At 38.3% G+C, this 144,179-nt stretch overlaps 3 protein-coding genes and 2 long non-coding RNA genes across 5 annotated transcripts in view; 2 read left to right on the plus strand and 3 right to left on the minus strand.

The window, feature by feature from the left end:
- Positions 1-16,449: 16,449 nt before the first annotated feature.
- Positions 16,450-58,716, minus strand: LOC127652013 (B-cell receptor CD22-like). Its single transcript, XM_052138077.1, has 18 exons — positions 58,652-58,716; positions 58,342-58,388; positions 54,391-54,741; positions 54,021-54,260; positions 53,602-53,856; positions 53,268-53,510; positions 53,078-53,177; positions 52,887-52,932; positions 52,502-52,635; positions 50,411-50,457; positions 46,458-46,808; positions 46,088-46,327; positions 45,669-45,923; positions 45,335-45,577; positions 45,145-45,244; positions 44,954-44,999; positions 44,622-44,702; positions 16,450-16,827 (listed from the first exon to the last, which is right to left on the minus strand). Exons 2-18 carry the CDS (start codon positions 58,385-58,387, stop codon positions 16,804-16,806), a joined length of 2,802 nt encoding a protein of 933 aa, XP_051994037.1. The 5' UTR covers position 58,388; positions 58,652-58,716; the 3' UTR covers positions 16,450-16,803.
- Positions 23,505-24,693, plus strand: LOC127651576 (uncharacterized). Its single transcript, XR_007971594.1, has 3 exons — positions 23,505-23,520; positions 24,376-24,484; positions 24,669-24,693. It is a non-coding gene; the product is annotated as an uncharacterized LOC127651576 (long non-coding RNA).
- Positions 58,717-59,364: 648 nt separating the features above from the next.
- On the minus strand, positions 59,365-115,893 carry LOC127652014 (B-cell receptor CD22-like). Its single transcript, XM_052138078.1, has 21 exons — positions 115,828-115,893; positions 95,557-95,603; positions 90,703-91,056; positions 90,333-90,572; positions 89,380-89,622; positions 85,294-85,387; positions 85,146-85,191; positions 84,698-84,936; positions 84,569-84,617; positions 84,446-84,452; positions 77,832-78,127; positions 69,442-69,740; positions 63,007-63,053; positions 62,313-62,660; positions 61,944-62,183; positions 61,525-61,779; positions 61,191-61,433; positions 61,001-61,100; positions 60,810-60,855; positions 60,479-60,559; positions 59,365-60,030 (listed from the first exon to the last, which is right to left on the minus strand). Exons 2-21 carry the CDS (start codon positions 95,600-95,602, stop codon positions 60,007-60,009), a joined length of 3,297 nt encoding a protein of 1,098 aa, XP_051994038.1. The 5' UTR covers position 95,603; positions 115,828-115,893; the 3' UTR covers positions 59,365-60,006.
- LOC127651577 (uncharacterized) lies at positions 67,892-69,078 on the plus strand. Its single transcript, XR_007971595.1, has 3 exons — positions 67,892-67,907; positions 68,762-68,870; positions 69,054-69,078. It is a non-coding gene; the product is annotated as an uncharacterized LOC127651577 (long non-coding RNA).
- A 23,935-nt stretch (positions 115,894-139,828) lies between the features above and the next one.
- Positions 139,829-144,179, minus strand: part of LOC127652017 (B-cell receptor CD22-like) — a 68,780-nt gene continuing 64,429 nt past the window's right edge. The window contains exon 17 of the mRNA XM_052138081.1: positions 139,829-139,886. Within this exon, the coding sequence (XP_051994041.1) occupies positions 139,829-139,886 (58 nt within the window). The remainder of the gene's footprint in view (positions 139,887-144,179) is intronic.

Raw genomic sequence — 144,179 nt, forward strand, 5'->3', positions numbered from 1 at the left:
TAATAATAGACTGGCAAAAGTACAGAGGGAAAATCCAGAGGAGTGTAGTTGAGACGAAAGCAATGTCAAAGCCAGGAGATCAGTTTACAAGAAAACAAAACACGAGAACGAACAAACAGGTAGTTTAAGCAAAACACTGGAGTTAGCAAAGCAGAGTGACTTACCTAGTAATAACCAACAAAACTAAAGTGAACAGGCAGGGTATAAATAGAGAACAAAAACAGTGCAGGTGAAACTAATATTCGGGTTATTGGGAACGAGTGTGGGAACTGGAAGAAGCGGGGTGGATTGTGGAACTGGAGTTCATGACAGTACTGCCCCTCTACTGCAGACGGCTCCTGATGACTGCACTCGGTGACGAGGAGTGCGCCCCCTGGGAAGTGGTGCAGGGCAATCGGTATGCTGGAGATGGTAATCTTCCTTGAGTGTTTGGTCCAAGACATCCCTCAACGGTACCCAAGACTGCTCCTCAGGTCCATAGCCCTCCCAGTCTACCAAGTACTGCAACTGGCCGCCACAACGTCTGGAGTCTAACAAGGCCCGGACAATATAGGCAGGCTGACCTCCAATATCGAGTGGTGGAGGGGGTGTCAGAGAGGCCACAGGCAGAAACATAGGGCTGTAGAAAACTGGCTTGAGCAGGGAAACATGAAAAACAGGGTGGTCTGCCTTAGACTTCTGGGTTTGAGTGGAGCGTTGTAGACGTTCATGGGTAGCTCTCCAGACTTGAGTGCACTTCTGGGCCCAGGTATCTACTGCAGGAACATCACTCGAAGCAGCCTCCCACAGGAAAAGGGGTGGCTGATAACCCAGGACGCATTGAAACGGGGTGAGCAGAGTTGACGAACTGCCCAGAAATTTTTGGGCATACTCTGCCCAGGGGAGGTAAGTGTACCAGTTACCTTGGTTCTGAGAACAATAGGCTCTGAGATATTTTCCGATCTCTTGATTTAGGCGTTCAGTTTGACCATTCGTTTGCGGGTGGTATCCAGAGGAGAACTTGAGTTGAATGCCCAGTCTGTCACTAAAAGCTCGCCAAAATCTGGACGTGAATTGGGTTCCTCTGTCAGAAGTAATCTCCTCTGGAATGCCAAAATTGATCATTGATCATGATGTCAGCAAGCTGGGTAGCATTGGGTAGTCCGGGTAACGGGATCAAACGGCATATCTTTGAGAACCTGTCTATGACAACCAGGATTTCCATGCACTCGTCAGAGGGTGGCAAGTCAGTGATGAAGTCCATGGCTATATGTGACCAAGGCCGATTGGGTATGGGCAACGGTTGGAGAAGTCCAGCGGAAAGGGTGCGAGGAGTCTTGGATTGAGCACAGACGGGACATGAAAGAACAAAATCACGGACATCGTCAGCCAAAGAGGGCCACCAAAACTTCTTAGAAAGTAATACCATCGAACGGGTTATACCCGGAAGGCCGGAACAAAGGGACGTATGTACCCATTGCATCAATAGGGGGCGAATCACGGCGGGTACGTATATCTTGTCGGGAGGAGTCTGAGGGGGTGCTGGTTCATTACCTTGAGTGTGTAGTATTGCTTCCATTAATTCCCACCTCACTGGGGCAACCAGTCATGAAGCTGGAAGGATGGTATCGGGCTCTGTGGGTTTAAACTCATTGTTAAAAAGCCTGGATAGGGCATCGGCCTTTGTGTTCTTTGACCCTGGGCGGACGGTTACCGAAAAGTTGAAACGAGCGAAGAACATAGCCCATCTGGCCTGTCTGGGGTTTAACCGTTTGGCCGAACGAATGTACTCCAGGTTTTTATGTTCGGTTAAAACAACGGAAGGATACCTCGAACCTTCCAACTATTGATGCCATTCCTCTAGGGCTAATTTAATAGCCAGTAGCTACCTGTTTCCGACATCATAGTTTTGCTCTGGGGGTGACAACTTGTGGGAGTAGAATGCACAAGGGTACAATTTAGCTGGAGCTCTGTGCCGCTGCGAGAGTACCGCTCCAACACCTGTCTCAGAGGCGTCAATCTCCACAACGAAGGGTAGAGTAGGGTCTGGTTGTTTCAGAACTGGGGAACAGATAAATGAGTCTTTCAGAGCCTGGAAAGCTTGTTGAGCAGGGGGGTTCCACGTTAAGGATTTGGGCTTACCTCGTGTCAGAGCAGTGAGAGGTGCAGCTATTTTCCCGAAGTTCCGAATGAAGTGTCTATAATAGTTAGCGAAGCCAAGAAAACGCTGAAGTTCCTTTAACGTCTTAGGTTCAGGCCAGGACTGGACTGCTGCTACCTTATTGGTCTCCATTTTCATCATTCCGGCGGACAAGACATACCCCAAAAAGGAGACAGAAGAACGATGAAATTCACACTTCTCAGCCTTAACGCACAACTTGTGTTCTCTGAGCCTTTGCAACACCCTGGAAACGTGGTCTGTATGTTCAGATAGGTTAGACGAGTAAATTAACAGATCATCTATTTATATGATTAGGAACCGGTCAATCATGTCCCGAAAGATCTCATTCATGAAGGACTGGAACACCGAAGGTGAGTTAGCGAGGCCGAACGGCATAACCAAATATTCGTAGTGCCCCCTAGTGGTGATGAAAGCAGTTTTCCATTCGTCTCCCTTTCTGATGCGAACGAGATTGTATGCACTCCTGAGGTCAAGTTTGGTAAATACCTGAGCCTTGCTGACATGCTCAAGGGTCGGCTGGATAAGGGGCAAGGGATATGTGAATTTCACGGTGACATTATTTAAGGCACGGTAATCGATACAAGGATGGAGTCTGATGCAACTGGAGAGGTAGACGGACAAATTATTCCAAGGTTTAGGGCCTCATCGTTGTAATCCTCCATAGCCTTACCCAGATAGCAATAAGTCGGCAGTCCGCTGGCGGTGCGCCGGCGGCAGTAGAAGCGGCAGAATGGCGATATCGCAAACACGTTTGACGCTTTTTAAAAGCAGCAGCCGCCTTCCTACCGCCTTCGTTCCGCGGACGGCCCGCTGGCCAGCCGCCGCTCCGCCGCCGTTATATTGAAGGCGGACCGTCGGAGGCAAACGCTTTTTCGAGCGTATCTGTCACGCTTATTGTATATATATATATATATATTTATAGCATGCAGTTTATCAAGAATAATGATTGATCAAACCAGACAAATTTCCATTTGGTGTTTTAATTCCACATTTCAAAGTACAGTAACTGTCATTGAAACAAGATGTCAGATCACTGAAATATAAATAACAGAAAAATACAAACATTATATATACACACACACACACAAAAAGAACATGCAGGTTTCCAATTTCTTTTTTTAAAAAACACTATTGTAACACAATAATTGTTAATAATATAAAGAGGTCAGCTCTGGGATGAAAAGAATTACCAGTAAACACAAGCAATGAGGATATTTGGTACCAAAGAAAGTGCAGGATACCAAATAAATTGAGGTATAACATCATATTTACAAGTCATTTCTAACAATAGGTTAAGTGGTAATAATTTAGAGTAAAGCTCTGGAGTAGAATATACCATTATAACTGCAATGCTGACCTGTGGCACAAGGATTTACAAGCTATATTTAACAATAGAATAACAGTTAAGCACTGTGACAGAATGAAAGTAGAATTTTTGGTACTAGGTAATGTGCAATATGAAGTATCAGAGGTATGAAATAGGATTTACAAACTATAATAGAATTGTTAAGCACTGACGGAATGAAATAAGCCAATACTAAAGTCACGGCAGAGATGGGACCAAGTCACACATGTGCAAGTCTCAAGTAAGTCTCAAGTCTTAACCTTCAAGTCTCAAGTAAGTCCCAAGTATTTTTTTCTTGGGCAAGTCAAGTCAAGTCAAGTCACAGGCTATGTCAAGTCAAGTCCAAGTCAAGTTACCTTATTATTGTAATTTTACCTGCAGAATCTGATCATAATAAAGTGAAAAGACAAGATATAAGTAACTGTCAGTAAATTACAATACTCATGTTCAGTAAAATACATCATGGAATCAAACAAAATTGTAACTTCATAAAATTATTTATTTTTCACTTCTGCCAACAGTGTTTGAAATGTTTTAAATTTTCAACATTGAGTCCATAAAACAAATAACAGCTTAACATCCAACAGACTCCTCTCTGAACACCTCCCTCTCTCTCTCTCAAACACAGTTACCGTACGTTCACACCAGAGGCGGCGAGAGCGTCAAATCGACCGGAAGTCATTCATTTTCAATGACAGCCAGCGTCTCTCGGCGGCGAGATGCGGCGCGGCGAGTCTTGGGCGGCGTGGGCGTCAGATGGAAGTTCAAGTGCAGTCAACATTATGGTAATGAGCTTTGACGCGGTTCGGCGGCAACCTATTGGAATATAGAAGTGCTCCGCTGTAGCGAAGTCTAGAGAGCATAACCGTGTAAACTTTGGTTCCCACCAAACATTCGTTCCGAAGATAAAATGGAGAAACGAATTATTGCCGTGACGGGTTTCCTGTAATATATGACCAAGACCACAGTTTTTATTACAAATGTATTTTATTTTGATAACAAACAACTGTAATTTTAATTACTTTCTGCCATCGATCAATTTCTTATTTTCACATTTTAAAGAGTTCATGAGTATATACGCTACTTGTGATCGGTCGGCAAAAAGTAAATGGTCGACATGTCTGGATGTTTAAATTGCGGCCCCCTTTAAATATAGTTCACAAAACAAAGCATTCTGAACAAACGCTGCCACCTATTTCAACTACGTCAGAGCGTCCACGAGCGTCCTTGAGCGTCGAAGGCAGGGCAGCCAGAGTGAATTTTGACGCTCTCGCCGCTTCTGGTGTGAACGTACAGTTACGTACATTAAACTTTGTTACATTTCTCCTCTCTCTCTCACACACACTCTCTCTCTCACACACTCTCTCTCTCACACACTCCCACACCCACACTCACTCTCACACACACTCTCTCTCCCACACTCCCACACCCACACTCACTCACTCACTCTCGCGCTCACACACACACACTCACTCGCGCGCTCTCACACTCCCACACCCACACTCACTCACTCACACAGAGTATATCCATAAGCCTATTTTTGCAATGTCTGTGAGTGGGAAACGTTGAGGTACCAGCTGCGGAACGCCATGGCAACGTACAAAACAAAGTACCTCGCGCGGGAAACACTTAACGTAAATGCGCGTAACTAACGTAAATCAAGCAGGCTAGTATGCAGCATAAGCCACGAAGTGTTGGTAGGGTGACCACCTGCTAATAAGCCCAAGGGGGGACAAGGGGTATGTTTCTGAGGGACAATGTGGGACACTGCCTGGCGCAGCGGTGCCCCCACCCCATGGGCAGACTCACTGATAGTGGTTTACCCATTTCTAGCACATACCACCTTACATGGTATATTAATAATGCCCCATTCCCCTAAACATGTGTAATTGCTGATGTATCCTCATGAATAGGCCAACCAATGTCTATTTTATTTTTCTAAATAAAGATTAATAATATTTTGAACATTCAATGAATTGACAGATGCACTTCCACTTACGATTTACTTTAGCTATTTAATTGTATTTATTTTTCATTACAATTTATTCACTTTAAATACATTATAATATAAAATTATAGGATTAACAGGAATTGTAGTTGCTCAACACCACAGGAACAGTAAAAAAAAAAAAAGTCTTAAACTCACAACTCCAGAGGTTCACGGAACGAGAAGGGGGAGGAAGGATGGTGAACTTGCATTTTAGTAAAGGCAGGCGCAGGGAAAAAAAAAATTCTCCAATTTTTGAATTGGAAAGCGCGCATCTAAAAGTTCCTTCCCAGTGTCTGGTATGCACGTGCGTGCGCTGTCATGACAACAACGAAAAACTGAGGGGTGTGTCACGTGGTGTGGCAACAGTAGCGTACTACTGAACTGTCAAGTAATGTTCGTTTGGCTGCCTGGAGCTCGAGGATATAGAGCGACCAACTTTTTTTTTGAGCAAGCATTGATTATGCGTGACGGTCTCAATTTGCGGGACGTATGAATTGGGCTTAAAACGCTGTGCGCGCACGCGCTACGCGGGACGGGTGGTCATCCTAAGTGTTGGCGAAATAAAAAATTAATGGACAGATTTTTTTTTTCCAGAAAACTTCTTGCACAAAATAAATTCAAGCACTTTCAAGGACCTGTATCTATGTATGTTTATTTTCAAGAACTTTCCAGGGCCTTGAATTTTATTTTTCAGATTCACAAACTTTCAAGGATTTCAAGGACCCGTGGGAACCCTGCTATTATTACATTAGCTAACTACCAACTAACCAGATAAAATTAACAAATTGACAAGCACTTACTGGGCAGAATGGCTCTTCAAATGGCGGATCTAAATTGGAGGTTGTCGCCTGGCTGTCCGCTGATCTTAACGTTGCATGCGCTGTTCGTCTTTTGCCATCTTGATAATAATTTTTGAAGCCGAAAGCGATGACCCTCAGTAACGTTACCCCTCCGGCTGGCATGTTGATGTGTTATCTGATCTAAGTGGGCGTGGTGTGCGTAAGGTATGAGAGGGCATGGCTGATGATAGCCTATAGTGTCGTGATCCAGTCATGACAAAACTATTCTCAGCCTGCGCTCCAGCTGGATCAATTATATTTTTTTAAATAATTTATATATTTTATATTCAAACTGAAAACATGATGTGATTAACACTCAAGTCATTCAAGTCTTCGTGTCTCAAGTCAAGTCAAGTCCCGAGTCTTTAACTTCCAAGTCCGAGTCAAGTCTCAAGTATTTTATTTTTTGTCAAGTCAAGTCACAAGTCATAAAAATAGCGACTCGAGTCGACTCGAGTCCAAGTCACCAAGTCACAAGTCCCCATGTCTGAGTCACGGTAAGTAGAATATTTGATACCAGATAATGTGCAATTATCAAGTATTAGATGTATAATCTAGGATTTACAAGCTATATTTAAAAATAGAATAGTTAAGCACTGTAACAATGAAATAAGCAGCAAATTGTATATGAAATAATTGAGATCTTTGGTATCAAGGAATGTGCAGGATAACAGGTATAATATACATTTTGACATTCAGCTTACACATGACAATAAGTGGGAATAAATATAATTAACAGCAGAAAATCTGGCTGTAGAGAACACAGCCAATCAGAATGTCTGGAGTGGTTGGGGCTGTGTGGCGTAGTGGGCTAAGAATCACCGGTTTTCCCCGACCTCCAGAATGAGGCAGTGCAAATTAGCATATATTCAGTGATTCCTCGTGCGCCTGTATAAAAGGACAAACCATCCCATATTCATCCAAGGAGCTGCCCTCAAAGCAGGGTCACGAGAGAAAAAAAAAATTAATAAAAAAAAAAAAGCAATTTCCACAGTGAACAGTGTGGATTGGGTGAGTGTAGTCTGACACTTTTAGCAGGCTTTTTTAGGGGTCTTGATGTTACTGACTGCAGGATAAAGAAAGGGTTCCAGTTGTCAGTGATGCTGGGGTGTCAGTAGTCAGCCTAGGTTTAAGGGGTTGGCTGTGGGTCCCTCTCAGCTGTGCGGTGCCTTTTTCCACCTTCGTGTTCAGATGCTCCTTTCAGGTAACGCGTAACGTTAACCTGGATCGCCTCATCAGTGGCATCCTGGGTTGCCGGGTTCTTCCGGATGGCTCCTGTAGAAAATAAAGATCTGTCATTCCATTTGAATGGCATAAGGTCATACACATCTACTTAAATATAAAAAAAAATATCCAACTTACTTTGAACAATGGTCTTCAGGAACATGTCTCTAAAACATGCTTTTTCCCCTGCACCAGTCCAGGTTGTATTGATGGAAAGGTGATTAGAGAAGATACTCTGAAGCATTCACACACGGTTGTCTTTAGGTCCCTCCCACATTTGATTGCCAAAAACCGAAGCTGAAAATACAAAAAAACATGTTACAAATTACATTTCTCTGAAGCTTCTCATAAATTTAAAATGTGACAGGCTGTGGATTCAGACTGTAGAATATGCAGTGTACAATCTTAATTTTTCTTTTTAGATTACCCTATGGCATTATAAACGAAATCGGCACACTTACAAATCGTTGCTGGAGCTCTTTATCCTGCCTCAAATTGTTGTCAAGCAACGCCAAATGTTCCTGGGTGTCTAGGGGGGAGTAACAGATCCCCTGTCAGGGATAACTCTCCAACAGACACATTGGCACTGAAACGTTGCAGCATAGCATTTTGTCGTCCATGGTACGCACAACATCGCCAAATTCCAAGACGTCGCAGCATTAGGGTTTGATCTGCACCTACAGGGGTTCCCAGAATAAAAGAATAAAGTAGTCAGTCCTGGTCCTTCAACTACTAAACTATGACATTTATATCTAGGTCTACTACATGTACAGGTGGCCCCAGTGGGAATTAAACCAACAACCACAGGTGTTGTTTGCAAGTTGTACCTGATTGCCCAGTGCGAGCAAATGTCTTCAACATTGTCCCAACTTGCTTCACCTGCTCTTGAAGTGAGCCGCTGTCATCTGGGAAGTAACAATATATTGATTAGCAATACACTAAATATAATAGTAATATAATATAACCACAATTATCATACCAGTAACTTTCCCTGTAATTTCTATCCACAGTATGTTATGCATGGCATACAAGTTCATAATGAAGAACCCTTATGATAACATCAATTTAATTTTTTTTCTTTGAAGCAGAATATTTGTTTGTAAAAGGGGAGGAAAAAGAAAATAAAGAAATTTTGGTATACAGATTTTGGTTGATATATCATACTGTACAGTGAAATGTGCTATTGTTATATCCCTACTCCTGAAGGACGGATAGATCAGGCAAATCTCCAGTCAGGCCTTTGTAGAGTGTGTGCTCCTTTGAATAAAACTTTCATTAGTGGGAAGTTGCATATCCACAGGTATTTTAATTCAAACATGCAACATATTGTAATAAATGTACAATATTCAGCCTTTACCTTACACCCTCGGTTGTTGCTCTACACTTTTATTATATTAAATACTTATTTATATAGCTTGCTCACTGTATAATCATGATAGCCTAATACTTATAACACAAGATTGCATCTTAAACGAATGACTGAGTTGAAAACTTGAATAAGAACGCATTTTACACAGAGGGGACCAGCTATGGAAACTTACCTGCCTACAATAACTGTTTTCATTTGATTTGAGTTACATTAAACATGAATAACCTTAGCCGAGTCCCCAGGAACATCGGGCTATTAAAGTAACAAGCCTATAACTGCGGTCTTATTAATTCTAGCTTCACCATACACTCAACTGTGAGGTTTATCTGCTTTTACTTACATTGCTCTGTACATAATATACTGTTTTTTGTTCTTTATATACAGATTGTATTAGATTTGCACTACGTGTGTGTATATGGGTATGTATGAAGGTGAGTGTATGTACGTATATGTATAATTATTTATTTTGTGTTCTTTTTGTTTTTAATTACCTATGTCTTGCTGCTGTTTTTTGGTATTGTTTGTATTGTTGTTGACTGGTAGCTCCTGTCACCTAGACAAATTCCTTGTATGTGTAAGCATACTTGGCAATAAAGCTGATTCTGATTCTGATTTTCTCATGGACCTGTAGCACAATGCCCTGACAGTGACTTCACCGGTGTCCTGATCTTTATTAGAAACTGAGAGGAGACCAAGTTAATATAATTGATATCACAATTATCACAAAAATTAACAAACAGTCTGCTTTAAAACTAAGAAAAACAAGCTTCTATACTAACGTTACATTAAAAATGAACACGTGGCGAACTAGCTTAGCCGCTATCTGCCGGCACACCACATTAGATTAAAATACTTACCCTTGTAGTTGTGCAGATAACTCGATATGTAGAGTTTAAAGCCCTTGTCCCTCTTGCTTGTCGGAGCAGGGGACCAGGCATCAACAATGTGATGAACATCGCTAACGCGTATTTTCGGAAGATTCTGGAGACATCGAGTAAAAACCGACATTTTGGGCGACGCGCAAGTAAACCGGAAACAGATATGGCGACAGCGGAACTTCACTGTTCAGTTTTTGCCATGTGTTTTAGCAATACATTTTTAACATTTATAATGCGTTTAGATTTTTTTTATTGCCTTTACAGGGACTTTAACACTTTCTTAAACATTTGTACAGGTCATAATTGCAAAACCTGTAAAAGTTAAAATAACAAAAAAAATCGAGGTTGGAAAAAATGTAGACATAAACGAAATTTCTGCGCAACTGTGAAACCAGAGGATAATTTCGCTTTTTCATTGAGTTTATCCTTCACGTCAAAACAGGGATTTTCATGTTTATGATAGATATCACCATGGTTGCAAATTAATAAAAAAAATTAAAGTATACCCGAGATTTTGGCCATGTTGCAGATGTCTTTCACTGTTCACTGATAGTCAGGCATTCGTGAAAAGTCATACCCTGTATTAAATATCTATTTTAAAACCTAATCAGAATCATAAAGATATTTATTGCCAAGTAAGTTTTACAAAAGGAATTATTTTTGGTTTATTGGTGCATGTCTCAAATGCGCAGCAATCAAAGAAATGTAAACAATTTTCAAGTGCATAAAATAATTCAATATATTTTACAAATATTACTGTATAATCGCTTCAGAGTTTCAAAGTAATTTAAATGTCATTTCCTAAACCTTACCTTATCATGGAATCAAGAGTCAAGCCTCCGTTATAAACCCTGGAGCAAAAAATAATAATAGCCAACATGGCTGGTCGATTTTGAGAGTAGAAATCCTTGCATTTCAAAGCGGCTTGCCGCCAGCCGCCCGCCGTCGATCAGCCGGAGGCAAACGCCAGAGAAAATGAAGCGGGTGGCCCGCATGTCGCAAGAAATGGGAGTGACGAATTCGGCGGGAAATGCTTCATCCCCGCCAGTGGGACGCACCTATAGCCGACAGCTTAGGGACGGCGGCAAAAAGAAGCCGTGCGGATATTTTTTTCTATCTGGGAAATGGGCGTGACGAATTCGGCGGCAAACGCTTCATCCCCGCCAGTGGGACGCACCTATAGCCGACAGCTTAGGGACGGCGGCAAAAAGAAGCCGTGCGGATATTTTTTGCTATCTGGGTAGTTTCTAGGAGTGTTAAGGGGTACACTCTGCTTTTAGGGAGTGAGGACCCCGGAAGAAGATCGATGGCGCAATCCCAGCTACGATGTGGAGGAAGGTCAGTTTGAGTCTTTTCGAACACATTAGCATACACTAAATACTGAAATGGGAGACTTAATTTCGGGGCTCCCTACAGAGGTTGAGAAAACGGGTAAGTTAAAGCAATGAGACAAACAGTGTGTATTCCAGTTCAAAAGCTCCCCCGTGCGCCAGGAAATATGGGGGTCATGGAGACAAGGATGGCCTAAAACCACTGGGTCTCTGGGTGAATGAGCAACAAAAAATGTAATTATTTACTTATGAAACAAGCCTACTTGAAGTGACAACGGTACAGTTCCGTGGGTAATGAACCCTGATCCGAGTGGTGCTCCATCCAAATAATTAATTTTGAGGGGTGGCTCAACCGGACTGAGAGGAATACCAAGTCTCTGGACCAAGTCATCATCAATGAAATTACCAGCCGCCCCGGAATCAACTAGGGCTGGAGTGGAAAAGCAGATATAGTTAAGGGACACCACGACAGGGAGGCAGACTTGCTTCTGGGTAATGTTCAGAATGATAGATGTTCTAACCTGGCTCCTGGAGGAGGGAGGCTGAGGACAGACTGGGCACGAAGCAATGCGATGTCCCGGTTTACCACAGTACAAACAGAGGCGCTGCATTAAATGTCTCACTCGCTCAGCCGGGGGTTAATGGACCAAGCTGCATGGGTTCAGGCTGAGCAGGGCTTTCTAGAGGTGCGGCATGTAATGGGTCGGAGACTACAGTTAGTTCAAAGTCACTGGAAGAATTTCTGAACATGCGATCGCGTAACAGGTTATCAACTGTGATGGAGAGTTGGATACAATTCTCCAAATTCAATGATTTTCCCCGTCAGGCTAGCTCCATCTGTAATTGAGGTCTTAAACCCAGACGGTACACAGTCGCTCGCTCCACCCGCTACCCGCGGCAAGGGTTCGGAAATCTAGGGCATAATCGGCTGCGGTACGCGACCCTGTTTAATGTACAAGAGGCGGCTGCCTACATCTCTCCAGGCTGCAGGATGATCAAATACAGGTGGATTGTGGAACTGGAGTGCATGACAATATGTTATCAATTTACTTTTATGATCACTCTGCACCCAATCACACCATAGTCAAACCACAATAGCAGCTGCTTTTTCTTAGATAATCTGAGACATTATTTCTTTCATTGTTATTTCTACTTTGCATAGAATGAATGAAAAATCATTTATCAGTATTAATTTAGATAAATCATAAATTTTAGAGGATAAACCTATATATTACTATTTTAGTTTATTTCATACTAAAATAATCTGCAAAGCCAATGTCTTGAAGTTCATAAAAGACCATTTATTGTTGTCTGGGGCTCAAATGTCTCATACATACATATTCTCATATGGCGTCTGTACCTCGGGGACAAGCCAGCTGGCAAAATCTAGGGACCAGCTGACACAGCTGCGGCCTCTTCTCTTTTCTCCAAAAGGAACTAAATCATTCAGCTGAGGGCTATATAGGGTCCGTCGTCGGGGGGTGTCCCTCCGAAGGGGAGAACACCAGAGACTACACCCCATTTAGAGGGGGGGTGCATTTGAGTAGAAATACATCTCTTGGTCTTACCGAGTCTTGTCGGAAGCATGTCACGTGGAAGGGTCCCGTGGTAGGTCCTACCCCGGGGGGGCAAGGAGTTCTGCAAACATGGTGACCAGGGGCAGAGGGAGCTCTAGGGAATGAGGCGTGATCTGGGGGGATTTTACCTCCTTGTGCCTCTCAGGAACCTAATGATCAAGTTATGCTTCCCTAAATACTTACCATCTACTGCATCGTGATGTGTGCTCCATCAGGGGATCATACCCTGTGTAGAAGATTATTTATAGATTGACTTTGGGAGTAAAGTCTTGAGAACCATTGCATACAAGGGAGATGTGCATCTTTAAATTGTTGTATTTTCTTTTGATTTTCTTTTATTTTGTATGAAATATTATGAGATTTGACAATAACGTTAGCTACAGTGATATGAAGGAAAGGTTCAAACAGCTTTCCTCATCATGATTAAAGATTTTATATATTCAGAGGGCAATTTGAAGTGAAGTGTTCATACTAAAGATAAGAGATTTGGTTGAACGTTCAACTGAAAGAATAAATGTAGGTTCAAAAACGATCTAGAAACTATTATTGAATTACGGTAATGTTTTAAATTAAGCTTCCTAGAAGCTTGACAGAGGCTACCCTTTATTTTGTTATCATGTTTTGTTCTGAGGTTAGTCTTCACCATGATACAAGGTCTTTTGTGACGTTTGCTAAAGCAGCAGAAAAACAACTCGAATGAAAATTAGTGACGTGTAAATGAGTTCTATTTTAGCATACTTGCTTTAATTTGAACAATATTAATAGACTGTTGAATAATGCTTTGTGAATTTAACCATGTTTTGTATTATCTCCATATTTAAGCAGTTGTTGATGGTTCAACTGGCTGTGATGGTTCTCAGGTGATACTTCCTGAAACAAAAAATAAATATCTCTTTACTGATACCAAATGGTTAATGATTGGATAATAGGTATGTCTAATCGAGACCAGTGGCAAAAGATGATGACCCAATGACAAGTAAAACTCTCCAATGGCAAAAAGGGGGAGTAACCTAAGGCAGGGCATCACCACTCTGGAACTGCTGAAGAAGGGTGACATAGGTTTAAGGAAGTGGATGGGTGCTTGTAGGTTGGAAGCATAAAAAAAAAACCTGCCCGAAAATGATGAGTTCCACTCAATCCGACTGTACTTTAATAACCGCTTGACTAAAACAACTTATCACAGTGTTAAATACCAAGCATTCTGTCACTGTGCCATCTTGGGATCATACCCTGTGTAGAAGATTATATATAGATTGACTTTGAAGTTAAAGTCTTGAGAACCATTGCAGATTGCCTAAATTATTAAAGAAGTATTAAACTAACATGGGAATGTTTGTATGATGAAGAATTAAGATTGAAAAAGGATTTATTACTTTTACTTGTGCTTTTATTGTACTCATGTACATTTTAATATTAACGAAGAATGGAAAAAGAAAACATGGGGGTAACGAAAGTTTAACATTGCTTGGCTTGTTTTTTTTATAACAAATTAAATAGAATTGTTTAAGAAATGGGGTGCACAATTAGCTAAATTAATATAATGATTGGAATAACAATCCTTGTGGGAGGAATAATATTCAGTTGTGTGTTACCATTGGTAAAATCATTCTTGATCTGAGCTACAGTGAAGCAGATTTTGCTCTCTTGTTGAGGGCTGTGAGGATGTTCTCTTGAAGCTCATGTAACGAGACATCAGCTTTAGATTTCTTTAACGCTGGACTATTACAGTTTTTTACAATCGCTATGACAATTTTTTCAATACTTTTAACACATTTCCTAAACTCTTCACGCACCAACACACCTACAACACACAATTGGCAAAACATTTAATTTCATGCTCAAAATCACACATTGTAAACTAAACTCCAAGACTAATTTTCTAAATACTATAATACACTAGCAACAATACACTATGTCTACCAAAACACTGCAAACATGTCTCAAAATCAAATCATTTTTCAAAACACTAACATATGTTCTCATCCAACAGGAAGATTTTGTCAATCATAGCACAATGTCATAAAAACACTCACATCAGATGGAATTACAGAAAATGCATTATTTTATATGTGTCAGGTCTTATACAACAGACAGTATATTGTATTGATCATAGATTGTGTTTTCACTGCAGTTTCTTTTGAAGCCTCTCTACATTTTTGTTTTGTTGAGTTTAGGTCTTATGCTGCAGAAATTCAATAAAAAAAGACCCATCTCAGAGTGCTTTATGGAATAAAACGAAGACAGAGACAGAATTGCTGCAATAAAGACTTTATTTGCAAAAGGACATTACTGCAAGATAACAAAAATATGCAATATAGCTGCTATTTATTATGTGAAAGTACAAAATATACGAACAGAAAAAGCACCAGAAGAAGAAAAAAAAGAAGAAAAAAAATGTCATCTTCTAATCTGCCCATTCTTCTGCATTTGGCCACATGTTCTCATCCACATCACACCTGATATCTTCTCTGGCAAGGCATCGTGGGAAGAACCTTTTGGTATGCCTTATCCACCCCTGGCAGTGTTCAGCTGTGATGTCTTGGCATGCAGCATCCATTGCATCCAGGAGGGACATTTGGTTGTGGATGATGGTCAAAAACCTTCCATCTCCAGGATGAGAAAAACTCCTCAATGTGGTTGAGGAAAGGGGAGTAAGGAGCAAGAAAAAGGGACATCATCCTAGGATGGGCGTCAAACCATGCTGTGACTGCACGGGAATGGTGGAATGCCACATTGTTCCATGTGATCACGTATATTGGTAAGTGGTCTCTCACCTGTCCCCTTTCTACCTCTGGCACAAGTCTTTCATGCAGGTCTTCTAAAAACAGGAGAAGCCGGTTGGTGTTGTAGGGGCCAATCTCACATTTATGCTGGAGTGCACCATCGTTGGAGATTGCGGCGCACATGGTGATGTTGGCTCCTCTCTGGCCCGGCACAGTAACTGTGGCCCTTTTGCCAATTATGTTTCTTCCGCACCGAGGCCTTTTTGCTAAGTTAAAGCCAGCCTCATCAACGTAGATCATTACATGTGGGACTTGATTGGCCTCCAACTCCATGACTCTCTGAAAGTAATCAGACACAGTGTATATAAATGCTTTGCTGTATATCTACTGTATGTCCTAATGTACTCCAAGTTTATAGAGTAGTTTACTGCAAAACACACAATGTAGGCCTAAAGTACAGTAATGACTGTATTGCCTAACCTTACCTGTTAATCTTACAGCAAAATAACATCAATATCAATATAGGAAGTTATTTCCATGTTTTGAGGAATCTGTTTTCATATTTTGTAGTTTATGTTTAAATCTCAGTTTAAGTTTATTATCATCTGAACCCCCTGAGGAGTCTTAACTGACCGTCTTTACCTGTTAACAAACCTGTCGTGATATAATAAAGTGGGGTAGATATTAGATTACAATGATAACATGAATACACATCTGTTTATGTTTATTGTTCCCCTGTTTCTTTATTACAGGTGAAATTACATCTTAATAACAAGAGATCTTGAAAAGAACAAACTCAAATGCTTTTCTAATGTTTCTCCTGTAGATGGCGATTGATACTGGTGGTAAATGAGGAAGTGGCCATCCCAGCAAAGCAGGAAGTGATGCAGATCAATGTTCATGTCAGTAAACATCAGATAGAGACCTCTGGTGGTGGTTTGAGGTTGTTGAACAAGTTCATGTGACACTTACAGTAATTACAAGTGAAATGTCCCACTTAAAAAGTGCAAGAGATACAAAAACAAGCTGATCTAAAAGACTGAAGTTGTGCAATGAAGATTTTTCTGTATTTAGGGTAAAATGACGTCTTCTGTAAACAGTGAAATGTCACAGCAGTGAGTTTGTATCCTATTGAACATCACTTCAGGAGTTGTTTTAATCCTCTGATTTATTTGAACACATGTGTGTATCAGCAACTTTTACACAGAACTTATCTTTATTTATGTCCCCTGATATATCAGACTTCATAAGCTTTAAAGAAGTACAAATATAACACTTTAATAACTTATTGTTATGATCCCTGTCAATCATCCGAAGCTCCACCCACAGAAGTGATGAAAGGATTTGATTGGTTGTGCTCCGCCTCTTATTGCATCATCTTCCTGTTGGGCTGAACAAACAATAAGACAGAGATGGACAGATTAAACACATTAACAAACAATATTCAAAAACTTTATTATAAATGTGAGGATAAAATTAAATGAATATGTTTGTAGTCTTGTCAACACTTTTAGTCTTTGTGAAACTCGTTATATAAATAAGAATGATGAATAAACTATTAACTAAACATTGATTAATTATAGTCAAATGCAGTGGACATGAATAGTAATAAAATACTGTTACAGAGAAATGTCCATTTGTATTTGAATATTATTGACTGTTATTACTGTTGACTGATGATCAGGACAGTTTTGTTGTTTATTAACAGTATTGAGAAGATGTGAGATTGTAATTGTGATCAACAGTCTGTGTGAGAGACAGAGATTATAAATACAATCTCTCACTGTAGAAACTGACTTGAAATCCTCAATAATGTCTCTTTGCTCTTGAGACTCACTGTGATTGTGTTGTACACATCATCAGAAGATCTGGTCTTGAGATCAAGAGTTGTGTATGTGTCATCACAGTGAATTCTTGGATTGTCTACACAGGGAAGGATTCATACGATGATATTTTACTATTTGTCCAAAACGAGATATTTTAGGAGGCAGGGTGTTGAACAGCCTTCGTGTCGGGTGAGTGTCTATGATGTCTTAAAATGCTGACTCTGGAGAAACTCACTTGATTGTGGAACAGACACATGTAGTCTTGAACTCTGTATATGTACTTACATTTAACATTGAGATCAACATGAGGTGATGTGAGATTGTGTCCGTGTACAGCACAGCTATATCTGCCTGCATCCTCTCTTCTGACTGACTGCAGGAGGAGTTTATTGTTTCTCTCAGTTAATGACTGTGTGTTTTTCCTCCAGATGAATGTTGTTCTGTCAGTCAGATTACAGGTGCTTTTACATGTCAGACTGACTGTATCTCCCTCTGTCACGCTCTCAGGAGACTCCACATGAAGATCTGACAACAACAACACTTGACATCTGGATATATTGTGGATGAAGATTTCTTTCCCAGAATATAATTGATCTTAAATGGAGATCATAAACCCAAATAAAAACAATCAAGACTGAATTGTGAAAAATGTTACCTGTGATATCAAGAGTCACTCCAGGTTTACCAATCCATCTTCCATCAGTTATATTAGTAATGAATCTGAAATAGTACTCGTGTGAATCCTTCTGTGTCACATCATTCAGTCTGATGGTGCAGATCTGCTGTTTATCTCCCAGATACTGAATCCTCTGACTGTATTCAGTGTCATTAAACAGATCTGGAGGATCTACACCCTTTTCAATAGTTTTGGTCCAGAACACTTTCTTGATCTTATATCCAGGAGGGTATTTATAAGTGCAGGACATTATCACTGATGACCCCTTTAGTGCACAGATGTATTTAGAGCTGTAACTCACACCCCAATCATCAGCACTATAAACCCCTGAAAAATAAGTTATCATTTGATTTATTAGTCAATACTATAAAACTTTAACATACATTTTAAACACTTATTGCACATGAACACTTTATAACACAGAATCTTCTCAAACTCTTGACTGTGACGTGATAAACAAGTATGAAGTTCTTCATGAGTATTTATAAAAGGTGTTGCAGAAAAGCAGAAATGAACATTCAGACGTGTGAAAACTGAACAGAGAACACAACTGAACAAATGATCAGATCAACATCACACCACACAGACAAAGAAATACATGGAACAAAAGGCAGATATTTCATGAATAAAATTCAACATTAAAGTTGTGATCATGTAATATCAGTGACTCACCTGCTGCAATCATGAGCAGAAATATCAAAGGAAGAGGAGGAGCCATACTGATGACATCATAACATAAAAGTACATATGAAACAGCATTAATCTTTGAAATTGATTTCATAAACCAAGGGTGACCATAGTCTGGTTTTCCAAAATAGAGGACACCTTTTTTTTCCACTGGAGGGATAATAGGGTTCAAAACAGTGTTACTATGAATGCAAACTTCAATACAGTGAAAAAGACTCTCTATTAGCATAACATGAATGTATATAAATAAATAAAAAGGCATTGCTGATGTCAGAGACATTTATAATGTTAAAAATCGCACATTGTGAAATGTGTTTTGACTGAATACAACTGCAGCGTTGACCTACAGCCAATGAGAGAGCAAGAAACGGGCGGGAAGTTTCAGTGGGAGGAGTCCTGATGTACCGGCAACAGAACATCAACTAACGGCTGCGGTATCAAGAAACTCTCATTTGGAGGAAATGGAGGAAACATTAGTGGGATATTGTGAGGAGCAGCAGCGCCTATTTGATGTTTCCTCTGAACTGCAGCACAACCGGGTGGAGAAAGAGAAGAGTTGGAGAGAAACTGACACTTCTCTTGGACAGTCAGGTAAGAAAACAGGTTGATTTTTCAGTAGGAGCTCTTTTTCATATTGTAACCAATAAAATACATGAATAAAAACATACACATCATATTGTGAAATGCTTAACATATGATCATGCTTTTGTTTTCGTATCTCGAATCATTTCTCGAGTGTTCTCTGTTGTGAAACGTGATTTCTCGTCCAGACAGAGTCGTTGGGATTCGTCAATAGTGAAATGTTTTGTAATGTGTCACTCCTGTCGCCGATTCCTCATGTAATTTATAAACAATACGACTTCCATGACAAGACAGACAGAATATGAACGGTACCATGATTCGACATCTTTGAAAGTTGTGTAGTGTGTAGGAGGCGTAATGTGTGCTTAATCACTTGCACCTTTATTAGCAACGGACACAAAAGTGCAGTTTTACATGAATACATTCAGATTCCCACGGATCTCCACCTGGACGAAAGCAGAGGAACTTTTTGTGCAAATCTTCTGTAAATTTGCACTTTCGTTTGGGCATTGTGTCAACAGTTTGATGCAGAACACAACAGCGGAGAGATTGACAGGCAGGAATTTGGCCAATAGTTGCTGCAAGTCTCTTATAATCGACCAATTGGTGCGCGAGAAGGCGGGACTTACGAAGAGTCGTTAAAGCGGTGCAAATATGCGCGCGCACACAATTAATTATTTGACCAGATGCACATCATAATGAAACTAAAGCCGAATCCCGGACATTTTCACAAATGTAGAAATCCCGACCGGACGCTTTTTAAGGTCCGAAAAAGAGGACATATGGTCACCCTACATAAAGCACATGTATACTGTAGTATGTATTTACAGCTGCATGAACTGCTCATAGTGTCAGTGAAAGCTTTCAGTGACGCTTGTTTAAATGAACTGATCATTGATGCTCAAGATATTTCTCATGTCAGGATTCTTGTGTCATATGAGCTTCATCTATTGCAATAATCAACAATATTCACTTATCTATAAATGAGTTTGTCTTACCGTGTTCAGTCGAACATCAGTTGCAACACAAGAGGGGAACGGGTTTGAGATCACTGCTGCTGTCCCGTCCGGAATAACTAATAATCCCCCCCCGCCCACTATTTGCCAATTCGGACCACTCTTCCTTTCTCTTCTTTGTTCATGCCAAACGACTTACATAAAATTGTGTCAGCAAGTACAGAACAATAAGAACTATAAAAAATAAGGTAGACAAATATTATAAAAAAAGTTTTTTTGTGACTTTTTAAATATTTTTAGTTTTTATGCCCATCAAAGACAAAACATTGGATTTATAGTCCACCAGAAAAAATGGACAATAGCGGATTCTTACCCAAAAATGTAACAATGTAATGGATACGAGAATTTGAGTTGTTATAAAGAAACATAATATTAAAAATGTTTATATAAGACATTTCTCGTTCCCAAGAGACATTCACTAAAAAGATGAACAATCATCTCTTCTATGTCATTTTCCCTCAATATATTGATTATTCTTATCGAGTGTGCATCGATGTAATATTTTAATCTTGTTTCTTAATAGATATTTGTGGGGAAGAGACCAAATTCAATTAACACTGTATAGTGTCATCCATTGAAAAGAAGATGCTGATTAGATTTTCTGTTGATATGATCGTGAACAAAGTGGTTATTGAATTTGTCATCAGTAATAAGAATTCCTGCTATTGAAATAGAAATGTTATTCAGAGAAATAGGATTATAGGTTCACTCTCCTTTCAGAAGTAGTTTTAAACCACTAGGAATAGCATTGCCTACAATATTAAACTCTTTTAAAGATACTTTTACACCCAAATAATTCATTACATCTTTAAGCTGAATTCCATAAATTGTTGTTTTATTATATTTTATAGATAATACTTCACATTGGGAAATCTTGAGGGAAATGTTTTATGAACTTCTGATTGATTTAAGAAAATTATCATCTGCAAATTGGGATATTTGATTTCTTTATCTTGAATTGTAATACCCTTAATCACATTATTCTGATCGACCATTACGTTTAAAATCTGAGTAACCAGCAGGACAATAAAGGGGTAAATGTCTTTACCTCTGTGAATGAGACATTTTGATGTTGTTCCAGATATAAGTTTAACACAACTGTTTCCTCTTACATGCAGAGTTTTCAATGCATTGATAAAATAATTATTAAAATCAAAAAAGTATAATTCACTAAAGAGGAAACTATGACTAACAGAATCGAAGGTTTATACAGCTCTGAAGTCAATCCATCACTCCCAGGAGATTTATTGTTTTTTAACTTATTGTAATACTCGGGTTTGTGGGTCTGGATGAATCCGTGCTTACCGAGTATTATTTGTGGGTTCTTGACTATTTTGCTTGTCTGTGATGGCCAATGAATAGAGGAGTCAGACCAAGACTTCTGTGCTCAAAACTCAGGGTTTATTTAGACATTTCTTTAACATTAACTCTGCCTTGTTCCACCCGATTACCTCATGCATTCCCTCCACTTCCTCCAACTCTCTTCCTATTCTCTCCCTCTCTGTTTCCCTACGCTCACGATATCTCACGTACAATCTAACTTTATTTAAACCTTTCCATTTCAGGTCTTATATTATTAATGCCCTCTTTAACTTCTTCCAATGAAATCATATCTATCAGTTCTTATTGAAGTAATAGAATTTAGAAAATGGAAAGGGTCAATAACATTAGAGTCACTTTTATACAATTTGCCAAAAAACTCTATATGAGACGAGATAAGGTCTGTATCCTCACATACAACACCATCGATTTTCATTTTCCTAATCGCATTTAACTCCCCATCTTTTTTTCGAGAATTAAGAAATATTTACTGTTTTTTTTCTCCCATCTCTAACAACTGCTTTCTTGAACTAATAAAGGCCCCCTTGGCTTTTTATTTATATATTTTAAGTTTATTTTGGAGTTTATTCAGAGAGGCCTGATCCTCAATATTGAAATTTCCTCTCTCTATTAAATTATTAATTTCATAAATTAATTATCAAATTAATAAATTTTTTCCATAGATCCTAACAGCACATCCTATTTCAAATGTCAAATGTTCCCATTGTTTACCAAATTTAAGGCCAATTACCTTATGGTCAGTTAAAGCAGCAGGCAATATAGATGGACCTAAAATTAGAGGTCGAGCCGATAAATCAGCCGATTTGTTTTGTGTGTGCATTTTTTAACATAATCGAATCGGCCAATATCCAAGTATATCAAGCCGATTATTAGGCAGGCGCATCTGTGGGCAAAATAAATAAATTTGTATAAAATAATAGTATACAAACCATTTGAAATGTTTGGTCTCTGGTAGAAAAATGACCTTATTCAGGTCTGGAGAGTGCAAGTGACAGATTTTGCGTGTCGTATTACGGGAATCACAGCTTGAAGCCATGATCTCCAGGATGGTGTCTCTGCGCTTGTTGTTGGAGACCCTCACCCATTGTGAATATAGTTTTAGTGTAGCATAATTTATTTGCGGGTTTGTCACCTCGTACGACCCCTAGTCTCGGGTGCCCACGTGACTATCTTAAACAGCAGGATCAATAGTCACTCCAGGAGAAACGATCTATCTACATGAGCCCGCAGTTGCTTGTAAGTGTGTTTATTTATTTTTGGTTTCTTTCAGCTTTTTCAAAGGATTAGAGGAGGCAAATTACAAGCCGACCACAATTAAACACAAGTTGGAGGACCTCACCAACTTTCTCAAATGGATGAGGCTCACGAAGCCGGACTGGGTGAGGGTCTCGAACACTATTTTGGACAGAGGCCTACTGATTATTGGAAGGCTGAAAAAGGATTTGGCAGCAAATGTCCTGTCACATCAGCAGGATGTGGCCAAGAATAAATCTGGTAAGTTTTACCGTTTAGTCTAGTGCCAATAGAGTGCTTTTAGTCACTTGGTATTAAACGTTTAACTTTACATTTGAATTACTTACAAATATCTGTAAAACTGTTATTATCGCTATTATAATATTTGTATGTTTTCAAATGTCAGACAGCTTGGTGGATGTGGAGCTGTACTTCCAGTTTATTGAGATGGCGGAGAAATGCCTGTACGAAGCCCTGAGTAAGTATTACAGCTTCATCCAAAGAACTCGGCTCATGCATTCGATTGAGCTTCTAATTCTATTCATTACTAAACAATTAACCAGCAAACATATTTTTTGAGGTATTGACCAATATTCTGTTACAGAGGCCATCAAGAAGACCTGAACAAGGCAGTCATTAGATAACTACTTCAGGATTCTGGCTGGGTTGCTGATTGCATCCTCAGGGCATCGGACAGGCGTTCTCACGAAATCATCTCAAAGGTACATCAAGCATTACTAATACTCACAATTGTGTAGTCAAATGGGGCATCCGGCACCATGTACAATGTGGCCTATAAATGAAAAACATGTCAGAATAAGGCAAAAACAGAGTATTAATAAACCACAAATATACTGTACATCTTACCATCAACATAAATATACCACAGGTTTTTCCATACGGTTGTCTTGGCAAACCCTTATATATAATGAAAGAAAGGTATGAGTGCATTTTCACATAAGAATTACAAAACAGTTCTAAATATAATGGTTCAAATTTGATGTTTTTACCTGTAAATCAAGGCCTGTCTTTGCTGCTCGAACAATCAGCTCATTCCCTGGTCTCTCTATGTCCAGTACGTAGTTGAGCTAATAAAAATGCAAAGCCAAGGTTAAACACAAACTTAACACCGTATGCAAATCAGAAAAATAATTAAACAAAACAGCTAGATGTTGACAATCAAGATTGAACAGCTGTTGCATTTGATTTCACAGTAAAAGCTCTTCAAAAAACAAATCTTAATAAATGTGCCACAACTGCATTAAGGTAATACATTTACCTTTGAAAATGAATGCCTTTTTTTACATGGCCTTCCCAATGATTTTGAATCTTCTTTTGAGTCATTGGCTTCAGTGAAGGGCACAAGGGGCAATGATAAAATGTGCATCAACTTGTGCACTGTGGTAGCAGGTGTTTTTCACCCTCTAAGACCATGTCTCTCTCGTTTTCAAGAACCACTGAGAAGAATGTTGAAATGACCACAAGTAGAACACTACTGACCAAACTCTCTCATCCCATTCATGGGAAAAACACTTGAAAGGGCAGTTTATAATCAAATATCTGCCTATCTCTCACAGAACAAGCTGCTGGATGACAATCAGTCAGGCTTCAAAAGTGGACACTTCACCGAGACTGCCCTGCTGTCTGTAGGAACTGTGCTTGACTGGTTTAATTAATATCTCTCAGGTAGGTCCTTCAAGGTAGCCTGGAGGGGTGAGGCGTCCAAATCACATCAGCTACTTAGTGGGGTACCTCAGGGATCAGTGCTTGGGCCACTTCTCTTCTCTATATACACAACATCACTGGGACCCATTATTCAGGCACATGGTTTTGCTACACTGATGACACGCAGCTCTACTTGTCTTTACAGCCCAACGGAACCACAGTGCCTGCTCGAATCTCTGCCTTCCTGGCAGACATCTCGGCCTGGATGAAGGAACACCACCTGCAACTTAACCCAGCCAAGACCGAACTGTTGGTCGACACATGACTGTGCAGCTGGGGGCATCTACAGTATCGCCTTCCAAAACGGTCAGAAAGGGGTAACCATCGATGAACTAAATTTCACTGACTTTCGGCTTCATCATACCACATTGGTGGAATGACCTTTTTAGACCAAAACCAAAGAAACTCATATCCCCTAAAAAAAACAAAAACAAAATTATAATATATATATTTTTATTATTTTTTTTAGCTTAGTCCCACAATAGCAACATCAACAACAGTAAAAAACAAAACAACCTATTTGTGAAGAACAGCACTTCATATCATGAAGCGAGTGATCGCTCTCAGAGCGTAGAGCAGTTCTGCCTGCATGCGCGCGTCCATAAGAAGCAAATTCACATGGACTTTCTCAGAGTGCTGGAACTGCCTCCAGAAGCTCTCATACATCCTTTTGGTGATCTTCTCTGTACTGCACACCATAGTTTTGATGTAGACTTTAAAACCGCGGTCTAGCAGTTGGTTAATTTCACCGTAGTCATAATCATCGTAATGTATGCCAAACATGCAGTGGATATAGTTCCAGATAGCCCTACGCAGCATGGAAGTGTCCACACCCTGGTGTGTCGCCATTGTGTTATATGTCAGATTATAAGCATATATATATATATACACACACACACACCTACCTGCCCATCCTATGTCTCCAAGGTGATAATGGTCAGGATGGGCCTCCTAGGTCTGATGAGCTAAGAGCTGACAAGTACTACGAGAATGCAATAGAAGCCGCTCCGCATCATCAGTCAGAATGAGATCAAGTTCAGCTTGTAAATCTAGGTGTCCTGCCCATCCTATGTCTCCTTGGTGATAATGGACAGGATTGGCCACCGGAGTCCCATTCCATTATTCCTAGCTGTGGTATTCAGGAGTTACATGGCTTTATTTTCCTCCAGTTACTTACTCTCCTCTGATGAGCCATCCTCCTTTGCTATCCTGAGGAATTAACATTTAGGGTAGTCCCATAGCTCTCTCCTAGTTTCTTTGAAATTTTACCAGTGGTGCCGAGGACCATGTCAAGATAGACTGGATATCAACGTCCGAGTCATTGTAAACCACCACCAGAAAGTCAATTGCCAATGTAGTGTTTTTTTTAAACATTTATTTTTTATTGCAGCAGCCCTTGTCACTCTCTCGGTTGGGCATGAGTGATCAGGGGTGTGAGCGGGAGCACATAGTGAGGGTGCTGTACCTCCTGCTCACCTTCGTCTTTGAAGGAAATCATTTCATCGTTCGCCCATTTTTATTTTTTTATTTTGTATCATTTATAATTGCTTGCATGATGTCATTGTGCCAGCAGTAGGTGAACTGTTGCACATAGTTCAGCAGAATGGTTGTTCCCACTGAACCCAACTGTGGGGACTCGTAGGGCAGACTCACTACCTTCTGGTGTTCAGGTCCTGATGGTACAAGTCTCTCCGACTGCTCTCCACACGTATCAGATGGCTTTGGTTGGACACCGAAGGGTGACCACAAACACCGTGGGTACATATTCAGAGGGAATTTGTTGGTTCGTCTCTGGCTGACTAGGCATTGGTTACGTCCGGGTTTGTGAGTATCAATTGTAAAACCCAAAATTTTTTATATGTTTGTAAAGTATCTCCACAACCTTATTTTCACCTACTTTATAAAAACTTCATGGACCCTCACACTTAAAACAAACTAAAATGAAATAACACAGTCATGCTATTTCAGGAAATATAGTCACCATAACCAATTAATTCATGAAATCTAAGAAGAGCCTGGGCGGTTCAGCCCATGAGACATTTAAACTGCTTTGGATTTACTAAAAAAGCATAGTAAAAATATTAAACAGTTCAAGCTGCATTTAAAATGTAAAAAAAAAAAATAGTAACTTTTCAGATTTCTTTGGAACAAATATAACTTTTGTCAACAACTTAAAAATCCTTATTTGGGCATGTAAAACATGAACTCTCTTTCATAATAGCAAAGAAACCTCATTTGAACGGCCTGTAACCAAAATGAAACAATCAACCAATAAACGCACCTCACTATGGAATGATATTCCGGACATTATTCAAAAGGAATTGCAAATTGTATTTGCAATTGCGTTTTCAATTTGTGGACGCATAAAATGTGACATAATCCAAACGCAATTGCAAATCGCGCATTACGGTTTGCATTTTCGTTTAAGCGAACGCACAGTGACTGCCAAATTTCAAATGGAAAAGCAAAGTCCGTTTGCAACTGTGTTTCCCATATCTTACGAGTTTTGGCCCTGTCATATTTAAATAGCAATTTCAATTACCACGTCTGCTTTTTCACTTTCTCAGCGTCGCGTATGTAGCCAGCCAAAACTCAAATGGAATACTAATTTTTTTATTTTTTTTTATTTTATTTTTTTTATTGCAATATTAACAAACAGAACAAGACGATACATACAAGAAATATAAACAATCTTTCAAAACAAAAGAGAAATTATGGTTCAGAAAAAAACATTAAGAGAGAATATTAAACGTGGCACTAATTCTGGATGTTTTCATTGCTTTCTTGTTAACAGAAGTTGAAATTGTATTTAAATACATCTTCAGTTCTTCTTTGAAAAAGCTAAAGTGGGGTTTACTTTTCATATATTTACATTTATGGATATGAAACTTTCCAATATATAAAAGAAGGTTTATACAAAAACATGCATTAATTAGATTCTTGTCTTTAACATAAAATCCAAAAAGAATGTGTCTATATGATAAAGAAAAGTTACATAAAACCTTTTGGACAATCAGAGCATCAATATTGTTCCAGAAAGACCGAGTAAAAAGACATTCCCAAAACAAATGATCAACAGTTTCAGAGGAGGCTTCACAAAAGAGCAGGAAGTATCAATATCATTTCTAAATTTCTTTAAAAAGTATTTAACTGGATAAAATCTATGAATAATTTTATCGGATATTTCTTTAACTTTATTAGTTAGAAAGAATTTCTGAGGAAGTGACCAAACATATGACCATTTAATATCATCAAAAGGTTATTCCAATAAGAAATGGAGGAAGGAATTGAAGTAACAGGGTCCAAAAATAATGAGCTAATTTTATAATTGGATTTATGTATTGAAAAACAAATAGAAGCAACCACAGTAGATTCAGGGCTAGGGGAGAAACAGAAGTCACTGTAGCACTATTATTGTTTCTAAACAGCATACAGATTTCCAAAGAGATGGCCTTGAAAACTATATTCAATTCTTTACTAGATACTGGGAATTGGTATCCTGAAACAAAATCGAATAATTAAATAAATTACCTTCACTATCAAATAGCTGGTTTACTAATATCACCCCATTATTGAACCAGTTTTCAAGAAATAAAGATGTCCTCTTATGAAGAATATTACAGTTGTTCCAAATTAAAAAATTGTGTGGCGAGAAATTATGCTTGTAAATAAGTTTCCAAGCCATAAGCATCTGCTGATGATAATTGGAAAGTTTGACAGGAAGTTTACTAATTGAATAATTGCACATTAAAAGAAAATGTATACCTCCTAATTGAGAAAAAATATATCTTGGGATTATACTCCAAATAGAAGATTGATTGTGAAGGAAACGTTTAAGCCAATTTATTTTTAAGGTATTGTTAAGAGAATCAAAATCAATGAAATTTAAGCCACCTTTATTATAAGAATTCAAAATAACTGATTTTCTAATACTCAAATGGAATACTAATTCCCTTAGTATTTCCATTTCCGATGCCTTACACAGAAACCTGTCAATCAGGGTCAAGGGTGGGATTATGCTATGGGGCGTGTTTGTCTTGGGAAGTGACGTCACTCACAGTCGACGGTCAAGAGGTGATGCCCTGAACAGACGCCGGTTTATCAAATCAAATCAAATCACTTTATTGTCACACTACCATGTACACAAGTGCAACAGTAGGTGAAATTCTTGTGTGCAGTTCCGAGCAACACAGCAGTCATGACAGTGACGAGACATATACCAATTACAGTAAACAACATACTTACACAACACAATTTACATATCAGATGTACACATACTTACACAACACAATAATTATATACAATGTACAGTAAACAATACACACAATATAGAATACAATAAGTAGGAGTATATGAAATATATATATATATCTATGAAGTAGTATATTGAGGAGAATATGTTGACAGTCCAGTGTGAGATTATAGATGAATAAAGTGCAGTGCTAATTATTGATCCTGATAGACTGTGAGTGACGTCACTTCCCAAGACAAACACGCCCCATAGCATAATCCCACCCTTGACCCTGATTGACAGGTTTCCGTGTAAAGCATCAATGGAAATACTAAGGGAATTAGTATTCCATTTGAGTTTTGGCTGGCTACATACGCGACGCTGAGAAAGTGAAAAAGCAGACGTGGTAATTGAAATTGCTATTTAAATAAATTACCTTGCCAAAACTCGACAGGGCCAAAACTCGTAAGATATGGGAAACACAGTTGCAAACGGACTTTGCTTTTCCATTTGAAATTTGGCAGTCACTGTGCGTTCGCTTAAACGAAAATGCAAACCGTAATGCGCGATTTGCAATTGCGTTTGGATTATGTCACATTTTATGCGTCCACAAATTGAAAACGCAATTGCAAATACAATTTGCAATTCCTTTTGAATAATGTCCGGAATATCATTCCATACCTCACTGTGTTACATTCACATACTGATGAATGAATCCCAAGTAAAAAATATTATATAATATTACATTCCTCCCCACAAAAGGAACCCCTTTACAAAAAATTAATCTGAATGAATTAATGAACGTTACACTTATGTAGCTTATTTGACACAACTCTCAAAGAATTGAGAACAGGGGACTTTCCTCAACCACCACCAGTGTGCAGCATCCACCTGGATGATGCCACGGCAGCTCATAGTGCGGCAATATGCTCACCACACAACGGCTATCAGTGGGGAGGAGAGAGTCACTTTAAAAGTCATTTATAAATGGGTCGCTGGTTCACTGTTTTACAAATCTCAAGTCCCGTTGTTAATATTGTTAGTGTTCAGTAAACAGGTGCGTAATGGGCACATCAAATACTTCATGTACTGGAGTATTATTATGACCATCAGGAATGCTGTCTCCTTAGAAAAGTGCAATATTCAACAGCCTTGACAGTTGGTTCCACCCTTTGCACAATGTACACATCGTAAAGCATAGGAAAATGGCAACTATTGCGTAATCTAGCTCGGCCTTAGTGCACTTCATCAACATGCCAGTTGCAGGTGAGGCAAGTGGACTCTGCTGTGAAGTGGGCCTGGTTGTGTTGTGTCAAGGAGGTGTGATGGTAGTGCATAAGTAGCTACTTCAAAAACTTGTGGAGATCAAACAGTTCAATGAAACCATAGCCATGCTCGGTATGGTGGATTACACACCTGGTCGCCGACCCTTTGGATAAAGAGATGAACAAGTTTAGGGCCAATTGGCTCGCATGGCGTAAGCTGATTGGCCCTTTGTGTAATCAGGTAGCCAATCAACTTGACCAGATCTTGACTGCTGGAGTCTAGAGTAGACAGTCACTGTTAAGTCTGTTACAATATGATGGATAGGACTCTATATAAGATACTTCCAGTGCTGAACAACTTTTCTCTGTCACATTGCAGACCAATACTTTTTGGGGGTTTCTTTCCTTTAGAGCTTGACAGCCCAGATTCACTATTCACATTCATTATACGGTATGGTGAAAAGATGCATAAAAACACTTTGTTTCACAGAAGATAAAAGTCACACAGGTTTGGAACAACATAAATGTAAGTGAATAGTGACTAGAGTTTTCTATTCCTTTAAGAAATTATGGCATGAATCTGAATAAGTTTGTTATATGTCCTATGTCTCTGTGTAAGCACACTATTTTGGTTGTTTTTCTTGCCGTGTGCTCCTCTGTGTAGTCTGTGTTTTCATGTTCAGTTCTGGTGTCTGGATCCTGACTCTTCGGTCTGGGTCGGTCTTGTTTCTGACTCAGGCTCCATGTCTTGTCTTTGTGAGCGCATGGCTTTGTGTTCGGTTTCGGGTGTCTGGCCATGCGCACTTGTCTAGCTTGTGTTAATCAATAAAGTCATGTTCCTTGTTTTATATTTATTTTGCTGTTATGTTTTTATAAAGTGTGTTGTTTGTGTTAATCAATAGTAATCACAATGTGATACAACTTTATGAACAAAACATAGACTACATTAATTGGAATAAATAAGAGTAATTTTTGTGATGAAAGACTTACTGTTAGTTCTTTGTGTCCTTTTTTGAAATGTGTTTCAATACATCTATAGACTTTGGAACACATGGGGCAGCAAAGATCCCTCAGCATCACCCTTCCTCTGGCCCAACGCAGTAAACAACATAGTTCAAAAAATGTGTCTGGAACAAATGCAACACTGACAAACTTTGTTTCCTCCTTTATGTTTTTGTATCAAAGTACTTATTTAATAATTAATGTAATGAAGGGTTGTAGAAATGAGGAAATGCCAGATAAATAAACTGTATATAAGATGAGGTTTTAGGAACGGACAGCTGGCAGTCAAAGGTGAGAAGTGTTGAATATTGTGGTGCACTTCAGTGCAGCCTTAATTGATTGCCCCCTCCCCCATCACCTGCACCCCTCGTGCTTATTAAGTGTGGCCTTCAGTTGAAGCAATGGATGGGAGAAGCAGCAGCAGCAGCCTCGACAGGTTTCGTAGAAGACTGGAGCGACTGAGAGCTCACCATAGTCGGTGTGAAAACCGATTTGCACAAAGCTCTTCAGTGCAGGTCATATTTTAAGATCTACGAGGCCTCGTCCTCACGCAACACCTAGCTTTTTGTCCAAAGTTTAAACGCAGTTTTGAGTCACTGAAAACTGACTGCAAAATGAAATTGTCATGTACAGGGCTCTACGCTAAGTTTTCCCCCAAGGAGTACATGTGCTCCTGAATGAAAACAAGTAGGAGCAGTGAAAATGTAATACAGAGTTTATTAACAAACAACTTATTACATACATATTTATACTGCGTGTATGAGTGTGTGTGTGCGTGTACTAAGGGACACACATCTGTGGAACAGCACATGCCTCCCAAATCACACACTGACCCATGCCTACTAGAATCAAATGATATCAGATGTCCAGTTGCTTTCGTATGTGGGATTAATGTCTCATCCAGAGCACTGGATATGCCGCCGTGAGATGTTTCTCTACGATTAGCGTTGGGCATTTTCCGGCTCTTTGCATAATTGGTGTTAAAACAATTCTAATTAAATTATTAAATGAAATTACACTCTACCTTAACCACACTGTATTTCATTGCATTGATTTGTTATGAAAAATAATGATATTAAACATTTGCATTTAAAGTATAACCCTACGCAGACTGCGTAGTATGCATGTAGGTAGCGGCGGTACTGATAATTGAATAATGCACCATATCAAAGAAAAATAAATAATTAGCAAAACTGCTGCATCCCACAAATTGAAATGAATATAAACAAAGTGCATATAAATGTAACCATTCAAATACAATCTGAACAACATAAGTTGGCTCCGCCCTCCTTCACGCATCTTTGATTCATTGGTTGACACTGTGTAGCTGGTGTAATTCATTCACATGCTACAACTGCGTGTGTGATTGACAGGAACAACAGGTGAGGATTTTAGTATATATGTTGATGGGCCACAATGGATGAGAAGAGGATTCATAACCAGGCAAAAGACCCCTGTGAAGCATGCTGAACAGTTAAAATCACTACCTGTTCACACGTGTCTATTTTTAGGGGCAAAAGTGAAATACTTGCACTGTAGAGCCCTGATATATGCACACCACAGTTTATGAACTTCACATATATGGATGTCATTTTTAAATGTAGTATATAATTATCTATAAGGTCTTAATTGTTATGTAAAAAGATAAATGAGGTGTATAGCCTTCTACTTATTGTTGCCTGTGACTGGAATTTAGTTTAAACCGATATGATTTTTCAATCTTTTTGGTGTTGGGTCCAAGAAGTGATGGCAGGAAGGTCAACACAGGTATGTGTCTTAACAAAATATTTTGAGCAGTTGTTAGTAATTGTAATTCAATTGTGGATTTTTTAAGGTAACAACACAAATCTGGAATTAATTGAGATTTTCTGTTATCATGTAAATATGACATGAAAAAAATGACATTTGGTACAGTCTAGTAGGAACGGACAGTATGACTGCGATCATATTTTATTACGTCATCACCCTAAAAAATTTAACAATCCTCGAACAAAATCCTCAACTTGAATAAAATATGAATAAATATTTATACAATATGTTTTTACATTATACATTTTTAATTTAAGTGTACAAGTGCAGATTGGTCAAGTCATCTTAAGTAATTATTTGTGTTACATTTTATCTTTCAAATAAAAGGTTGAAATAAGAGGTTAAAAACAAGCACATATCGGCCAAAATAAATCGGCAGCATTAATCGGCCATCGGCTGACCCGGATTTCAAAAGATCAGCATCGGCCTGAAAAAACCCATATCGGTCGACCTCTAAACATTAACAGTCATGAACTTACAATCATTTATATCAATCAGTAGTACTATCCAATGACCTTTAGAGTCCCCATTGCCACCTCCATTTGTAGCGCTCTGTTTCTACGATTGTATTTCCCAACTGAGCTATAGCACTTGCTTGTTCGGCAACTTTGGCTGTTAGTTCACCTTTACACTTCTGTAATTCAACAATTTCTGCATTGACAAAAAGGAGGGATGATTCCAGCTCTTCAGTGGTGTTTGAATTTGTTTTGATCATTTCTTCAGGGGAGTCTGTTCTCTTGTTGAGGGCTGTGATGATGTTCTCTTGAAGCTCATGTAACGAGACATCAGCTTTAGATTTCTTTAACGCTGGACTATTAACCGATGTCCCGGAGGAGAGACCGAGAGGTGTAAATGGCTCACCAAAATCCAGTTCTTCTGCAAGACGCTCTTTACTACTCACACGTTTGAGCTTGTTAGCTTCTGCAGGGTTTGAGTGGTCAACAAGTTTCTGAAGACCTTTCTTGCGTTTTCATTTGTGCCGCTCATTTCAGCATTGTTATACCTCTTCTACCACTGACTCAGTTTGGTTTCCTGTTTTAAAGTTTTCAACTCAAGTTACATTTAAATTTGTAAAAATTTGTTTGAGCCTTCCAATGACTTCAGCACTTGAACAAACTAGATAATCCGTTTAAATAAGCATTTTGAAGGAGTAATGGCAATAGCCTATATGGAGAAACTTATGATACGTGCGTCCCGGCACGTATCAACACCTCCACTATCCTTTTGCCCAGAAACTGAAACTGAAACAGGAAGCACCTACCATTTGAACGATCCAGTTCTGGACAGACCAATCAGATTCTGCGTGGACTGGGAGATGTTCAGTTCCGCCTCAGATGACGACATTGAGGTCCACGCTGATACTGTAATGTGTTTAATCAGGAAGTGCATAGATGATGTAGTGCCAACCAAAACAATACGGATCTACATTGGGGATGGAAAACATTTTTCAGACCAACTTTAATGTTTAGCATTCACTTAAAAAGATTGGTTCTTTTACTTGTTCATAAAGTCTCATGTGAGTAAATTGTTATTCCCTTTTTTATATGTTCTCTCTATAGTCGGAGATTTCTTTTTATCTTTAGGATAATACAAAGCGCAAGGCCACTTTTTTATTTTGTAAAGGGTTTAAAGCACACTGCATTTTTGGGCAAGAGACTCATTCATGTGAAGTTGACATTACATTGGAGAAACCAATGGGGAGACTAAATTATTTTTTCTCACGGCAGCAATCGTTCTAGGCATGTGGCCATATGTTTTCATTGATATCCTGGGGAGGTAGAAACATTTAAAATCGATAAGGATGGTCATTGGATGGTTGTGGAAGTTAATTTAGAGGGGTTATTTGCCATTTTGATAAATATTTATGGTTATTATAATATTGTTCAAAAGAATATTTTACTTGGAACTCTTACAGAAATTATTGCTGAATATAAACAAACTTTTGGTATAGGATTTACTGTAACGGAGGGAGATTTCAATAGGTCTCCGGATGAATGGTTAGATATTCTTCTATTCATAATTATTTCCATTATAATATTGTGCTGGAGGAATTCATAAACATCAACTCTTTTATTGATATTTGGAGATATACAAACCGTCATAGCAGACACATTTTTTGGAATAAACCCAATGGGAGATCAAGGTCCAAATAGACCTTTGGCTGGTTTCATCTGAAATCACAAATCTGGTTTAAATGTTTCAATATCTGCTGCTCCCTTAACAGACCATTGTGTAATTGAATTTACTTTGAATCCAGAAATTAAAAGCAATATATATATATTTGAAGTTCAATGCTGATTTGTTGAAGGTTGAAGAAACGTGAAGTCCTTAGTGGTAGAAATTAAAAGTAATATTAGATACTCACTGCAGGAAATGGGAATATTTTAAATATAAGGTCAGTAACTTTATTCAAGAAATGAATGAGTGTTGTAGGAAAACTGAGATGTCAGAGGAAATCAAAGTAAAGCTGTTGAGTTTACAAACCAGATTAGATCATTCATTCATCCAGAGGTCACAAGGAGCTTATGTCCCATCCAGAGCTAAATGGATTGAATAAGTGGAAAATAATATGTGTTGTGTTTTTGGACTTTAAATGAGGAGACTCAAGAAAAATAAAATACTTGTTTTGATGGTTAATAATAGAGAATACTCGGACACAAAGATAATTTCTAAAGAAATTCACCAATTCTATTCAAAATTAAACTCCTCGTCTTTCTCAGCCGATGACTCATTACCATTTCTTGAAAGTATAAAACAATATATTTCTCAAGTTGATGTGGTATTTATAGAAATGTTTGATTCTAACAGCTATATAGCAAATGTCAGCAGGTTATGCCCCTGGTCAGGATGGCTTAACTTCAAATTGTTATACATTTTTTTGTGAAGATATAAAAGAAATGTCATACAGTGCCCTAAAGGAGTGTATTCTAAACAATAATTTAATGGCATTTATGTCGAGCCTCGGAGAAGCGTTTATTGAAAATAACAGTAAACATAAAATATCTTAAAGGGGAATACGTAGTGTTTGGGGGAATGGTGTTCAAAATAAAGGGGAATCTGGCATCCTTGGGGTGAAACGGGGATCCGTGAGGACTGGGGAAGTGTCCATGGAATCAGGGCCGTATCAAGACAGTGTGGTGCCCCTGGGCACTATACCTCAAAAGGCCCCCAATCAGACAAGACATAATCAAGGAGATTTCTCAAATGTAATTTCCTAACTTGTCCAACTACATACATGTAGGCATATGAGCAGTGAGCACTATATTCAAATGTCTCAATTTATTAATACAACCATTAAAACACATTTGATTTTTAATCAATGTAGAATGTGTAACTTAAACATAAACAGATTTGTGTGTGTGTGTGTTTTGTTGGGTGACAGTTGTATGTTACAGTTTGACAAGAGTTTAGAGTGTGACAAAAGCACTTTGTTGTGTTTTATTGCGAGTGTACACGAATATAAGTAAACACTTTGCAGTTTGAATGATGTCCTGTATGAACAAAATGACGGAGTATGTTTTTATGTTTGATCGAGCCCACGGCTCTCTCTCTCTCACGTCACACACACACACACACACACACACACACACACACACACAGTTCGATCGCGACTACGGCTCTCTCTCTCTCTCTCACACACACACACACACACACAGTTCGATCGCGACTACGGCTCTCTCTCTCTCTCACGTCACACACACACACACACACACACACACACACACACACTCTCGATCGCGACTACGGCTCTCTCTCTCACACACACACACACACACACACACACACACACACACACACACACACACACACACTCCAGCATTGCAATCTTGATCAGACTGTTCATTATGCGAAATAGAGCGATATGTATCGCTATTTAGTTTTATTTATTTTTATACCGTGTATTCTCCGTGTAAATTCGTGCACCGAGACGTGACGCCCGTACCGTTTCGGTTCAATATGAATAACTTACATGTACCGTCCCACCCCTAATATTTACCTTCATTAATGTCCTCTTCCTCACCCGAGTCTTCCTCGCTCCTGTCTCCCCCAAGGACAAGGAGAATATCCTCATTCGCCTGGCGGTCATCGCCGACGCCCTGACTAACATTAGCAGCTGCTGCATCTCCCCCGCTAGCAGCGCCAGCGGTGTCAGACTTAGCGCTGCTGGTGTCTGCAATTCCAGTGTTCTCCCAAAAAACTAGTGATCTAACAAAAAAATTGTCGATCCCTGGAACATTTTTTATTGTAGCTAAACGTCTAGCGTCCTTCTCTTTCTTTAATCTTCTTTTTTGCGAAACCACTCAATTGCCGTCTGTCCATTTTGGATTTTGATTCATTTTCTGTAGCCGTTAAAAAAATGACACATTTGCGCGTAATTGTTGTGGACCAACTCAACTGTGACAGATTGGGGAGGGGGGGAGTGATAGTGGTCATGTAATCTTCATTTATTTATAATTTATTATTATTATTATTATTATTGTTAAATTAGTGTTCATAAACAAGTTATGTATGGTCTTTCAAGAATTTCAAGTTAATAATATAACAATTTACGAAAAATATTTTTAAAGCTTGTGTCATGTGGTGCCCCCCTAGTGGTTGTGAATGGTTGGTGCCCCTGGGCACTGGCCCAAGTGCCCTTATGGATAATCCGGCTCTGCATGGAATGACCCAGGTGTGAGCAGGGCCCAATGGCCGCCGCACAAGCTCGAGGCGAGGCGATGTGGACGAAAGGGAGGGGCGGGTCGTTCCGCCACAGATGACTTATGTGATTTTTTGGAGTTTCAAAATTTTCCCACCCATTCACTTGCGTTGTAAGGACCAAAGAGCTGAGAAATTCTTCTAAAAATCTTCATTTTAGTTCAGCAGATGAAAGAAAGTCCTACTCATCTAGGAGGGCATGAAGGTGAATAATTGATGAGAGAATTTCAGTTTTGGGTGAACTAGCCCTTTAACAGCTGCAGTGATGATGGCAGAGATCGAGTTTGCTCGCGTTGTGTCACAGCTATTGTCGCCTCACTCGCTGACATGTGAAACTTCAATGTCCAACAGAGAGATGACAAAAGGTAAAGCTTTGTTCTTCTATGACATCACTTTGCATACATGAATATTAGCATTGGTTGATATATATTAAACTAGATCAGATAGTCATACTGATACACGACTTTCTTCCCACAGATCGCGAGTGCACTGAGGCTGTTCCTATTGCTTCTGTGATCTCCTGAAATGTTTTATAACTGTTTTTCCCTCAAATGTTTTATGACTGTATTATTACTTGGATTTATATGGATTTTAAGGAATTTGGCAAAGCTTTTATATGCTGACTTGTCATCCAATAAAAATAATTGCATCTAAATTATTTTTGTTTTTTGAAATATTACAATTAATATAGCCAAACAAATTATTTCTTTTTTTTTTTTTGTCTTGCAGCCAAATCGAAATACACTGATTTTGTTGAAAGAATAATGAAAACAACCATTTATGAGGTAAAATTCGCCCAGCCTTATGTCATATTGGGATAAATGGTTGGTTTAAAATGTGTAACCCAGACTTTTCTTGGTTAGTTTAACCCAACTGTGAATCACGCAGACACCGAGCATCATTTCTAACTTAATCTTTATTTCTTCTTACCAGGTGTACAACCGACTTCTTCATCGTTAACTCAAGATTACATCCAGCACTGAAGCACTGCTGCCCTCTACCGTCTGGACTGTGTAGACCGTCAATGACAAACAGTGCACAGAACACATTTCCCTTCTCGTAATGAAAGCACCAGTACTATAATACTATAAGGAAACAAAAAATAAAATCACTATATCAAAGTACATGTTAGCATTTTTCTGAGCCTCCTATAACAGGACACAAAAGGCTTAATGCATTTTATTTTTAATTAAGGCCCATAAATTGAATACAGCATCACATTTTCAAAACTGCTGTGTTCTCTCAAGGTTAGGGTGAGTACTTATGTGACAGTCTCTCGGCCATGCAGGTTTTTGTCTTGAGAAGGGTATAGCTGTAGATATTGCTCCAAAAAGGTTTGAGCTCCAAATCGGCAGCAAAGAAATGGGAAGCACCTTACCTATCCCAGGGTGAACATTACTGTGTAGCAGAGGCAAGTCATAGAAGCATATTTGGTTCAAATCCTCTGACAGCAATAACACAGATGATCAAGTATCAACGATTAATTCAAGTGGTTGCATGTTGATGTTTGTGCTCAGTTCAACAGTACAGACAACTTTATTAGAAATGGGCTGAATTTAGTAAGTTTTGACACTTCTATCCTTGGAATAATATATTGGAATAATATATTGATGTGATTATTCATATAATGAGGTTTGGGGCATACAAATTACGGGAGTTTCCCAGGAGAAATAACAAAATGGGAGGGGGGCGGAGATGGGTGTGAAATATGGTAGACTCCAACATGTGGTCTGTCCAACCTTAACCACCACTGGGTTGCTAATTGAGTTATTTTTAACCCAGCCAATTTTATAGACTAGTTCATCTCAAAATATAATTTCATAAAATCATCCTGCATGATGGAGCACCATGTCACAAGGCAAGATTGATAATGAAGTGGCTCGGAGATCACTGCATTGAAATTTTGGATCCGTGGCCAGAAAACTCCCGGATCTGAAGCCCATAGAGAACATATGGTCTGTCCTCAAAAGGCGAGTGGACAAGCAGAAGCCCACAAATTGTGATCAACTCCGAGCACTAATAAGGGAAGAATGGACCATCATTCAGGATTTGGCCCAGAAGATGATATCCAGCATGCCAGAGTGAATTGCAGAGGTGATGAAGAACAAGGGGCAACACTGTATATATTGACTCTTTCCATATATTGAATGTTTTTGCCAATAAAAGCCTTCAAAACTCATGAAATGTTTATCATTGTTTTCCAGTATACCATAGAAACATGTGAAAAAAAATGATCTACAAATACTGAAGCAGAAAACTTTACAAAGCACAACATTTATGTCACTACCAATAATTTTGGCCACAGCTGTACATTTCTAAGAGTTAATAACCCTATTTTATTTAGCTAACATCTGTGATTTCAATTTCCCAGATTCACACCCTGAGTGGAGGACTAAAAATACTTGAATTTTTTTTAAACCAAAGTACTGTTTATTAAAATCAGATTAAAATAAACAAATAGAAATCGGAGACAAATTTTAATATCCAAACTTTAAACATTTAAAAAAATAAAGCAAATGGTGAAACACACTTTAGGGCCTACATTAGTCCAGCATACATTGACCATCATGCTAAAAGACAAAAAGAGAATAAATCAGACTTGAGTTATTGAATATGTTGATAGAGGTGCAGAGAATGAATAAACTCTATGGATCATTATTGATCATTTAACACTGCTGTAGATCACTGAGTCCTCTTCAACAGTCTGCATATCTGATCTCCTAAAATATCAAAACATAACATGAGAGAAATGAATTAAAACACAGATAATCACGTGTGTGTTTAACTTGATTCTTCTCACCTGTCATTCTGGGTTTCATGTTCTTCTGTTCTTTTCTTCTCTTTGTGTTTGTGATGTTGGACCGTTGCATACTCAATCTCTGCAGTGTATTCAGGAGCTTTTCCAGCGGTCAGATTTCCTCTGAGTCTCTTGGGTTTAATACTGTCGTACTGAGCATCATTTTGATCCGATGTTTCACTTTCAGAAAGAGGAGCATCATGGACAGAAACTCTCTCTATCACATCACAATAGATCTGATCCTGAAATCACATCAAGAGATCCACATACAGTTTGAGAACCACTGGTCTAAAGAGAGACTTCAATATTTAAGTTGTGGTAAAAAGAAGGTAATAATAGGTTATAATAATTGGAGATATGTTTTGTGGAATTGTGTAACACATAATATGAAACAGAGATGACTTCATTCCTGATGTTGTAAAGTGAGTTTTTTATTATTATTATTTTTACCTGATTTCCTGAGAGGTTTTCATTTTTAACACCTGCACGCTTTTTCCTGTTATAAGAACAGACATAAACTGCATAAGTGCACTGGAATAAAATAACAGGAAATGTCAAAAATGCTGTTTTCAAAGACACAAACTAATATAATACTTATACATTTTAAACAAAATGATGATGATGATGATGATGAATAATCCTCCACATCCCATCATGATCCCCAACACTACATGCCAACCAGATCTATATCGGACTGAAAGAGGAAGAACATGAAGATGACTTCTCAAACTGAAGAGAGATGTGAAGTTATATAGTTTGCATTCAACAACCCACTGGCGGGCCTGTAAATGTTACCAAAAAAAAAACTATGCGATGTAGGCAACTGCTGTGTGTTACATTGGTACACATGCCTCATATCTTTGGAAAGCTCCATTTCTTGATTTTCTATTGATATAAACCAGTTTAAGATACAATCACAACAGCAGGTACAATCTATATCTTTGTCAGACCACCAACCAACAAACAAACAATAACAAAATTTAGGCAACTCACCTATGAAGCCTCATAGTAGTCCACTGATCAATAACTTCCTGACAAAAACGGTGTTGTTACATTGTCAAATGTCCAAACGCTCAAATCAAGTCAAATGTTTAGTCCAAATCACATTATTACATCTATAAATACCCACAGACCCTTGTTGCATAATTTAAAAGCACCCTGCTGCAGTGCCTAATCTTTCACATATTCTCTGTCATAACTTCAGTTCAGATGTAAACTTTTCCTGTACCGGTATCAAACTGGATGCCACACTCTGACCTTTTGATTGACACCTCATTTGACCCAATAGGAGCTTCCATGTCCTATCCAAAGCCTTCAATAGCCAACCACAGTCTGTGTCAAATGTAAGTGCCTCCCCCCTTTCCTTTGTCTAAAGATCAAGCCAATTACAGCCAAGTGTGATGATGACTGGCGCATCGTATAGCCAATGAAATTCTGAAAACAATGATATTTGGCTTTAGTGTGAAGTGATTCTAAGGCAGAGGAAATGTTTATGGAGGGAGGAGACATTACTCTGGACAAGTAAGTGTTTTTTTTACAACATATATTACTGTATATTCCGCATAAATAAGCTTTAGTTTGAATAATGAATACACATTTTGTAATTACCTTTCGTCGTGTGTTACTACCCCAGTGAGAGTCTTGAACTGCTTGCGGGAGTTGTTTATATTTGTTTGTGCATGTGTGAGGTTTTAGATCGTTGTTTGTTTCAGATCTAGATCTATTGGCATGAGATATATATACAGTCAGGTCCATAAATATTGGCACATCGACACAATTCTAATCTTTTTGGCTCTATACACCACCACAATGGATTTGAAATTTGAAACAAACAAGATGTGCTTTAACTGCAGACTTTCAGCTTTAATTTGAGGGTATTTACATCCAAATCAGGTGAACGGTGTAGGAATTACAACAGTTTGTATATGTGCCTCCCACTTTTTAAGGGACCAAAAGTAATGGGACAATTGGCTGCTCAGCTGTTCCATGTGTGTTATTCCCTCATTATCCCATTTACAAGGAGCAGATAAAAGGTCCAGAGTTCATTTCAAGTGTGCTATTTACATTTGGAATCTGTTGCTGTCAACTCTCAATATGAGATCCAAAGAGCTGTCACTATCAGTGAGTTGTGATCATGTAATATCAGTGACTCACCTGCTGCAATCATGAGCAGAAATATCAAAGGAAGAGGAGGAGCCATACTGATGACATCATAACATAAAAGTATATATGAAACAGCATTAATCTTTGAAATTGATTTCATAAAGCACATGTATACTGTAGTATGTATTTACAGCTGCATGAACTGCTCATAGTGTCAGTGAAAGCTTTCAGTGACGCTTGTTTAAATGAACTGATCATTGACGCTCAAGATATTTCTCATGTCAGGATTCTTGTGTCATATGAGCTTCATCTATTGCAATAATCAACAATATTCACTTATCTATAAATTAGTTTGTCTTACCGTGTTCAGTTCAATTCGATCTCCAGCGAGAAAAGACAAGAGTTTATTAGCACATCCACTTTATAGCTTTAATCTGATGGACTGTTTGTGTTTTTTTCAGTTCTTTAAATACAGCAGCGGAAATATCTCTGCCCCTCCCTCACATCCACATCACTGACCTCAAACATCTTACAGCAAAATAACATTGTAGCAGCGGGAAGTGGTCAAGCGCCCATCTGGGGAAGAAAGCGGTAAGGGCGCTTGCACCTGAGCCAAATTATGTCTAACACCTGTCTCTAATTTCAGTGAGCACTGGGAGAGCGACATAAAACGGCCACAGAACCTCCAGCCGGAGATAGAGACACGTGTCAGTCTAGTGTTGGTGTGTACAGAGGTCCTGCATGTTTGTTGAATGCTGTAAATATAAAAGATGTGAACACTGCTGTGGCCATTAAAAGTCTGCTTAGGAAAAGAACTCTACTTCTTCGTTTCCTCATTGCCCATCACGACTCGTTCTACATATATCAACTTCAATATAAAAAGTTATTTCCAGCATATGTTTTGAGGAATCTGTTTTCATATTTTGTAGTTTAAATCTCAGTTTAAGTTTATTATCATCTGAACCCCCTGAGGAGTCTTAACTGACCGTCTTTACCTGTTAACAAACCTGTCGTGATATAATAAAGTGGGGTAGATATTAGATTACAATGATAACATGAATACACACATCTGTTTATGTTTATTGTTCCCCTGTTTCTTTATTACAGGTGTAATTACTTCTTAATAACAAGAGATCTTGAAAAGAACAAACTCAAATGCTTTTCTAATGTTTCTCCTGTAGATGGCGATTGATACTGGTGGTAAATGAGGAAGTGGCCATCCCAGCAAAGCAGGAAGTGATGCAGATCAATGTTCATGTCAGTAAACATCAGATAGAGACCTCTGGTGGTGGTTTGAGGTTGTTGAACAAGTTCATGTGACACATACAGTAATTACAGGTGAAATGTCCCACTTAAAAAAAGTGCAAGAGATACAAAAACAAGCTGATCTAAAAGACTGAAGTTGTGCAATGAAGATTTTTCTGTATTTAGGGTAAAATGACGTCTTCTGTAAACAGTGAAATGTCACAGCAGTGAGTTTGTATCCTATTGAACATCACTTCAGGAGTTGTTTTAATCCTCTGATTTATTTGAACACATGTGTGTATCAGCAACTTTTACACAGAACTTATTTTTATTTATGTCCACTGATATATCAGACTTCATAAGCTTTAAAGAAGAACAAATATAACACTTTAATAACTTATTATGATCCCTGTCAATCATCCGTAGCTCCACCCAGAGAAGTCATGAAGGGATTTGATTGGTTGTGCTCCGCCTCTTATTGCATCATCTTCCTGTTGGGCTGAACAAACAATAAGACAGAGAAGGACTGATTAAAACACATTAGCAAACAATATTCACAAACTTTATTATAAATGTGAGGATAAAATTAAATGAATGTGTTTGTAGTCTTGTCAACACTTTTAGTCTTTGTGAAACTCAGTTATATAAATAAGAATGATGAATAAAATATTAACTAAACATTGATTAATTATAGTCAAATGCAGTGGACATGAATAGTAATAAAATACTGTTACAGAGAAATGTCCATTTGTATTTGAATATTATTGACTGTTATTACTGTTGACTGATGATCAGGACAGTTTTGTTGTTTATTAACAGTATTGAGAAGATGTGAGATTGTAATTGTGATCAACAGTCTGTGTGAGAGACAGAGATTATAAATACAATCTCTCACTGTAGAAACTGACTTGAAATCCTCAATAATGTCTCTTTGCTCTTGAGACTCACTGTGATTGTGTTGTACACATCATCAGAAGATCTGGTCTTGAGATCAAGAGTTGTGTATGTGTCATCACAGCGATCAGCAGTCTATAGAGAAACAGAGAGAGAAGAAATGATTACAAATATTACAAATATAATCTGTCTTGTTCAGAAGAACTTTATGTCATTCAGTTCAATCACTCGACTTCTTTTAATGAAGAACTTCAACACCGAATACTGAAGAATCAGGTCCAGTATTTGCACTCATATGAATTATACTCTTAATATCTCTGTACAGTTAATAGTGACTATAAAAATAACAGTTGTTTTCTTATTTTGTAGTTCTGTGATCATCTCACCTCATTCTCCTTTATAGCAGATCTTCTGTTCATTCTTTCTCTCTTACTGTCCAAAACAATCACAAATAAAACACTTTATTGTTGCATATATGACATGTAATATTCCTCGACTGGAGCTCAACTCATCTGATTTCTTCTGATGTTGGAGATGTTACACATGATTCAATTGTGTGTTTAGAGTCTGAACTCACATTATAAACAGGATGATGAAGATGATGAAGATGATGATGATTGTTCCACCACATCCCATCATGACCCCCAACATTATATACCAACTGGATCTATAATGGACTGAAAGAGGAAGAACATGAAGATGAATTCTCAAACTGAAGAGAGATGTGAAGTTATACAGGTGTGATCTAGTATGAATCAAATCTTTACCTGTCACTGATACAGCAGCTGATCTCTGAGATCCATGTTGATTCTGAGCCACACAGTAGAAGAATCCACTCTGTAGTGCACTGTAACTCTGTCCCGATCCAACAGATGAACTTTCATTCTCCTTAAACCAGGTGTAGTTCAGAACAGGTGGGTTTGAATCACTGCTGCAGGTCAGAGTCACTGAATCACCCAAAACTATTTCACCAGATCCACTCATGGACACTGAGACATTCCTGGGTGAGTCTAAAACACACAAAAGTAAATGTACAATCATGTTTTGAGATTGATAATCCAGTGATCTGTTACAACAGTTACTGCAACATCATAAACTCACACATGACATTTAAAGTGACAGTATCAGAGTATTTCTCTCCAACTTCATTTCTGGACTTGCACTTGTATTCTCCACTGTGATCAGAGCGGATTCTTGTGATGCTGTAGATTTCTCCAGATCCAATATATGTTGACCCTTTAAACCAGCTGATTTGTGCAGGTGGGTTTGAATCACTGCTGCAGGTCAGAGTCACTGAATCACCCAAAACTATTTCACCAGATTTACTGATGAAGATTACAGGAATCTCTGGAGGATCTACAGGTGAAATATATAAAATATAAGATTCCAGTCGACTGAAGGTGTCAAGAAAATTCATGTTTGTGGAAGCAGGTTTCTTTATTATTCTGCATCAACAGTCTACATATCTTGTGATAGTTACTTCCTGCTGGAAAGAAATTAATAAATTAAGATTTACTTACATTTAACATTGAGATCAACATGAGGTGATGTGAGTTTGTGTCCGTGTACAGCACAGCTATATCTGCCTGCATCCTCTCTTCTGACTGACTGCAGGAGGAGTTTATTGTTTCTCTCAGTTAATGACTGTGTGTTTTTCCACCAGATGAATGTTGTTCTGTCAGTCAGATTACAGGTGCTTTTACATGTCAGACTGACTGTATCTCCCTCTGTCACGCTCTCAGGAGACTCCACATGAAGATCTGACAACAACAACACTTGACATCTGGATATATTGTGGATGAAGATTTCTTTCCCAGAATATAATTGATCTTAAATGGAGATCATAAACCCAAATAAAAACAATCAAGACTGAATTGTGAAAAATGTTACCTGTGATATCAAGAGTCACTCCAGGATAACCAATCCATCTTCCATCAGGTTTATCAGTAATGAATCTGAAATAGTACTCGTGTGAATCCTTCTGTGTCACATCATTCAGTCTGATGGTGCAGATCTGCTGTTTATCTCCCAGATACTGAATCCTCTGACTGTATTCAGGGTCATTAAACAGATCTGGAGGATCTACATCCTTTTCGCGAAATTCGCTAAACCAGAACACGTTCTCGATCTTATATCCAGGAGGGTATTTATAAGTGCAGGACATTATCACTGATGACCCCTTTAGTGCACAGATGTATTTAGAGCTGTAACTCACACCCCAATCATCAGCACTATAAACCCCTGAAAAATAAGTTATCATTTGATTTATTAGTCAATACTATAAAACATTTAACATACATTTTAAACACTTATTGCACATGGACACTGTAATGATATTCATTGATTGTGCCTGTTACTCAAGAAAGCCACTAGATGTCACTGTGTTTAGTGTTATGTGATGGATACTATGCAAGGAGTAACAAAGAATAACAACACAGGCAGAAGAAGTGTTAAGAATTAATAAACACACACGTTGAGATTGCATGAGAAGTATCTTATTTGAAACACTGAACAAAACATGGTCCCAGAAGTGAAAAAAAAAAACAGATTGTTGTGAAAGCGTATATGATGGAAACCTTGAAACCACCAGTGAATTTGAAGCTCAGGGAAATGTTGACAGCAATTGATGCATTTTCAGGGAGCAATTTGACCTATACATGGCAGCCACTGGGATGAACATGACACCAGAAGCACATAAGATTGCTTCACTACTGACGATTGCTGGTCCACAGGGTACTGAAGTGTATAATACCTTCTTCATTGATGAGAACGAAAATAGAAACATGCTTGATTATGTACTAGCCAAATTCACTTCTCACTGCTCGCCTAAAAAGAATGAAACTCATGAAAGATATTTGTTCCATTCACGCATGCAGCAGCCGCATGAAATATTTGATAGCTTCCTTACTGACCTGAGACTCAATGCGAAGACATGCATTTTTGACCAGCTAAATGATTCAATGATAAGGGATCAGACTGTTTTTGGCATTTGTGATGCAAAAGTCAGACGTTTATTAAGAGAAAGAGAGTTTATTTTGCAAGAGTCAATTCAAATCTGTCAAGTCAGTTAGTTTGGCCAAATGCATGTTAAAACCTTTGGTGAGATGTGGCCAAAGAGCGTGTCTGTAAGTACAGATGCCACAATCGTTGCAGTATCCTTCAAAGGAAAGCGACGCACACCCAGAGTTGTAAAACAGAAGGATGACATTTATAGTTGCAAACGTTGTGGTACCGAACATCAGCCTAAGCAGTGTCCAGCTTTTGGAAAATGGTGTGCAAAGTGTAATGGTAAAAATCATTTTGCCAAACAATGTTTTTCTAAAGGACAATTGAGACAAAAAGAGCGATCTGTCCAGATGATAGATGAAACTGACTTGAGTTTACACAAACATTCCTGGCATGTACTGGGTGGAGCCCCACCTCGGCTACTCAGACCACATCTCTGTTATGTTAATCCCAGCATACAGACCGCTCATCAGGCACTCAAAACCGCTTCAGAAGCAGGTGAAAACCTGGCCAGCAGGAGCCATCTCTGCTCTTCAAGACTGTTTTGAGTGTACTGACTGGCACATGTTCAGGGAGGCTGCAAAATATGGCGACTCTACCAACTTGGAGGAATACACAGCATTAGTGATCTGCTACATCAGCAAGTGCATTGATGATGTCACTTTCTCCAAGACCATCACCACACGCAATGACCAGAAGCCGTGGATAACTACAGAGGTGCATGCACTGCTGAGGACCCGAGACTCCGCCTTCAGAGCAGGCGAAAATGCGGCCCTAAGAACAGCAAGGGCCAAAGCCCAGCAGCGTCTCTACTTTCTTCGAAGGCTGAGGAAAGCACATCTCCCACCCCCCATCCTCACTTCTGTAATAAAGACTCAGGCTGGTTTGGATCCATGTGCAGCTTTATTGACAAGGCAAGCTCAGGTCGTACAGGCAAGGGTCTGGGACAGGCAAACGGAGTTAGGCTGAGAGGCTGACGCGTAATCAGGGACAGGCTTATGATCGGGGCAGGCAGCAGACAGACGTAGTAGACGGACTAAAGTACAAGGGCAGGCGGCAAACAAACAGGAACGGAGAGAAACTAGGTCGGTACACAGGTAAGCCAGAGAGATAACTAAATAACGCTTGGAATTGTCGCTGGGGCTAAACAAGACTTCGCAAGGAGGGAACAAACTGGCGTGATTAAATAGAGTGGGGTAATGAGCAACAGCTGAGGTGAGTAATTAGTATTCGGGTGAATGCGATCTCCGGAGGCTCGAGGAGGAGGCCTTCACCCGTGTTCGTGATAACTACATTCTATAGAGGGACTATTGAGAGCATCCTGAGCAGCTGCATCACTGCCTGGTTTGGGACTTGCACCGCTTCGGACCGCAAAGCCCTGCAGAGGATAGTGAGGACAGCTGAGAAGATCATTGGGGTCTCTCTTCCCACCATCAAATACATTTACACAACATGCTGTATCTGCAAATCAACCAACATTCTGGATGACCCCACACACCCCTCACACAAACTCTTCACCCTCCTGCTGTCTGGAAAGAGGTACAGTGTGATACATGTCAAAAATTCAGAAATAAGCAAACCAAACAGCCGATGATGATACTGGACTTACCAACATCACCGGAGAAGGTTGGACTGGATCTCTTCCATCTCAAAGGCAATAATCATCTAGTGGTGATTGACTATTACTCAAATTACCCTGAATTGGCCTTACAAGTATGTCTACAAAGTGTGTAATAACACATGCAAAATCCATTTTTGCAAGACATGGCATACAGAAGATTGTCATCAGTGACAATGGCCCATGCTTCAGCAGCAAAGAGTGGCAAGAGTTTTCAGTGCAATACGACTTCAAGTATGTCACTTCTAGTCCAGAATATGCTCAGTCAAACGGTACGGCTGAGAAAGGAGAGTATATTCTCAAGCAAATTCTGAAAAAAGCTGCTGACAGTAAGTCTGATCTCTCCATTAGAGTGTGGTATGGCCCCAGCTGAAATGCTGATGCATCCGAAACATCGTACTACACCGCCATCTTGTTCAAAACAAACAGGAAATGAGAAAATGAAGCAGAAACTCAAGCAACTGAAAGAAAAACTAAAGTTCTACTACGACAGGACTGCAAAGCATCTACAACCATTGGTGATGGATGACGTTGTCAGAGTCACAAGTGATGAGAACTGGAGCACAAAAGACACAGTTATGCAAGAAGTAGCTCCAAGATCTTATACAGTCAAAACTGATGATGGACAAATCCTCAGACGAAATAGACGTGATCTTCTCAAGTCTGAAGAAGTGAAAGACTTGAATCAAAGCAATGCTGAGTCTGAATCAACGGCATTATTCACAAGTGACTGCAACACTGATTCACATACAGGCAATCAAACATCAAACAATCACACATTTACACTTAGAAGATCTACAAGACACATTAAAAGACAGATTGAATCTGTAAGGAATTGCTGAAGTATATCAATGTGAATGTTTATAGTTTATCATTTCTATTAACAGTATATAAAGACTGCAAGTTAACATGTTATAAAATAATGCTGAGTTTACTTGTTTGTGTTTTCTTTAAAGAAAAGGGGATGTAATGATATTCATAAATTGTGTCTGTGACGTGATAAACGAGTGTGAAGTTCTTCATGAGTATTTATAAAAGGTGTTGCAGAAAAGCAGAAATGAACATTCAGACGTGTGAAAACTGAACAGAGAACACAACTGAACAAATGATCAGATCAACATCACGCCACACAGACAAAGAAATACATGGAACAAAAGGCAGATATTTCATGAATAAAATTCAACATTAAAGTTGTGATCATGTAATATCAGTGACTCACCTGCTGCAATCATGAGCAGAAATATCAAAGGAAGAGGAGGAGCCATACTGATGACATCATAACATAAAAGTATATATGAAACAGCATTAATCTTTGAAATTGATTTCATAAAGCACATGTATACTGTAGTATGTATTTACAGCTGCATGAACTGCTCATAGTGTCAGTGAAAGCTTTCAGTGACGCTTGTTTAAATGAACTGATCATTGATGCTCAAGATATTTCTCATGTCAGGATTCTTGTGTCATATGAGCTTCATCTATTGCAATAATCAACAATATTCACTTATCTATAAATGAGTTTGTCTTACCGTGTTCAGTTCAATTCGATCTCCAGCGAGAAAAGACAAGAGTTTATTAGCACATCCACTTTATAGCTTTAATCTGATGGACTGTTTGTGTTTTTAACAGTTCTTTAAATACAGCAGCGGAAATATCTCTGCCCCTCCCCTCACATCCACATCACTGACCTCAAACATCTTACAGCAAAATAACATTGTAGCAGCGGGGAAGTGGTCAAGCGCCCATCCGGGGGAAGAAAGCGGTAAGGGCGCTTGCACCTGAGCCAAATTATGTCTAACACCTGTCTCTAATTTCAGTGAGCACTGGGAGAGCGACATAAAAACGGCCACAGAACCTCCAGCCGGAGATAGAGACACGTGTCAGTCTAGTGTTGGTGTGTACAGAGGTCCTGCATGTTTGTTGAATGCTGTAAATATAAAAGATGTGAACACTGCTGTGGCCATTAAAAGTCTGCTTAGGAAAAGAACTCTACTTCTTCGTTTCCTCATTGCCCATCACGACTCGCTTCTACATATATCAACTTCAATATAAAAAGTTATTTCCAGCATATGTTTTGAGGAATCTGTTTTCATATTTTGTAGTTTAAATCTCAGTTTCAGTTTATTATCATCTGAACCCCTGAGGAGTCTTAACTGACCGTCTTTACCTGTTAACAAACCTGTCGTGATATAATAAAGTGGGGTAGATATTAGATTACAATGATAACATGAATACACACATCTGTTTATGTTTATTGTTCCCCTGTTTCTTTATTACAGGTGTAATTACATCTTAATAACAAGAGATCTTGAAAAGAACAAACTCAAATGCTTTTCTAATGTTTCTCCTGTAGATGGCGATTGATACTGGTGGTAAATGAGGAAGTGGCCATCCCAGCAAAGCAGGAAGTGATGCAGATCAATGTTCATGTCAGTAAACATCAGATAGAGACCTCTGGTGGTGGTTTGAGGTTGTTGAACAAGTTCATGTGACACTTACAGTAATTACAAGTGAAATGTCCCACTTAAAAAAGTGCAAGAGATACAAAAACAAGCTGATCTAAAAGACTGAAGTTGTGCAATGAAGATTTTTCTGTATTTAGGGTAAAATGACGTCTTCTGTAAACAGTGAAATGTCACAGCAGTGAGTTTGTATCCTATTGAACATCACTTCAGGAGTTGTTTTAATCCTCTGATTTATTTGGACACATGTGTGTATCAGCAACTTTTACACAGAACTTATTTTTATTTATGTCCACTGATATATCAGACTTCATAAGCTTTAAAGAAGAACAAATATAACACTTTAGTAACTTATTATGATCCCTGTCAATCATCCGTAGCTCCACCCACAGAAGTCATGAAGGGATTTGATTGGTTGTGCTCCGCCTCTTATTGCATCATCTTCCTGTTGGGCTGAACAAACAATAAGACAGAGAAGGACTGATTAAAACACATTAGCAAACAATATTCACAAACTTTATTATAAATGTGAGGATAAAATTAAATGAATGCGTTTGTAGTCTTGTCAACACTTTTAGTATTTGTGAAACTCGTTATATAAATAAGAATGATGAATAAACTATTAACTAAACATTGATTAATTATAATCAAATGCAGTGGACATGAATAGTAATAAAATACTGTTACAGAGAAATGTCCATTTGTATTTGAATATTATTGACTGTTATTACTGTTGACTGATGATCAGGACAGTTTTGTTGTTTATTAACAGTATTGAGAAGATGTGAGATTGTAATTGTGATCAACAGTCTGTGTGAGAGACAGAGATTATAAATACAATCTCTCACTGTAGAAACTGACTTGAAATCCTCAATAATGTCTCTTTGCTCTTGAGACTCACTGTGATTGTGTTGTACACATCATCAGAAGATCTGGTCTTGAGATCAAGAGTTGTGTATGTGTCATCACAGCGATCAGCAGTCTATAGAGAAACAGAGAGAGAAGAAATGATTACAAATATTACAAATATAATCTGTCTTGTTCAGAAGAACTTTATGTCATTCAGTTCAATCACTCGACTTCTTTTAATGAAGAACTTCAACACCGAATACTGAAGAATCAGATCCAGTATTTGCACTCATATGAATTATACTCTTAATATCTCTGTACAGTTAATAGTGACTATAAAAATAACAGTTGTTTTCTTATTTTGTAGTTCTGTGATCATCTCACCTCATTCTCCTTTATAGCAGATCTTCTGTTCATTCTTTCTCTCTTACTGTCCAAAACAATCACAAATAAAACACTTTATTGTTGCATATATGACATGTAATATTCCTCGACTGGAGCTCAACTCATCTGATTTCTTCTGATGTTGGAGATGTTACACATGATTCAATTGTGTGTTTAGAGTCTGAACTCACATTATAAACAGGATGATGAAGATGATGAAGATGATGATGATTGTTCCACCACATCCCATCATGACCCCCAACATTATATACCAACTGGATCTATAATGGACTGAAAGAGGAAGAACATGAAGATGAATTCTCAAACTGAAGAGAGATGTGAAGTTATACAGGTGTGATCTAGTATGAATCAAATCTTTACCTGTCACTGATACAGCAGCTGATCTCTGAGATCCATGTTGATTCTGAGCCACACAGTAGAAGAATCCACTCTGTAGTGCACTGTAACTCTGTCCCGATCCAACAGATGAACTTTCATTCTCCTTAAACCAGGTGTAGTTCAGAACAGGTGGGTTTGAATCACTGCTGCAGGTCAGAGTCACTGAATCACCCAAAACTATTTCACCAGATCCACTCATGGACACTGAGACATTCCTGGGTGAGTCTAAAACACACAAAAGTAAATGTACAATCATGTTTTGAGATTGATAATCCAGTGATCTGTTACAACAGTTACTGCAACATCATAAACTCACACATGACATTTAAAGTGACAGTATCAGAGTATTTCTCTCCAACTTCATTTCTGGACTTGCACTTGTATTCTCCACTGTGATCAGAGCGGATTCTTGTGATGCTGTAGATTTCTCCAGATCCAATATATGTTGACCCTTTAAACCAGCTGATTTGTGCAGGTGGGTTTGAATCACTGCTGCAGGTCAGAGTCACTGAATCACCCAAAACTATTTCACCAGATTTACTGATGAAGATTACAGGAATCTCTGGAGGATCTACAGGTGAAATATATAAAATATAAGATTCCAGTCGACTGAAGGTGTCAAGAAAATTCATGTTTGTGGAAGCAGGTTTCTTTATTATTCTGCATCAACAGTCTACATATCTTGTGATAGTTACTTCCTGCTGGAAAGAAATTAATAAATTAAGATTTACTTACATTTAACATTGAGATCAACATGAGGTGATGTGAGTTTGTGTCCGTGTACAGCACAGCTATATCTGCCTGCATCCTCTCTTCTGACTGACTGCAGGAGGAGTTTATTGTTTCTCTCAGTTAATGACTGTGTGTTTTTCCACCAGATGAATGTTGTTCTGTCAGTCAGATTACAGGTGCTTTTACATGTCAGACTGACTGTATCTCCCTCTGTCACGCTCTCAGGAGACTCCACATGAAGATCTGACAACAACAACACTTGACATCTGGATATATTGTGGATGAAGATTTCTTTCCCAGAATATAATTGATCTTAAATGGAGATCATAAACCCAAATAAAAACAATCAAGACTGAATTGTGAAAAATGTTACCTGTGATATCAAGAGTCACTCCAGGATAACCAATCCATCTTCCATCAGGTTTATCAGTAATGAATCTGAAATAGTACTCGTGTGAATCCTTCTGTGTCACATCATTCAGTCTGATGGTGCAGATCTGCTGTTTATCTCCCAGATACTGAATCCTCTGACTGTATTCAGGGTCATTAAACAGATCTGGAGGATCTACATCCTTTTCAATAAATTTGCTAAACCAGAACACGTTCTCGATCTTATATCCAGGAGGGTATTTATAAGTGCAGGACATTATCACTGATGACCCCTTTAGTGCACAGATGTATTTAGAGCTGTAACTCACACCCCAATCATCAGCACTATAAACCCCTGAAAAATAAGTTATCATTTGATTTATTAGTCAATACTATAAAACATTTAACATACATTTTAAACACTTATTGCACATGGACACTGTAATGATATTCATTGATTGTGCCTGTTACTCAAGAAAGCCACTAGATGTCACTGTGTTTAGTGTTATGTGATGGATACTATGCAAGGAGTAACAAAGAATAACAACACAGGCAGAAGAAGTGTTAAGAATTAATAAACACACACGTTGAGATTGCATGAGAAGTATCTTATTTGAAACACTGAACAAAACATGGTCCCAGAAGTGAAAAAAAAAAAACAGATTGTTGTGAAAGCGATATGATGGAAACCTTGAAACCACCAGTGAATTTGAAGCTCAGGGAAATGTTGACAGCAATTGATGCATTTTCAGGGAGCAATTTGACCTATACATGGCAGCCACTGGGATGAACATGACACCAGAAGCACATAAGATTGCTTCACTACTGACGATTGCTGGTCCACAGGGTACTGAAGTGTATAATACCTTCTTCATTGATGAGAACGAAAATAGAAACATGCTTGATTATGTACTAGCCAAATTCACTTCTCACTGCTCGCCTAAAAAGAATGAAACTCATGAAAGATATTTGTTCCATTCACGCATGCAGCAGCCGCATGAAATATTTGATAGCTTCCTTACTGACCTGAGACTCAATGCTAAGACATGCATTTTGACCAGCTAAATGATTCAATGATAAGGGATCAGACTGTTTTTGGCATTTGTGATGCAAAAGTCAGACGTTTATTAAGAGAAAGAGAGTTTATTTTGCAAGAGTCAATTCAAATCTGTCAAGTCAGTTAGTTTGGCCAAATGCATGTTAAAACCTTTGGTGAGATGTGGCCAAAGAGCGTGTCTGTAAGTACAGATGCCACAATCGTTGCAGTATCCTTCAAAGGAAAGCGTACGCACACCCAGAGTTGTAAAACAGAAGGATGACATTTATAGTTGCAAACGTTGTGGTACCGAACATCAGCCTAAGCAGTGTCCAGCTTTTGGAAAATGGTGTGCAAAGTGTAATGGTAAAAATCATTTTGCCAAACAATGTTTTTCTAAAGGACAATTGAGACAAAAAGAGCGATCTGTCCAGATGATAGATGAAACTGACTTGAGTTTACACAAACATTCCTGGCATGTACTGGGTGGAGCCCCACCTCGGCTACTCAGACCACATCTCTGTTATGTTAATCCCAGCATACAGACCGCTCATCAGGCACTCAAAACCGCTTCAGAAGCAGGTGAAAACCTGGCCAGCAGGAGCCATCTCTGCTCTTCAAGACTGTTTTGAGTGTACTGACTGGCACATGTTCAGGAGGCTGCAAAATATGGCTGACTCTACCAACTTGGAGGAATACACAGCATTAGTGATCTGCTACATCAGCAAGTGCATTGATGATGTCACTTTCTCCAAGACCATCACCACACGCAATGACCAGAAGCCGTGGATAACTACAGAGGTGCATGCACTGCTGAGGACTCGAGACTCGCCTTCAGAGCAGGCTAAAATGCGCCCTAAGAACAGCAAGGGCCAAAGCCCAGCAGCGCCTCTACTTTCTTCGAAGGCTGAGGAAAGCACATCTCCCACCCCCATCCTCACTTCTGTAATAAAGACTCAGGCTGGTTTGGATCCATGTGCAGCTTTATTGACAAGGCAAGCTCAGGTCGTACAGGCAAGGGTCTGGGACAGGCAAACGGAGTTAGGCTGAGAGGCTGACGCGTAATCAGGGACAGGCTTATGATCGGGGCAGGCAGCAGACAGACGTAGTAGACGGACTAAAGTACAAGGGCAGGCGGCAAACAAACAGGAACGGAGAGAAACTAGGTCGGTACACAGGTAAGCCAGAGAGATAACTAAATAACGCTTGGAATTGTCGCTGGGGCTAAACAAGACTTCGCAAGGAGGGAACAAACTGGCGTGATTAAATAGAGTGGGGTAATGAGCAACAGCTGAGGTGAGTAATTAGTATTCGGGTGAATGCGATCTCCGGAGGCTCGAGGAGGAGGCGCCTTCACCCGTGTTCGTGACAACTACATTCTATAGAGGGACTATTGAGAGCATCCTGAGCAGCTGCATCACTGCCTGGTTTGGGACTTGCACCGTTTCGGACCGCAAAGCCCTGCAGAGGATAGTGAGGACAGCTGAGAAGATCATTGGGGTCTCTCTTCCCACCATCAAATACATTTACACAACATGCTGTATCTGCAAATCAACCAACATTCTGGATGACCCCACACACCCCTCACACAAACTCTTCACCCTCCTGCTGTCTGGAAAGAGGTACAGTGTGATACATGTCAAAAATTCAGAAATAAGCAAACCAAACAGCCGATGATGATACTGGACTTACCAACATCACCGGAGAAGGTTGGACTGGATCTCTTCCATCTCAAAGGCAATAATCATCTAGTGGTGATTGACTATTACTCAAATTACCCTGAATTGGCCTTACAAGTATGTCTACAAAGTGTGTAATAACACATGCAAAATCCATTTTTGCAAGACATGGCATACAGAAGATTGTCATCAGTGACAATGGCCCATGCTTCAGCAGCAAAGAGTGGCAAGAGTTTTCAGTGCAATATGACTTCAAGCATGTCACTTCTAGTCCAGAATATACTCAGTCAAACGGTACGGCTGAGAAAGGAGAGTATATTCTCAAGCAAATTCTGAAAAAAGCTGCCGACAGTAAGTCTGATCTCTCCATTAGAGTGTGGTATGGCCCCAGCTGAAATGCTGATGCATCCGAAACTTCGTACTACACCGCCATCTTGTTCAAAACAAACAGGAAATGAGAAAATGAAGCAGAAACTCAAGCAACTGAAAGAAAAACTAAAGTTCTACTACGACAGGACTGCAAAGCATCTACAACCATTGGTGATGGATGACGTTGTCAGAGTCACAAGTGATGAGAACTGGAGCACAAAAGACACAGTTATGCAAGAAGTAGCTCCAAGATCTTATACAGTCAAAACTGATGATGGACAAATCCTCAGACGAAATAGACGTGATCTTCTCAAGTCTGAAGAAGTGAAAGACTTGAATCAAAGCAATGCTGAGTCTGAATCAACGGCATTATTCACAAGTGACTGCAACACTGATTCACATACAGGCAATCAAACATCAAACAATCACACATTTACACTTAGAAGATCTACAAGACACATTAAAAGACAGATTGAATCTGTAAGGAATTGCTGAAGTATATCAATGTGAATGTTTATAGTTTATCATTTCTATTAACAGTATATAAAGACTGCAAGTTAACATGTTATAAAATAATGCTGAGTTTACTTGTTTGTGTTTTCTTTAAAGAAAAGGGATGTAATGATATTCATAAATTGTGTCTGTGACGTGATAAACGAGTGTGAAGTTCTTCATGAGTATTTATAAAAGGTGTTGCAGAAAAGCAGAAATGAACATTCAGACGTGTGAAAACTGAACAGAGAACACAACTGAACAAATGATCAGATCAACATCACGCCACACAGACAAAGAAATACATGGAACAAAAGGCAGATATTTCATGAATAAAATTCAACATTAAAGTTGTGATCATGTAATATCAGTGACTCACCTGCTGCAATCATGAGCAGAAATATCAAAGGAAGAGGAGGAGCCATACTGATGACATCATAACATAAAAGTATATATGAAACAGCATTAATCTTTGAAATTGATTTCATAAAGCACATGTATACTGTAGTATGTATTTACAGCTGCATGAACTGCTCATAGTGTCAGTGAAAGCTTTCAGTGACGCTTGTTTAAATGAACTGATCATTGATGCTCAAGATATTTCTCATGTCAGGATTCTTGTGTCATATGAGCTTCATCTATTGCAATAATCAACAATATTCACTTATCTATAAATGAGTTTGTCTTACCGTGTTCAGTTCAATTCGATCTCCAGCGAGAAAAGACAAGAGTTTATTAGCACATCCACTTTATAGCTTTAATCTGATGGACTGTTTGTGTTTTTAACAGTTCTTTAAATACAGCAGCGAAATATCTCTGCCCCTCCCTCACATCCACATCACTGACCTCAAACATCTTACAGCAAAATAACATTGTAGCAGCGGGAAGTGGTCAAGCTCCATCCGGGAAGAAAGCGGTAAGGGCGCTTGCACCTGAGCCAAATTATGTCTAACACCTGTCTCTAATTTCAGTGAGCACTGGGAGAGCGACATAAAACGGCCACAGAACCTCCAGCCGGAGATAGAGACACGTGTCAGTCTAGTGTTGGTGTGTACAGAGGTCCTGCATGTTTGTTGAATGCTGTAAATATAAAAGATGTGAACACTGCTGTGGCCATTAAAAGTCTGCTTAGGAAAAGAACTCTACTTCTTCGTTTCCTCATTGCCCATCACGACTCGTTCTACATATATCAACTTCAATATAAAAAGTTATTTCCAGCATATGTTTTGAGGAATCTGTTTTCATATTTTGTAGTTTAAATCTCAGTTTCAGTTTATTATCATCTGAACCCCCTGAGGAGTCTTAACTGACCGTCTTTACCTGTTAACAAACCTGTCGTGATATAATAAAGTGGGGTAGATATTAGATTACAATGATAACATGAATACACACATCTGTTTATGTTTATTGTTCCCCTGTTTCTTTATTACAGGTGTAATTACATCTTAATAACAAGAGATCTTGAAAAGAACAAACTCAAATGCTTTTCTAATGTTTCTCCTGTAGATGGCGATTGATACTGGTGGTAAATGAGGAAGTGGCCATCCCAGCAAAGCAGGAAGTGATGCAGATCAATGTTCATGTCAGTAAACATCAGATAGAGACCTCTGGTGGTGGTTTGAGGTTGTTGAACAAGTTCATGTGACACTTACAGTAATTACAAGTGAAATGTCCCACTTAAAAAAGTGCAAGAGATACAAAAACAAGCTGATCTAAAAGACTGAAGTTGTGCAATGAAGATTTTTCTGTATTTAGGGTAAAATGACGTCTTCTGTAAACAGTGAAATGTCACAGCAGTGAGTTTGTATCCTATTGAACATCACTTCAGGAGTTGTTTTAATCCTCTGATTTATTTGGACACATGTGTGTATCAGCAACTTTTACACAGAACTTATTTTTATTTATGTCCACTGATATATCAGACTTCATAAGCTTTAAAGAAGAACAAATATAACACTTTAGTAACTTATTATGATCCCTGTCAATCATCCGTAGCTCCACCCACAGAAGTCATGAAGGGATTTGATTGGTTGTGCTCCGCCTCTTATTGCATCATCTTCCTGTTGGGCTGAACAAACAATAAGACAGAGAAGGACTGATTAAAACACATTAGCAAACAATATTCACAAACTTTATTATAAATGTGAGGATAAAATTAAATGAATGCGTTTGTAGTCTTGTCAACACTTTTAGTATTTGTGAAACTCGTTATATAAATAAGAATGATGAATAAACTATTAACTAAACATTGATTAATTATAATCAAATGCAGTGGACATGAATAGTAATAAAATACTGTTACAGAGAAATGTCCATTTGTATTTGAATATTATTGACTGTTATTACTGTTGACTGATGATCAGGACAGTTTTGTTGTTTATTAACAGTATTGAGAAGATGTGAGATTGTAATTGTGATCAACAGTCTGTGTGAGAGACAGAGATTATAAATACAATCTCTCACTGTAGAAACTGACTTGAAATCCTCAATAATGTCTCTTTGCTCTTGAGACTCACTGTGATTGTGTTGTACACATCATCAGAAGATCTGGTCTTGAGATCAAGAGTTGTGTATGTGTCATCACAGCGATCAGCAGTCTATAGAGAAACAGAGAGAGAAGAAATGATTACAAATATTACAAATATAATCTGTCTTGTTCAGAAGAACTTTATGTCATTCAGTTCAATCACTGACTTCTTTTAATGAAGAACTTCAACACCGAATACTGAAGAATCAGATCCAGTATTTGCACTCATATGAATTATACTCTTAATATCTCTGTACAGTTAATAGTGACTATAAAAATAACAGTTGTTTTCTTATTTTGTAGTTCTGTGATCATCTCACCTCATTCTCCTTTATAGCAGATCTTCTGTTCATTCTTTCTCTCTTACTGTCCAAAACAATCACAAATAAAACACTTTATTGTTGCATATATGACATGTAATATTCCTCGACTGGAGCTCAACTCATCTGATTTCTTCTGATGTTGGAGATGTTACACATGATTCAATTGTGTGTTTAGAGTCTGAACTCACATTATAAACAGGATGATGAAGATGATGAAGATGATGATGATTGTTCCACCACATCCCATCATGACCCCCAACATTATATACCAACTGGATCTATAACCGACTGAAAGAGGAAGAACATGAAGATGAATTCTCAAACATAAGAGAGATGTGAAGTTATACACGTGTGATCTAGTATGAATCAAATCTTTACCTGTCACTGATACAGCAGCTGATCTCTGAGATCCATGTTGATTCTGAGTCACACAGTAGAAGAATCCACTCTGTAGTGCACTGTAACTCTGTCCCGATCCAACAGATGAACTTTCATTCTCCTTAAACCAGGTGTAGATCAGAACAGGTGGGTTTGAATCACTGCTGCAGGTCAGAGTCACTGAATCACCCAAAACTATTTCACCAGATCCACTCATGGACACTGAGACATTCCTGGGTGAGTCTAAAACACACAAAAGTAAATGTACAATCATGTTTTGAGATTGATAATCCAGTGATCTGTTACAACAGTTACTGCAACATCATAAACTCACACATGACATTTAAAGTGACAGTATCAGAGTATTTCTCTCCAACTTCATTTCTGGACTTGCACTTGTATTCTCCACTGTGATCAGAGCGGATACTTGTGATGCTGTAGATTTCTCCAGATCCAATATATGTTAACCCTTTAAACCAGCTGATTTGTGCAGGTGGGTTTGAATCACTGCTGCAGGTCAGAGTCACTGAATCACCCAAAACTATTTCACCAGATGTACTGATGAAGATTACAGGAATCTCTGGAGGATCTACAGGTGAAATATATAAAATATAAGATTCCAGTCGACTGAAGGTGTCAAGAAAATTCATGTTTCTGGAAGCAGGTTTCTTTATTATTCTGCATCAACAGTCTACATATCTTGTGATAGTTACTTCCTGCTGGAAAGAAATTAATAAATTAAGATTTACTTACATTTAACATTGAGATCAACATGAGGTGATGTGAGTTTGTGTCCGTGTACAGCACAGCTATATCTGCCTGCATCCTCTCTTCTGACTGACTGCAGGAGGAGTTTATTGTTTCTCTCAGTTAATGACTGTGTGTTTTTCCTCCAGATGAATGTTGTTCTGTCAGTCAGATTACAGGTGCTTTTACATGTCAGACTGACTGTATCTCCCTCTGTCACGCTCTCAGGAGACTCCACATGAAGATCTGACAACAACAACACTTGACATCTGGATATATTGTGGATGAAGATTTCTTTCCCAGAATATAATTGATCTTAAATGGAGATCATAAACCCAAATAAAAACAATCAAGACTGAATTGTGAAAATTGTACCTGTGATATTAAGAGTCACTCCAGGATAACCAGTCCATCTTCCATCAGGTTTATCAGTAATGAATCTGAAATAGTACTCGAGTGAATCCTTCTGTGTCACATCATTCAGTCTGATGGTGCAGTTCTGCTGTTTATCTCCCAGATACTGAATCCTCTGACTGTATTCAGGGTCATTAAACAGATCTTGAGGCTCTACATCCTTTTCAATAGTTTTGGTCCAGAACACTTTCTCGATCTTATATCCAGGAGGGTATTTATAAGTGCAGGACATTATCACTGATGACCCCTTTAGTGCACAGATGTATTTAGAGCTGTAACTCACACCCCAATCATCATCACTATAAACCCCTGAAAAATAAGTTATCATTTGATTTATTAGACAATACTATAAAACTTTAACATACATTTTAAACACTTATTGCACATGAACACTTTATAACACAGAATCTTCTCAAACTCTTGACTGATGATGTGATAAACGAGTGTGAAGTTCTTCATGAGTTTTTATAAAAGGTGTTGCAGAAAAGCAGAAATGAACATTCAGACGTGTGAAAACTGAACAGAGAACACAACTGAACAAATGATCAGATCAACATCACACCACACAGACAAAGAAATACATGGAACAAAAGGCAGATATTTCATGAATAAAATTCAACATTAAAGTTGTGATCATGTAATATCAGTGACTCACCTGCTGCAATCATGAGCAGAAATATCAAAGGAAGAGGAGGAGCCATACTGATGACATCATAACATAAAAGTATATATGAAACAGCATTAATCTTTGAAATTGATTTCATAAACCAAGGGTGACCATAGTCTGGTTTTCCAAAATAGAGGACACCTTTTTTCCTCACGGAGGGATAATAGGGTTCAAAACAGTGTTACTATGAATGCAAACTTCAATACAGTGAAAAAGACTCTCTATTAGCATAACATGAATGTATATAAATAAATAAAAAGGCATTGCTGATGTCAGAGACATTTATAATGTTAAAAATCGCACATTGTGAAATGTGTTTTGACTGAATACAACTGCAGCGTTGACCTACAGCCAATGAGAGAGCAAGAAACGGGCGGGAAGTTTCAGTGGGAGGAGTCCTGATGTACCGGCAACAGAATATCAACTAACGGCTGCGGTATCAAGAAACTCTCATTTGGAGGAAATGGAGGAAACATTAGTGGGATATTGTGAGCAGCAGCAGCGCCTATTTGATGTTTCCTCTGAACTGCAGCACAACCGGGTGGAGAAAGAGAAGAGTTGGAGAGAAACTGACACTTCTCTTGGACAGTCAGGTAAGAAAACAGGTTGATTTTTCAGTAGGAGCTCTTTTTCATATTGTAACCAATAAAATACATGAATAAAAACATACACATCATATTGTGAAATGCTTAACATATGATCATGCTTTTGTTTTCGTATCTCGAATCATTTCTCGAGTGTTCTCTGTTGTGAAACGTGATTTCTCGTCCAGACAGAGTCGTTGGGATTCGTCAATAGTGAAATGTTTTGTAATGTGTCACTCCTGTCGCCGATTCCTCATGTAATTTATAAACAATACGACTTCCATGACAAGACAGACAGAATATGAACGGTACCATGATTCGACATCTTTGAAAGTTGTGTAGTGTGTAGGAGGCGTAATGTGTGCTTAATCACTTGCACCTTTATTAGCAACGGACACAAAAGTGCAGTTTTACATGAATACATTCAGATTCCCACGGATCTCCACCTGGACGAAAGCAGAGGAACTTTTTGTGCAAATCTTCTGTAAATTTGCACTTTCGTTTGGGCATTGTGTCAACAGTTTGATGCAGAACACAACAGCGGAGAGATTGACAGGCAGGAATTTGGCCAATAGTTGCTGCAAGTCTCTTATAATCGACCAATTGGTGCGCGAGAAGGCGGGACTTACGAAGAGTCGTTAAAGCGGTGCAAATATGCGCGCGCACACAATTAATTATTTGACCAGATGCACATCATAATGAAACTAAAGCCGAATCCCGGACATTTTCACAAATGTAGAAATCCCGACCGGACGCTTTTTAAGGTCCGAAAAAGAGGACATATGGTCACCCTACATAAAGCACATGTATACTGTAGTATGTATTTACAGCTGCATGAACTGCTCATAGTGTCAGTGAAAGCTTTCAGTGACGCTTGTTTAAATGAACTGATCATTGATGCTCAAGATATTTCTCATGTCAGGATTCTTGTGTCATATGAGCTTCATCTATTGCAATAATCAACAATATTCACTTATCTATAAATGAGTTTGTCTTACCGTGTTCAGTCGAACATCAGTTGCAACACAAGAGGGAACGGGTTTGAGATCACTGCTGCTGTCCCGTCCGGAATAACTAATAATCCCCCGCCCACTATTTGGCAATTCGGACCACTCTTCCTTTCTCTTCTTTGTTCATGCCAAACGACTTACATAAAATTGTGTCAGCAAGTACAGAACAATAAGAACTATAAAAAATAAGGTAGACAAATATTATAAAAAAAGTTTTTTTGTGACTTTTTAAATATTTTTAGTTTTTATGCCCATCAAAGACAAAACATTGGATTTATAGTCCACCAGAAAAAATGGACAATAGCGGATTCTTACCCAAAAATGTAACAATGTAATGGATACGAGAATTTGAGTTGTTATAAAGAAACATAATATTAAAAATGTTTATATAAGACATTTCTCGTTCCCAAGAGACATTCACTAAAAAGATGAACAATCATCTCTTCTATGTCATTTTCCCTCAATATATTGATTATTCTTATCGAGTGTGCATCGATGTAATATTTTAATCTTGTTTCTTAATAGATATTTGTGGGGAAGAGACCAAATTCAATTAACACTGTATAGTGTCATCCATTGAAAAGAAGATGCTGATTAGATTTTCTGTTGATATGATCGTGAACAAAGTGGTTATTGAATTTGTCATCAGTAATAAGAATTCCTGCTATTGAAATAGAAATGTTATTCAGAGAAATAGGATTATAGGTTCACTCTCCTTTCAGAAGTAGTTTTAAACCACTAGGAATAGCATTGCCTACAATATTAAACTCTTTTAAAGATACTTTTACACCCAAATAATTCATTACATCTTTAAGCTGAATTCCATAAATTGTTGTTTTATTATATTTTATAGATAATACTTCACATTGGGAAATCTTGAGGAAATGTTTTATGAACTTCTGATTGATTTAAGAAAATTATCATCTGCAAATTGGGATATTTGATTTCTTTATCTTGAATTGTAATACCCTTAATCACATTATTCTGATCGACCATTACGTTTAAAATCTGAGTAACCAGCAGGACAATAAAGGGGTAAATGTCTTTACCTCTGTGAATGAGACATTTTGATGTTGTTCCAGATATAAGTTTAACACAACTGTTTCCTCTTACATGCAGAGTTTTCAATGCATTGATAAAATAATTATTAAAATCAAAAAAGTATAATTCACTAAAGAGGAAACTATGACTAACAGAATCGAAGGTTTATACAGCTCTGAAGTCAATCCATCACTCCCAGGAGATTTATTGTTTTTAACTTATTGTAATACTCGGGTTTGTGGGTCTGGATGAATCCGTGCTTACCGAGTATTATTTGTGGGTTCTTGACTATTTTGCTTGTCTGTGATGGCCAATGAATAGAGGAGTCAGACCAAGACTTCTGTGCTCAAAACTCAGGGTTTATTTAGACATTTCTTTAACATTAACTCTGCCTTGTTCCACCCGATTACCTCATGCATTCCCTCCACTTCCTCCAACTCTCTTCCTATTCTCTCCCTCTCTGTTTCCCTACGCTCACGATATCTCACGTACAATCTAACTTTATTTAAACCTTTCCATTTCAGGTCTTATATTATTAATGCCCTCTTTAACTTCTTCCAATGAAATCATATCTATCAGTTCTTATTGAAGTAATAGAATTTAGAAAATGGAAAGGGTCAATAACATTAGAGTCACTTTTATACAATTTGCCAAAAAACTCTATATGAGACGAGATAAGGTCTGTATCCTCACATACAACACCATCGATTTTCATTTTCCTAATCGCATTTAACTCCCCATCTTTTTTTCGAGAATTAAGAAATATTTACTGTTTTTTTCTCCCATCTCTAACAACTGCTTTCTTGAACTAATAAAGGCCCCTTGGCTTTTTATTTATATATTTTAAGTTTATTTTGGAGTTTATTCAGAGAGGCCTGATCCTCAATATTGAAATTTCCTCTCTCTATTAAATTATTAATTTCATAAATTAATTATCAAATTAATAAATTTTTTCCATAGATCCTAACAGCACATCCTATTTCAAATGTCAAATGTTCCCATTGTTTACCAAATTTAAGGCCAATTACCTTATGGTCAGTTAAAGCAGCAGGCAATATAGATGGACCTAAAATTAGAGGTCGACCGATAAATCAGCCGATTTGTTTTGTGTGTGCATTTTTAACATAATCGAATCGGCCAATATCCAAGTATATCAAGCCGATTATTAGGCAGGCGCATCTGTGGGCAAAATAAATAAATTTGTATAAAATAATAGTATACAAACCATTTGAAATGTTTGGTCTCTGGTAGAAAAATGACCTTATTCAGGTCTGGAGAGTGCAAGTGACAGATTTTTGCGTGTCGTATTAGGGAATCACAGCTTGAAGCCATGATCTCCAGGATGGTGTCTCTGCGCTTGTTGTTGGAGACCCTCACCCATTGTGAATATAGTTTTAGTGTAGCATAATTTATTTGCGGGTTTGTCACCTCATGCGACCCCTAGTCTCGGGTGCCCACGTGACTATCTTAAACAGCAGGATCAATAGTCACTCCAGGAGAAACGATCTATCTACATGAGCCCGCAGTTGCTTGTAAGTGTGTTTATTTATTTTTTGGTTTCTTTCAGCTTTTTCAAAGGATTAGAGGAGGCAAATTACAAGCTCGACCACAATTAAACACAAGTTGGAGGACCTCACCAACTTTCTCAAATGGATGAGGCTCACGAAGCCGGACTGGGTGAGGGTCTCGAACACTATTTTGGACAGAGGCCTACTGATTATTGGAAGGCTGAAAAAGGATTTGGCAGCAAATGTCCTGTCACATCAGCAGGATGTGGCCAAGAATAAATCTGGTAAGTTTTACCGTTTAGTCTAGTGCCAATAGAGTGCTTTTAGTCACTTGGTATTAAACGTTTAACTTTACATTTGAATTACTTACAAATATCTGTAAAACTGTTATTATCGCTATTATAATATTTGTATGTTTTCAAATGTCAGACAGCTTGGTGGATGTGGAGCTGTACTTCCAGTTTATTGAGATGGCGGAGAAATGCCTGTACTGAAGCCCTGAGTAAGTATTACAGCTTCATCCAAAGAACTCGGCTCATGCATTCGATTGAGCTTCTAATTCTATTCATTACTAAACAATTAACCAGCAAACATATTTTTTGAGGTATTGACCAATATTCTGTTACAGAGGCCATCAAGAAGACCTGAACAAGGCAGTCATTAGATAACTACTTCAGGATTCTGGCTGGGTTGCTGATTGCATCCTCAGGGCATCGGACAGGCGTTCTCACGAAATCATCTCAAAGGTACATCAAGCATTACTAATACTCACAATTGTGTAGTCAAATGGGGCATCCGGCACCATGTACAATGTGGCCTATAAATGAAAAACATGTCAGAATAAGGCAAAAACAGAGTATTAATAAACCACAAATATACTGTACATCTTACCATCAACATAAATATACCACAGGTTTTTCCATACGGTTGTCTTGGCAAACCCTTATATATAATGAAAGAAAGGTATGAGTGCATTTTCACATAAGAATTACAAAACAGTTCTAAATATAATGGTTCAAATTTGATGTTTTTACCTGTAAATCAAGGCCTGTCTTTGCTGCTCGAACAATCAGCTCATTCCCTGGTCTCTCTATGTCCAGTACGTGAGTTGAGCTAATAAAAATGCAAAGCCAAGGTTAAACACAAACTTAACACCGTATGCAAATCAGAAAAATAATTAAACAAAACAGCTAGATGTTGACAATCAAGATTGAACAGCTGTTGCATTTGATTTCACAGTAAAAGCTCTTCAAAAACAAATCTTAATAAATGTGCCACAACTGCATTAAGGTAATACATTTACCTTTGAAAATGAATGCCTTTTTTACATGGCCTTCCCAATGATTTTGAATCTTCTTTTGAGTCATTGGCTTCAGTGAAGGGCACAAGGGGCAATGATAAAATGTGCATCAACTTGTGCACTGTGGTAGCAGGTGTTTTTCACCCTCTAAGACCATGTCTCTCTCGTTTTCAAGAACCACTGAGAAGAATGTTGAAATGACCACAAGTAGAACACTACTGACCAAACTCTCTCATCCCATTCATGGGAAAAACACTTGAAAGGGCAGTTTATAATCAAATATCTGCCTATCTCTCACAGAACAAGCTGCTGGATGACAATCAGTCAGGCTTCAAAAGTGGACACTTCACCGAGACTGCCCTGCTGTCTGTAGGAACTGTGCTTGACTGGTTTAATTAATATCTCTCAGGTAGGTCCTTCAAGGTAGCCTGGAGGGTGAGGCGTCCAAATCACATCAGCTACTTAGTGGGGTACCTCAGGGATCAGTGCTTGGGCCACTTCTCTTCTCTATATACACAACATCACTGGGACCCATTATTCAGGCACATGGTTTTGCTACACTGATGACACGCAGCTCTACTTGTCTTTACAGCCCAACGGAACCACAGTGCCTGCTCGAATCTCTGCCTTCCTGGCAGACATCTCGGCCTGGATGAAGGAACACCACCTGCAACTTAACCCAGCCAAGACCGAACTGTTGGTCGACACATGACTGTGCAGCTGGGGGCATCTACAGTATCGCCTTCCAAAACGGTCAGAAAGGGGTAACCATCGATGAACTAAATTTCACTGACTTTCGGCTTCATCATACCACATTGGTGGAATGACCTTTTAGACCAAAACCAAAGAAACTCATATCCCCTAAAAAAACAAAAACAAAATTATAATATATATATTTTTATTATTTTTTTAGCTTAGTCCCACAATAGCAACATCAACAACAGTAAAAAACAAAACAACCTATTTGTGAAGAACAGCACTTCATATCATGAAGCGTAGTGATCGCTCTCAGAGCGTAGAGCAGTTCTGCCTGCATGCTGGCGTCCATAAGAAGCAAATTCACATGGACTTTCTCAGAGTGCTGGAACTGCCTCCAGAAGCTCTCATACATCCTTTTGGTGATCTTCTCTGTACTGCACACCATAGTTTTGATGTAGACTTTAAAACCGCGGTCTAGCAGTTGGTTAATTTCACCGTAGTCATAATCATCGTAATGTATGCCAAACATGCAGTGGATATAGTTCCAGATAGCCCTACGCAGCATGGAAGTGTCCACACCCTGGTGTGTCGCCATTGTGTTATATGTCAGATTATAAGCATATATATATATATACACACACACACACCTACCTGCCCATCCTATGTCTCCAAGGTGATAATGGTCAGGATGGGCCTCCTAGGTCTGATGAGCTAAGAGCCGACAAGTACTACGAGAATGCAATAGAAGCCGCTCCGCATCATCAGTCAGAATGAGATCAAGTTCAGCTTGTAAATCTAGGTGTCCTGCCCATCCTATGTCTCCTTGGTGATAATGGACAGGATTGGCCACCGGAGTCCCATTCCATTATTCCTAGCTGTGGTATTCAGGAGTTACATGGCTTTATTTTCCTCCAGTTACTTACTCTCCTCTGATGAGCCATCCTCCTTTGCTATCCTGAGGAATTAACATTTAGGGTAGTCCCATAGCTCTCTCCTAGTTTCTTTGAAATTTTACCAGTGGTGCCGAGGACCATGTCAAGATAGACTGGATATCAACGTCCGAGTCATTGTAAACCACCACCAGAAAGTCAATTGCCAATGTAGTGTTTTTTTAAACATTTATTTTTTATTGCAGCAGCCCTTGTCACTCTCTCGGTTGGGCATGAGTGATCAGGGGTGTGAGCGGAGCACATAGTGAGGGTGCTGTACCTCCTGCTCACCTTCGTCTTTGAAGGAAATCATTTCATCGTTCAGCCCATTTTTATTTTTTTATTTTGTATCATTTATAATTGCTTGCATGATGTCATTGTGCCAGCAGTAGGTGAACTGTTGCACATAGTTCAGCAGAATGGTTGTTCCCACTGAACCCAACTGTGGGGACTCGTAGGGCAGACTCACTACCTTCTGGTGTTCAGGTCCTGATGGTACAAGTCTCTCCGACTGCTCTCCACACGTATCAGATGGCTTTGGTTGGACACCGAAGGGTGACCACAAACACCGTGGGTACATATTCAGAGGGGAATTTGTTGGTTCGTCTCTGGCGACTAGGCATTGGTTACGTCCGGGTTTGTGAGTATCAATTGTAAAACCCAAAATTTTTTTATATGTTTGTAAAGTATCTCCACAACCTTATTTTCACCTACTTTATAAAAACTTCATGGACCCTCACACTTAAAACAAACTAAAATGAAATAACACAGTCATGCTATTTCAGGAAATATAGTCACCATAACCAATTAATTCATGAAATCTAAGAAGAGCCTGGGCGGTTCAGCCCATGAGACATTTAAACTGCTTTGGATTTACTAAAAAAGCATAGTAAAAATATTAAACAGTTCAAGCTGCATTTAAAATGTAAAAAAAAAAAATAGTAACTTTTCAGATTTCTTTGGAACAAATATAACTTTTGTCAACAACTTAAAAATCCTTATTTGGGCATGTAAAACATGAACTCTCTTTCATAATAGCAAAGAAACCTCATTTGAACGGCCTGTAACCAAAATGAAACAATCAACCAATAAACGCACCTCACTATGGAATGATATTCGGACATTATTCAAAAGGAATTGCAAATTGTATTTGCAATTGCGTTTTCAATTTGTGGACGCATAAAATGTGACATAATCCAAACGCAATTGCAAATCGCGCATTACGGTTTGCATTTTCGTTTAGCGTAACGCACAGTGACTGCCAAATTTCAAATGGAAAAGCAAAGTCCGTTTGCAACTGTGTTTCCCATATCTTACGAGTTTTGGCCCTGTCATATTTAAATAGCAATTTCAATTACCACGTCTGCTTTTTCACTTTCTCAGCGTCGTATGTAGCCAGCCAAAACTCAAATGGAATACTAATTTTTTTATTTTTTTTTATTTTATTTTTTTATTGCAATATTAACAAACAGAACAAGACGATACATACAAGAAATATAAACAATCTTTCAAAACAAAAGAGAAATTATGGTTCAGAAAAAACATTAAGAGAGAATATTAAACGTGGCACTAATTCTGGATGTTTTCATTGCTTTCTTGTTAACAGAAGTTGAAATTGTATTTAAATACATCTTCAGTTCTTCTTTGAAAAAGCTAAAGTGGGGTTTACTTTTCATATATTTACATTTATGGATATGAAACTTTCCAATATATAAAAGAAGGTTTATACAAAAACATGCATTAATTAGATTCTTGTCTTTAACATAAAATCCAAAAAGAATGTGTCTATATGATAAAGAAAAGTTACATAAAACCTTTTGGACAATCAGAGCATCAATATTGTTCCAGAAAGACCGAGTAAAAAGACATTCCCAAAACAAATGATCAACAGTTTCAGAGGAGGCTTCACAAAAGAGCAGGAAGTATCAATATCATTTCTAAATTTCTTTAAAAAAGTATTTAACTGGATAAAATCTATGAATAATTTTATCGGATATTTCTTTAACTTTATTAGTTAGAAAGAATTTCTGAGGAAGTGACCAAACATATGACCATTTAATATCATCAAAAAGGTTATTCCAATAAGAAATGGAGGAAGGAATTGAAGTAACAGGGTCCAAAAATAATGAGCTAATTTTATAATTGGATTTATGTATTGAAAAACAAATAGAAGCAACCACAGTAGATTCAGGGCTAGGGGGAGAAACAGAAGTCACTGTAGCACTATTATTGTTTCTAAACAGCATACAGATTTCCAAAGAGATGGCCTTGAAAACTATATTCAATTCTTTACTAGATACTGGGAATTGGTATCCTGAAACAAAATCGAATAATTAAATAAATTACCTTCACTATCAAATAGCTGGTTTACTAATATCACCCCATTATTGAACCAGTTTTCAAGAAATAAAGATTTCCTCTTATGAAGAATATTACAGTTGTTCCAAATTAAAAAATTGTGTGGCGAGAAATTATGCTTGTAAATAAGTTTCCAAGCCATAAGCATCTGCTGATGATAATTGGAAAGTTTGACAGGAAGTTTACTAATTGAATAATTGCACATTAAAAGAAAATGTATACCTCCTAATTGAGAAAAAATATATCTTGGGATTATACTCCAAATAGAAGATTGATTGTGAAGGAAACGCTTAAGCCAATTTATTTTTAAGGTATTGTTAAGAGAATCAAAATCAATGAAATTTAAGCCACCTTTATTATAAGAATTCAAAATAACTGATTTTCTAATACTCAAATGGAATACTAATTCCTTAGTATTTCCATTTCCGATGCCTTACACAGAAACCTGTCAATCAGGGTCAAGGGTGGGATTATGCTATGGGGCGTGTTTGTCTTGGGAAGTGACGCCACTCACAGTCGACGGTCAAGAGGTGATGCCCTGAACAGACGCCGGTTTATCAAATCAAATCAAATCAAATCACTTTATTGTCACACTACCATGTACACAAGTGCAACAGTAGGTGAAATTCTTGTGTGCAGTTCCGAGCAACATAGCAGTCATGACAGTGACGAGACATATACCAATTACAGTAAACAACATACTTACACAACACAATTTACATATCAAATGTACACATACTTACACAACACAATAATTATATACAATGTACAGTAAACAATACACACAATATACAATACAATAAGTAGGAGTATATGAAATATATATATATATCTATGAAGTAGTATATTGAGGAGAATATGTTGACAGTCCAGTGTGAGATTATAGATGAATAAAGTGCAGTGCAATTATTGATCCTGATAGACTGTGAGTGACGTCACTTCCCAAGACAAACACGCCCCATAGCATAATCCCACCCTTGACCCTGATTGACAGGTTTCTGTGTAAGGCATCGGAAATGGAAATACTAAGGGAATTAGTATTCCATTTGAGTTTTGGCTGGCTACATACGCGACGCTGAGAAAGTGAAAAAGCAGACGTGGTAATTGAAATTGCTATTTAAATAAATTACCTTGCCAAAACTCGACAGGGCCAAAACTCGTAAGATATGGGAAACACAGTTGCAAACGGACTTTGCTTTTCCATTTGAAATTTGGCAGTCACTGTGCGTTCGCTTAAACGTAAAATGCAAACCGTAATGCGCGATTTGCAATTGCGTTTGGATTATGTCACATTTTATGCGTCCACAAATTGAAAACGCAATTGCAAATACAATTTGCAATTCCTTTTGAATAATGTCCGGAATATCATTCCATACCTCACTGTGTTACATTCACATACTGATGAATGAATCCCAAGTAAAAAATATTATATAATATTACATTCCTCCCCACAAAAGGAACCCCTTTACAAAAAATTAATCTGAATGAATTAATGAACGTTACACTTATGTAGCGCTTATTTGACACAACTCTCAAAGAATTGAGAACAGGGGACTTTCCTCAACCACCACCAGTGTGCAGCATCCACCTGGATGATGCCACGGCAGCCATAGTGCGGCAATATGCTCACCACACAACGGCTATCAGTGGGGAGGAGAGAGTCACTTTAAAAGTCATTTATAAATGGGTCGCTGGTTCACTGTTTTACAAATCTCAAGTCCCGTTGTTAATATTGTTAGTGTTCGTAAACAGGTGCGCAATGGGCACATCAAATACTTCATGTACTGGAGTATTATTATGACCATCAGGAATGCTGTCTCCTTAGAAAAGTGCAATATTCAACAGCCTTGACAGTTGGTTCCACCCTTTGCACAATGTACACATCGTAAAGCATAGGAAAATGGCAACTATTGCGTAATCTAGCTCGGCCTTAGTGCACTTCATCAACATGCCAGTTGCAGGTGAGGCAAGTGGACTCTGCTGTGAAGTGGGCCTGGTTGTGTTGTGTCAAGGAGGTGTGATGGTAGTGCATAAGTAGCTACTTCAAAAACTTGTGGAGATCAAACAGTTCAATGAAACCATAGCCATGCTCGGTATGGTGGATTACACACCTGGTTGCCGACCCTTTGGATAAAGAGATGAACAAGTTTAGGGCCAATTGGCTCAGCATGGCGTAAGCTGATTGGCCCTTTGTGTAATCAGGTAGCCAATCAACTTGACCAGATCTTGACTGCTGGAGTCTAGAGTAGACAGTCACTGTTAAGTCTGTTACAATATGATGGATAGGACTCTATATAAGATACTTCCAGTGCTGAACAACTTTTCTCTGTCACATTGCAGACCAATACTTTTTGGGGTTTCTTTTCTTTAGAGCTTGACAGCCCAGATTCACTATTCACATTCATTATACGGTATGGTGAAAAGATGCATAAAAACACTTTGTTTCACAGAAGATAAAAGTCACACAGGTTTGGAACAACATAAATGTAAGTGAATAGTGACTAGAGTTTTCTATTCCTTTAAGAAATTATGGCATGAATCTGAATAAGTTTGTTATATGTCCTGTGTCTCTGTGTAAGCACACTATTTTGGTTGTTTTTCTTGCCGTGTGCTCCTCTGTGTAGTCTGTGTTTCATGTTCAGTTCTGGTGTCTGGATCCTGACTCTTCGGTCTGGGTCGGTCTTGTTTCTGACTCAGGCTCCATGTCTTGTCTTTGTGAGCGCATGGCTTTGTGTTCGGTTTCGGGTGTCTGGCCATGCGCACTTGTCTAGCTTGTGTTAATCAATAAAGTCATGTTCCTTGTTTTATATTTATTTTGCTGTTATGTTTTTATAAAGTGTGTTGTTTGTGTTAATCAATAGTAATCACAATGTGATACAACTTTATGAACAAAACATAGACTACATTAATTGGAATAAATAAGAGTAATTTTTGTGATGAAAGACTTACTGTTAGTTCTTTGTGTCCTTTTTGAAATGTGTTTCAATACATCTATAGACTTTGGAACACATGGGGCAGCAAAGATCCCTCAGCATCACCCTTCCTCTGGCCCAACGCAGTAAACAACATAGTTCAAAAAATGTGTCTGGAACAAATGCAACACTGACAAACTTTGTTTCCTCCTTTATGTTTTTGTATCAAAGTACTTATTTAATAATTAATGTAATGAAGGGTTGTAGAAATGAGGAAATGCCAGATAAATAAACTGTATATAAGATGAGGTTTTAGGAACGGACAGCTGGCAGTCAAAGGTGAGAAGTGGCGAATATTGTGGTGCACTTCAGTGCAGCCTTAATTGATTGCCCCTCCCCATCACCTGCACCCCTCGTGCTTATTAAGTGTGGCCTTCAGTTGAAGCAATGGATGGGAGAAGCAGCAGCAGCAGCCTCGACAGGTTTCAGTAGAAGACTGGAGCGACTGAGAGCTCACCATAGTCGGTGTGAAAACCGATTTGCACAAAGCTCTTCAGTGCAGGTCATATTTTAAGATCTACGAGGCCTCGTCCTCACGCTAACACCTAGCTTTTTGTCCAAAGTTTAAACGCAGTTTTGAGTCACTGAAAACTGACTGCAAAATGAAATTGTCATGTACAGGGCTCTACGCTAAGTTTTCCCCAAGGAGTACATGTGCTCCTGAATGAAAACAAGTAGGAGCAGTGAAAATGTAATACAGAGTTTATTAACAAACAACTTATTACATACATATTTATACTGCGTGTATGAGTGTGTGTGTGCGTGTACTAAGGGACACACATCTGTGGAACAGCACATGCCTCCCAAATCACACACTGACCCATGCCTACTAGAATCAAATGATATCAGATGTCCAGTTGCTTTCGTATGTGGGATTAATGTCTCATCCAGAGCACTGGATATGCCGCCGTGAGATGTTTCTCTACGATTAGCGTTGGGCATTTTCCGGCTCTTTGCATAATTGGTGTTAAAACAATTCTAATTAAATTATTAAATGAAATTACACTCTACCTTAACCACACTGTATTTCATTGCATTGATTTGTTATGAAAAATAATGATATTAAACATTTGCATTTAAAGTATAACCCTACGCAGACTGCGTAGTATGCATGTAGGTAGCGGCGGTACTGATAATTGAATAATGCACCATATCAAAGAAAAATAAATAATTAGCAAAACTGCTGCATCCCACAAATTGAAATGAATATAAACAAAGTGCATATAAATGTAACCATTCAAATACAATCTGAACAACATAAGTTGGCTCCGCCCTCCTTCACGCATCTTTGATTCATTGGTTGACACTGTGTAGCTGGTGTAATTCATTCACATGCTACAACTGCGTGTGTGATTGACAGGAACAACAGGTGAGGATTTTAGTATATATGTTGATGGGCCACAATGGATGAGAAGAGGATTCATAACCAGGCAAAAGACCCTGTGAAGCATGCTGAACAGTTAAAATCACTACCTGTTCACACGTGTCTATTTTTAGGGGCAAAAGTGAAATACTTGCACTGTAGAGCCCTGATATATGCACACCACAGTTTATGAACTTCACATATATGGATGTCATTTTTAAATGTAGTATATAATTATCTATAAGGTCTTAATTGTTATGTAAAAAGATAAATGAGGTGTATAGCCTTCTACTTATTGTTGCCTGTGACTGGAATTTAGTTTAAACCGATATGATTTTTCAATCTTTTTGGTGTTGGGTCCAAGAAGTGATGGCAGGAAGGTCAACACAGGTATGTGTCTTAACAAAATATTTTGAGCAGTTGTTAGTAATTGTAATTCAATTGTGGATTTTTTAAGGTAACAACACAAATCTGGAATTAATTGAGATTTTCTGTTATCATGTAAATATGACATGAAAAAAATGACATTTGGTACAGTCTAGTAGGAACGGACAGTATGACTGCGATCATATTTTATTACGTCATCACCCTAAAAAATTTAACAATCCTCGAACAAAATCCTCAACTTGAATAAAATATGAATAAATATTTATACAATATGTGTTTACATTATACATTTTTAATTTAAGTGTACAAGTGCAGATTGGTCAAGTCATCTTAAGTAATTATTTGTGTTACATTTTATCTTTCAAATAAAAGGTTGAAATAAGAGGTTAAAAACAAGCACATATCGGCCAAAATAAATCGGCAGCATTAATCGGCTGACCCGGATTTCAAAAGATCAGCATCGGCCTGAAAAAACCCATATCGGTCGACCTCTAAACATTAACAGTCATGAACTTACAATCATTTATATCAATCAGTAGTACTATCCAATGACCTTTAGAGTCCCCATTGCCACCTCCATTTGTAGCGCTCTGTTTCTACGATTGTATTTCCCAACTGAGCTATAGCACTTGCTTGTTCCACAACTTTGACTGTTAGTTCACCTTTACACTTCGTAATTCAACAATTTCTGCATTGACAAAAAGGAGGGATGATTCCAGCTCTTCAGTGGTGTTTGAATTTGTTTTGATAATTTCTTCAGGGGAGTCTGTTCTCTTGTTGAGGGCTGTGATGATGTTCTCTTGAAGCTCATGTAACGAGACATCAGCTTTAGATTTCTTTAACGCTGGACTATTAACCGATGTCCCGGAGGAGAGACCGAGAGGTGTAAATGGCTCACCAAAATCCAGTTCTTCTGCAAGACGCTCTTTACTACTCACACGTTTGAGCTTGTTAGCTTCTGCAGGGTTTGAGTGGTCAACAAGTTTCTGAAGACCTTTCTTGCGTTTTCATTTGTGCCGCTCATTTCAGCATTGTTATACCTCTTCTACCACTGACTCAGTTTGGTTTCCTGTTTTAAAGTTTTCAACTCAAGTTACATTTAAATTTGTAAAAATTTGTTTGAGCCTTCCAATGACTTCAGCACTTGAACAAACTAGATAATCCGTTTAAATAAGCATTTTGAAGGAGTAATGGCAATAGCCTATATGGAGAAACTTATGATACGTGCGTCCCGGCACGTATCAACACCTCCACTATCCTTTTGCCCAGAAACTGAAACTGAAACAGGAAGCACCTACCATTTGAACGATCCAGTTCTGGACAGACCAATCAGATTCTGCGTGGACTGGGAGATGTTCAGTTCCGCCTCAGATGACGACATTGAGGTCCACGCTGATACTGTAATGTGTTTAATCAGGAAGTGCATAGATGATGTAGTGCCAACCAAAACAATACGGATCTACATTGGGGATGGAAAACATTTTTCAGACGAACTTTAATGTTTAGCATTCACTTAAAAAGATTGGTTCTTTTACTTGTTCATAAAGTCTCATGTGAGTAAATTGTTATTCCCTTTTTTATATGTTCTCTCTATAGTCGGAGATTTCTTTTTATCTTTAGGATAATACAAAGCGCAAGGCCACTTTTTTATTTTGTAAAGGGTTTAAAGCACACAGCATTTTTGGGCAAGAGACTCATTCATGTGAAGTTGACATTACATTGGAGAAACCAATGGGGAGACTAAATTATTTTTTCTCACGGCAGCAATCGTTCTAGGCATGTGGCCATATGTTTTCATTGATATCCTGGGGAGGTAGAAACATTTAAAATCGATAAGGATGGTCATTGGATGGTTGTGGAAGTTAATTTAGAGGGGTTATTTGCCATTTTGATAAATATTTATGGTTATTATAATATTGTTCAAAAGAATATTTTACTTGGAACTCTTACAGAAATTATTGCTGAATATAAACAAACTTTTGGTATAGGATTTACTGTAACGGAGGGAGATTTCAATAGGTCTCCGGATGAATGGTTAGATATTCTTCTATTCATAATTATTTCCATTATAATACTGTGCTGGAGGAATTCATAAACATCAACTCTTTTATTGATATTTGGAGATATACAAACCGTCATAGCAGACACATTTTTTGGATTCAACCCAATGGGAGATCAAGGTCCAAATTAGACCTTTGGCTGGTTTCATCTGAAATCACAAATCTGGTTATAAATGTTTCAATATCTGCTGCTCCCTTAACAGACCATTGTGTAATTGAATTTACTTTGAATCCAGAAATTAAAAGCAATATATATATATTTGAAGTTCAATGCTGATTTGTTGAAGGTTGAAGAACATAAAGTCCTTAGTGGTAGAAATTAAAAGTAATATTAGATACTCACTGCAGGAAATGGGAATATTTTAAATATAAGGTCAGTAACTTTATTCAAGAAATGAATGAATGTTGTAGGAAAACTGAGATGTCAGAGGAAATCAAAGTAAAGCTGTTGAGTTTACAAACCAGATTAGATCATTAATTCATCCAGAGGTCACAAGGAGCTTATGTCCCATCCAGAGCTAAATGGATTGAATAAGTGGAAAATAATATGTCTTGTGTTTTTGGACTTTAAAGGAGGAGACACAAGAAAAATAAAATACTTGTTTTGATGGTTAATAATAGAGAATACTCAGACATTGAGATGAATTTCTAAAGAAATTCATCTCAATGTCTATTCAAAATTAAACTCCTCGTCTTTCTCAGCTGATGACTCATTACCATTTATTGAAAGTATAAAACAATATATTTCTCAAGTTGATGTGGTATTTATAGAAATGTTTGATTCTAACAGCTATATCGCAAATGTCAGCAGGTTGTGCCCCTGGTCAGGATTGCTTAACTTCAAATTGTTATACATTTTTTTGTGAAGATATAAAATAAATGTCATACAGTGCCCTAAAGGAGTGTATTCTAAACAATAATTTAATGGCATTTATGAAACTGGGTATCATAATTCTCTTACTGAAATCTGGTAAAGATAAACAATATATTGATAATCTGAGGCCAATAACTTTTGCTTAATATCAATTATAAAATGTTCACACATATTATTGCCAATCGGTTGAAAGTGGGGATAGGAACTCAGTTGAGATTTCTTAAAAAGAGGTCTATACACAATAAATGGTCTGCACTTTATATAGCGCTTTTTTAACCTTAGCGGTTTTCAAAGCGCTTTACAGTGTGACTCATTCACACACACACTAACACACCAATGACAGCAGAGCTGCCATGCAAGGCACTAGCCTCCCATTGGGAGCAACTTGGGGTTCAGTGTCTTGCCCAAGGACACTTCGGCATGTGGAGTCATGTGAGCCGCACTTAATGCACAGACTTCCGCTTTTAATTCCGGGAACGTGGAGGTGCATAAACAAGCCAGTTATGCCCTACGCAAAACTATCAGAGCAGCCAATTGCCAGTACAGGGTCAAGATTAAAGAGAAGAGTTGCGCTCTGCGTTTTAAAGACAGCTGTGATGAAGCATTATTAACATCAGGTGTGCTTCATCCACTGCTGTCTTCTTCTCTTCATTTTTTGGCTCATCGTAAACAAAGTTTAAGAGTTTGTACAAGAGTACAAGAGTTTGTATCACCATATCACTTAGCTCCTGTTGTATTATTCTATCTAGTGCATTTTAAAAAGGTAAACATTACCCCTTCTTCCTCCCCTTCTGTTCCATATACCCCTTTTATATCCCACTCCATCCTGTTTCTCTTTGTCATGTAATGTTTCATCTGTCAGATTCATATATGGAACAATGCATGATGACATGATCTACATATTCTTCATCTCCACAGTTATCCCACTTATTCCTAATTCTTCTCCCTAGAACAGCCAACGTACTATTTAATCCTGAGTGATCTAGTGTGAGTCTTATTATTTTGATTTCAATGTCCATCCAAATCCACTTCTCTTAAATGTGTCATATTTCCAGCAGTTCTGAATTATTATTTTTGTGGGGTTTTCCTCTCCACATCCTTTTAAACTAATCTAGTATGTAAGTGATACTTTTCTCTTCTGAGCTCCAATGGTGTTTCACCTGCTTCTATTAGAACAGCATTAATGGGGGTTGAGTTATGGTACCAATACTGAGCAGTAGAGCTCTATACTGTAATCTCTGTGTTTCATAGTATTGTTTTAGCTGCTGCTCCATAGACTATACATCCATAACCATAATTGATCTCATAATAGCTCTGTATATATCAATTAGTGACTGCTTATCAGCCCCCAATCATATCCAGCCACTGCTCTGAGTGAATGTATTACTTTCTTGCATTTTGAATCTATAAGTTTAATATGCACTTTCCATGTGTATTTATCAGCCATAGCCCAAACTCAGACACCCTCTCCATTGGCTTTCATATAGTGTAAAACTCAAAATCAATGTTTTGCTTATTTGTAAATATCATATAGCAGGACTTTCTGTGGCAGGGTGAACAAGAGACAGACACAGCAGGTGTGGTGTCGAGCCTCGGAGAGGCGTTTATTGAAAATAACAGTAAACATAAAATATCTTAAAGGGGAATAAGTAGTGTTTGGGGGAATGGTGTTCAAAATAAAGGGGAATCTGGCATCCTTGGGGTGAAACGGGGATCCGTGAGGACTGGGGAAGGGTCCATGGAATGACCCAGGTGTGAGCAGGGCCCAATGGCCGCCGCACAAACTCGAGGCGAGGCGATGTGGACGAAAGGGAGGGGCGGGTCGTTCCGCCACAGATGACTTATGTGATTTTTTTGGAGTTTCAAAATTTTCCCACCCATTCACTTGCGTTGTAAGGACCAAAGAGCTGAGAAATTCTTCTAAAAATCTTTATTTTAGTTCAGCAGATGAAAGAAAGTCCTACTCATCTAGGAGGGCATGAAGGTGAATAATTGATGAGGGAATTTCAGTTTTGGGTGAACTAGCCCTTTAACGGCTGCAGTGATGATGGCAGAGATCGAGTTTGCTCGCGTTGTGTCACAGCTATTGTCAGCCTCACTCGCTGACATGTGAAACTTCAATGTCCAACAGAGAGATGACAAAAGGTAAAGCTTTGTTCTTCTATGACATCACTTTGCATACATGAATATTAGCATTGGTTGATATATATTAAACTAGATCAGATAGTCATACTGATACACGACTTTCTTCCCACAGATGCGAGTGCACTGAGGCTGTTCCTATTGCTTCTGTGATCTCCTGAAATGTTTTATAACTGTTTTTCCCTCAAATGTTTTATGACTGTATTATTACTTGGATTTATATGGATTTTAAGGAATTTGGCAAAGCTTTTATATGCTGACTTGTCATCCAATAAAAATAATTGCATCTAAATTGTTTTTGTTTTTTTGAAATATTACAATTAATATAGCCAAACAAATTATTTCTTTTTTTTTTTTTTGTCTTGCAGCCAAATCGAAATACACTGATTTTGTTGAAAGAATAATGAAAACAACCATTTATGAGGTAAAATTCGCCCAGCCTTATGTCATATTGGGATAAATGGTTGGTTTAAAATGTGCAACCCAGACTTTTCTTGGTTAGTTTAACCCAACTGTGAATCACGCAGACACCGAGCATCATTTCTAACTTAATCTTTATTTCTTCTTACCAGGTGTACAACCGACTTCTTCATCGTTAACTCAAGATTACATCCAGCACTGAAGCACTGCTGCCCTCTACCGTCTGGACTGTGTAGACCGTCAATGACAAACAGTGCACAGAACACATTTCCCTTCTCGTAATGAAAGCACTAGTACTATAATACTATAAGGAAACAAAAATAAAATCACTATATCAAAGTACATGTTAGCATTTTTCTGAGCCTCCTATAACAGGACACAAAAGGCTTAATGCATTTTATTTTTAATTAAGGCCCATAAATTGAATACAGCATCACATTTTCAAAACTGCTGTGTTCTCTCAAGGTTAGGGTGAGTACTTATGTGACAGTCTCTCGGCCATGCAGGTTTTTGTCTTGAGAAGGGTATAGCTGTAGATATTGCTCCAAAAGGTTTGAGCTCCAAATCGGCAGCAAAGAAATGGGAAGCACCTTACCTATCCCAGGGTGAACATTACTGTGTAGCAGAGGCAAGTCATAGAAGCATATTTGGTTCAAATCCTCTGACAGCAATAACACAGATGATCAAGTATCAACGATTAATTCAAGCGGTTGCATGTTGATGTTTGTGCTCAGTTCAACAGTACAGACAACTTTATTAGAAATGGGCTGAATTTAGTAAGTTTTGACACTTCTATCCTTGGAATAATATATTGGAATAATATATTGATGTGATTATTCATATAATGAGGTTTGGGGCATACAAATTACGGGAGTTTCCCAGGAGAAATAACAAAATGGGAGGGGGGCGGAGATGGGTGTGAAATATGGTAGACTCCAACATGTGGTCTGTCCAACCTTAACCACCACTGGGTTGCTAATTGAGTTATTTTTAACCCAGCCAATTTTATAGACTAGTTCATCTCAAAATATAATTTCATAAAATCATCCTGCATGATGGAGCACCATGTCACAAGGCAAGATTGATAATGAAGTGGCTCGGAGATCACTGCATTGAAATTTTGGATCCGTGGCCAGAAAACTCCCCGGATCTGAAGCCCATAGAGAACATATGGTCTGTCCTCAAAAGGCGAGTGGACAAGCAGAAGCCCACAAATTGTGATCAACTCCGAGCACTAATAAGGGAAGAATGGACCATCATTCAGGATTTGGCCCAGAAGATGATATCCAGCATGCCAGAGTGAATTGCAGAGGTGATGAAGAACAAGGGGCAACACTGTATATATTGACTCTTTGCATATATTGAATGTTTTTGCCAATAAAAGCCTTCAAAACTCATGAAATGTTTATCATTGTTTTCCAGTATACCATAGAAACATGTGAAAAAAAATGATCTACAAATACTGAAGCAGAAAACTTTACAAAGCACAACATTTATGTCACTACCAATAATTTTGGCCACAGCTGTACATTTCTAAGAGTTAATAACCCTATTTTATTTAGCTAACATCTGTGATTTCAATTTCCCAGATTCACACCCTGAGTGGAGGACTAAAAATACTTGAATTTTTTTTAAACCAAAGTACTGTTTATTAAAATCAGATTAAAATAAACAAATAGAAATCGGAGACAAATTTTAATAGCCAAACTTTAAACATTTAGCAAATAAAGCAAATGGTGAAACACACTTTAGGGCCTACATTAGTCCAGCATACATTGACCATCATGCTAAAAGACAAAAAGAGAATAAATCAGATTTAATATAGGTTATTGAATATGTTGCTAGTAGATATTCTACAAGCAGAGAATGAATAAACTCTATGGATCATTATTGATCATTTAACACTGCTGTAGATCACTGAGTCCTCTTCAACAGTCTGCATATCTGATCTCCTAAAATATCAAAACACAACATGAGAGAAATGAATTAAAACACAGATAATCACGTGTGTGTTTAACTTGATTCTTCTCACCTGTCATTCTGGGTTTCATGTTCTTCTGTTCTTTTCTTCTCTTTGTGTTTGTGATGTTGGACCGTTGCATACTCAATCTCTGCAGTGTATTCAGGAGCTTTTCCAGCGGTCAGATTTCCTCTGAGTCTCTTGGGTTTAATACTGGCGTACTGAGAATCATTTTGATCCGATGTTTCACTTTCAGAAAGAGGAGCATCATGGACAGAAACTCTCTCTATCACATCACAATAGATCTGATCCTGAAATCACATCAAGAGATCCACATACAGTTTGAGAACCACTGGTCTAAAGAGAGACTTCAATATTTAAGTTGTGGTAAAAAGAAGGTAATAATAGGTTATAATAATTGGAGATATGTTTTGTGGAATTGTGTAACACATAATATGAAACAGAGATGACTTCATTCCTGATGTTGTAAAGTGAGTTTTTTTATTATTATTATTTTTACCTGATTTCCTGAGAGGTTTTCATTTTTAACACCTGCACGCTTTTTCCTGTTAAGAACAGACATAAACTGCATAAGTGCACTGGAATAAAATAACAGGAAATGTCAAAAATGCTGTTTTCAAAGAAACAAACTAATATAATACTTATACATTTTAAACAAAATGATGATGATGATGATGATGAATAATCCTCCACATCCCATCATGATCCCCAACACTACATGCCAACCAGATCTATATCGGACTGAAAGAGGAAGAACATGAAGATGAATTCTCAAACTGAAGAGAGATGTGAAGTTATATAGTTTGCATTCAACAACCCACTGGCGGGCCTGTAAATGTTACCAAAAAAAAACTATGCGATGTAGGCACATGCCTCATATCTAGATACACATGCCTCATATCTTTGGAAAGCTCCATTTCTTGATTTTCTATTGATATAAACCAGTTTAAGATACAATCACAACAGCAGGTACAATCTATATCTTTGTCAGACCACCAACCAACAAACAAACAATAACAAAATTTAGGCAACTCACCTATGAAGCCTCATAGTAGTCCACTGATCAATAACTTCCTGACAAAAACGGTGTTGTTACATTGTCAAATGTCCAAACGATCAAATCAAGTAAAATGTTTAGTCCAAATCACATTATTACATCTATAAATACCCACAGACCCTTGTTGCATAATTTAAAAGCACCCTGCTGCAGTGCCTAATCTTTCACATATTCTCTGTCATAACTTCAGTTCAGATGTAAACTTTTCCTGTACCGGTATCAAACTGGATGCCACACTCTGACCTTTTGATTGACACCTCATTTGACCCAATAGGAGCTTCCATGTCCTATCCAAAGCCTTCAATAGCCAACCACAGTCTGTGTCAAATGTAAGTGCCTCCCCCCTTTCCTTTGTCTAAAGATCAAGCCAATTACAGCCAAGTGTGATGATGACTGGCGCATCGTATAGCCAATGAAATTCTGAAAACAATGATATTTGGCTTTAGTATGAAGTATCAAGAATGTTTCTAAAAAGTGTGTGCATAATGTTTACTTGCTAGCATGAGGTGATTTGTGCGTAAAAGCATAATAGTGTAATTTTGGAACTGTTTACACTTTTGGAGATTGAAATATGGTGAAACGGACCAGGAAAACAAGATTTTCGCTCCAGGATGTGATAGAAGAATGCATTCGGTGTGAAAATGATAAGTCTGGAGATTAAATTTCTGAACAAAATACGGATGATTTGTCATATGGTGATTCTAAGGCAGAGGAAATGTTTATGGAGGGAGGAGACATTACTCTGGACGTAAGTGTTTTTTTTTACAACATATATTACTGTATATTCCACATAAATAAGCTTTAGTTTGAATAATGAATACACATTTTGTAATTACCTTTCGTCGTGTGTTACTACCCCAGTGAGAGTCTTGAACTGCTTGCGGGAGTTGTTTATATTTGTTTGTGCATGTGTGAGGTTTTAGATCGTTGTTTGTTTCAGATCTAGATCTATTGGCATGAGATATATATACAGTCAGGTCCATAAATATTGGCACATCGACACAATTCTAATCTTTTTGGCTCTATACACCACCACAATGGATTTGAAATTTGAAACAAACAAGATGTGCTTTAACTGCAGACTTTCAGCTTTAATTTGAGGGTATTTACATCCAAATCAGGTGAACGGTGTAGGAATTACAACAGTTTGTATATGTGCCTCCCACTTTTAAGGGACCAAAAGTAATGGGACAATTGGCTGCTCAGCTGTTCCATGTGTGTTATTCCCTCATTATCCCATTTACAAGGAGCAGATAAAAGGTCCAGAGTTCATTTCAAGTGTGCTATTTACATTTGGAATCTGTTGCTGTCAACTCTCAATATGAGATCCAAAGAGCTGTCACTATCAGTGAAGCAAGCCATCATTAGGCTGAAAAATCTAATCAAACCCATCAGAGAGATAGCAAAAACATTAGGTGTGGCCAAATCAACTGTTTGGAACATTCTTAAAAAGAAAGAACGCACCGGTGAGCTCAGCAACACCAAAAGACCCGGAAGACCACTGAAAACAACTGTGGTGGATGAGCGAAGAATTCTTTCCCTGGTGAAGAAAACACCCTTCACAACAGTTGGCCAGATCAAGAACAGTCTCCAGGAGGTGTATGTGTGTCAAAGCCAACAATCAAGAGAAGACTTCACCAGAGTGAATACAGAGGGTTCACCACAAGATGTAAACCATTGGTGAGCCTCAAAAACAGGAAGGCCAGATTAGAGTTTGCCAAACGACATCTAAAAAAGCCTTCACAGTTCTGGAACAACATCCTATGGACAGATGAGACAAAGATCAACTTGTACCAGAGTGATGGGAAGAGAAGAGTATGGAGAAGGAAAGGAACTGCTCATGATCCAAAGCATACCACCTCATCAGTGAAGCATGGTGGTGGTAGTGTCATGGCGTGGGCATGTATGGCTGCCAACGGAACCAGTTCTAATGGAACTGGTTCTAGTATTTATTGATGATGTGACTGCTGACAAAAGCAGCAGGATGAATTCTGAAGTGTTTCAGGCAATATTATCTGCTCATATTCAGCCAAATGCTTCAGAACTCATTGGACGGCGCTTCACAGTACAGATGGACAATGAACCGAAGCATACTGCGAAAGCAACCAAAGAGTTTTTTAAGGGAAAGAAGTGGAATGTTATGCAATGGCCAAGTCAATCACCTGACCTGAATCCGATTGAGCATGCATTTCACTTGCTGAAGACAAAACTGAAGGGAAAATGCCCCAAGAACAAGCAGGAACTGAAGACAGTTGGAGTAGAGGCCTGGCAGAGCATCACCAGGGATGAAACCCAGCGTCTGGTGATGTCTATGCGTTCCAGACTTCAGGCTGTAATTGACTGCAAAGGATTTGCAACCAAGTATTAAAAAGTGAAAGTTTGATTTATGATTGTTAATCTGTCCCATTACTTTTGGTCTGTTAAAAAGTGGGAGGCACATATACAAACTGTTGTAATTCCTACACCGTTCACCTGATTTGGATGTAAATACCCTCAAATTAAAGCTGAAAGTCTGCAGTTAAAGCACATCTTGTTCGTTTCATTTCAAATCCATTGTGGTGGTGTATAGAGCCAAAAAGATTAGAATTGTGTCGATGTCCCAATATTTATGGACCTGACTGTATGTTTTGCCAAAAGATGTTTTTGCCAAAGTATACAGTATTTACAGTAAATATACATATTTACATACTCTAAAAGAAAAACGATATATACACGTTGAATAAAAGAATAAAAGTTGTGTTTGTGTGTGTCTTGGTTTCTCACTGCTGTCCTTTGGGGGGAGGTGTGTGTGTGTGTGTGTGTGTGTGTGTGTGTGTGTGTGTGTGTGTGTGTGTCTCTTTGTTTCATTGTGTAAATTGCTGAGATGTGAGGAAGTAAGCTGTAAAAAGGTAGAATACAGAAAAGATGGAAAAGTTTTGTCTAGCTTTTTAAATACTTTGTGTAAAAATGTATGTAAATAGTTTGATGTGTATTTTTTATATAAACACATTTTCCACCATAGCACTAGTTTTGACTCTTTTATATGCACAACGTTTAGTTTCAAGAAGGGAAAAGCACTTTAATGTGTTTATGCTTCAGTTACTCTGTGTCAGCAAAACTAATAGTGGATCTGGAATATCTAAGTTTCATCTTTCATTAGAGCCCAAAATTATGACTGTACGTTGAAGCGTTCAAAAGTAGTAGCCTTTTTATCCTATGTATATGGCCATGGTTACCAAAGGTCCTTTTGGGGTATCCAAAAGGTACTTTCGTAAAATGCCTGGGTGTACCCTTAGAAAAACAAGTGTGTTTTGTGGTATTGTTATTAAATTTGAACTTGGACAAGGTAAGGCTTCATGCTGTGATCCCATTGTGTTTTCAAGCTAATAGCTACAAGTTATAGTCATCTGCAGGCATCTGTATGCAAAACAAAATTCAGGCGGAAAAACAAACTTCTATTTCAATGTGTTCAAACTTCTTTTACTCAAAATCAGTAGCACTTACACTAATTCTGAATGCTGGGGAATAAACTTCAGAGTGTCACCTTTCAAGAGTGACCACAACCATGTATGTACTCCAAAATGTTCAAGAACAGCTTTAAATTTACTTTGGGTATGCCTTGATTAGGCGTTTTAGAATAATTTTACAGGATTGGGAAGAAGAAACAGGTGTGATCTAGTATGAATCAAATCTTTACCTGTCACTGATACAGCAGCTGATCTCTGAGATCCATGTTGATTCTGAGCCACACAGTAGAAGAATCCACTCTGTAGTGCACTGTAACTCTGTCCCGATCCAACAGATGAACTTTCATTCTCCTTAAACCAGGTGTAGTTCAGAACAGGTGGGTTTGAATCACTGCTGCAGGTCAGATTCACTGAATCACCCAAAACTATTTCACCAGATCCACTCATGGACACTGAGACATTCTTTGGAGAATCTACAAGTGAAATAATTGAAATGTTTCAGTCTATTACTGATAGTCTTCAAGTTGAAGTTTTTACAGTATATTGATTTGCTTATTTTATTCTCAGTTTTAGAAATGGTCTGTGTATTTAGAGACACCTGAAAAACAGATTTACATTCATGAGTTTTCATTTAAGTTTTTCAGATTCTCCAATAATACACTTGAAATTTTCTCACCATTGACCAGAGAAATGTTTTCCACAATCTAGTGATCTTCCTCACTGTATTCTATAGCAGCATCCGAACTGAAATGAAGTCTCGTTAGAGACAGCGCAACGATGAGAAGAACAACACGATTCTCTAATCAGCACAAATATACATAACACACATTTACAGGTGAAATATTCAGTTTTCTGTTAATTTAAACAGTTTTATCGAAACTGTCCAGTATTGAACTGATTTTATAAGTATATTTTTAATAGAAAATGTTCTTGCTACGTCCGTATCTTTGGATTTATTTTTCCTCCGAGCTCATCACAGTGAATTCTTGGATTGTCTACACAGGGAAGGATTCATACGATGATATTTTACAATTTGTCCAAAACGAGATATTTTAGGAGGCAGGGTGTTGAACAGCCTTTGTGTCGGGTGAGTGTCTATGATGTCTTAAAATGCTGACTCTGGAGAAACTCACTTGATTGTGGAACAGACACATGTAGTCTTGAACTCTGTATATGTACTTACATTTAACATTGAGATAAACATGAGGTGATGTGAGATTGTGTCCGTGTACAGCACAGCTATATCTGCCTGCATCCTCTCTTCTGACTGACTGCAGGAGGAGTTTATTGTTTCTCTCAGTTAATGACTGTGTGTTTTTCCACCAGATGAATGTTGTTCTGTCAGACAGATTACAGGTGCTTTTACATGTCAGACTGACTGTATCTCCCTCTGTCACGCTCTCAGGAGACTCCACATGAAGATCTGACAACAACAACACTTGACATCTGGATATATTGTGGATGAAGATTTCTTTCCCAGAATATAATTGATCTTAAATGGAGATCATAAACCCAAATAAAAACAATCAACACTGAATTGTGGAAAATGTTACCTGTGATATCAAGAGTCACTCCAGGTTTACCAATCCATCTTCCATCAGGTTTATCAGTAATGAATCTGAAATAGTACTTGTGTGAATCCTTCTGTGTCACATCATTCAGTCTGATGGTGCAGTTCTGCTGTTTATCTCCCAGATACTGAATCCTCTGACTGTATTCAGGGTCAGTATTCAGATCTGGAAACTCATTATATTCATTTCTAACATCAGTTTTGGTCCAGAACACTTTCAGGATCTTATATCCAGGAGGGTATTTATAAGTGCAGGACATTATCACTGATGACCCCTTTAGTGCACAGATGTATTTAGAGCTGTAACTCACACCCCAATCATCATCACTATAAACCCCTGAAAAATAAGTTATCATTTGATTTATTAGACAATACCACAAAACCTTTAACATACATTTTAAACACTTATTGCACATGGACACTGTAATGATATTCATTGATTGTGCCTGTTACTCAAGAAAGCCACTAGATGTCACTGTGTTTAGTGTTATGTGATGGATACTATGCAAGGAGTAACAAAGAATAACAACACAGGCAGAAGTGTTAAGAATGAATAAACAGATGTTGAGATTGCATGAGAAGTATTTCATTTGAAACACTGAACAAAACATGGTACCAGGAGTGAAAGATAACAGCTTGTGAAAGTGATATGATGGATACCTTGAAACCACCAGTGAATTTGAAGCTCAGGGAAATGTTGACAGAAATTGACGCATTTTCAGGGAGCAACTGGCAAAACTATACATGGCAGCCATTGGGATGGACACGACACCAGAAGCACATGAGGTTGCTTCACTACTGACGATTGCTGGTCCACAGCATATTGAAGTGTATATAATACCTTCTTCATTGATGAGAACGAAAATAGAAACACGCTTGATGATGTACAAGCCAAATTCACTTCTCACTGCTCGACTAAAAAGAATGAAACTTATGAAAGATATGTTTTCCGTTCGTGCATGCAGCAGCTGCATGAGATATTTGATAGCTTCCTTACTGACCTGAGACTCAATGCGAAGACATGCAATTTTGACCAGCTAAATGATTCAATGATAAGGGATCAGACTGTTTTTGCCATTTGTGATGCAAAAGTCAGACAACGTTTATTAAGAGAAAGAGAGCTTACTTTGCAAGAGTCAATTCAAATCTGTCAAGTCAGTTAGTTTGGCCAAATGCATGTTAAAACCTTTGGTGAGATGTGGCCAAAGAGCATGTCTGCAAGTACAGATGCCACAATCGTTGCAGTATCCTTCAAAGGAAAGCGACGCATGCCCAGAGCTGTAAAACAGAAGGATGACGTTTATAGTTGCAAACGTTGTGGTACCGAACATCAGCCTAAGCAGTGTCCAGCTTTTGGAAAACAGTGTGCAAAGTGTAATGGTAAAAATCATTTTGCCAAACAATGTTTTTCTAAAGGAAAATAGATACAAAAAGAGCGATCTGTCCAGATGATAGATGAAACTGACCAGAGTGATACATTTTTTGTTGGCATGGTAACCTGTGAAAACACACTGGAATCTGAGACCATCCAGAGTGGACAGTTATCAGTTAAGATGATGCTGTCAAAAGTGACAAATGGGTAGCACCACTACAGATCAATGGGGGGCCGGTTACGTTCAAGTTAGATACTGGTGCAAAAGCAAACTTGATCAGCATGTCGGACATTAAAACAATGACAGAAAAGCTGAAAATCAGAAAAAAGTCAGTACTTCAGGGACTGCAATGGACAAAGCATTGACTCTCAAAGCATGTGCAAGCTAAAAGTAATAGTGAAAGACAAATTCCAATGCTATGCAGATGTTTTTAAAGGCTTTGGTGTCTTGCCTTATGTTTACAAGTTTCAGCTGAAAGAAAATTCACAACCTGTAATGCATCCTGCATGTCAAGTTCCAGCACCTCTCAAGGATCGACTAAAGAAAGAATTATATAGGATGACCACATTAGGAGTTACCAAAAGAATTGAAGAGCCAATGGACTGGGTGAACTCCATGGTGTGTGTAAAGAAAAAAATGGAGACTTAAGAGTATGGATGGATCCAAAAGATCTGAATGCCAACATAAAGCATTAGCACTATCAAATAACAAAATGTGAAGATATAAATTAATGAAATATTAGGTGCCAAATATTTCACAAAGCTTGATGCCTCACAAGGATTTTGGCAAATACGTCTGGACGTGGACAGTGTAAAGTACCGTACCTTCAACATCCATTTGGTAGTTATTCTTTCCTCAGACTACCATTTGGAATAGTATCTGCATCAGAAATCTTTCAAAGAGTGATGGAGAATATCATAGAAGGACTTGAATGAGTCAGAGCTTACATTGATGACATCATCATGTGGGTCTCATCAGCAAGAAAAACGAGTCGGCATACAGAGAGGAGGTGCAGTGGCTAAAGGACCTGTGTAGAGCCAACAACCAGTCTCTGAATGTGGACAAAACAAAAGATATGGTTTTTGACTTTAGGAGAGCACAGAGTGACCGCTCTCTGCTGAACATCGACGACTCCACTGTGGAGATCGTCAATAGCACCAAATTCCTTGTTGTTCACCTGTCAGAGAACCTCACCTGGTCCCTCAACACCAGCTCTATCACCAAGAAAGCCCAGCAGCGTCTCTACTTTCTTCGAAGGCTGAGGAAAGCACATCTCCCAACCCCCATCCTCACTACATTCTATAGAGGGACTATTGAGAGCATCCTGAGCAGCTGCATCACTGCCTGGTTTGGGACTTGCACCGTTTCGGACCGCAAAGCCCTGCAGAGGATAGTGAGGACAGCTGAGAAGATCATCAGGGTCTCTCTTCCCACCATCAAATACATTTACACAAAATGCTGTATCTGCAAAGCAACATTGTGGATGACCCCACACACCCCTCACACAAACTCTTCACCCTCCTGCTGTCTGGAAAGAGGTACCGAAGCATTCGGGCCCTCACGGCCAGACTGTGTAACAGTTTTTTTCCCCAAGCCATCAGACTCCTCAATACTCAGAGACTGGACTGACACACAAATGTCATAGCTATGTACATGGTCTTCCCACCTTCCCTGCAGAAACACATCATCGTCCATTAGTTGTAATAATGAAAAGAATCTGAATGAGATGACACCAAGGATTCAACGATCGATGATGAAAGAGGTACGATCTCAATCTGGTGTTTACGCCTGGAAAATACTTTAACAGAAGGAGATGTTGAGATTCATGTGAACATGGTGCGACTGCGTTTCCTGTGTCAGATGCAAAGTCAAAGCAAATAGCAGAGGAAACCAGCAAAGACACTGAGTTTTAAGCTGTCATTTACAACATGCAGAATGGATGACCGACGGGTTCTTCCCCAAAATAATATGACATCAGAGGTGATCTTAGTGTTGTAGATGCAATTCTTCTGAAACAAAATAGAATCATCATTCTGCATAACTTGAGACAAGACATACTGCACAGAATTCATGAAGGTCATCTTGGCATAGAAAAATGCAAGAGGAGAGCGAGAGACACAAAAGAGTCTTTTGGCCTGGAATTAACAAAGACATTGAAAATCTGGTGAGACAGTGTGATACATGTCAAAAATTCAGAAATAAGCAAACCAAAGAGCCGATGATAATACTGGACTTACCAACATCACCCTGGGAGAAGGTTGGAATGGATCTCTTCCATCTCAAAGGCAATAATCATCTAGTGGTGATTGACTATTACTCAAATGACCCTGAATTGGCCTTACAAGTATGTCTACAAAGTGTGTAATAACACATGCAAAATACATTTTTGCAAGACATGGCATACAGAAGATTGTCATCAGTGACAATGGCCCATGCTTCAGCAGCAAAGAGTGGCAAGAGTTTTCAGTGCAATATGACTTCAAGCATGTCACTTCTAGTCCAGAATATGCTCAGTCAAACGGTACGGCTGAGAAAGGAGAGTATATTCTCAAGCAAATTCTGAAAAAAGCTGCTGACAGTAAGTCTGATCTCTCCATTAGAGTGTGGTATGGCCCCAGCTGAAATGCTGATGCATCCGAAACTTCGTACTACACCGCCATCTTGTTCAAAACAAACAGGAAATGTGAAAATGAAGCAGAATCTAAAGCAACTGAAAGAAATACAAAAGTTCTACTTTGACAGGCCTGCAAAGCATCTACAACCATTGGTGATGGATGACGTTGTCAGAATCACAAGTGATGAGAACTGGAGCACAAAAGACACAGTTATGCAAGAAGTAGCTCCAAAATCTTATACTGTGAAAACTGATGATGGACAAATCCTCAGACGAAATAGACGTGATCTTCTCAAGTCTGAAGAAGTGAAAGACTTGAATCAAAGCAATGCTGAGTCTGATTCAACGGCATTATTCACGACTGCAACACTGATTCACATACAGGCAATCAAACATCAAACAATCACACATTTACACTTAGAAGATCTACAAGACACATTAAAAGACAGATTGAATCTGTAAGGAATTGCTGAAGTATATCAATGTGAATGTTTATAGTTTATCATTTCTATTAACAGTATATAAAGAGTGCAAGTTAACATGTTATAAAATAATGCTGAGTTTACTTGTTTGTGTTTTCTTTAAAGAAAAGGGGATGTAATGATATTCATAAATTGTGTCTGTGACGTGATAAATGAGTGTGAAGTTCTTCATGAGTATTTATAAAAGGTGTTGCAGAAAAGCAGAAATGAACATTCAGACGTGTGAAAACTGACCAGAGAACACAACTGAACAAGTGATCAGATCAACGTCACGCCACACAGACAAAGAAATACATGGAACAAAAGGCAGATATTTCATGAATAAAATTCAACATTAAAGTTGTGATCATGTAATATCAGTGACTCACCTGCTGCAATCATGAGCAGAAATATCAAAGGAAGAGGAGGAGCCATACTGATGACATCATAACATAAAAGTATATATGAAACAGCATTAATCTTTGAAATTGATTTCATAAAGCACATGTATACTGTAGTATGTATTTACAGCTGCATGAACTGCTCATAGTGTCAGTGAAAGCTTTCAGTGACGCTTGTTTAAATGAACTGATCATTGATGCTCAAGATATTTCTCATGTCAGGATTCTTGTGTCATATGAGCTTCATCTATTGCAATAATCAACAATATTCACTTATCTATAAATGAGTTTGTCTTACCGTGTTCAGTTCAATTCGATCTCCAGCGAGAAAAGACAAGAGTTTATTAGCACATCCACTTTATAGCGTTAATCTGATGGACTGTTTGTGGTTTTAACAGTTCTTTAAATACAGCAGCGGAAATATCTCTGCCCCTCCCTCACATCCACATCACTGACCTCAAACATCTTACAGCAAAATTATATTGTGGCAATATAATGCCACAATATATAATGCTCCGTCCGGGGAGAAAGCGGTAAGGGTGCTTGCACCTGAGCCAAATTATACACCTGTCTCTAATTTCAGTGAGCACAGGGAGAGCTGAAATAAAAACATCCACAGAACCTCCAGCCGGAGATAGAGACACGCGTCAGTCTAGTGTTGGTGTGTACAGAGGTCCTGCATGTTTGTTGAATGCTGTAAATATAAAAGTTGTGAACACTGCTGTGTTAGGAGTAGTGGTGGTGTAGTGGTCTAAGCACATAACTGGTAATCTGGTAATCAGAAGGACACTGGTTCGATCCCCACAGTCACCACCATTGTGTCCTTGAGTAAGACACTTAACTCCAGGTTGCTCTGGGGGATTGTCCCTGTAATAAGTGCTCTGTAAGTCACTTTGGATAAAAGCGTCTGCCAAATGCATAAATGTAAATGCTGTGGCCGTTAAAAGTCTGCTTAGGAAAATAACTCTACGTCTTCATTTCCTCCTTGCCCATCACTGACTCGTTCTACATATATCAACTTCAATATAAAAAGTTATTTCCAGCATATGTTTTGAGGAATCTGTTTTCATATTTTGTAGTTTATGTTTAAATCTCAGTTTAATTTTATTATCATTTGAACCCCCTGAGGAGTCTTAACTGACCGTCTTCATCTGTTAACAAACCTGTGGTGATATAATAAAGTGGGGTAGATATTAGATTACAATGATAACATGAACACACACATCTGTTTATGTTTATTGTTCCCCTGTTTCTTTATTACAGGTGTAATTACTTCTTAATAACAAGAGATCTTGAAAAGAACAAACTCAAATGCTTTTCTAATGTTTCTCCTGTAGATGGCGATTGATACTCGTGGTAAATGAGGAAGTGGCCATCCCAGCAAAGCTCAACAGAAGAAGAACATTTAAACATAGTGACAGTCCTTCTTGCAGTCTAATCTGTGTCTTTATTTCCTTATTTTACAGATCAAACCATCTCAGATGCTCCTGGATTGATGCAGGTAACAATTACTCTTCTGCAACATCTCAACATCCAGTTCAAGATCATCATCAGAATGTGCTGGAAGTGATGCAGATCAATGTTCATGTCAGTAAACATCAGATAGAGACCTCTGGTGGTGGTTTGAGGTTGTTGAACAAGTTCATGTGACACATACAGTAATTACAAGTGAAATGTCCCACTTAAAAAAGTGCAAGAGATAAAAAACAAGCTGATCTAAAAGACTGTTGAGACAGCTTTTGGCTTAGCACAAAAGGACAGTGTGCTCTCTTACCACTAGCCTATATTGCCCAGAAAGTCGGTCAATATGCACCAAGATCCTCCAACGTACCCACCGCTGCCTCTTGAATAGTACATGCTTTACCCAACAGACTGTGTGCATGTGTGCACTGAAGAGGAGCACTTCCACCTTAAAAGCTTGATAGTCACACTGGACATGGCCTATAAGATTGAGGCTGCCACAAAAGAGCAGGCAGCGGAACAGGAGAGGCATCAGCTCCGTGAGGCCTACAACCACCTCCTCACGTTTTAGAGAGTGTGATTTGTCATGGGAGTGAGTTCTGCAGAGTCTCTTGCAGAAAGAATCCTCAAAGGAACAAGGCAGACAGCAGAAATGAGAAGAGATGCAGACATGGAGTTTGAAGGCAGGCTACTACAAAAAGCTGGTTAGTCCACCATTACACCATATCTTTATTCAAAACAGGGATCATGCCAGATTGCCTGAACAATTCTTTGTCACTGACAGAACCAGAATACAGTGAGGAAACAAAATAAAAGCACCTCAGGAGACATCCATATTCCAATTGCGCTCAGAAAGGTATACAAAAAAATGACCCAAGTTTTGATAATCCTGCTGTGTTTTTAATTAGATTGAAACAGATATTAGTGTTGTCTTGGGTGCCTATTAATCAGCAAGCTGCTTTTAAAAACAAAATGATGGGTAACACTTTATTTTACAGGCTGTGGTACACATAGAGTGGTAGTGGTGTAGTGGACTAAAGCACATAACTGGTAATCGGGTAATCAGAAGGTCACTGGTTCGATCCCCACAGGCACCACCATTGTGTCCTTGAGCAAGGCACTTAACTCCAGGTTGCTCCGGGGATTGTCCCTGTAATAAGGGCTCTGTAAGTCACTTTGGATAAAAGCGTCTGCCAAATGCATAAATGTAAATGTACACTGGCCTGTTAGAATGAATTGCATCATGATCTGAATTTTTTGAAGGCTGCATTGTTATATTATATTTGTAGTTCTATGTGTTCATGTAAATCTTATCTTGCTTTTATTCATTTACTTTAATGTAGTCCTGTGTTCATAGGGTTCCCCTTATAAAAGAGTTGCTCTCATTGGTCACCCAGTCTAGATAAAGGTAATTGATTGAATGAATGTACAACACAACACAATCTAGGTCTGAAACAAAGTCATTACCACAGGGGATGCAATATGAATGTCATATGACACAATACGTACCTGGTAAACAATCTGATGTCATCATCCAATGCTGAAAACCTCTCCAAGCCAAATTGTTCTTTCAGTGTAACTTCTTCCAGCCTCTTTTGCAGTTCTTCTATCACCTGCTGTTGCGCTTCCATTTTCTCATATGCTATATCCAAAGCTGATGGTTCTGGTTTGGCATTGTAATCGTGGCATTGAAGCAACACATCGACATACATGTTTTCCTCTTTAGTTACATCATCCTCTTGCCGTTGTGTTCTCTCCCAGACCTTGCCGGTAGAGAGAAGTCATTCCAGGCAAACAACACGGGCACAGCCCACTCTTTTAAGCGTCGTCTAGAAGCTCTTTTTAATGCTCCAGTCTAGAAGAAGAACAGCATGATTCTCTAATCATCATAAATATACATAACACACATTGAGCAGATTTTATAAGTATATTTTTAATAGAAAAGGTTCTTGCTAGGTCTCCCTTTCTGGGTACAGAGAAAGACGTGCTGAATTCCATCGCTTCCCACCACCTGAAATGAAAGTACTAGGTCCTGTTTGTCTTTGCACTGAAAACCGTGAACCGGGCTTCTCCTTCTTATCATAAGAAAAGGCTTCCTCACACTCACTTTATATCCAACTGCAAGTGCTCTCAAAGTAGCCGGTACTGCGGCACTGTCAAGGACTTTGCCCAGCAGTTATCGGCAGTCAAGAAGCAGACAGGAAGTTGACGCCCTTCATGTCTGTGATTCTGCCTCGACACTGACCATTCCTGAAAATGGTTCAGCCTTTGGCGGTCAGGCATACCAGTACAAGAACCTCCCTTCCATCTGTCCCTGTTGCCTTGTGTCTTTATGAAATTCGCAGAGGCAGCCCTTTCCCCGCTAAGTGAAGTGGGTGTCCCCATCCTCAATTATCTTGATGACTGGCTGATTTTAGCTCACTCTCGAGATCTATTGTGAGCACACAGGGACCTGGTGCTCAGACACCTCAGCCAATTGGGGCTTCAGGGCAACTGGGAAAGAGCTCTCCGGACCACAAAGAGCTGGTGCAGAGCATCTCTTATCTCGGGATGGAGTTGGACTCAGTCACTATAACAGCACGCCTCTCAACCGCCTGCTCAGCCGGTGCTGAATTGCCTGAACTGCCCTCTCGGCATGGATGTGCTGGCACACAGATGGCCAGCGCAAGTATGCGTTTCCCCCAGTGAGCCTGCTTGAACGGACATTGAGCAAAGTTAGGGAGGACGAAGAACAGGTCATGATGGTAGCGCCATTCTGGCCCACCCAGACTTGGTTCTCGGAGATCACACTCCTTGTGAAGGACCTCCTTTCTCAGGGACATGGCACGATTTGGCACCCACACCCAGACCTCTGGAACCTCAACGTCCAGACCCTGGACCGGAAGTGGAAGACCTAAGTGGGCTACTACCGCCGGTGGTAAACACTATCACTCAGGCCAGGGCTCCCTCTACGAGGCAGCTGTATGCCTTAAGTGGCATCTGTTTGCAAATTGGTTTTCTTCCCGAGGTGAAGACCCACAGAGACCTGCAGTCGGGTTGGTGCTTTCCTTCCTGCAGGAGAATTTGGAGGGGTGGCTGTATGTGGCCATTATAGCAGCACACCACGATGCGGTGGACAGTAAGTCCTTGGGGAAGCACGTCCTGATCATCGGGTTCCTTAGAGGTGCCAGGAGGTTGAATTCTCATTGGCCACTTCTCGTTCATTTGTGGGATTTCTCTGTGGTCCTGCTGGGCCTATAGAGAGCCACGTTGGAGCCCCTGGATTCTGTCGAGCTTAAGGCCCTCTCATTGAAGACAGCCCTCCTGACTGCGCTCACTTCCATCAAGAGGGTTGGGGATCTGCAGGCTGTTAGCTGATAGAGAATGCACCTCTGTCTGCTTCTTGACTGCCGAGAACTGCTGGGCAAAGTCCTCAACAGTGCTGCAGTACAGGCCACTTTGAGAGCACTTGCAGTTGGAGATAATGTGAGTGTGAGGAAGCCTTTTCATGTGATAAGAAGGAGAAGCCCGGTTCAATGATCTGTTGTCAGTTTAAAACAAATTAAATAGAATTGTTTAAGAAATGGGGTGCACAATTAGCTAAATTAATATAATGATTGGAATAACAATCCTTGTGGGAGGAATAATATTCTGTTGTGTGTTACCATTGGTAAAATTATTCTTGATCTGAGCTACAGTAAAGCAGATGACATTGATCATTGTGTATGGTCCACTACAATGCCATGGAAACTACCCTGGATGGATAGAAAAACAAGATGGGAGGAAATTGATTCCTCCAATGAATATATGAAGAAGATGAATATGATGATCCATGCCCCAGGATAGAAGTGCTAGTGAACCTCTTCTATGCTAAAGTATCTGGGTTGAAGACATCTACACTACAAAAACGAACTCTTAATAGTACGATGAATATTTAGTTTTAGGTTTGATATACTCTACATAACTGTAACAACCACAAGCAAGGCTAAACCAATTGCACGCTCATGCTTATAACATGCTAATATGTTTCATCTATTGAATGAAGGTATAGGGAGACAGAATCCTTTCTTAATGTAACATGAATGAAGATGTTTGGTTCTGTATTCCCCACCGAGTGCCGTTGCATAATCTGGTCATTGGTGGTAGAGTTATGTGACTTAATTGAGTCACTAGATTGCATAACTGAGGTGACTGAATTACGAAACTGCACTCTGGGTAAAGAAAATGAAGGTGTGACTTCTGAAAGTCACAGAGGGAGGATATTTGGAATATTTTTATCATGTATTCAGGGTCATTCAGGGGTCGACGGACGGGCCGGCACGTCCTGCAGGATTTTTTCGTCATTACAGCTGAAACAACTTAAAATTCTCTGTCATTTTGGGGCATACAAATAAGTATAGCACATCATTAGAGACTATAATGAGTCTACTTTTATTTGTGTACACTCACAATAACAACAAAATCTTGTACTTTTGTAAAATAAAGAAAATAAAAAGGGTGAGCTGTAAGCAGTCTCTGGGTTCGCGAGCATATTTCTGAAACACGTCACAAAAATGAACCGAAACTCCGCGAATACTTATCACACTAACATGAAACATATGTCTAAAGAAAGCTTAAAATGTCTACTTTTAAATAAAACAATTCAAATTTAAAACAAATATTCTCCTGCAATGTAATCTGTATGAAACAAAGCGATGTACAGTTTCTCCTTGCTCAGCTAATTATCCCTAATGTGATCACACCCACGGGCAGAGCGCAGTATTCATACGCTATGTGCTGAGACGATTAATGCAAATGGTGAACGCCCCTGACTGTGCCTTAAAACAACTAGTTCATTAATTTTCTGCGCTTTTCAAAGATCGCAAGATACACAGGTGAAACTCCTTGATAGTGACGAAGAGTTAACCTTTTTCCTCAGAAGAAGAGCGGTACTCTGATGAACGTTTGTATTTTGAAGAGAGACTTGATCCAGTGGAGGATACAATTTCGGACGAGTAAGTAATTTAGTTTTACTTCCATTAGTTCACATGCTCTTTTATATAAACATGTGCATATTTACAGACTTGCCAGCCAGGATTGAAATTTGAAATATGACTCCTAATAGGCAAGATTTAGTTACATTTAAATGTTGTTTTGGCTAAAGCAGGTATTTAAATTGTATGCTATATGATATAAATATGATATGTAATATGATATAAAAATAATATGAATGTTTAGATTATATTTTATCTAGTGTTTATGCTGCCTCATTATCATCAAGGAAGCTTGTGCTTGCAAATATGTGTTCAGGTGTAAATGTGTAAAATGTGATGTAAATATGCCCATATTAGAAAATCAACATATTATAATGATTTCTGAAGGATCATGTGACACTAAAGACTGCAGTGATGATGCTGAAAATTCCTTATGCTGTTGTACAGGATATGGTATGACGTGTAAAAATGATACATCTTTAATAGTGTACAATGCTTAATGGAAAACTGAGGTGACAAAATAATGCATTGTATGAGATTTCTTCTCTCAACTCAAACTCAAAATAGTGATTGATTAATAATACATTTTAATTACCTTAATTGGGGTAAAATGGGTTTCTAAAACAAAATGAGATGATATACAAATTTACTTTCATAGTCACTATACAGAAGATGAACAAATGGGTTAACAAAGACAAAGTTTAACGTTAGCTTAACAAACAGGGTTATGTTACTAAAACACAACATTGCATTTGATTCAAGTGTCTTACATGTTTTACTTTTAACAACGATAAGATAATGATTTTTATACTGTACAAACCTAACCCTCACAAAAAACTTTCTGCATTTTTACATTTTCAATAAAACATTGTTTAATATGTTTTTAAGCTATTTATTCAATTCAATTCAATTCAATTTTATTTGTATAAGCCTTTCACAACACACATCGTTTCAAAGCAGCTTTTACAGAAGATCAGCATTAACAGACGATAAAACTGTAATGTCTATAAAGTCGATGAATCATCATTGTGTAATTTAGATAAAATATGATTTTAATAGTGTTTAAAAATAATTAAATGATAATTGTATTAATAACCCCAGTGAGCAAGCTGTAGGCTGACTGTGGCAAGGAACACAAAACTCCATAAGATGTAGATTAATGGAGAAAAATAACCTTGGGAGAAACCAGACTCACTGTGGGGGCCAGTTCCCTCTGGCTAACATTATGAATGTAATGTAAATATTAATTATGTATAGGTAAAATCATGGTTTAAAATTATTAAACTAAGTGTTAAGGGTCAGTGATTAAACATCGATTGTGTTTGAACTGTAAGATTAATGACCAAAGTATTTGAAGTCCATCTTGATTAATTGCAGAAGTTCACATAGATGCAATTGTCCTTGTTAATTGGCTGATGAAGGCTTTTGTTGGCAATAGTTAGTCTATGCATTTCATTTCAAGATCGTAGTCCATAAATAGACCGAGGTGATGCATGTTGGAGTTGGCATCATTTCATCCTCTGAAGTCCATAATAATAAACTGAAGTGATGTTTGGCTGGCACCGGCTGCATTTAGTCATCATCATTCAGCAACATGTAGCAGTGGAGTCCAACATGAAGCAGGAATGGTGCTGGATCCAGCCGGTTCTGGTGACCTCAGGATAGGAGTCCCGAGGTTGAGACAGGGAAACAAATAAAAAGATGTAAGCGTAGATGCCATTCAATTTATTGCAGAGTTCAAGATCATGCTCAATGTTTCTGGTTCCGGCAGACTAAACTAAAGCAGCCTAATTGTAGGTTGGAGGATAAATTAGGTGTATGTCTGGCTAAATAGATGAGTCTTTAGTCTAGACTTAAACTGAGAGAGTGTGTCTGCATCTCGAACAGTGTTTGGGAGACTATTCCATAGTTTAGGTGCCAAATATGAAAAGGATCTTCCTCCTTTAGTGGATTTTGATATTCTAGGAACTATTAACAGGCCAGAATTTTGCGATCTTAATGAGCGTGTTGGAATATAGCGTGGTAGAAGATCACTTAAGTACTGCGGGGCTAGACCATTCAAAGCTTTGTACGTAGTTAACAGAATTTTAAAATTAATACGGAATTTAACACGTAGCCAATGTAACGATGATAAAATGGGGCTAATATGATCATATTTCTTGGTTCTCGTCAGCACTCTGGCTGCTGCATTTTGAACCAATTGAAGTTTATTTATTGATCTTGCTGGACATCCTCCCAGTAATGCATTACAATACTCTAGTCTTGAGGTCATGAACGCATGAATTAGTATTTCGGCATCAGCAACCGAGAGCATATGCCTTAATTTAGCAGTATTTCTTAGGTGGAAGAATGCTGTTCTACAAACATTTGTAATTTGATTTTCAAAGGACAGATTGGTATCAAATATAACATCCAAGTTCTTACGCTGTTTGAGATGATGTAACAGTACATACATCTAGAGTCAAATTATATTTTAGTGGCTTATTTTCAGAGTTTTTTGGTCCAATAATTAGAACCTCTGTTTTGTCAGAATTGAGTAGAAGGAAATTTCTGGCCATCCAATCTTTTATTTCATTGATACACTCTGCTAATTTTGAGAATTGTGAAATCTCATCAGGTTTGAAGGAATATAAAGTTGTGTATCGTCAGCATAGCAGTGGAAACTTATCCCACGATTCCTGATAATATCTCCCAGGGGAAGCATATACATGGAGAAAAGCAGAGGCCCTAAAACTGATCCCTGTGGCACTCCATATTTTACTTTTGTTTGGTTTGACAATTCCTCATTTACATAGACAAAGTGGTAGCGGTCTGCTAAATATGACCTAAACCATGCTAATGCAACTCCACAAATTCCAACATAATTCTCCAGCCTATTCAAGAGAATGTCGTGATCTATCGTGTCGAATGCTGCACTAAGATCTAAAAGCACTAGAAGTGAAATGCAGCCGCGATCAGATGATAAGAGCAAGTAATTTGTAACTCTGATAAGTGCAGTCTCCGTACTGTGATGAGGACTAAATCCTGATTGAAATTCTTATACTATTTCTCTGTAGAAATGAACATATTTGGGAGGATACTACCTTTTCTAGTATTTTTGACATAAACGGGAGATTTGAAATCAGTCTATAATTAGCAAGTTCTCCAGGATCAAGTTGTGGCTTCTTAATAAGCGGTTTGATAACTGCCATTTTAAAGTTTCTTGGGACATGTCCTAAGCATAGCGAGCAGTTAATGATATTAAGAAGAGGTTCTGATATTACAGGAGATACCTCTTTTAAGAGCTTAGTTGGTATAGGATCTAACAAACAAGTTGTGGCTTTTGATGTTTCGATAAGTTTTGTTAGCTCTTCATGACCTATGATAGTGAAGGATTGAAGTTGCACATGTGGAAAATTATGAGACACTGTTTTCTGAGGTGCTATGACAGATGATTGCATAATTCCATTATGGAATTACAGATTTTTAATTTTATCTGTAAAGAAATTCATGAAGTCATTACTCTTGAGCTGTGACGTAATATCTGGTTCTGTTGAGGCTTTATTCCTAACCAATTTAGCCACAATACTGAATAAACATCTAGGATTGTTGTGGTTATTTTCTATGAGTTTACTAAAATATGCTGACCTGGCAGCTTTGAGTGCGTGTTTGTAGCTACAGACACTATCCTTCCATGCACCATGAAATACTTCTAATTTTGTATTTTTCCACATGCGCTCCATTTTCCGAGCAGCTCTCTTGAGAGCATGAGTGTGATCATTGTACCATGGTGCAGGGCTTTAATCGAAGTGGGGCGACAACATCAAGGGTGCTAGAGAAGACTGCATTTCAATTTTTCTGTTATTTCATCAAGTTCTTCTGGGCTTTGGGGTTTATTGAGTATATGAGATAGATCTGGAAATGTATTAGTGAAGCTATCTTTAGTGGTCGAAAGAATAGTTCTACCTGAACGATAGCGTGGTGTAGATTGAGTAACATTAGCTGATTGCAGCATGCAAGAGACGAGGTAATGATCCGAGATGTCATCGCTCTGCTGCAGAATTTCTATATTATCAACATCATCTCCATATGACAGAATTAAATCTAGCGTATGATTATGGCGATGAGTTGGTCCTGTTACATTTTGTCTGACTCCAAAAGAATTGAGAATACAGATAAATGCTAATCCCGATGTATCATTTTCATTATCTATGTGAATGTTGAAGTCACCAACAATTAAGGCTCTATCTACAGTAACTACAAGATCTGATAAAAAATTAGCAAATTCACTAAGGAAATCAGAATAAGGCCGGGTGATCTATACACTGTAGCAAGGGTAAAGAACGACAGAGATTTTTATTTATATTTGACGGTGTCACGTTAAGCATTATTAGTTAAAAAAAACTTACATTTATATCCTGTCCTCAGAGTAACACCACAAACTTCACTGTAAATTGTAGCAACACCTCCTCCTCGACCCTTCAGACGAGGCTCATGTTTATAACAATAACCTGGGGAGTAGATTCATTTAAACTAATATATTCATCCGGTTTAAGCCAGGTTTCAGTCAAACAGAGCGCATCCAATCTATGATCTGTAATCATTCCATTAACAATTAGTGCTTTGGTAGAAAGAGATCTAATGTTTAGTAGCCGTATATGATGTGTATTTTTAATTTGTTTGTTTTGTTCAAGTTTGACCTTAATCAAATTTTTTCTAAATGATTTAGTGAGGGTATTGTGTTTCGTAGTTCGGCGATCAGACACAGTCTCTATGAGATATCTAGGTGATACAGTCTCTATGTGTTGTAGTTTATGTGACCTGTGTAATGTCTCAAGGCAGACTATTTAAATCATATTTAAATTATGGGGACACTAGAAATGTCCTCATAAACCACATTTATAGCACAATACCCTCACACACACACACACACACACACATACACACACACACTCACACACACACACACTCACACACACACACACAAACACTCACTCACACAGACACACACACACACACATACAGCGCAAACAGAATGATAAAGACCCTTGCTCGACCCGACACCGGCTTGCCTAATCTGTGAGCTACTTTCACCGCCTCACTTTTTTCAACAAACTCAGGCACCGTTCCTTTGCTGATCTCCGTCACTTTGATCTTAACATTCTCAGTTCCCGTTTCTGAAACCCTGTAGAGTCGTAAACACCACCTCGGTTTGTGACGCTCTGTTTCTACGATTCTATTTCCCAACTGAGCTATAGCACTTGCTTGTTCGGCAACTTTGGCTGTTAGTTCACCTTTACACTTCGTAATTCAACAATTTCTGCATTGACAAAAAGGAGGGATGATTCCAGCTCTTCAGTGGTGTTTGAATTTGTTTTGATCATTTCTTCAGGGGAGTCTGTTCTCTTGTTGAGGCTGTGAGGATGTTCTCTTGAAGCTCATGTAACGAGACATCAGCTTTAGATTTCTTTAACGCTGGACTATTAACCGGTGTCCCGGAGGAGAGACCGAGAATTGGGAATGACTCACCAAAATCCAGTTCTTACAGCAAAATAATATCAACTTCAATATAGAAAGTTATTTCCATGTTTTGAGGAATCTGTTTTCATATTTTGTAGTTTATGTTTAAATCTCAGTTTAAGTTTATTATCATCTGAACCCCCTGAGGAGTCTTAACTGACCGTCTTTACCCGTTAACAAACCTGTGGTGATATAATAAAGTGGGGTAGATATTAGATTACAATGATAACATGAATACACACATCTGTTTATGTTTATTGTTCCTCTGTTTCTTTATTACAGGTGTAATTACTTCTTAATAACAAGAGATCTTGAAAAGAACAAACTCAAATGCTTTTCTAATGTTTCTCCTGTAGATGGCAATTGATACTGGTGGTAAATGAGGAAGTGGCCATCCCAGCAAAGCAGGAAGTGATGCAGATCAATGTTCATGTCAGTAAACATCAGATAGAGACCTCTGGTGGTGGTTTGAGGTTGTTAAACAAGTTCATGTGACACATACAGTAATTACAAGTGAAATGTCCCACTTAAAAAAGTGCAAGAGATACAAAAACAAGCTGATCTAAAAGACTGAAGTTGTGCAATGAAGATTTTTCTGTATTTAGGGTAAAATGACGTCTTCTGTAAACAGTGAAATGTCACAGCAGTGAGTTTGTATCCTATTGAACATCACTTCAGGAGTTGTTTTAATCCTCTGATTTATTTGAACACATGTGTGTATCAGCAACTTTTACACAGAACTTATCTTTATTTATGTCCCCTGATATATCAGACTTCATAAGCTTTAAAGAAGAACAAATATGACACTTCAGTAACTTATTATGATCCCTGTCAATCATCCGAAGCTCCACCCACAGAAGTGATGAAGGGATTTGATTGGTTGTGCTCCGCCTCTTACTGCATCATCTTCCTGTTGGGCTGAACAAACAATAAGACAGAGAAGGACTGATTAAAACACATTAGCAAACAATATTCACAAACTTTATTATAAATGTGAGGATAAAATTAAATGAATGTGTTTGTAGTCTTGTCAACACTTTTAGTATTTGTGAAACTCGTTATATAAATAAGAATGATGAATAAACTATTAACTAAACATTGATTAATTATAATCAAATGCAGTGGACATGAATAGTAATAAAATACTGTTACAGAGAAATGTCCATTTGTATTTGAATATTATTGACTGTTATTACTGTTGACTGATGATCAGGACAGTTTTGTTGTTTATTAACAGTATTGAGAAGATGTGAGATTGTAATTGTGATCAACAGTCTGTGTGAGAGACAGAGATTATAAATACAATCTCTCACTGTAGAAACTGACTTGAAATCCTCAATAATGTCTCTTTGCTCTTGAGACTCACTGTGATTGTGTTGTACACATCATCAGAAGATCTGGTCTTGAGATCAAGAGTTGTGTATGTGTCATCACAGCGATCAGCAGTCTATAGAGAAACAGAGAGAGAAGAAATGATTACAAATATTACAAATATAAACTGTCTTGTTCAGAAGAACTTTATGTCATTCAGTTCAATCACTCGACTTCTTTTAATGAAGAACTTCAACACCGAATACTGAAGAATCAGATCCAGTATTTGCACTCATATGAATTATACTCTTAATATCTCTGTACAGTTAATAGTGACTATAAAAATAACAGTTGTTTTCTTATTTTGTAGTTCTGTGATCATCTCACCTCATTCTCCTTTATAGCAGATCTTCTGTTCATTCTTTCTCTCTTACTGTCCAAAACAATCACAAATAAAACACTTTATTGTTGCATATATGACATGTAATATTCCTCGACTGGAGCTCAACTCATCTGATTTCTTCTGATGTTGGAGATGTTACACATGATTCAATTGTGTGTTTAGAGTCTGAACTCACATTATAAACAGGATGATGAAGATGATGATGATGATTGTGCCACCCACTGTGATCCCCAACACTACATGCCAACCAGATCTATAATGGACTGAAAGAGGAAGAACATGAAGATGAATTCTCAAACTGAAGAGAGATGTGAAGTTATACAGGTGTGATCTAGTATGAATCAAATCTTTACCTGTCACTGATACAGCAGCTGATCTCTGAGATCCATGTTGATTCTGAGCCACACAGTAGAAGAATCCACTCTGTAGTGCACTGTAACTCTGTCCCGATCCAACAGATGAACTTTCATTCTCCTTAAACCAGGTGTAGTTCAGAACAGGTGGGTTTGAATCACTGCTGCAGGTCAGATTCACTGAATCACCCAAAACTATTTCACCAGATCCACTCATGGACACTGAGACATTCTTTGGAGAGTCTACAAGTGAAATAATTGAAATGTTTCAGTCTATTACTGAAAGTCTTCAAGTTGAAGTTTTTACAGTAGATTGATTTGCTTATTTTATTCTCAGTTTTACAAATGGTCTGTGTATTTAGAGACACCTGAACAACAGATTTACATTTAAGATTTTTATATGCATTTTTCAGATTCTCCAATAATACACTTGATATTTTCTCACCATTGACCAGAGAAATGTGTTCCACAATCTAGTGATCTTCCTCACTGTATTCTATAGCAGCATCCGAACTGAAATGAAGTCTTGTTAGAGACAGCGCAACGATGAGAAGAACAACACGCTTCTCTAATCAGCATAAATATACATAACACACATTTACAGGTGAAATATTCAGTTTTCTGTTATTTTAAATGTTCTTGCTACGTCGCATCTTGGATTTATTTTTCCTCCGAGCTCATCACAGTGAATTCTTGGATTGTCTACACAGGGAAGGATTCATACGATGATATTTTACAATTTGTCCAAAACAAGATATTTTAGGAGGCAGGGTGTTGAACAGCCTTCGTGTCGGGTGAGTGTCTATGATGTCTTAAAATGCTGACTCTGGAGAAACTCACTTGATTGTGGAACAGACACATGTAGTCTTGAACTCTGTATATGTACTTACATTTAACATTGAGATCAACATGAGGTGATGTGAGATTGTGTCCGTGTTAGGGATGCACCGATACCGATACGGTATCTGGTATCGACCTCGATACCACATTTTCTAAAGTACTCGTACTGTTAAAAGTCCCCGATACCGGGGACCGATACCACGGTCTGAGAAATGTCTATGTTTGAGCGCGTGTAAGGGGTTAATCACAGGCGTCGAGTGCCCGCCCCAGGCCCCAGCTGCACCTCAGAGCGGGAGAAGGCGAGGCGAGACGAGACATGTCAGCCGTGTGGAACTATTTCAAAGTGAATGAAGATGACAAAACAAAGGCGGACTGCAAATTGTGCTCAGCGAAATTGTCCAGAGGAGGCTCAAAAGGTAGCGCATTTAACACAAGTAATTTAATCAAGCACCTAAAATCCCAACATGACAACGAGTACAAAGAGTTTACCCACGCTTCTAAACCAACACAACCCACGCTGCAGCAAACTCTTGCAAGACGAGATAAAATGTCCAGAGACAATCCACGTGCTGTGAAAATAACACAGGCAATTATCGAGTACATTGCATTGAGTGACCAGCCACTCTCGGAGGTAGAAAATGTGGGATTCCTGCGTCTCCTCCATGTTCTGGAGCCCAGATATGATGTCCCAAGCCGCCGCTACATGACTGACACGGAGCTGCCTAAACTACACGACTCCATGCAAAAACATATCCACAGCCTACTGCAAGCCTCCTCTGCGTTTAGTTTCACCACGGATATTTGGACAAGCAGTGTTAGCCCCGTGTCGCTAATTAGCCTAACCTGCCAGTGGATAGACGAGAGTTTCACGCCGCAACAAGCCATATTACATGCGAAACAATTCCGCGGCTCGCACACCGGCCAGGCTATAGCGTATGTGTTTGAGGAAATGCTCCAGACATGGGGTATACCTAAAACATCAGTACATGTTGTGCTTCGTGACAATGCCAAAAACATGATTAAAGCCATGAATGACGCAGGGCTCCCAAGTCTGCCGTGTGTCGCGCATGCGCTCCAACTGGCTGTTCACGAGGGCTTATTAGCACAGAGGAGCATAGCTGATGCTATAGCAGTGGGGCGGAAAATAGTTGGGCATTTTAAACATTCTGCCTTAGCCTACTCCGCCTCGAGGACATTCAGGGACAGCTCAACCAGCCAATAAAGAGACTGCAGCAGGACGTACAGACGGCTGGAACAGCACGTATTACATGCTCCAGTCCCTTATTGAGCAAAAGCGAATGCTGGGGGTGTATGTGTCCGAGCATGAACTCCTGACTATCTCACCCCTCACCAATGGGCTCTTATGGAGAAGACTGTTGCCATCCTCGCCCCTTTGAGGAACTAACTAAAAAGTGAGCAGCTACGATGCACTAGCCTCTGATGTCATCCCAGCTGTGACTGTGCTAGTGAGACTTCTAAACAGAGAAACAGACGAGGACCAAGGCGTCAAGACAATGAAAGCAACCTTACTGGCAGCTGTCAAGAAGCGCTTCAGTGACGTCGAGACCAACCCACTGTACTTCATCTCCACCATACTTGACCCAAGGTAAAGTCTGTGTGCTATAGGTATTCAATGATAAACTACAGTACTAAATGTAAGATTAATTAATTCCATCTGAAATATTATATTATAGTTTTGTAACTAAAATACACAAATACAAATGTATGCAATATATATATAATATGAAATATATTTCCCTTATTACTACCAGAAAGCCAAATGGCTGGCATTTGTGACAGTGGTTTAGGGGAAACTAAAATCTGTCCTATTTTTCCACATATTAATACATTCATGAATTTTGTTCAGGTATAAAGATCGCTTCTTCTCCAGCAACACTGCTCCGGAGGCCAAGCTGCACCTGAAGCAGGAGCTGCAGATGATGTCCAGAGCTGAGGCAGAGGGAGTCGGGCAGAAGCTGCAGAACCTCCTGCTAAACTGTTCCTCAAGGCCCAGGCCAGCACTAGCAGCTGTCTGGACACTGTATTTGAAGAAATCGCTAAGGAGCAGCCCCAGGCAGCACAGCCGCTGGCAGCAGGTGCTTCCATTGAGCTCGACACATACCTCGGAGAGGCCCCAAGCCCTCGTGAAGACAGTCCTCTGAAGTACTGGGGTGTCAACAAAATCAGGTTCCCCACTTTGGCTAAAATGGCCCATAAATACCTCTCAGCCCCATGTAGCAGTGTGGAAAGTGAAAGGCTTTTTAGCTCAGTGTCACACATTATAGATGAAAACAGAAACAGGCTGACTGCTGATAATGCAGAAAAGCTACTTTTCTTAAAAAAAACCTGCCACTCACTTTTTCTAAATAGGCTCCATTAAGTGAGTCGTCTTAGACTTGATGTTAATACCTACCTCAGTTGCACTGACTGCCACAGTTCTATGTTGGTGGATGTTGTTAGTTTATTCAAATATTGTGCACTAAATAGCAAAGATGTTTATTAATGCCCCTTGTGTTGTCCAAAGCGGCAGAGTTTACAACAAACTGAAAAAAATACTTGAGTTGCACTGTCACTGTTTAAATTTTTTTTATAATTATTTATTCTGTATAATGTTGCATACAACATGCTTTTCATTTTAAATAAATGTTCTTAATTCCAAACTAGTCCCTTGTTTTTTGTTAAGTTATATGACTAAAGCTGTTACCTGTAAATTTAAATCATGTTTTTTATTAAGTACTCGGTATCGGTATCGGCGAGTACTGAAATGCAAGTACTCGTACTCGTACTCGTTTTCCAAAAAGTGTTATCGGTGCATCCCTAGTCCGTGTACAGCACAGCTATATCTGCCTGCATCCTCTCTTCTGACTGACTGCAGGAGGAGTTTATTGTTTCTCTCAGTTAATGACTGTGTGTTTTTCCTCCAGATGAATGTTGTTCTGTCAGACAGATTACAGGTGCTTTTACATGTCAGACTGACTGTATCTCCCTCTGTCACGCTCTCAGGAGACTCCACATGAAGATCTGACAACAACAACACTTGACATCTGGATATATTGTGGATGAAGATTTCTTTCCCAGAATATAATTGATCTTAAATGGAGATCATAAACCCAAATAAAAACAATCAAGACTGAATTGTGAAAAATGTTACCTGTGATATTAAGAGTCACTCCAGGTGTACCAGTCCATCTTCCATCAGGTTTATTAGTAATGAATCTGAAATAGTACTCGTGTGAATCCTTCTGTGTCACATCATTCAGTCTGATGGTGCAGTTCTGCTGTTTATCTCCCAGATACTGAATCCTCTGACTGTATTCAGTGTCATTGGACAGATCTGGAGGCTCTACACCCTTTTCACTAAATTTGGTCCAGAACACGTTCTCGATCTTATATCCAGGAGGGTGTTTATAAGTGCAGGACATTATCACTGATGACCCCTTTAGTGCACAGATGTATGAAGAGCTGTAACTCACACCCCAATCATCAGCACTATAAACCCCTGAAAAATAAGTTATCATTTGATTTATTAGACAATACTATAAAACTTTAACATACATTTTAAACACTTATTGCACATGAACACTTTATAACACAGTATCTTCTCAAACTCTTGACTGATGATGTGATAAATGAGTGTGAAGTTCTTCATGAGTTTTTATTAAAGGTGTTGCAGAAAAGCAGAAATGAACATTCAGACGTGTGAAAACTGAACAGAGAACACAACTGAACAAATGATCAGATCAACATCACACCACACAGACAAAGAAATACATGGAACAAAAGGCAGATATTTCATGAATAAAATTCAACATTAAAGTTGTGATCATGTAATATCAGTGACTCACCTGCTGCAATCATGAGCAGAAATATCAAAGGAAGAGGAGGAGCCATACTGATGACATCATAACATAAAAGTATATATGAAACAGCATTAATCTTTGAAATTGATTTCATAAACCAAGGGTGACCATAGTCTGGTTTTCCAAAATAGAGGACACCTTTTTTTCCGCCGGAGGGATAATAGGGTTCAAAACAGTGTTACTATGAATGCAAACTTCAATACAGTGAAAAAGACTCTCTATTAGCATAACATGAATGTATATAAATAAATAAAAAGGCATTGCTGATGTCAGAGACATTTATAATGTTAAAAATCGCACATTGTGAAATGTGTTTTGACTGAATACAACTGCAGCGTTGACCTACAGCCAATGAGAGAGCAAGAAACGGGCGGGAAGTTTCAGTGGGAGGAGTCCTGATGTACCGGCAACAGAACATCAACTAACGGCTGCGGTATCAAGAAACTCTCATTTGGAGGAAATGGAGGAAACATTAGTGGGATATTGTGAGCAGCAGCAGCGCCTATTTGATGTTTCCTCTGAACTGCAGCACAACCGGGTGGAGAAAGAGAAGAGTTGGAGAGAAACTGACACTTCTCTTGGACAGTCAGGTAAGAAAACAGGTTGATTTTTCAGTAGGAGCTCTTTTTCATATTGTAACCAATAAAATACATGAATAAAAACATACACATCATATTGTGAAATGCTTAACATATGATCATGCTTTTGTTTTTGTATCTCGAATCATTTCTCGAGTGTTCTCTGTTGTGAAACGTGATTTCTCGTCCAGACAGTGTCGTTGGGATTCGTCAATAGTGAAATGTTTTGTAATGTGTCACTCCTGTCGCCGATTCCTCATGTAATTTATAAACAATACGACTTCCATGACAAGACAGACAGAATATGAACGGTACCATGATCCGACATCTTTGAAAGTTGTGTAGTGTGTAGGAGGCGTAATGTGTGCTTAATCACTTGCACCTTTATTAGCAACGGACACAAAAGTGCAGTTTTACATGAATACATTCAGATTCCCACGGATCTCCACCTGGACGAAAGCAGAGGAACTTTTTGTGCAAATCTTCTGTAAATTTGCACTTTCGTTTGGGCATTGTGTCAACAGTTTGATGCAGAACACAACAGCGGAGAGATTGACAGGCAGGAATTTGGCCAATAGTTGCTGCAAGTCTCTTATAATCGACCAATTGGTGCGCGAGAAGGCGGGACTTACGAAGAGTCGTTAAAGCGGTGCAAATATGCGCGCGCACACAATTAATTATTTGACCAGATGCACATCATAATGAAACTAAAGCCGAATCCCGGACATTTTCACAAATGTAGAAATCCCGACCGGACGCTTTTTTAAGGTCCGAAAAAGAGGACATATGGTCACCCTACATAAAGCACATGTATACTGTAGTATGTATTTACAGCTGCATGAACTGCTCATAGTGTCAGTGAAAGCTTTCAGTGACGCTTGTTTAAATGAACTGATCATTGATGCTCAAGATATTTCTCATGTCAGGATTCTTGTGTCATATGAGCTTCATCTATTGCAATAATCAACAATATTCACTTATCTATAAATGAGTTTGTCTTACCGTGTTCAGTCGAACATCAGTTGCAACACAAGAGGGGAACGGGTTTGAGATCACTGCTGCTGTCCCGTCCGGAATAACTAATAATCCCCCGCCCACTATTTGGCAATTCGGACCACTCTTCCTTTCTCTTCTTTGTTCATGCCAAACGACTTACATAAAATTGTGTCAGCAAGTACAGAACAATAAGAACTATAAAAAATAAGGTAGACAAATATTATAAAAAAAGTTTTTTTGTGACTTTTTAAATATTTTTAGTTTTTTATGCCCATCAAAGACAAAACATTGGATTTATAGTCCACCAGAAAAAATGGACAATAGCAGATTCTTACCCAAAAATGTAACAATGTAATGGATACGAGAATTTGAGTTGTTATAAAGAAACATAATATTAAAAATGTTTATATAAGACATTTCTCGTTCCCAAGAGACATTCACTAAAAAGATGAACAATCATCTCTTCTATGTCATTTTCCCTCAATATATTGATTATTCTTATCGAGTGTGCATCGATGTAATATTTTAATCTTGTTTCTTAATAGATATTTGTGGGGAAGAGACCAAATTCAATTAACACTGTATAGTGTCATCCATTGAAAAGAAGATGCTGATTAGATTTTCTGTTGATATGATCGTGAACAAAGTGGTTATTGAATTTGTCATCAGTAATAAGAATTCCTGCTATTGAAATAGAAATGTTATTCAGAGAAATAGGATTATAGGTTCACTCTCCTTTCAGAAGTAGTTTTAAACCACTAGGAATAGCATTGCCTACAATATTAAACTCTTTTAAAGATACTTTTACACCCAAATAATTCATTACATCTTTAAGCTGAATTCCATAAATTGTTGTTTTATTATATTTTATAGATAATACTTCACATTGGGAAATCTTGAGGAAATGTTTTATGAACTTCTGATTGATTTAAGAAAATTATCATCTGCAAATTGGGATATTTGATTTCTTTATCTTGAATTGTAATACCCTTAATCACATTATTCTGATCGACCATTACGTTTAAAATCTGAGTAACCAGCAGGACGATAAAGGGGTAAATGTCTTTACCTCTGTGAATGAGACATTTTGATGTTGTTCCAGATATAAGTTTAACACAACTGTTTCCTCTTACATGCAGAGTTTTCAATGCATTGATAAAATAATTATTAAAATCAAAAAGTATAATTCACTAAAGAGGAAACTATGACTAACAGAATCGAAGGTTTATACAGCTCTGAAGTCAATCCATCACTCCCAGGAGATTTATTGTTTTTTAACTTATTGTAATACTCGGGTTTGTGGGTCTGGATGAATCCGTGCTTACCGAGTATTATTTGTGGGTTCTTGACTATTTTGCTTGTCTGTGATGGCCAATGAATAGAGGAGTCAGACCAAGACTTCTGTGCTCAAAACTCAGGGTTTATTTAGACATTTCTTTAACATTAACTCTGCCTTGTTCCACCCGATTACCTCATGCATTCCCTCCACTTCCTCCAACTCTCTTCCTATTCTCTCCCTCTCTGTTTCCCTACGCTCACGATATCTCACGTACAATCTAACTTTATTTAAACCTTTCCATTTCAGGTCTTATATTATTAATGCCCTCTTTAACTTCTTCCAATGAAATCATATCTATCAGTTCTTATTGAAGTAATAGAATTTAGAAAATGGAAAGGGTCAATAACATTAGAGTCACTTTTATACAATTTGCCAAAAAACTCTATATGAGACGAGATAAGGTCTGTATCCTCACATACAACACCATCGATTTTCATTTTCCTAATCGCATTTAACTCCCCATCTTTTTTTCGAGAATTAAGAAATATTTACTGTTTTTTTCTCCCATCTCTAACAACTGCTTTCTTGAACTAATAAAGGCCCCTTGGCTTTTTATTTATATATTTTAAGTTTATTTTGGAGTTTATTCAGAGAGGCCTGATCCTCAATATTGAAATTTCCTCTCTCTATTAAATTATTAATTTCATAAATTAATTATCAAATTAATAAATTTTTTCCATAGATCCTAACAGCACATCCTATTTCAAATGTCAAATGTTCCCATTGTTTACCAAATTTAAGGCCAATTACCTTATGGTCAGTTAAAGCAGCAGGCAATATAGATGGACCTAAAATTAGAGGTCGAGCCGATAAATCAGCCGATTTGTTTTGTGTGTGCATTTTTAACATAATCGAATCGGCCAATATCCAAGTATATCAAGCCGATTATTAGGCAGGCGCATCTGTGGGCAAAATAAATAAATTTGTATAAAATAATAGTATACAAACCATTTGAAATGTTTGGTCTCTGGTAGAAAAATGACCTTATTCAGGTCTGGAGAGTGCAAGTGACAGATTTTGCGTGCCGTATTGCGGGAATCACAGCTTGAAGCCATGATCTCCAGGATGGTGTCTCTGCGCTTGTTGTTGGAGACCCTCACCCATTGTGAATATAGTTTTAGTGTAGCATAATTTATTTGCGGGTTTGTCACCTCGCGCGACCCCTAGTCTCGGGTGCCCACGTGACTATCTTAAACAGCAGGATCAATAGTCACTCCAGGAGAAACGATCTATCTACATGAGCCCGCAGTTGCTTGTAAGTGTGTTTATTTATTTTTGGTTTCTTTCAGCTTTTTCAAAGGATTAGAGGAGGCAAATTACAAGCCGACCACAATTAAACACAAGTTGGAGGACCTCACCAACTTTCTCAAATGGATGAGGCTCACGAAGCCGGACTGGGTGAGGGTCTCGAACACTATTTTGGACAGAGGCCTACTGATTATTGGAAGGCTGAAAAAGGATTTGGCAGCAAATGTCCTGTCACATCAGCAGGATGTGGCCAAGAATAAATCTGGTAAGTTTTACCGTTTAGTCTAGTGCCAATAGAGTGCGCTTTTAGTCACTTGGTATTAAACGTTTAACTTTACATTTGAATTACTTACAAATATCTGTAAAACTGTTATTATCGCTATTATAATATTTGTATGTTTTCAAATGTCAGACAGCTTGGTGGATGTGGAGCTGTACTTCCAGTTTATTGAGATGGCGGAGAAATGCCTGTACTGAAGCCCTGAGTAAGTATTACAGCTTCATCCAAAGAACTCGGCTCATGCATTCGATTGAGCTTCTAATTCTATTCATTACTAAACAATTAACCAGCAAACATATTTTTTGAGGTATTGACCAATATTCTGTTACAGAGGCCATCAAGAAGACCTGAACAAGGCAGTCATTAGATAACTACTTCAGGATTCTGGCTGGGTTGCTGATTGCATCCTCAGGGCATCGGACAGGCGTTCTCACGAAATCATCTCAAAGGTACATCAAGCATTACTAATACTCACAATTGTGTAGTCAAATGGGGCATCCGGCACCATGTACAATGTGGCCTATAAATGAAAAACATGTCAGAATAAGGCAAAAACAGAGTATTAATAAACCACAAATATACTGTACATCTTACCATCAACATAAATATACCACAGGTTTTTCCATACGGTTGTCTTGGCAAACCCTTATATATAATGAAAGAAAGGTATGAGTGCATTTTCACATAAGAATTACAAAACAGTTCTAAATATAATGGTTCAAATTTGATGTTTTTACCTGTAAATCAAGGCCTGTCTTTGCTGCTCGAACAATCAGCTCATTCCCTGGTCTCTCTATGTCCAGTACGTAGTTGAGCTAATAAAAATGCAAAGCCAAGGTTAAACACAAACTTAACACCGTATGCAAATCAGAAAAATAATTAAACAAAACAGCTAGATGTTGACAATCAAGATTGAACAGCTGTTGCATTTGATTTCACAGTAAAAGCTCTTCAAAAACAAATCTTAATAAATGTGCCACAACTGCATTAAGGTAATACATTTACCTTTGAAAATGAATGCCTTTTTTACATGGCCTTCCCAATGATTTTGAATCTTCTTTTGAGTCATTGGCTTCAGTGAAGGGCACAAGGGGCAATGATAAAATGTGCATCAACTTGTGCACTGTGGTAGCAGGTGTTTTTCACCCTCTAAGACCATGTCTCTCTCGTTTTCAAGAACCACTGAGAAGAATGTTGAAATGACCACAAGTAGAACACTACTGACCAAACTCTCTCATCCCATTCATGGGAAAAACACTTGAAAGGGCAGTTTATAATCAAATATCTGCCTATCTCTCACAGAACAAGCTGCTGGATGACAATCAGTCAGGCTTCAAAAGTGGACACTTCACCGAGACTGCCCTGCTGTCTGTAGGAACTGTGCTTGACTGGTTTAATTAATATCTCTCAGGTAGGTCCTTCAAGGTAGCCTGGAGGGGTGAGGCGTCCAAATCACATCAGCTACTTAGTGGGGTACCTCAGGGATCAGTGCTTGGGCCACTTCTCTTCTCTATATACACAACATCACTGGGACCCATTGAAAACCTAACAGTGGACAGGATTACCAAGGGGAATCACCACATGATTGCCAGGTGACCCCCTTCTGGAAGGATGGCGGTAGGCAACACAGGTGTGCTGGTTGCTCTGCTACTTTACACACTCTTTGTAAAGTCCACACTGCCGGTAGAAAAATGTTATACTAAGGACACAATTTGTAACAACATCTTAAACAACTGGTTTGACAAGGAGGCATATTGGCACGAGAAAACAAATAAGATCAATGGCGTATTTGGGTACGGAGAGTACACCTTGGCTGTCACACTTGCAGTTTCAAATCGCTACCATCAAAGAAGAAAACGCAAAGAAACACCCTGTAAGAAATCAACAAACAATGCCATGATAATATGCCTTTGCCTACTTTTGTCGGGCGACATCCACCAGTGTCCTGGTCCAACTGGCCAAATAACAAACAGAGTAAACCTTCCCGATGCGCTTACCTGTGGCTCCGGTGCATCTTTGGCGGCGGTGCGCCAGGGCGGTGTCTGCAGGGATCCGGCGTTGGCTCAGGTGAATCCCTGCGTCGAGCTGGGATGGACCGGTGGGTTTGGCTCCTGCGCGGATGGTGGACTGGATCTTCGGCGTGATTCGCCGGGGGCAGCGGTTCGCGTCCGTGGGGAGTGCATCTGCCGTTCACGGCTCTGGGCTTGGTGGCGCTTCTGTGCGGCGCCTGGGTCTGGACGGTTCAGGGTTTCGCCCTGGTTCACCGAGTGGACATCCTACGGCAACGAAGCGGCTCCCGCGCCTGTGGGCGGTGTAGCGGGAGGCCCGGCGGTGGTGGTCTTCAGCGGAGCCGGCGTGGTGAGCACCGCTAACATCCACAAACTCTTTGCAGTAAATAAAGCAATACGCATGAATCGGAAGTGGAAGGTTGTTCACACTGTAAACAATGCACGCATAATCTGGGATCAAAAAGTCAAACCAAAAGGTCTCTTTGGCGGACATCTAAATATCCGAAGTTTAAAATCAAAAAGCGATCAAATTATCCACATGATGACTGAATCAAATCTGGATTATTTTTGCCTATCCGAAACTTGGCTGCACAAAAATTCCCCTACTGCTGCGCTTTTAGTTCCGGGGTACGTCTCCTACAGGAGAGATAGAGCTGATGCCAAAGGGGAGGGGTTATGATCTATGTGAGAGATAACATACAGTGCAGTGAAATCCAGTGGAAAACCCCAATTGATCTAGAATGCGTTGGGTTAAATTTATCTCTTGCACCTCAGATGTCTCTCACATTATTAGTCTTATATCGACCACCATCTGCTAAAATAGACTTTTATGATAAGTTTAAGGAAATGTTAAAGCAGTGTGATTTTAAAAAGGAGGTTATAGTGATGGGTGATTTTAATCTACACTGGGACGATAACAGTACAAGGAAAAAACTGCAGCAAATTATGGATGGATTTAATCTTGTCCAGATGGTTAAAGGACCAACACGGATCACAAACAATTGTAGCACCCTAATTGACTTAATCTTTACCAATCATCCGGAACGGATCACAAAATCATTCAATATGTTAACTGGTCTCTCAGATCATAACATGGTGCTGATAACAAGAAAATTAACCAGAAAGCGATTTGCAGCTTATTCCGGAAAAAAGGAGTTCATCGGCATTCCAAGGAGCAACCAAGAACAATTTCACACAGCAATAAAAAATATGAACTGGGACACTTTATTAATGGACAATGAATTGGAAATAATTAGTCAGAAATTCACTGAATGCTTACAAACAAAAATTACAGAATTTGCTGTGACAATTAAACACAAAAACAGAAAGCATTCTTTTCCCTGGCTCAGTGATGATATCAAACAATTAATGAAAGACAGAGACAATGCCCTTAAAACAGCCATAAAGTCAAAACTATCTTGTGACAGACAAAAATTTGCTTCGTTACGGAATAAAGTAATAAGACAATTACGAAAAGCAAAGGCAGACTTTTTATTACAATTATTAAAAACTGTCATGGTAACTCAAAAGCGATTTGGGAACAGATCAATAAACTAACAGGTAAAACTTCTTCTAGTAATAACTCAATACAACTAAAGAACAATGGGATGCTTATGCAGGATCCATCTGCTGTGGCACAGACACTAAACGAGTATTTTGTTGATTCTGTTGATACCATAGCCAAAAGTTTCCCTGTGAAACATAACAACTTACCTGTTATTAGTTCAGATTTGTTAATTGAGCCCCACTACATCCAAAATTTGTATCCATATCTGATGTGGAAAAGGTAATTACACAGCTTAAGTCTTCACGAGCAAAAGACGTGTATGGGATGGACACACTCATGCTCAAACGAATAGGTCAGTCAATTTTGGGACCACTAACGCACATCATTAATGTGTCACTAGATCAAGGGAAATTTCCTGAATCATGGAAACTTGCTAGTGTCATTCCTATATTTAAAGGTGGTAACTCCCTTCTTTCATCTAATTACCGACCTATTAGTATTTTGCCAACAGTATCCAAAGTCTTTGAAAAACTGGTTGCTAAACAAATCACCAATCATCTTAATTGCAGTTCTTTTCCTTTGCACTCAATGCAGTTTGGTTTTAGGGCTAATCATTCCACAGAGACAGCAATATGTTATTTTCTAGAAAAGGTTAAATCAAATATGGACAATGGAGGGGTAGTGGGAGCAATCTTTTTAGATCTTCAGTAAAGCATTTGATACAGTTAACCATTCAGTTTTACTGCATAAACTTCATGCATTTAATTTTTCCCCAAAATTCATTGACCTCATTAAGTCATACCTTTTATCTCGTTCACAAAGTGTAAGAATTGACCAATATAGTTCTACCCCTTACCATTATCAACTGGTGTTCCACAGGGCTCAATTATAGGTCCAATTCTTTTCAGTTTATACATTAATGATTTACCATCTTTGTGTAAAAACTGTGACACTTTGATGTATGCAGACGACACTGCTGTCTTGGCCTATGGAAAATCCACAGAGGAAGTTGCCTCAAAACTTACAGAGGCCATGTCACTGATCTCAACCTGGTTAGAGCAATTCTGTCTGCAATTGAACATATCTAAAACAGTAGCAATGTTCTTTTCAAAAAATAATATAAATATAAAACCTGAAATTGTAATATCTGGAGAAAGATTACAGGTCGTCACAGAATATAAATATTTAGGACTATATATAGACTCTAACCTAAACTTCAAAACTCACATAAAAAAAGTTAGTAATAGGATTAAGTTCAGTCTAGTGAACTTCAGATTCATTAGAGACTTTCTTTCAACAGAAGCTGCTAAATTATATTTCTTTTCTATGATTTTATCCCACATAACATATTGTTTAATAAGCTGGTCCAATACTCACTCTACAACAATAAAACCATTAAAAACATTATACAAACAATCATTAAAAATACTGGATAAAAAACCATACCACTACCACCACTGTAGTATTCTGAAGAAATATCAGTTACTTACCTGGGATAATTTAATTAAATACAAAAACATCTGTTTAATTTACAAAATCAGACATGGTCTAGCACCTCCTCCACTATGTGATTTTATAAATTTTAGATCTAGTGAGATTAGGGTAACCAGAGGGGCAGTGAGGGAAGACTGCATTATCCCCCGGAGAAAAACAGCTTTTGGTCAGTCTGTTTTCTCCGTAAGAGCAGCGCAGCAATGGAACTCAGTGCCTGAAAACATCAGAGAGTCCTTGTCATTCTTTTCATTCAAAAAGAATGCAAACAAATGGCTTGTTGAGAGCCAAACTTGTAGGCACTAATGCTTTCTGTGTACACTTAAACATTGTGGATTTATTTATTTTTATATGAATTGTATTTTTTAACCATAATGTGTTGTATGTAATTGTATTTTTGTGATTTTATACTTGTGGTTATTTTTAAGGTTGCCTTTTTTACACCCGGCTGGGGGACTACCGATGAAAATTAGCACTTCTGAGCTAACTTGGGTACATTTACATTGTTTCAATGTTGATTAATGTACACTGTCCCCTTTCAAATAAAGAGAGAAATGAAAAAAAAAAAAGGCACATGGTTTTGCTACACTGATGACACGCAGCTCTACTTGTCTTTACAGCCCAACGGAACCACAGTGCCTGCTCGAATCTCTGCCTTCCTGGCAGACATCTCGGCCTGGATGAAGGAACACCACCTGCAACTTAACCCAGCCAAGACCGAACTGTTGGTCGACACATGACTGTGCAGCTGGGGGCATCTACAGTATCGCCTTCCAAAACGGTCAGAAAGGGGTAACCATCGATGAACTAAATTTCACTGACTTTCGGCTTCATCATACCACATTGGTGGAATGACCTTTTAGACCAAAACCAAAGAAACTCATATCCCCTAAAAAAACAAAAACAAAATTATAATATATATATTTTTATTATTTTTTTAGCTTAGTCCCACAATAGCAACATCAACAACAGTAAAAAACAAAACAACCTATTTGTGAAGAACAGCACTTCATATCATGAAGCAGTGATACGCTCTCAGAGCGTGAGAGCAGTTCTGCCTGCATGCTGGCGTCCATAAGAAGCAAATTCACATGGACTTTCTCAGAGTGCTGGAACTGCCTCCAGAAGCTCTCATACATCCTTTTGGTGATCTTCTCTGTACTGCACACCATAGTTTTGATGTAGACTTTAAAACCGCGGTCTAGCAGTTGGTTAATTTCACCGTAGTCATAATCATCGTAATGTATGCCAAACATGCAGTGGATATAGTTCCAGATAGCCCTACGCAGCATGGAAGTGTCCACACCCTGGCGTGTCGCCATTGTGTTATATGTCAGATTATAAGCATATATATATATATATATACACACACACACACCTACCTGCCCATCCTATGTCTCCAAGGTGATAATGGTCAGGATGGGCCTCCTAGGTCTGATGAGCTAAGAGCCGACAAGTACTACGAGAATGCAATAGAAGCCGCTCCGCATCATCAGTCAGAATGAGATCAAGTTCAGCTTGTAAATCTAGGTGTCCTGCCCATCCTATGTCTCCTTGGTGATAATGGACAGGATTGGCCACCGGAGTCCCATTCCATTATTCCTAGCTGTGGTATTCAGGAGTTACATGGCTTTATTTTCCTCCAGTTACTTACTCTCCTCTGATGAGCCATCCTCCTTTGCTATCCTGAGGAATTAACATTTAGGGTAGTCCCATAGCTCTCTCCTAGTTTCTTTGAAATTTTACCAGTGGTGCCGAGGACCATGTCAAGATAGACTGGATATCAACGTCCGAGTCATTGTAAACCACCACCAGAAAGTCAATTGCCAATGTAGTGTTTTTTTAAACATTTATTTTTTATTGCAGCAGCCCTTGTCACTCTCTCGGTTGGGCATGAGTGATCAGGGGTGTGAGCGGAGCACATAGTGAGGGTGCTGTACCTCCTGCTCACCTTCGTCTTTGAAGGAAATCATTTCATCGTTCAGCCCATTTTTATTTTTTTATTTTGTATCATTTATAATTGCTTGCATGATGTCATTGTGCCAGCAGTAGGTGAACTGTTGCACATAGTTCAGCAGAATGGTTGTTCCCACTGAACCCAACTGTGGGGACTCGTAGGGACAGACTCACTACCTTCTGGTGTTCAGGTCCTGATGGTACAAGTCTCTCCGACTGCTCTCCACACGTATCAGATGGCTTTGGTTGGACACCGAAGGGTGACCACAAACACCGTGGGTACATATTCAGAGGGAATTTGTTGGTTCGTCTCTGGCTGACTAGGCATTGGTTACGTCCGGGTTTGTGAGTATCAATTGTAAAACCCAAAATTTTTTTATATGTTTGTAAAGTATCTCCACAACCTTATTTTCACCTACTTTATAAAAACTTCATGGACCCTCACACTTAAAACAAACTAAAATGAAATAACACAGTCATGCTATTTCAGGAAATATAGTCACCATAACCAATTAATTCATGAAATCTAAGAAGAGCCTGGGCGGTTCAGCCCATGAGACATTTAAACTGCTTTGGATTTACTAAAAAAAGCATAGTAAAAATATTAAACAGTTCAAGCTGCATTTAAAATGTAAAAAAAAAAAAATAGTAACTTTTCAGATTTCTTTGGAACAAATATAACTTTTGTCAACAACTTAAAAATCCTTATTTGGACATGTAAAACATGAACTCTCTTTCATAATAGCAAAGAAACCTCATTTGAACGGCCTGTAACCAAAATGAAACAATCAACCAATAAACGCACCTCACTATGGAATGATATTCGGACATTATTCAAAAGGAATTGCAAATTGTATTTGCAATTGCGTTTTCAATTTGTGGACGCATAAAATGTGACATAATCCAAACGCAATTGCAAATCGCGCATTACGGTTTGCATTTTACGTTTAAGCGAACGCACAGTGACTGCCAGATTTCAAATGGAAAAGCAAAGTCCGTTTGCAACTGTGTTTCCCATATCTTACGAGTTTTGGCCCTGTCATATTTAAATAGCAATTTCAATTACCACGTCTGCTTTTTCACTTTCTCAGCGTCGTATGTAGCCAGCCAAAACTCAAATGGAATACTAATTTTTTTATTTTTTTTTTATTTTATTTTTTTATTGCAATATTAACAAACAGAACAAGACGATACATACAAGAAATATAAACAATCTTTCAAAACAAAAGAGAAATTATGGTTCAGAAAAAAACATTAAGAGAGAATATTAAACGTGGCACTAATTCTGGATGTTTTCATTGCTTTCTTGTTAACAGAAGTTGAAATTGTATTTAAATACATCTTCAGTTCTTCTTTGAAAAAGCTAAAGTGGGGTTTACTTTTCATATATTTACATTTATGGATATGAAACTTTCCAATATATAAAAGAAGGTTTATACAAAAACATGCATTAATTAGATTCTTGTCTTTAACATAAAATCCAAAAAGAATGTGTCTATATGATAAAGAAAAGTTACATAAAACCTTTTGGACAATCAGAGCATCAATATTGTTCCAGAAAGACCGAGTAAAAAGACATTCCCAAAACAAATGATCAACAGTTTCAGAGGAGGCTTCACAAAAGAGCAGGAAGTATCAATATCATTTCTAAATTTCTTTAAAAAAGTATTTAACTGGATAAAATCTATGAATAATTTTATCGGATATTTCTTTAACTTTATTAGTTAGAAAGAATTTCTGAGGAAGTGACCAAACATATGACCATTTAATATCATCAAAAGGTTATTCCAATAAGAAATGGAGGAAGGAATTGAAGTAACAGGGTCCAAAAATAATGACCTAATTTTATAATTGGATTTATGTATTGAAAAACAAATAGAAGCAACCACAGTAGATTCAGGGCTAGGGGGAGAAACAGAAGTCACTGTAGCACTATTATTGTTTCTAAACAGCATACAGATTTCCAAAGAGATGGCCTTGAAAACTATATTCAATTCTTTACTAGATACTGGGAATTGGTATCCTGAAACAAAATCGGAATAATTAAATAAATTACCTTCACTATCAAATAGCTGGTTTACTAATATCACCCCATTATTGAACCAGTTTTCAAGAAATAAAGATTTCCTCTTATGAAGAATATTACAGTTGTTCCAAATTAAAAAATTGTGTGGCAGAAATTATGCTTGTAAATAAGTTTCCAAGCCATAAGCATCTGCTGATGATAATTGGAAAGTTTGACAGGAAGTTTACTAATTGAATAATTGCACATTAAAAGAAAATGTATACCTCCTAATTGAGAAAAAATATATCTTGGGATTATACTCCAAATAGAAGATTGATTGTGAAGGAAACGTTTAAGCCAATTTATTTTTAAGGTATTGTTAAGAGAATCAAAATCAATGAAATTTAAGCCACCTTTATTATAAGAATTCAAAATAACTGATTTTCTAAAACTCAAATGGAATACTAATTCCCTTAGTATTTCCATTTCCGATGCCTTACACAGAAACCTGTCAATCAGGGTCAAGGGTGGGATTATGCTATGGGGCGTGTTTGTCTTGGGAAGTGACGTCACTCACAGTCGACGGTCAAGAGGTGATGCCCTGAACAGACGCCGGTTTATCAAATCAAATCAAATCAAATCACTTTATTGTCACACGACCATGTACACAAGTGCAACAGTAGGTGAAATTCTTGTGTGCAGTTCCGAGCAACATAGCAGTCATGACAGTGACGAGACATATACCAATTACAGTAAACAACATATTTACACAACACAATTTACATATCAAATGTACACGTACTTGCACAACACAATAATTATATACAATGTACAGTAAACAATACACACAATATACAATACAATAAGTAGGAGTATATGAAATATATATATATATCTATGAAGTAGTATATTGAGGAGAATATGTTGACAGTCCAGTGTGAGATTATAGATGAATAAAGTGCAGTAATTATTGATCCTGATAGACTGTGAGTGACGTCACTTCCCAAGACAAACACGCCCCATAGCATAATCCCACCCTTGACCCTGATTGACAGGTTTCTGTGTAAGGCATCGGAAATGGAAATACTAAGGGAATTAGTATTCCATTTGAGTTTTGGCTGGCTACATACGTGACGCTGTGAAAGTGAAAAAGCAGGCGTGGTAATTGAAATTGCTATTTAAATAAATTACCTTGCCAAAACTTCGACAGGGCCAAAACTCGTAAGATATGGGAAACACAGTTGCAAACGGACTTTGCTTTTCCATTTGAAATTTGGCAGTCACTGTGCGTTCAGCTTAAGCGAAAATGCAAACCGTATCGCGCGATTTGCAATTGCGTTTGGATTATGTCACATTTTATGCGTCCACAAATTGAAAGCGCAATTGCAAATACAATTTGCAATTCCTTTTGAATAATGTCCGAATATCATTCCATACCTCACTGTGTTACATTCACATACTGATGAATGAATCCCAAGTAAAAAATATTATATAATATTACATTCCTCCCCACAAAAGGAACCCCTTTACAAAAAATTAATCTGAATGAATTAATGAACGTTACACTTATGTAGCTTTATTTGACACAACTCTCAAAGAATTGAGAACAGGGGACTTTCCTCAACCACCACCAGTGTGCAGCATCCACCTGGATGATGCCACGGCAGCTCATAGTGTGGCAATATGCTCACCACACAACGGCTATCAGTGGGGAGGAGAGAGTCACTTTAAAAGTCATTTATAAATGGGTCGCTGGTTCACTGTTTTACAAATCTCAAGTCCCGTTGTTAATATTGTTAGTGTTCAGTAAACAGGTGCGCAATGGGCACATCAAATACTTCATGTACTGGAGTATTATTATGACCATCAGGAATGCTGTCTCCTTAGAAAAGTGCAATATTCAACAGCCTTGACAGTTGGTTCCACCCTTTGCACAATGTACACATCGTAAAGCATAGGAAAATGGCAACTATTAGCGTAATCTAGCTCGGCCTTAGTGCACTTCATCAACATGCCAGTTGCAGGTGAGGCAAGTGGACTCTGCTGTGAAGTGGGCCTGGTTGTGTTGTGTCAAGGAGGTGTGATGGTAGTGCATAAGTAGCTACTTCAAAAACTTGTGGAGATCAAACAGTTCAATGAAACCATAGCCATGCTCGGTATGGTGGATTACACACCTGGTTGCCGACCCTTTGGATAAAGAGATGAACAAGTTTAGGGCCAATTGGCTCGCATGGCGTAAGCTGATTGGCCCTTTGTGTAATCAGGTAGCCAATCAACTTGACCAGATCTTGACTGCTGGAGTCTAGAGTAGACAGTCACTGTTAAGTCTGTTACAATATGATGGATAGGACTCTATATAAGATACTTCCAGTGCTGAACAACTTTTCTCTGTCACATTGCAGACCAATACTTTTTGGGGTTTCTTTTCTTTAGAGCTTGACAGCCCAGATTCACTATTCACATTCATTATACTGGTATGGTGAAAAGATGCATAAAAACACTTTGTTTCACAGAAGATAAAAGTCACACAGGTTTGGAACAACATAAATGTAAGTGAATAGTGACTAGAGTTTTCTATTCCTTTAAGAAATTATGGCATGAATCTGAATAAGTTTGTTATATGTCCTGTGTCTCTGTGTAAGCACACTATTTTGGTTGTTTTTCTTGCCGTGTGCTCCTCTGTGTAGTCTGTGTTTCATGTTCAGTTCTGGTGTCTGGATCCTGACTCTTCGGTCTGGGTCGGTCTTGTTTCTGACTCAGGCTCCATGTCTTGTCTTTGTGAGCGCATGGCTTTGTGTTCGGTTTCGGTGTCTGGCCATGCACTTGTCTAGCTTGTGTTAATCAATAAAGTCATGTTCCTTGTTTTATATTTATTTTGCTGTTATGTTTTTATAAAGTGTGTTGTTTGTGTTAATCAATAGTAATCACAATGTGATACAACTTTATGAACAAAACATAGACTACATTAATTGGAATAAATAAGAGTAATTTTTGTGATGAAAGACTTACTGTTAGTTCTTTGTGTCCTTTTTTGAAATGTGTTTCAATACATCTATAGACTTTGGAACACATGGGGCAGCAAAGATCCCTCAGCATCACCCTTCCTCTGGCCCAACGCAGTAAACAACATAGTTCAAAAAATGTGTCTGGAACAAATGCAACACTGACAAACTTTGTTTCCTCCTTTATGTTTTTGTATCAAAGTACTTATTTAATAATTAATGTAATGAAGGGTTGTAGAAATGAGGAAATGCCAGATAAATAAACTGTATATAAGATGAGGTTTTAGGAACGGACAGCTGGCAGTCAAAGGTGAGAAGTGGCGAATATTGTGGTGCACTTCAGTGCAGCCTTAATTGATTGCCCCTCCCCATCACCTGCACCCCTCGTGCTTATTAAGTGTGGCCTTCAGTTGAAGCAATGGATGGGAGAAGCAGCAGCAGCAGCCTCGACAGGTTTCAGTAGAAGACTGGAGCGACTGAGAGCTCACCATAGTCGGTGTGAAAACCGATTTGCACAAAGCTCTTCAGTGCAGGTCATATTTTAAGATCTACTGAGGCCTCGTCCTCACGCTAACACCTAGCTTTTTGTCCAAAGTTTAAACGCAGTTTTGAGTCACTGAAAACTGACTGCAAAATGAAATTGTCATGTACAGGGCTCTACGCTAAGTTTTCCCCAAGGAGTACATGTGCTCCTGAATGAAAACAAGTAGGAGCAGTGAAAATGTAATACAGAGTTTATTAACAAACAACTTATTACATACATATTTATACTGCGTGTATGAGTGTGTGTGTGCGTGTACTAAGGGACACACATCTGTGGAACAGCACATGCCTCCCAAATCACACACTGACCCATGCCTACTAGAATCAAATGATATCAGATGTCCAGTTGCTTTCGTATGTGGGATTAATGTCTCATCCAGAGCACTGGATATGCCGCGTGAGATGTTTCTCTACGATTAGCGTTGGGCATTTTCCGGCTCTTTGCATAATTGGTGTTAAAACAATTCTAATTAAATTATTAAATGAAATTACACTCTACCTTAACCACACTGTATTTCATTGCATTGATTTGTTATGAAAAATAATGATATTAAACATTTGCATTTAAAGTATAACCCTACACGAGACTGCGTAGTATGCATGTAGGTAGCGGCGGTACTGATAATTGAATAATGCACCATATCAAAGAAAAATAAATAATTAGCAAAACTGCTGCATCCCACAAATTGAAATGAATATAAACAAAGTGCATATAAATGTAACCATTCAAATACAATCTGAACAACATAAGTTGGCTCCGCCCTCCTTCACGCATCTTTGATTCATTGGTTGACACTGTGTAGCTGGTGTAATTCATTCACATGCTACAACTGCGTGTGTGATTGACAGGAACAACAGGTGAGGATTTTAGTATATATGTTGATGGGCCACAATGGATGAGAAGAGGATTCATAACCAGGCAAAAGACCCCTGTGAAGCATGCTGAACAGTTAAAATCACTACCTGTTCACACGTGTCTATTTTTAGGGGCAAAAGTGAAATACTTGCACTGTAGAGCCCTGATATATGCACACCACAGTTTATGAACTTCACATATATGGATGTCATTTTTAAATGTAGTATATAATTATCTATAAGGTCTTAATTGTTATGTAAAAAGATAAATGAGGTGTATAGCCTTCTACTTATTGTTGCCTGTGACTGGAATTTAGTTTAAACCGATATGATTTTTCAATCTTTTTGGTGTTGGGTCCAAGAAGTGATGGCAGGAAGGTCAACACAGGTATGTGTCTTAACAAAATATTTTGAGCAGTTGTTAGTAATTGTAATTCAATTGTGGATTTTTTAAGGTAACAACACAAATCTGGAATTAATTGAGATTTTCTGTTATCATGTAAATATGACATGAAAAAAATGACATTTGGTACAGTCTAGTAGGAACGGACAGTATGACTGCGATCATATTTTATTACGTCATCACCCTAAAAAAATTTAACAATCCTCGAACAAAATCCTCAACTTGAATAAAATATGAATAAATATTTATACAATATGTGTTTACATTATACATTTTTAATTTAAGTGTACAAGTGCAGATTGGTCAAGTCATCTTAAGTAATTATTTGTGTTACATTTTATCTTTCAAATAAAAGGTTGAAATAAGAGGTTAAAAACAAGCACATATCGGCCAAAATAAATCGGCAGCATTAATCGGCTGACCGGATTTCAAAAGATCAGCATCGGCCTGAAAAAACCCATATCGGTCTGACCTCTAAACATTAACAGTCATGAACTTACAATCATTTATATCAATCAGTAGTACTATCCAATGACCTTTAGAGTCCCCATTGCCACCTCCATTTGTAGCTCTGTTTCTACGATTGTATTTCCCAACTGAGCTATAGCACTTGCTTGTTCCACAACTTTGACTGTTAGTTCACCTTTACACTTCGTAATTCAACAATTTCTGCATTGACAAAAAGGAGGGATGATTCCAGCTCTTCAGTGGTGTTTGAATTTGTTTTGATAATTTCTTCAGGGGAGTCTGTTCTCTTGTTGAGGGCTGTGATGATGTTCTCTTGAAGCTCATGTAACGAGACATCAGCTTTAGATTTCTTTAACGCTGGACTATTAACCGATGTCCCGGAGGAGAGACCGAGAGGTGTAAATGGCTCACCAAAATCCAGTTCTTCTGCAAGACGCTCTTTACTACTCACACGTTTGAGCTTGTTAGCTTCTGCAGGGTTTGAGTGGTCAACAAGTTTCTGAAGACCTTTCTTGCGTTTTTCATTTGTGCCGCTCATTTCAGCATTGTTATACCTCTTCTACCACTGACTCAGTTTGGTTTCCTGTTTTAAAGTTTTCAACTCAAGTTACATTTAAATTTGTAAAAATTTGTTTGAGCCTTCCAATGACTTCAGCACTTGAACAAACTAGATAATCCGTTTAAATAAGCATTTTGAAGGAGTAATGGCAATAGCCTATATGGAGAAACTTATGATACGTGCGTCCCCGGCACGTATCAACACCTCCACTATCCTTTTGCCCAGAAACTGAAACTGAAACAGGAAGCACCTACCATTTGAACGATCCAGTTCTGGACAGACCAATCAGATTCTGCGTGGACTGGGAGATGTTCAGTTCCGCCTCAGATGACGACATTGAGGTCCACGCTGATACTGTAATGTGTTTAATCAGGAAGTGCATAGATGATGTAGTGCCAACCAAAACAATACGGATCTACATTGGGGATGGAAAACATTTTTCAGACCAACTTTAATGTTTAGCATTCACTTAAAAAGATTGGTTCTTTTACTTGTTCATAAAGTCTCATGTGAGTAAATTGTTATTCCCTTTTTTATATGTTCTCTCTATAGTCGGAGATTTCTTTTTATCTTTAGGATAATACAAAGCGTAAGGCCACTTTTTTATTTTGTAAAGGGTTTAAAGCACACAGCATTTTTGGGCAAGAGACTCATTCATGTGAAGTTGACATTACATTGGAGAAACCAATGGGGAGACTAAATTATTTTTTCTCACGGCAGCAATCGTTCTAGGCATGTGGCCATATGTTTTCATTGATATCCTGGGGAGGTAGAAACATTTAAAATCGATAAGGATGGTCATTGGATGGTTGTGGAAGTTAATTTAGAGGGTTATTTGCCATTTTGATAAATATTTATGGTTATTATAATATTGTTCAAAAGAATATTTTACTTGGAACTCTTACAGAAATTATTGCTGAATATAAACAAACTTTTGGTATAGGATTTACTGTAACGGAGGGAGATTTCAATAGGTCTCCGGATGAATGGTTAGATATTCTTCTATTCATAATTATTTCCATTATAATACTGTGCTGGAGGAATTCATAAACATCAACTCTTTTATTGATATTTGGAGTTATAGAAACCGTCATAGCAGACACATTTTTTGGATTCAACCCAATGGGAGATCAAGGTCCAAAATAGACCTTTGGCTGGTTTCATCTGAAATCACAAATCTGGTTATAAATGTTTCAATATCTGCTGCTCCCTTAACAGACCATTGTGTAATTGAATTTACTTTGAATCCAGAAATTAAAAGCAATATATATATATTTGAAGTTCAATGCTGATTTGTTGAAGGTTGAAGACATAAAGTCCTTAGTGGTAGAAATTAAAAGTAATATTAGATACTCACTGCAGGAAATGGGAATATTTTAAATATAAGGTCAGTAACTTTATTCAAGAAATGAATGAATGTTGTAGGAAAACTGAGATGTCAGAGGAAATCAAAGTAAAGCTGTTGAGTTTACAAACCAGATTAGATCATTAATTCATCCAGAGGTCACAAGGAGCTTATGTCCCATCCAGAGCTAAATGGATTGAATAAGTGGAAAATAATATGTCTTGTGTTTTTGGACTTTAAAGGAGGAGACACAAGAAAAATAAAATACTTGTTTTGATGGTTAATAATAGAGAATACTCAGACACATAGGTGAATTTCTTTAAGAAATTCATCTTTGTGTCCATTCAAAATTATACTCCTCGTCTTTCTCAGCTGATGACTCATTACCATTTCTTGAAAGTATAAAACAATATATTTCTCAAGTTGATGTGGTATTTATAGAAATGTTTGATTCTAACAGCTATATAGCAAATGTCAGCAGGTTATGCCCCTGGTCAGGATGGCTTAACTTCAAATTGTTATACATTTTTTGTGAAGATATAAAAGAAATGTCATACAGTGCCCTAAAGAGTGTATTCTAAACAATAATTTAATGGCATTTATGAAACTGGGTATCATAATTCTCTTACTGAAATCTGGTAAAGATAAACAATATATTGATAATCTGAGGCCAATAACTTTTGCTTAATATCAATTATAAAATGTTCACACATATTATTGCCAATCGGTTGAAAGTGGGGATAGGAACTCAGTTGAGATTTCTTAAAAGAGGTCTATACACAATAAATGGTCTGCACTTTATATAGCGCTTTTTAACCTTAGCGGTTTTCAAAGCGCTTTACAGTGTGACTCATTCACACACACATACACACACACACACACACACACCAATGACAGCAGAGCTGCCATGCAAGGCACTAGCCTCCCATTGGGAGCAACTTGGGGTTCAGTGTCTTGCCCAAGGACACTTCGGCATGTGGAGTCATGTGAGCCGCACTTAATGCACAGACTTCCGCTTTTAATTCGGGAACGTGGAGGTGCATAAACAAGCCAGTTATGCCCTACGCAAAACTATCAGAGCAGCCAATTGCCAGTACAGGGTCAAGATTAAAGAGAAGAGTTAGCTCTGCGTTTTAAAGACAGCTGTGATGAAGCATTATTAACATCAGGTGTGCTTCATCCACTGCTGTCTTCTTCTCTTCATTTTTGGCTCATCAGTAAACAAAGTTTAAGAGTTTGTACAAGAGTACAAGAGTTTGTATCACCATATCACTTAGCTCCTGTTGTATTATTCTATCTAGTGCATTTTAAAAAGGTAAACATTACCCCTTCTTCCTCCCCTTCTGTTCCATATACCCCTTTTATATCCCACGCCCATCCTGTTTCTCTTTGTCATGTACGTTTCATCTGTCAGATTCATATATGGAACAATGCATGATGACATGATCTACATATTCTTCATCTCCACAGTTATCCCACTTATTCCTAATTCTTCTCCCTAGAACAGCCAACGTACTATTTAATCCTGAGTGATCTAGTGTGAGTCTTATTATTTTGATTTCAATGTCCATCCAAATCCACTTCTCTTAAATGTGTCATATTTCCAGCAGTTCTGAATTATTATTTTTGTGGGGTTTTCCTCTCCACATCCTTTTAAACTAATCTAGTATGTAAGTGATACTTTTCTCTTCTGAGCTCCAATGGTGTTTCACCTGCTTCTATTAGAACAGCAATAATGGGGGTTGAGTTATGGTACCAATACTGAGCAGTAGAGCTCTATACTGTAATCTCTGTGTTTCATAGTATTGTTTTAGCTGCTGCTCCATAGACTATACATCCATAACCATAATTGATCTCATAATAGCTCTGTATATATCAATTAGTGACTGCTTATCAGCCCCCCAATCATATCCAGCCACTGCTCTGAGTGAATGTATTACTTTCTTGCATTTTGAATCTATAAGTTTAATATGCACTTTCCATGTGTATTTATCAGCCATAGCCCAAACTCAGACACCCTCTCCATTGGCTTTCATATAGTGTAAAACTCAAAATCAATGTTTTGCTTATTTGTAAATATCATATAGCAGGACTTTCTGTGGCAGGGTGAACAAGAGACAGACACAGCAGGTGTGGTGTCGAGCCTCGGAGAGGCGTTTATTGAAAATAACAGTAAACATAAAATATCTTAAAGGGGAATAAGTAGTGTTTGGGGGAATGGTGTTCAAAATAAAGGGGAATCTGGCATCCTTGGGGTGAAACGGGATCCGTGAGGACTGGGGAAGGGTCCATGGAATGACCCAGGTGTGAGCAGGGCCCAATGGCCGCGACAAACTCGAGGCTAGGCGATGTGGATCGAAAGGGAGGGGCGGGTCGTTCACCACAGATGACTTATGTGATTTTTTGGAGTTTCAAAATTTTCCCACCCATTCACTTTGCGTTGTAAGGACCAAAGAGCTGAGAAATTCTTCTAAAAATCTTTATTTTAGTTCAGCAGATGAAAGAAAGTCCTACTCATCTAGGAGGGCATGAAGGTGAATAATTGATGAGGGAATTTCAGTTTTGGGTGAACTAGCCCTTTAACAGCTGCAGTGATGATGGCAGAGATCGAGTTTGCTCGCGTTGTGTCACAGCTATTGTCGCCTCACTCGCTGACATGTGAAACTTCAATGTCCAACAGAGAGATGACAAAAGGTAAAGCTTTGTTCTTCTATGACATCACTTTGCATACATGAATATTAGCATTGGTTGATATATATTAAACTAGATCAGATAGTCATACTGATACACGACTTTCTTCCCACAGATGCGAGTGCACTGAGGCTGTTCCTATTGCTTCTGTGATCTCCTGAAATGTTTTATAACTGTTTTTCCCTCAAATGTTTTATGACTGTATTATTACTTGGATTTATATGGATTTTAAGGAATTTGGCAAAGCTTTTATATGCTGACTTGTCATCCAATAAAAATAATTGCATCTAAATTATTTTTGTTTTTTGAAATATTACAATTAATATAGCCAAACAAATTATTTCTTTTTTTTTTTTTTGTCTTGCAGCCAAATCGAAATACACTGATTTTGTTGAAAGAATAATGAAAACAACCATTTATGAGGTAAAATTCGCCCAGCCTTATGTCATATTGGGATAAATGGTTGGTTTAAAATGTGTAACCCAGACTTTTCTTGGTTAGTTTAACCCAACTGTGAATCACGCAGACACCGAGCATCATTTCTAACTTAATCTTTATTTCTTCTTACCAGGTGTACAACCGACTTCTTCATCGTTAACTCAAGATTACATCCAGCACTGAAGCACTGCTGCCCTCTACCGTCTGGACTGTGTAGACCGTCAATGACAAACAGTGCACAGAACACATTTCCCTTCTCGTAATGAAAGCACTAGTACTATAATACTATAAGGAAACAAAAAATAAAATCACTATATCAAAGTACATGTTAGCATTTTTCTGAGCCTCCTATAACAGGACACAAAAGGCTTAATGCATTTTATTTTTAATTAAGGCCCATAAATTGAATACAGCATCACATTTTCAAAACTGCTGTGTTCTCTCAAGGTTAGGGTGAGTACTTATGTGACAGTCTCTCGGCCATTCAGGTTTTTGTCTTGAGAAGGGTATAGCTGTAGATATTGCTCCAAAAAGGTTTGAGCTCCAAATCGGCAGCAAAGCAATGGGAAGCACCTTACCTATCCCAGGGTGAACATTACTGTGTAGCAGAGGCAAGTCATAGAAGCATATTTGGTTCAAATCCTCTGACAGCAATAACACAGATGATCAAGTATCAACGATTAATTCAAGCGGTTGCATGTTGATGTTTGTGCTCAGTTCAACAGTACAGACAACTTTATTAGAAATGGGCTGAATTTAGTAAGTTTTGACACTTCTATCCTTGGAATAATATATTGGAATAATATATTGATGTGATTATTCATATAATGAGGTTTGGGGCATACAAATTACGGGAGTTTCCCAGGAGAAATAACAAAATGGGAGGGGGGGCGGGAGATGGGTGTGAAATATGGTAGACTCCAACATGTGGTCTGTCCAACCTTAACCACCACTGGGTTGCTAATTGAGTTATTTTTAACCCAGCCAATTTTATAGACTAGTTCATCTCAAAATATAATTTCATAAAATCATCCTGCATGATGGAGCACCATGTCACAAGGCAAGATTGATAATGTAGTGGCTCGGAGATCACTGCATTGAAATTTTGGATCCGTGGCCAGAAAACTCCCCGGATCTGAAGCCCATAGAGAACATATGGTCTGTCCTCAAAAGGCGAGTGGACAAGCAGAAGCCCACAAATTGTGATCAACTCCGAGCACTTATAAGGCAAGAATGGATCTCCATCAGTCAGGATTTGGCCCAGAAGATGATATCCAGCATGCCAGAGTGAATTGCAGAGGTGATGAAGAACAAGGGTTAACACTGTATATATTGACTCTTTGCATATATTGAATGTTTTTGCCAATAAAAGCCTTCAAAACTCATGAAATGTTTATCATTGTTTTCCAGTATACCATAGAAACATGTGAAAAAAAATGATCTACAAATACTGAAGCAGAAAACTTTACAAAGCACAACATTTATGTCACTACCAATAATTTTGGCCACAGCTGTACATTTCTAAGAGTTAATAACCCTATTTTATTTAGCTAACATCTGTGATTTCAATTTCCCAGATTCACACCCTGAGTGGAGGACTAAAAATACTTGAATTTTTTTTAAACCAAAGTACTGTTTATTAAAATCAGATTAAAATAAACAAATAGAAATCGGAGACAAATTTTAATAACCAAACTTTAAACATTTAAAAAAATAAAGCAAATGGTGAAACACACTTTAGGGCCTACATTAGTCCAGCATACATTGACCATCATGCTAAAAGACAAAAAGAGAATAAATCAGACTTGAGTTATTGAATATGTTGATAGAGGTGCAGAGAATGAATAAACTCTATGGATCATTATTGATCATTTAACACTGCTGTAGATCACTGAGTCCTCTTCAACAGTCTGCATATCTGATCTCCTAAAATATCAAAACACAACATGAGAGAAATGAATTAAAACACAGATAATCACGTGTGTGTTTAACTTGATTCTTCTCACCTGTCATTCTGGGTTTCATGTTCTTCTGTTCTTTTCTTCTCTTTGTGTTTGTGATGTTGGACCGTTGCATACTCAATCTCTGCAGTGTATTCAGGAGCTTTTCCAGCGGTCAGATTTCCTCTGAGTCTCTTGGGTTTAATACTGTCGTACTGAGCATCATTTTGATCCGATGTTTCACTTTCAGAAAGAGGAGCATCATGGACTGAAACTCTCTCTATCACATCCTGAAATCACATCAAGAGATCCACATACAGTTTGAGAACCACTGGTCTAAAGAGAGACTTCAATATTTAAGTTGTGGTAAAAAGAAGGTAATAATAGGTTATAATAATTGGAGATATGTTTTGTGGAATTGTGTAACACATAATATGAAACAGAGATGACTTCATTCCTGATGTTGTAAAGTGAGTTTTTTATTATTATTATTTTTACCTGATTTCCTGAGAGGTTTTCATTTTTAACACCTGCACGCTTTTTCCTGTTATAAGAACAGACATAAACTGCATAAGTGCACTGGAATAAAATAACAGGAAATGTCAAAAATGCTGTTTTCAAAGACACAAACTAATATAATACTTATACATTTTAAACAAAATGATGATGATGATGATGATGAATAATCCTCCACATCCCATCATGATCCCCAACACTACATGCCAACCAGATCTATATCGGACTGAAAGAGGAAGAACATGAAGATGACTTCTCAAACTGAAGAGAGATGTGAAGTTATATAGTTTGCATTCAACAACCCACTGGCGGGCCTGTAAATGTTACCAAAAAAAACTATGCGATGTAGGCAACTGCTGTGTGTTACATTGGTACACATGCCTCATATCTTTGGAAAGCTCCATTTCTTGATTTTCTATTGATATAAACCAGTTTAAGATACAATCACAACAGCAGGTACAATCTATATCTTTGTCAGACCACCAACCAACAAACAAACAATAACAAAATTTAGGCAACTCACCTATGAAGCCTCATAGTAGTCCACTGATCAATAACTTCCTGACAAAAACGGTGTTGTTACATTGTCAAATGTCCAAACGCTCAAATCAAGTCAAATGTTTAGTCCAAATCACATTATTACATCTATAAATACCCACAGACCCTTGTTGCATAATTTAAAAGCACCCTGCTGCAGTGCCTAATCTTTCACATATTCTCTGTCATAACTTCAGTTCAGATGTAAACTTTTCCTGTACCGGTATCAAACTGGATGCCACACTCTGACCTTTTGATTGACACCTCATTTGACCCAATAGGAGCTTCCATGTCCTATCCAAAGCCTTCAATAGCCAACCACAGTCTGTGTCAAATGTAAGTGCCTCCCCTTTCCTTTGTCTAAAGATCAAGCCAATTACAGCCAAGTGTGATGATGACTGATGATCGTATAGCCAATGAAATTCTGAAAACAATGATATTTGGCTTTAGTGTGAAGTATCAAGAATGTTTCTAAAAAGTGTGTGCGTAATGTTTACTTGCTAGCATGAGGTGATTTGTGCGTAAAAGCATAATAGTGTAATTTTGGAACTGTTTACACTTTTGGAGATTGAAATATGGTGAAACGGACCAGGAAAACAAGATTTTCGCTCCAGGATGTGATAGAAGAATGCATTCGGTGTGAAAATGATAAGTCTGGAGATTAAATTTCTGAACAAAATACGGATGATTTGTCATATGTTGATTCTAAGGCATAGGAAATGTTTATGGAGGGAGGAGACATTACTCTGGACGTAAGTGTTTTTTTTTACAACATATATTACTGTATATTCCACATAAATAAGCTTTAGTTTGAATAATGAATACACATTTTGTAATTACCTTTCGTCGTGTGTTACTACCCCAGTGAGAGTCTTGAACTGCTTGCGGGAGTTGTTTATATTTGTTTGTGCATGTGTGAGGTTTTAGATCGTTGTTTGTTTCAGATCTAGATCTATTGGCATGAGATATATATACAGTCAGGTCCATAAATATTGGCACATCGACACAATTCTAATCTTTTTGGCTCTATACACCACCACAATGGATTTGAAATTTGAAACAAACAAGATGTGCTTTAACTGCAGACTTTCAGCTTTAATTTGAGGGTATTTACATCCAAATCAGGTGAACGGTGTAGGAATTACAACAGTTTGTATATGTGCCTCCCACTTTTTAAGGGACCAAAAGTAATGGGACAATTGGCCGCTCAGCTGTTCCATGGCCAGGTGTGTGTTATTCCCTCATTATCCCATTTACAAGGAGCAGATAAAAGGTCCAGAGTTCATTTCAAGTGTGCTGTTTGCATTTGGAATCTGTTGCTGTCAACTCTCAATATGAGATCCAAAGAGCTGTCACTATCAGTGAAGCAAGCCATCATTAGGCTGAAAAATCAAATCAAACCCATCAGAGAGATAGCAAAAACATTAGGTGTGGCCAAATCAACTGTTTGGAACATTCTTAAAAAGAAAGAACGCACCGGTGAGCTCAGCAACACCAAAAGACCCGGAAGACCATGGAAAACAACTGTGGTGGATGAGCGAAGAATTCTTTCCCTGGTGAAGAAAACACCCTTCACAACAGTTGGCCAGATCAAGAACACTCTCCAGGAGGTGTATGTGTGTCAAAGCCAACAATCAAGAGAAGACTTCACCAGAGTGAATACAGAGGATTCACCACAAGATGTAAACCATTGGTGAGCCTCAAAAACAGGAAGGCCAGATTAGAGTTTGCCAAACAACATCTAAAAAAGCCTTCATAGTTCTGGAACAACATCCTATGGACAGATGAGACAAAGATCAACTTGTACCAGAGTGATGGGAAGAGAAGAGTATGGAGAAGGAAAGGAACTGCTCATGATCCAAAGCATACCACCTCATCAGTGAAGCATGGTGGTGGTAGTGTCATGGCGTGGGCATGTATGGCTGCCAATGGAACTGGTTCTCTTGTATTTATTGATGATGTGACTGCTGACAAAAGCAGCAGGATGAATTCTGAAGTGTTTCGGGCAATATTATCTGCTCATATTCAGCCAAATGCTTCAGAACTCATTGGACGGCGCTTCACAGTACAGATGGACAATGACCCGAAGCATACTGCGAAAGCAACCAAAGAGTTTTTTAAGGGAAAGAAGTGGAATGTTATGCAATGGCCAAGTCAATCACCTGACCTGAATCTGATTGAGCATGCATTTCACTTGCTGAAGACAAAACTGAAGGGAAAATGCCCCAAGAACAAGCAGGAACTGAAGACAGTTGCAGTAGAGGCCTGGCAGAGCATCTCCAGGGATGAAACCCAGCGTCTGGTGATATCTATGCGTTCCAGACTTCAGGCTGTAATTGACTGCAAAGGATTTGCAACCAAGTATTAAAAAGTGAAAGTTTGATTTATGATTGTTAATCTGTCCCATTACTTTTGGTCCGTTAAAAAGTGGGAGGCACATATACAAACTGTTGTAATTCCTACACCGTTCACCTGATTTGGATGTAAATACCCTCAAATTAAAGCTGAAAGTCTGCAGTTAAAGCACATCTTGTTCGTTTCATTTCAAATCCATTGTGGTGGTGTATAGGGCCAAAAAGATTAGAATTGTGTCGATGTCCCAATATTTATGGACCTGACTGTATGTTTTGCCAAAAGATGTTTTTGCCAAAGTATACAGTATTTACAGTAAATATACATATTTACATACTCTAAAAGAAAAACGATATATACACGCTGAATAAAAGAATAAAAGTTGTGTTTGTGTGTGTCTTGGTTTCTCACTGCTGTCCTTTGGGGGGAGGTGTGTGTGTGTGTGTGTGTGTGTGTGTGTGTGTGTGTGTGTGTGTGTGTGTGTGTGTCTCTTTGTTTCATTGTGTAAATTGCTGAGATGTGAGGAAGTAAGCTGTAAAAAGGTAGAATACAGAAAAGATGGAAAAGTTTTGTCTAGCTTTTTAAATACTTTGTGTAAAAATGTATGTAAATAGTTTGATGTGTATTTTTTTATATAAACACATTTTCCACCATAGCACTAGTTTTGACTCTTTTATATGCACAACGTTTAGTTTCAAGAAGGGAAAAGCACTTTAATGTGCTTATGCTTCAGTTACTCAGTTAATTCTGAATGCTGGGGAATAAACTTCAGAGTGTCACCTTTCAAAAGTGAACACAACCATGTATGTACTCCAAAATGTTCAAGAACAGCTTTAAATTTACTTTGGGTATGCCTTGATTAGGCGTTTTAGAA

The sequence above is a fragment of the Xyrauchen texanus genome, chromosome 11, assembly GCF_025860055.1.
Source record: "Xyrauchen texanus isolate HMW12.3.18 chromosome 11, RBS_HiC_50CHRs, whole genome shotgun sequence".
Taxonomy (NCBI): Eukaryota; Metazoa; Chordata; class Actinopteri; order Cypriniformes; family Catostomidae; genus Xyrauchen; species Xyrauchen texanus.

Excerpts from the sequence above, each read along its gene's own strand:
- LOC127652013 (XM_052138077.1), bottom strand. The coding sequence starts at position 58,387 with ATGGCTCCTCCTCTTCCTTTGATATTTCTGCTCATGATTGCAGCAG. Across the intron at positions 45,924-46,087 it reads TGTTGATCTCAATGTTAAAT|ATCCTCCAGAGATTCCTGTA; the intron begins GTAAGTAAATCT and ends TTTCACCTGTAG. Across the intron at positions 16,828-44,621 it reads ATGTGTACAACACAATCACA|CCCAACAGGAAGATGATGCA; the intron begins GTGAGTCTCAAG and ends TTGTTTGTTCAG.
- LOC127652014 (XM_052138078.1), bottom strand. The coding sequence starts at position 95,602 with ATGGCTCCTCCTCTTCCTTTGATATTTCTGCTCATGATTGCAGCAG. Across the intron at positions 84,937-85,145 it reads AAAACCTCTCAGGAAATCAG|GATCAGATCTATTGTGATGT; the intron begins GTAAAAATAATA and ends ATGTGATTTCAG. Across the intron at positions 63,054-69,441 it reads ACTACGCTTCATGATATGAA|TATGGCTCCTCCTCTTCCTT; the intron begins GTGCTGTTCTTC and ends TGATGTCATCAG.